General features: G+C 55.0%; 2 protein-coding genes across 2 annotated transcripts; both read right to left on the reverse strand.

Annotated features, from left to right (window-relative positions):
* Positions 1 to 44,564: 44,564 nt before the first annotated feature.
* On the reverse strand, positions 44,565 to 74,436 carry PMP22 (peripheral myelin protein 22). Its single transcript, XM_009902402.2, has 5 exons — positions 74,209 to 74,436; positions 73,199 to 73,299; positions 71,287 to 71,386; positions 50,714 to 50,854; positions 44,565 to 44,810 (listed from the first exon to the last, which is right to left on the reverse strand). The coding sequence occupies exons 2-5, from the start codon at positions 73,274 to 73,276 to the stop codon at positions 44,644 to 44,646; spliced, it is 486 nt and encodes a 161-aa protein (XP_009900704.1). The 5' UTR covers positions 73,277 to 73,299; positions 74,209 to 74,436; the 3' UTR covers positions 44,565 to 44,643.
* Positions 74,437 to 88,854: 14,418 nt separating this feature from the next.
* TEKT3 (tektin 3) lies at positions 88,855 to 114,875 on the reverse strand. The gene is made up of 8 exons (XM_009902389.2): positions 114,847 to 114,875; positions 98,776 to 99,384; positions 96,131 to 96,214; positions 94,874 to 94,944; positions 94,514 to 94,657; positions 93,005 to 93,227; positions 89,759 to 89,913; positions 88,855 to 89,071 (listed from the first exon to the last, which is right to left on the reverse strand). The coding sequence occupies exons 2-8, from the start codon at positions 99,352 to 99,354 to the stop codon at positions 88,855 to 88,857; spliced, it is 1,473 nt and encodes a 490-aa protein (XP_009900691.2). The 5' UTR covers positions 99,355 to 99,384; positions 114,847 to 114,875.
* Positions 114,876 to 139,823: the final 24,948 nt, after the last annotated feature.

A 139,823-nucleotide genomic window follows, 5' to 3' on the forward strand; every position in this document is an offset into this window, starting at 1 on the left:
CCTCTTGTGCTGGTGCTGCTTGCCTGGGAGAAGAGACCAACCCCCACCTGGCTACAATAACCTTTCAGGTAGTTGTAGAGGGCAATGAGGTCACCCCTCAGCCTCCTCTTCTCCAGGCTAAGCAACCCCAGCTCCCTCAGCCTCTCCTCACAGGGCTGTGCTCCAGACCCCTCCCCAGCTCTGTTGCCCTTCTCTGGACAGCTTCCAGCAGCTCAACATCTTTCCTAAACTGAGGGGCCCAGAACTGGACACAGGACTCAAGGTGTGGCCTAACCAAAGGCTCCAGACCTGTGAGCAATGACTGCTGATGTAGTCTAGGAGCAAAATGTGCCTGTGGTCATGGAATCATGGAATTGTTTCAGCTGAAAAAGACCTCCAAGATCATCCAGTCCAACCACCAACCCAGCACCACCATGGCCAGTAAGCCCCAGGTGCCATGGCCACAGGTTTCTTGAACACCTCCAGGGATGGGGACTCCACCACCTCCCTGGGCATAGCATCATAGAATCAATAAGGTTGGAAAAGACCTCAGAGATCATCAAGTCCAACCTGTCACCCAACACCTCATGACTAACTAAACCATGGCTCCAAGTGCCACATCCAATCCTCCCTCCAGGGATGGGGACTCCACCACCTCCCTGGGCAGCACATCCCAATGGCCAACAACTCTCTCTGGGAAGAACTTTCTCCTCACCTCCAGCCTAAACCTCCCCTGGTGCAGTTTGAGACTGTGTCCTCTTGCTCTGGTAGCTTCTTCCAATCCCTGACTACTCTTGCAGCAAGGAAATTCTTCCTCATCTCCAACCTAACCTTCCTCTGGCCATTTCCTCTCATTCTTTCGCCTGAGACTAGGGAGCAGAGCCCAAGCCCCACCTCACTGCAACCTCCTTTCAGGGAGGTGTGCAGAGCAATGGAGCTCCACAGGACCTCTCAGGAGATGTGTCTCCAACCAGCTCTGAGCACAGGAGCCTGCTGTCAGCACACACACATGCATGTTGAAGTTGGACATGGAGATTGTGCTGACAGCTACATGATCTCATAGTCTCCAGCTCATTGTTACCAGGAGCTCAGCCTGCCCTCAACAGGCCCAACTGCAGCTAAGATGCTCAGGAGCTATTTCTCTCTCTTGTCAAAGAGTAAGGGTCCAGTGTGATCCTGCTTGTTTAATTTCACCTAAACACTGCCTCTGTGTTATGTCTTGCTTTCAGGTGTTAGTTTAAACACTCCCATTTTCCAGTTTGAAAGTTTGTTGGAGAGAAAAAAAACCAACACCCCCCAACCATTTTCAACCCTAAGCTTTCCCATTTAGGTATAATAACTCCTTACTTAAAAAAGAAATCCCAGATTCCCAGCGTGGGGGGAGTTGGAAGGGACCTCTGGGGGATCATCCAGTCCAACCCCTCTGGCTCCAGCAGGGCACCCACAGCAGCTTGCCCAGGAGCACAATAGCCAGGGGGGGTTGGAAGCTCTCCAGATCACAACCTCTCTGGGCAGCCTGCTCCAGGCCTCCAGCATCCTCACAACAAAGTTTCTCCTCCTCCTGCTCAGATAGAACCTCCTGGGCTCCAGTTTGTGCCCATTGCCCCTTGTCCTGTCCCTGGGCACCACTGATAAGAGTCTGGCTCCATCCTCTTGCCCTCCATCCCTTAGCTATTGATCACCATTGAGAACACCTCCTCTGTGCATTTAATGTCCTCATTGCCAGCATCTTGCCCCAAGCACAAGGTGCAGCTTGATCTGAGGGGTGTAGGAGGTCCCAACCCTGCCTTGCACCCAACACATCTATCTGACAAGACACACAGTGGGACTCCCTCTGTGCCCAGCAGAACCACTCTCTGGTGCCAGCAGAGGTGCACTCAGGCACAGGGGGTTCTGAGCTGCTCACACAGTGTCCTTCTTCCTGTTCAGATGGAACCTTCTGGGTTCCAGTTTGTGCTCATCACCCCTTGACCTGTCTCTGGGCACCACTGATAACAGACTGGCCTCCTCCTCTTGTCCCTCACCCTTTAGCTCTTGCTGAGCATTGCTCAGATCCCCTCTCAGTAACACAGAAGTGTTTATTTAGTGAAACATTTCCAACTACCTTCTACCTGGGATGCTCTCCTCCTTGTGTGTCTGGTGGCTTTTGCAAGGGGAAGGGCTCAGCTTGGGCTGGGGAGCAGCACAGCCTGCAGCCCATCCGCATCACTGCTGTCAACCAGAGCCACCTGCTCCCCACACACCCGCCCTGAGCCCGGCCCAGAGTGAGCTCATGGGACAACCATCTCTTTTCTGAGCATGACCTCACAGCTTAACAGCTCCTTGGCTCCAGCATGTGGGAAAATGTGAGTGTTTCCCTCTGCTCCTGAGTTTTAAAGTCACAGCTCTCAGTCTTCCCCAGCAGCCAAACCCCACCCCTGACGACTACCAAAGTCAGATGAACAGAGAGGCAAAGGCTTTCACCTGGGTTTGCTGTGAAGCTCCACCTAACCCAAGGCCTAATTTTCCCACCTGGTTGCAGCAGCAGCTTCTCCACAAAGGCTTTGCATCCTCATCCTGCACAGAGCCTCACCACTGTTACTGCTGATGGGTTTAATGGCCGTGGTGTTGGCTTCACTGTCCCTGGAGGTGTTCAAGAAGCACGTGGGCAGGGCACTTTAAGGCAGGGGTTAATGGCCATGGTTGTCTTAGGTTGAATGTTGGACTTGATCTTAGAGTCTAAGATTTACAGATGGGCCTGGTTGTCATTGCCTATTCCAGGGCTGTTGCTGCAAACCCATGGAGATGTCAACTGAACCTCAGTCTTGAGTTCCCCAACATCAAATCAGGGACGTGCTGCCCCATAAACATCAGCTTTCAGCCCTGGAGCAGCAGGGGAATATCAATGAGTCACCTCAGGGTCAATGCTTGCATCCTTCTTATAAACTCTCTCCTACAAGCAGGAGAATCATGTTGGAGAAGATCTGATTTGAGGCAGAGAAAGGCCAGGAAATAGATTTACCTAAGGAGAGAGCATGGGAAGAGCAGCCCAGGCAGTGGCTGAGGAAATGAACAGTTATCAATCACTGCTGGCTGGACAGCTTTTCTTCTCCCTTACATGACTTCAAGTCTCTGACACCAGTGCTTCTGCAGCTTTGTTGTCCCTCTAGGGTTTCTGCCCACACACAATCCAGCCTGCTGAGACTTTGCAGTGTGCCAGCAGTTTGCCATCTACCCACCAAAGCCTCTGCAACTGCCCCTGCTCCCTCCCCAGCCCTGCCAGGGGAGGAACCTCTCTGCCCTGTGGCTCAGCAGCTCTGTTTGCTGTCATGCAAAGCTGCCTTCTGCTCCTGTGTTTCACCCCCCCCCCCCAGTCTGTTTGCATGCAGAGGAACCATGCTGAGGGGCTTTTTGTGCTGGAGAGAGACCTCCTTGGCACCGCATCCCTGCAAGCCCTGAGCTGCAGGAGCTCTCTGACACATCTCACCAAATGCCTGTCACAGCTCAACGTGGGGCACATGGGATGTGTTGGCTGGGGTGGTGTGTTGGCTGGGGTGGTGTGTTTGCTGTGGCAGATTGGTGGGAAGGGCAGCTGTGATCCAAAGGATTTGGAGGAGGAGGCAGGGCAGCAGTGACAGAACCTCCTCCAGATCCAATGGCCATGAGGAAAGGCACTGCAAGTTGGCAGCCTGGGTTTGCTTTGAAGGCATGAGTTATGGCTTGCTCCCAAACAAGCAGGGGCAGATGTATCTCGAGATGCAGATGGTCCCACAACTCAACCCTAAATAACTCTCTGCTGTTGCTGACCACGGCTTTAGCTGACCATCAGTGGGATGAAAGCGGCCAGCAGAGCCTGCAAACCGCTGCTGGGCAAGCCAGACAAGCTTGGGCTCGGATGGCAGATGTGCACCTGGCTCCCACAAGCCTCCCCCTGCCATGCCTCTGTTTGCTCTCTGCTCCCAACACAGCCAGAAGCTGTGGCCGGTCCTGCTGCTGCTCAGAAGTGAATTCCAGGTTTCATTCATCCCAGCCAAAGCTCAGCCTGGCCAGGCAAGCAGGGAGCAATGCAGATCAGGGCCTATCAATCACTTCCACTGCCTTGTACGTTTCTTGCAGGCAGCAAAAGCCCTTAATGAATATCAACTGCTGGAGATTTCCAACATTGCTGGAGAAGTTTCCCAGGTGGAGCAGAAGTTAAGCAGAACCCACTGCATACACTGGAGCCCCAAGGCTGAGCAATGGAGAGGACCACAGGGAACTGAGCCGCAGCCAAGTGTGCATAAACCACCCAGAGGCTCGTGGTGTGCAGGGAGGGAGAGGGAAGCAAAGAGCTCAACAGGCTGGGAAAAGCAGCCCAGGGGATTGCATGGTGGCACTGGAGGATAATAAAAGGCAAAATGTGCTTTTCAGATTCAAGTTAACTCTTCATTACAAAGGGGATGGCATCAAACTTCCCCTGCCTTTAAGAAGAGCCTGTCCTTGGAGGCTGAGCCCCTGAAGAGAGAGTTTAAGGCCCTGGGAACAGTGAATTCCAGCCACCCTAGGAGCAGCTCCCTGAACCCATGGGCTCAAAGCACAGATCTGTGCACCTGGCTCGAATGGATTTTGTGCCAAGGCAGCTCAAGCTGAAGCACCTTGGCCACAACCCAAGGGAGACATAAGGCCCACCTGTAGAGTTGCCCAGGCTCCACCACATGCATGGGCAAGGGCTGAGCCCAGAGCCCAGGGCTGGAGCAGCTCCTGCTGAAGCAGCCCCTCCCAGCCCGCTCTCCCTCCTCTCGGTTCGCTCACAGATGTTGGAGCACAGCTGACCAGCAAGTGCCCAGCTATTTCCTTTAGCATTCCTAGACAGGAAATCTGCCTCTATTAGTGGTGGGAGCTCATGTTGCAGACCTTTGCCCTGCTGGTGTGAACACTGCACGTTCCCCTTCCCCGGGACCCGCTCCGTGCCGTGTGCGAGGCGGCGCAGGGCGCTTGTTCTTTGCTGCCTTGTTTCAGAGCAAGACTCATTTGCAAGAGCCCAACTGTCAGCACATTTCTTTTGCTTCCTCATGCTTGTCTTGGCCTGGCGTGCTGGGCAGCGATGGTATGCGGGCCCCAGGCCCCCACATGTGCTGTGGAGCGAGGCAGAAGCATCAGAGAATTGTCAGGGTTGGAAGGAACCTCCAGGCTCAACCAGTCCCAAGCCCCCTGCCATGGGCAGGGACACCTCACACTGCAGCAGGTTGCTCACAGCCACATCCAGCCTGGCTGCAAACACCTCCAGGCAGGAGGCTTCCCCCACCTCACACCAAACAACTGCCTCCTCCTCCTGTGTTCCATCTTACTCCCATTGTTCCTTGCCCTATCACTGGGCACCACCAAAAAGACACCCACCCCTCAGATATTTATAGACATTGATCAGATCCCCTCTGAGCCTTCTCCAGGCTAAACAGCCCCAGGTCTCTCAGTCTTTCTGCATAGGAAAGGTGTTCAAGTCCCTTCATCATCCTCATAGCTCTTTGTTGGACTTTCTCCAGCAGCTCCCTGCCCCTCTTAGAATCACAGAATTGTCAGGGTTGGAAGGGACCTCAAGGCTCAGCCAGTTCCAACCTTCCTGCCATGGCCAGGGACACCTCACACCACAGCAGGTTGCTCACAGCCACATCCAGCCTGGCTGCAAACACCTCCAGGCAGGAGGCTTCCACCACCTCCCTGGGCAACCTGTGCCAGGCTCTCACCACACTGCATCAACATTTTCCCTCTGAAGGGCTGGAGGCTTTCTGCCCATCGCCAAGCCCTTGCAGTCAAGGTTGTTTAAGGGCTTGGGTGAGAGGAGAAGCACGGCTGGAGATCAAGGAGGGAAGAAATGCTTCAGTGCAACGGGCTGGGGGGAGATGAGTTGGTGTCAGCAGGGCTGATTACGATGCAGGGACGGAGCTCCCCCGACTCCGGTGCTGATAAATGTCTGTGCTGCAGTGTGAGTGACTCGGGCAGCAAAGCTGACACAGGCACGTTCCTTACAGCTTCAGCTTAAAGGTGCTGCTTCTCCACAGGCAGCTCTGAAAGCTCTGTGAAGATAGGGCCTGATCCTGCGCCAAGCTCGCAGCCTGTGACTGCCCCCACGGAGGATGCAGATCGGATGTGCCCTGGTGCAGAGCCATGGGAGTGTGTATTAGAGTGAGAAGGAGAGAAGGGTGGGAGCCCTGGGAGCAGGTTTGGAGCTCAGGCAGCCCAGTGGTGTGAAGACTGATGGCAGCAGCTGCTCAAACTTGATAAAGCAGATGAAAACATTCCCTCACCCAGCACTGGTGGATTGAGCAGAGTAAAAGCAGAGTAAGCAAGCCTCTGAGTGCCACTCAGGGTTACAGTCACACCAAGCACCTTGTTGATGGTGAGACCAGCCTGGTTCAGCTGAGGCAAGACAGAGCTGTGCTGGGTCCTGTGCAGGCACACCAGGAGCCATCCTCCCCCAGCTAATTAGTTGTTTGGCTTGGAAATGACCTTCAAGATCACTGAGTGCAGTCCAACCATTCTGCAGCTCCACCAAGGCTGCTGCTAAACCATGTCCCTCACATGTCACCTCACATGTCACCACATCTCTGCCTCTTTGAAACACCTCCAGGGATGGGCATTCAACCACCTCCCTGGGCAGCCTGTGCCAGCTTTTAGAACCCATTCAGTGGAGAAGTTTGTTCCAATATCCAACCCAAACCTCCCCTGCTGTAGCCTGAGGCCTTTTCCCCTCATCTCACTGCTTGTTACTAGGGAGAGGAGAGCAATCCCCCCCTGGCTCAAACCTCCTTTCACTGACGTATGGAGAGCCGGAAGGACTCCCCTGAGCCTCCTTTTCTTCAGGCTGAACAGCCCCACTTCCCTCAGCCACTCCTCACCAGACCTGTTCTGCAGACCCTTCACCAGCCTAATTGCCCTTCTCTGGACCTACTCCAACACCTCAGCATCATTCCTGTTGTGAGAATTTATGCCATCAACACAGAAATGAGGTGGGAGAGGAGCACACCTACCCCCCAAGGCAACTCAAAGCCTTTCCCATGCCTCACTTTCCCATTTAGGGAATGAGAAAAGCAGAGGGTTTTGCAGATAACCAAACCCCACTGTGTCATCAACTCTGCTAGAGCTGGATGGGGCCTTGAGCAACCTCATCTAGTAGGAGGTGTCCCTGCCCATGGCAGCAGGGGTGGAATTAGATGACCTTTAAGGTCCCTTCCAACCCAACCCAACCCAGTCTGAGATTCTGTGCTCCTCCTGTCTTTGTATCACCAAGTGCAGCAGTGACATATGCTGGGTCAAGCTGCAGGATAACAGCCATAGATAAGGGTAGATTGAGATTGGATGTGAGGAAGAAGTTGTTGCCCAGGAGGGTGGTGAGAGCCTGGCACAGGTTGCCCAGGGAGGTGGTGGAAGCCTCCTGCCTGGAGGTGTTTGCAGCCAGGCTGGAGGTGGCTGTGAGCAACCTGCTGCAGTGTGAGGTGTCCCTGCCCATGGCAGGGGGGTTGGAACTGGCTGAGCCTTGAGGTCCCTTCCATCCCTGACAATTCCATGGTTCTATGCTAAGGCCATGAGGAGCATCTCAGCACAACAAACTCACCACCCTGGTTCTATGGCAAAGCCCCCCCCAAGCCCCCATCTGTGCTGAAAACACAAAGCTCACTCCAATAAGGACACAGAGGTGCTGGAGCTTGTCCAAAGAAGAGCAATCAAGCTGGTGAAGGACCTCAAACACAGTTCCTATGAGGAACAGCTGAGGGAACTGGTGGTGTCTAGCCCTCAGAAGAGGAGGCTGAGGGGAGACCTCATGGCCCTCTACAGCTACCTCAAAGGAGGCTGGAATGAGGTGGGGTTTGGTCATTTCTCACATGCAAGCAGTGACAGCCAAGAGGAGAGATCCTCAAGTTGTTGCAGGGAAGGTTCAGGTTGGATGTTAGGTGGTGGAAGCCTCATGCCTGGAGGTGTTTGCAGCCAGGCTGGATGTGGCTGTGAGCAACCTGCTGCAGTGTGAGGTGTCCCTGCCTATTTATTACAGGAAGGATCTGGAGGTGCTGGAAGGTGTCCAGAGAAGGGCCACAAGGATGAGCAGAGGGCTGGAGCTGCTCTGCTCTGAGGACAGACTGAGGGAGTTGGGGTTGTGCAGTCTGGAGAAGAGAAGGCTCTGAGGAGACCTAATTGTGGCCTTCAAACATCTGCAGGGAGCTCCAAGAAAGCTGGGGAGGGACTTTTGAGGGTGTCAGGGAGTGATAGGACTGGGAGGGATGGAACAAAACTAGAAGTGGGGAGATTCAGATTGGATGTTAAGAAGAAGTTCTTCCCCAGGAGGGTGGTGAGAGCCTGGCACAGGTTGGCCAGGGAGGTGGTGGAAGCCTCCTGCCTGGAGGTGTTTGCAGCCAGGCTGGATGTGGCTGTGAGCAACCTGCTGCAGTGTGAGGTGTCCCTGGCCATGGCAGGGGGGTTGGAACTGGCTGAGCCTTGAGGTCCCTTCCAAGCCTGACACTTCCATGGTTCTATGCAAAGGGCTGTCTGGAGCTCCCCTCCCGCAGCCGGGAGAGCAGCAGCGCTGCGAAAAGCAGAGTGAAGGTGCTCTGTTTTCCTAGGGATGTGAGTCTCTCCCTTGCCTGGTTGTGTAAGTGAATTAGGCTGTGATTTCTGTCAGCTCTGCCCCTGCCTACAAAATCCCTCTCTTGTTCCTTGTACAACTCCCCTCGCAGGAGAGGTTGGCTGTGACATGTCAGCTGCTGCGCTCGGCTGTGGGAATCAGGCCAAAGCCATCACAGCCAGCTTGAGGCTGTCCAAGTCTCAGCAGGGTTGGGGTTGATGGTTTTGTTTTGGTTCCCCTCCCCCCCCAACTTTAGCAGCCAGTTTCCCACACAGGTACACAAATTTGTTCCTTACTTATTTACCTTCCTGTCGAATTTGGTTGCAGTCAGGCAGTGCGTTCGAGCGTGAGGACAGGCACAGGGGAAGACAGAAATCATCACAGAACAGTTTGGGCTGGAAGGGATCTTAAAGATCATCCAGTTCCATGGGCAGGGACACCTCCCAGTAGCCCAGGTTACTCAAGGTTCCTTCCAACAGGGCCCTGAACACCTCCAGGGAGGCATCATCCACAGCCTCCCTGGGCAACCTCTTCCAGTGTCTCCCCACCCTCACTCTACAGAAATTCTTAGAATCAGAGAATTGTCAGGGCTGGAAGGGACCCCAAGGCTCAGCCAGTTCCAACCCCCTGCCATGGCCAGGGACACCTCACACTGCAGCAGGTTGCTCACAGCCACCTCCAGCCTGGCTGCAAACACCTCCAGGCAGGAGGCTTCCACCACCTCCCTGGGCAGCCTGTGCCAGGCTCTCACCACCCTCCTGGGGAACAACTTCTTCCTAACATCCAATCTCAATCTCCCTATTTCTAGTTCTGCTCCATCCCCCACAGTCCTATCACTCCCTGACACCCTCAAAGTCCCTCCCCAGCTTTCTTGGAGCCCCCTTCAGATACTGGAAGGCCACAATTAGGTCTCCTTGGAGGATTCTCCTCTCCAGCCTGCACAACCCCAACTCTCTCAGTCTGTCCTCACAGCAGAGCAGCTCCAGCCCTCTGCTCATCCTCGTGGCCCTTCTCTGGACACCTTCCAGCACCTCCAGATCCTTCCTGTACTAGGGGGCTCCAGAACTGGACACAGTGCTCCAGGTGGAGTCTCACCAGAGACTTCCCAATCTCCAGTCTCAGTCTCCCCTCTTCCAGCTCAAAGCCTTTGCCCCTCATGCTATCACCTAAGCCTTTGTCAAAAGCCCCTGCACAGCTTTCTTGCAGGCCCCAATGCACTGCTCAGACATCATTTCCCAGGCAGACCTGAATCATGATTTTTATAGACTGGTTTGGGTTGGAAGGAACCTTAAAGATCTCCTGGTTCCAAGCCTTTTGCCCTGGGCAGGGACACATCCCCCTAGACCAAGTTGCTCAAAGCCTCACACAGCCTGGCCTTCAACACCTCCTTCCAGTTTGAAGCCATTACCCCTTGTCCCCTCACTACCTGTCTTTGTACAAAGACCCTCTCCAGCTCTCCTGAAGGCCTCTTCAAACCCTGGCAGGATTCTCTAAGCTCTCCCTGGAGCCCAAACAACCCCAACACACAGCCTGCCCTCAGAGGAGAGGTGCTCCAAGCCTTGGCTCATCTTTGTGTCCCTCCTATGGACCCACTCCAACAGTTCCACGTCCTTCTTGTGCTGGAGGTTCCACAGCTGGTCTCAGTACCCCATTTGGGGTCTCACATGACCCACAGAAAACTCCTGGCCAAGCTGTCAGCCCCTGGCTTGGATGGGAGCACTCTGAGCTGGGTTAGGAACTGGCTGGAGGCTGAGCCCAGAGAGTGGTGGTGAATGGTGCCACAGCCAGCTGGCAGCCAGGCACCAGTGGTGTGCCCCAGGGATCAGTGCTGGGCCCCATGCTCTTTAACATCTTCATTGATGATCTGGATGAGGGCATTGAGTCCATCAGCAGTAAATTTGCTGACGACACCAAGCTGGGGGCAGGAGTTGATCTGCTGGAGGGTAGAGAGGCTCTGCAGAGGGACCTCGACAGGCTGGGCAGATGGGCAGAGGCCAAGGGCAGGAGATTGAACACATCCAAGTGCCAGGTGCTGCACATTGGCCACAGCAACCCCAGGCAGTGCTACAGGCTGGGGACAGAGTGGCTGAGAGCAACCAGGCAGAGAGGGACCTGGGGGTGCTGGTTGACAGTAGGCTGAACATGAGCCTGCAGTGTGCCCAGGCAGCCAGGAGGGCCAATGGCATCCTGGCCTGCATCAGGAACAGTGTGGCCAGCAGGAGCAGGGAGGTCATTCTGCCCCTGTACACTGCACTGGTTAGGCCACACCTTGAGTCCTGTGTCCAGTTCTGGGCTTCTCAGTTTAAGAAGGAGGTTGACTTGCTGGAAGGTGTCCAGAGAAGGGCAACAAAGTTGGTGAGGGGTTTGGAACACAGCCCTGGGAGGAGAGGCTGAGGGAGCTGGGGTTGCTTAGCCTGGAGAGGAGGAAGCTCAGGGGAGACCTTCTTGCTCTCTACAACTACCTTAAGGGAGGTTGTAGACAGGCAGAGGTTGGTCTCTTCTCCCAGGGAATCAGCACCAGAACAAGAGGACACAGTCTCAAGCTGTGCCAGGGGAGGTTTAGGCTGGAGGTGAGGAGGAAGTTGTACACAGAGAGAGTGATTGCCCATGGGGATGTGCTGCCCAGGGAGGTGGTGGAGTCACCATCATTGGAGGTGTTTAGGAAGAGACTGGATGGGGTGCTTGGTGCCATGGGTTAGTTGATTAGATGGTGTTGGGTGACAGGTTAGACTTGATGATCTTGAAGGTCTCTTCCAACCTGGTCTATTCTATTCTATTCTATTCTATTCCATTCCATTCCATTCCATTCCATTCCATTCTATTCACTTAGTGTAACCCATCCCTAGCCCATTTCCAGTTGCTGTTGGGTGCAGCCAGCTTACTTCATCCAGACAGCTCTTTCTGGAGTCTCAGGCTGGAACCTGTGCCAGGCAGACAGCTGCTTGGTGGTTTGTGGGGGGTTTGTGGGTGTGCAGCAAGGAGAAACATCATTTTTTCTCAAGCCATGCAAAGGAGGAACAAGCTCCATGCATAAACCTACCAGGCAGCCCATTTTTCACCTGTAATTGTTGCTTTGCCACATTAATGAAAAGATGGTGTGTGTGGTGTGGTTAATGGATATGTAAATGAGAGATGATTAATAACCCATGTGCAGAGAAATGGGAAGATTCATTTACCTTCTGCAATTCCTCTGGTGCTCCCCAGCCTCTCCTCGGGGCCCTGCCAGCTCCTGGCTCTTAGTGCCTGAAGCCCTTTGCCACAACACCATGTGAGGCACATCATTGCCCAGGCTACACTCAAGAGCATGCCCAAAGCATTTGGGTTTTCTTTGAGGGCATCTGCATGGTGTATGGAACACTGGGCACCACTGAGCAGAGTCTGGCCCCAGCCTCTTGCCCCCCACAGCTCCTTTAGCTCTTGCTGAGCATTGCTCAGCTGCCCTCTGGGGCTGCTCTTCTGCAGGCTCTCAGCCCCAGGGCTCTCAGCCTTTGCTGCTCCCAGAGCTGCTCCAGGCCCCTCAGCAGCTTTGCAGCCTCCCCTGGACTCTCTCCAGCAGTTCTCTGTATCTCCTAAACTGTGGAGCCCAGAACTGAGCCTAGCACTCCAGATGTGGCCTCACTCTTGCTCTGCTCAGCCTGCCCTGAGGACATGGCTCAAGCCAGCTTCAGGCTTCCATCAAACCTTAGGCTAAGTTGCTTTTTTCTGGGCAGGAGAAAGGGACCTGGGGATACTGATTGACAGCAGTGGAACAGGAGCCAGCAATGTGCCCAGATGGCCAAGAGGGCCAATGGCATCCTGGCCTGCATCAGGAACAGTGTGGCCAGCAGGAGCAGGGAAGTCATTGTGCCCTGTGCTCAGCACTGGTTAGACCACACCTTGAGTCCTGTGTCTAGTTCTGGGCTCCTCAATTTAAGAAGGACATTGAGAGACTTGAAGGTGTCCAGAGAAGGGCAAGGAGGCTGGGGAGGGGGCTGGAGCACAGCCCTGTGAGGAGAGGCTGAGGGAGCTGGGGTTGCTTAGCCTGGAGAAGAGGAGGCTCAGGGGAGACCTTCTTGCTCTCTCCAACTCCCTGAAGGGAGGTTGTAGCCAGGTGGGGGTTGGTCTCTTCTCCCAGGCAAGCAGCACCAGAACAAGGGGACACAGTCTCAAGCTGTGCCAGGGGAGGTTTAAGCTGGAGGTGAGGAAGAAATTCTTCCCAGAAAGAGAGATTGGCCCTTGGGATGTGCTGCCCAGGGAGGTGGTGGAGTCACCGTCGCTGGAGGGGTTCAGGAGGGGATTGGATGAGGCACTTGGTGCCATGGTTTAGTCATGAGGTCTGTGGTGCCAGGTTGGACTCGATGATCTTTGGTGTCTCTTCCAACCTTGGTGATTCTGTGATTCTGTGGTAGAGTCATCATCACTGGAGGTGAGCCTGGATGAGGCCCTTGGTGCCATGGTTTAGTTGATTAGATGGTGCTGGGTGATAGGTTGGACTTGATGATCTCAAAGGTCTTTTCCAACCTGCTTAATTCTATCCTATTCTATAAATCTGCAGTCACCCAAGCACACTTGGGCCAAACAACTCAGCCTAGATGTAGAGGTTTAGGATTTGCACCCCAGCTGGATAAACAAAGCCCCTTGCCAAGGTGTCCTCCCATGGGAGAGCCACAGGGTGTGAGCATGGGCTGGGCAAAGGCTTTTCACTGACAAGCTCCTTTGACAGGTGCCTTTTTCCATCCTGTCTGAGGTCTGAGACTCTGAACAATACTCCTTTTCTTGCCAATATCATGGGATTTGGGGTTTGAGCTGGAAGCTTTCTCTAGATGTCTGATGGTGAAACAGATTTCTCCCCCCCCAGTTTTGTACAGTCATAGAATCACAGAATGGTTTGGGTTGAAAGGGGCCTCCAAAGGTCATCCAGTCCAAGCCCCCTGTAGTCAGCAGGGACATCTTCCACTAGACCAGGTTGCCAGAGCCCTGTCAAGCCTGACCTTGAATATCTCCAGGGATGGGGCCACAACTACCTCCCTGGGCAACCTGTTCCAGTGTTCCACCACCCTCCTGGTGCAGATCTTGCTCCTAACATCCAATCTAAATCTGCTCTTCTCTAATTTCAAACCATTGCTCCTCATCCTATCACTTCAGGCCTCTGGAAACAGTTCCTCTACAGCCTTCTTGTAAGCATCTTACAGATACTAGAAGGACATTATTAGGTCCCCCTGAGCTTTCCCCAGGCTGAACACCCCCAGCTCCCTCAGCCTGTCCTCACAGCAAAGCTGTTCCGGCCCCCTGATCATTTTTGTGGCCCTCCTCTGGACCCACTCCATCAGGTCCATGTCCTTCCTATGTTGAAAGCTGGATGCAGCACTGCAGGTGAGGTCTTACCAGACCAAAGTCCCTCCCGTCCATGCTGCCTGTCCTCCACAGACCCCTTTCAACCTTGTCCCATACTCTGCACAACTGCAGTATGGAGTGCACCAAAACCCTCAGCATTTGCTCTCAAACAATGAAATCTGGAGATGAAATCTGTCTGAGCCCTTGGCATGCAGATTGCTTCCCTGGAGCACCAGGTTGCACTTACTGGGAAGCTGAAAAGCCAAAGGGGTGTCCAGCTCCAAGGGGACACTGTCCTGCTCATTATCACCTCATTGGGATCTTCTCCATGCTGACCAATAACTAAGGGTGAGGGGCAAGACAATGGGGCCAGACCCTTGCCAGTGGTGCCCAGGGACAGGACAAGAGGCAGAGGGCACAGACTGGAAGCCAGGAGGTTCCATCTGAACAGGAGGAGAAACTTCTTGGGTGTGAGGGAGCCCTGGAGCAGGCTGCCCAGAGAGGTTGTGGAGTCTCCTTCTCTGCAGAGATTCCACCCCCCCTGGCCATTGTGCTCCTGGGCAAGCTGCTGTGGGTGCCCTGCTGGAGCAGGGGGTTTGGACTGGATGATCTCCAGAGGCCCATCTGGGTTGGTCCTTCCAGCTCCCACCATGCTGAGGTTCTGTGAGAGCAACACCTCCAGGGGCTGACATAGAAATCATCAGAGGGATCAGGAATCACACAAACTGAGGCCTCCTCTGTAGCACAGGGCTGCAGGAACCAGAAAGGGCTAATTTGGGGGGGGCTATGATGTTGAGCTGGGATGAGTGGGCACAGGACTGCTTGCAAAGTCCTTCAGCCTGCGGTCTGCAGAGGGAAGCCAAAGTCCCTCGAGCACCAGTGCATGCTGCCAGCTTCCTGAGCTTGGGTGGCCTCACACAGCAGTGCAGAGCTGTGCAGGGCAGAGGGAACTGTCCCTCCAGGCTGTGGCAGGACTTTCTGCCCCAGCATTCCTGTTTCCTTCAGTGTGTGCATCACTGGGCAGTGGGTGCCAGTTCCAATCAAGCACCCACACCGAGCCCCTGCCTCGACTGCTCGGCACAAACCACTCAAGTGCAGGTGGGGGTGGGGGTCCAAGGGGTTTTCTGCTGTCCCACTACAGTTTGGAGGGTTAAACTGGGCTGAAACTGGTGCTTAGCAGTGATGATGATGATTGTTCTCAGCTTTGCACATTGGCTGACTCTGCAGAGCTGGCAGAGCTGGGGAGGGTCTTCAGCTCCTTCCCAGCTCCTCAGGACACACAAGCCTTGTGTGAGCAGCATTTCAAGGACCTTGCACTAGTCCCTTTGAATGCTCTTTCTGCACCCTGAGCTCGACTGCCAGGACACACACACCCTCTCGTGGCAGCAGCTTAACCTACAAAGAGCCCAGGGTGCTTCCTTTCTGTAGGGCTCAAGGTTTGGCTCTATTTTGGAGAGAAGCCTTCCTCAGATTCCCTCTGAAGGGGGGGTGGGGGGGTGGGAAACACTGATTCTAATAAATCCCCAAATGGATTTGTGCACTGGTTGAGCTCTGTGCTGTGCTCTCTCTTCCATGTGTGCTTTCTGCAGTGAGTTGTGCTCCTGTGCACCAAGGGCAGAGATTTGTGTATCCTGGAGGACATTTTTATCTCCTGCATGGCCAGATAGGCTGAGAGAGCTGGGCTTGATCAGCCTGCAGAAAAGAAGGCTGCTGGGCAGCCTTCCAGGACCTGAAGGGGGCTGCAGGAAAGATGAGGAGGGACATTCTACAAGGGCCTGTAGGGACAGGAGGAGAGGGAATGGACTGAAGCTTGAGGAGGGCAGATTGAGACTGGAGATAAGGAAGAAATCCTTTCCAGTGAGGGTGGTGAGACACTGGCACAGGCTGCCCAGGGAGGCTGTGGATGTCCCCTCCCTGGAGGTGTTCAAGCCCAGGCTGGATGAGGCCTTGAGCAAGCTGGGCTGGTGGGAGGTGTCCCTGCCCATGGCAGGGGTGTTGGAACTGGATGAGCTTTAAGGTCCCTGCAAACCCAAACCATTCTGTGGATCTATGATCTTTAGGCTGGATTTTAGGGAGAAATTCTTCACAGAGAGATTGGCCATTGGGATGTGCTGCCCAGGGAGGTGGTGGAGTCACCATCCCCGGAGGTGTTTAGGAAGAGCCTGGATGAGGCACTTGGTGCCATGGTTTAGTTGATTAGATGGTGTTGGGTGATAGAATAGAATAGAATAGAATAGAATAGAATAGAATAGAATAGAATAGAATAGAATAGACCAGGTTGGAAGAGACCTTCAAGATCATCGTGTCCAACCCATCAACCAATCCAACACCACCTAAACAACTAAGCCATGGCACCTAGCACCCCATCAAGTCTCCTCCTGAACACCTCCAGTGATGGGGACTCCACCACCTCCCTGGGCAGCACATCCCAATGGGCAATCACTCTCTCTGTGTAGAACTTCTTCCTAACACCCAGCCTAAACCTCTCCTGGCACAGCCTGAGACTGTGTCCTCTTGTTCTGGTACTGGCTGCCTGGGAGAAGAGACCAACTCTGCCTGGCTACAACCTCCCTTCAGGGAGTTGTAGAGGGCAATGAGGTCACCCCTGAGCCTCCTCTTCTCCAGGCTAAGCAACCCCAGCTCCCTCAGCCTCTCCTCACAGGGCTGTGCTCCAAACCCCTCCCCAGCCTTGCTGCCCTTCTCTGAACACATTCCAGCAAGTCAACCTCCTTCCTAAACTGAGGAGCCCAGAACTGGACACAGGACTCAAGGTGTGGCCTAACCAGTGCTGAGCACAGGGCACAATGACCTCCCTGCTCCTGCTGGCCACACTGTTCCTGATGCAGGCCAGGATGCCATTGGCCCTCTTGGCTGTCTGGGTGCACTGTAGGCTCCTGTTCAGCCTACCATCAACCACTACCCCCAGGTCCCTCTCTGCCTGGCAGCTCTCAGCCACTCTGTCCCCAGCCTGCAGCACTGCCTGGGGTTGCTGTGGCCAATGTGCAGAACCTGGCACTTGGATGTGATAGGCTGGGACTCGATGATCTCAAAGGTCTCTTCCAACCTGGTCCATTCCATTCTATTCTATTTCCTGGGTGAGCCTGGGCACAAACTCACTCAGAGGCAGAGCTGGCTGCACCTCCACCATCCAAAGGGAAATTTGGCTGGAGACATGTCACTGGGAAGCAAGATTTGGTTTCCCAGGGGAAGAAAAAACCAGAAACAACAACAAACACCAACCCAACAACCACGAAAGCAAACCAACCCCACACAGAGGCAAACGTGGCCATTTGTTCCAACTCTTCATTCAAAGCATGAATGTTCCTTAAAGCAAATGGCAGTGACAGAAAAGCAGCTGCTTGGCTGGCTTGCTGTGAGCAAAAGCAGAAGACTGGGCTGGGGAAGCCAAAAAAACAAACCCCAACCAAAAAATGAAAGGTTTGGGAGAACCAAGCTGCTTGGCTCAGGAAAGCAAAAACAAAGGGGAAATGCTTGCAAGGCCTAAAATAAATGTTTTGCTCTGAACTTCCCAGGGCATAAAGCAAAGAAATGGTTCCACTGATTGAACTCAGCAGCTGGGGAACCTGGTGCTGAGTGTTTGCTGCCTGCAGCATCCCCAACCCCAGCAGCCCCTTCCTGCTCCTGCTGTGCCACGGCCTCAGGGGGGTGAGATCACAGCTTGCCCTCAGCAGGACAAAGCCTTGTGCCCTGCCCTTGAAGGACCAAAGCCACCTCTGGGCATCTCATGGAGGTATTGGATCTGAAGCCCTTCCATGTTTAGGAGGAGACTTGATGGGGTTTAGTTGATTAGATGGTGTTGGATGATGGGTTGGATGTGATGATCTTGAAGGTCTCTTCCAACCTGGTCTATTCTATTCTATTCTACTCTATTCTACTCTACTCTATTCTATTCTATTCCATTCCATTCCACTCCATTCTATTCCATTCCATTCCACTCCACTCCATTCCAGGCTATCACCCAGCACTATGTGTCTGGGGAGCATTTGCTTTGCTGCTGGGTGCAGAAGGGAAGCCCCAAGCCCACTCTGCTTGGGCACTGCTCCTGGAGATATGTTGGAGAAGAGGCTCTGCAAAAGCCATTTGTGATCACTTTGTGTTTTCTTAGTTACCTGGACCAGTGTTTCCACCTCACTGCTCTGCCTTTCCAATCCTGATGGAGTTAAGCAGATTACTCTGAGAGACTTTTCTCTGTCTCACTCAGAGTGGTTCAGCCACTAGGAAAAGAAGAAGAAAGAACTCAAGATGTCTCTCTGGGGTCACAGGATGTTAGGGGTTGGAAGGAACCTCCAGAGATCATCCAGTCCAACCCCCCTGCCAGAGCAGGACCATAGAATCCAGCACAGGTCACACAGGAACACATCCAGACAGAGCTGGGAAGTCCCCAGAGGAGACTCCACCACCTCTCTATTCTATTCTATTCTATTCTATTCTATTCTATTCTATTCTATTCTATTCTATTCTATTCTATTCTATTCTATTCTATCCTATCCTATCCTATCCTATCCTATCCTATCCTATCATTGCCCCTGGTCCTTTCCCTGCAGGATTCCCTTGGTGCAGTGAGATCTGACTTAGAATAAGTGATGGTGGAGGGGTGCTATGATTCTATCCAGCTTGCTTCTTACATCTTGCCCAAACCAACCTGGGTTCCCTTTCCTCAGTAGCCTCCAGGACAAGGGATAGTGGGAACAAACTTGAACATAAGTTCATCTAAAGATGAGGAGGCACTTCTTGAATTTAAGGGTGATGGAGCATTGGAGGAGGCTGCACAGGTAGGTTGTGGAGTCACAACCCCTCTGGGCAGCCTGTTCCAGTGCTCTGGGACCTTCACAGGGAAGAAGTTCCTCCTCCTGTTGAGGTGGAACCTCCTGTGCTGGAGTTTCCATCCATTGCCCCTTGTCCTATCCCAGGGTACAACTGAGCAGAGCCTGGCCCCTGCCTCCTGACCCCCAGCCCTCAGATATTTACAGATATTAATTAAACCCTGCTCAATGTCCTTCTCTCCAGACTAAGTAGCCCCAGGGCTCTCAGCCTCTCCTCCCCAGGCAGTGCTGCAGTCCCTTCAGCATCCTTGCAGCCCTCCCTTGGACTCTCTCCAGCAGATCCCTGTCCCTCCTGAACTGGGGAGCCCAGCACTGGATGCAATATTCCAGGTGAGGTCTCACCAGACAGAGGAGAGGAGGAGGAGAACCTCCCTGGATCTGCTGGCCACGCTCTTAATGCCCCCCAGGACCCCATTGGTCTTCTTGGCCCCCAGGGCACATTGCTGTCCCATGCAGAACTTGCTGCCCACCAGCACTCCCAGGTCCTTCTCCCCAGGGCTGCTCTCCAGCAGATCACCTCCCAGCCTCTACTGCTGCAGTTTATTCTTCCTTCCCAGTGCAGGACTCTGCACTTATCCTTGTTGAACCTCATGAGGTTCCTTCCAACCTGGTCGATTCGATTCGATTCGATTCGATTCTCTCTGCCCAGCTCTCAGTCTGTCCAAGTCTCTGAACAGCCTCACAGCCTTCAGGCCTATCAGCCAAGCCTCCCAGTTTGGTATGCTCAGCAAACTTGCTAGGGAGACACTGTCTGTCTGTCCCCTCATCAATGTCATTGACAAAGATGTTCCTCATTGATTTTTCAATGGGGACCAACAAAGCCTCATTCAAAGCCCACACTCTCCCCTCGTTAACGTTCCCTTTGCTGCATCAGCTTCTCGAGCAACCAATTAACAAGAGACATAATGAAACCAAGGCTTTAGGAGGAGCTGTTGTGTCCAGAGGAGGGGGCTTGGGCTGTGAGACTCACAGGGCATTAGAATTCAGCCCTGGTTTTCTTACTGGAGCTCGACCTCCTGCCCCAGGTCCAGCGACAATGAGGTGTGGATTAATGCAGCCTATTTCACGCCCCGTCAGCTCAGCCCAGCTCCAGGCAGCACAGCCCCCCAAAAGGTCAGCCCAGATCTGTGGGGAGAGCAGCTGTGGATGTGTGGTAGGTTGAGAGAGGGCTTAGCTCTCCCTCCTCCACAGAGTAAGAAACCACAGCTAACTCAGTCGAAGAGCAAAAGCTATATATTTACAAGCATATATGGAAAGCAGGTTATATATAACACAATATATACAGGTATTTACAATATATACACAGAAATACACAGCAAAGACAAATAACACAACAAAAATCCCTCCCTCAGGGAGGGATCCCCTCTTTTGGAACCCCCTCTCTCCCCCCCCTACCTCCCTTTTTCCCCAAAAAGGGGTTAGAGAGAGAGAAAGGCAAGTTACTAAGGAAAAGAGTTGTTAGCAAGCTTCAAAAGCCCATGCAGGATTAGTGTTTGCTTATCTGAAGGCCAAGTCCAGCAGTTCGCAGAAGAAGCAGGCAGGGAGAACAGGCTGAAACACCAAACTCCCCCAACTCCCAAACCGAACTGAACTGAGGAAAAAATTTTCCAACCGCTTCACAATCTAAAGCTGAATTTTTGTTTATCAACCAATGAAATTCGTTTAGAATATCAGAATGTTTTGGTTCTAGTACCAAAAACATTAGCCAGTGTGTTCCAGCAGTGTTTGTTCTTAAAGGCACAGCCTCAAACGACCACAGTCCACCCCTTTCTAAACAATTTCATTGGCTGTTCGTACTGTCCATCCAATCCAGAACAATATTTACAGTTCGTAAGTTAAGTTCATCGTCCATTCCGGCTATACTCAGATGTAGATGATTCAGAAGTCCAAGAAAATCCAAAATCAAGAAAATGGAAAACAGTTTGTCTCTCTGCAGACGAAGCGAAGAAAAAGGGAAACAGGGACTCAGGGACTCTCAGTTGACTCAGGGCTCTCAGGGTTCTCAGGGTTCGTGCACCGTAGATTCCTCAGGGACTCTTTCCTTTGGACGCGCTGTAGCTGTACAACATTCTGAAATTAAACTCTCTCAGCTAAAGTTAAATCTCTTTGTGGAATACACTGAATTTCACCATTCTCTTGCATTACCCAATAAGTGTGACCCGGACCTTCTGCTGAAACCACCCCTCGGACAGGTTTAGCCTCTCCTGAGGGCGAAAATACCCAAACAGTTTTACCTAACAGATTCTTTTCCCTAACAACAGGAACTCTATCACCTTCTACTTTCTGTAGCAGATCAGAATGTGCAGGTCCAGCTCGGTTCACTGAACCTCTACTGTTCACCAGCCAGGTTGCTTGTGCTAAATGTTTCTCCCAGTTTTTCAGAGATCCACCTCCCATGGCTTTGAGAGTGGTCTTCAACAAACCGTTGTAGCGTTCAATCTTCCCTGCAGCTGGTGCATAGTAAGGAATATGGAAAATCCACTCAATACCGTGCTCTTTTGCCCAGCTCTTTACAAGGTTGTTCTTGAAGTGAGTTCCGTTGTCTGACTCAATCCTCTCTGGAGTTCCGTGTCTCCACAGGATCTGTCTCTCCAGACCGAGAATGGTGTTGCGTGCAGTTGCATGTGGGACTGCGTAAGTTTCCAGCCATCCAGTGTTTGCCTCTACCATAGTAAGCACGTACTGCTTACCAGAACGAGAACGTGGTAGAGTGATGTAGTCAATCTGCCAAGCTTCACCATACCTGTATTTGGACCATCTGTCACCATACCACAAGGGCTTAATTCTCTTTGCCTGCTTAATAGCAGCACAAATGTCACAGTCATGGATGACTTGTGTGATGGCATCCATGGAAATGTCTATGGATCTGTCACGAGCCCATTGGTATGTTGCATCTCTGCCTTGATGTCCTGACGAATCGTGAGCCCACCGAGCTAAGAATATCTCACCTCGGTGTTTCCAGTCGAGATCAAGTTCAGAGTCCTTGTCTACTTGAGAAACTCTTGCAGCTAGATCTGCCTGATGGTTGTGCTGCTGTTCCTCAGTAGCTTTGCTCTTGGGAATGTGAGCATCAATGTGTCTCACTTTCACTGGAATTCTCTCGATTCGATCAGCAATGTCTTGCCACAGTTCAGCTGCCCAGATGGGTTTTCCTTTCCTCTGCCAGCCATTCTTTTTCCAATTCTTTAGCCAACCCCATAGAGCATTGGCTACCATCCATGAGTCGGTGTAGAGATAAAGCTTTGGCCATCTCTCACGTTCAGCCACGTCGAGAGCTAGCTGGACAGCTTTTACCTCTGCAAACTGACTGGATTCTCCTTCTCCATCCTTCGCCTCTGCAACTCGGCGTGTTGGACTCCACACGGCAGACTTCCACCTTCGCTTGTTCCCGACGAGACAACAGGAACCGTCTGTGAACAAAGCATATTTCTTTTCATCATCAGAAAGGTCATTGTAAGGAGGAGCTTCCTCAGCACGAGTTACTCTCTCCTCTGGAGGTTTAGCACAGTTGGTATCTTCAGGCCAACTTGAGATCACCTCCACCAGACCAGGTCTTTCAAGATTTCCCATTCGAGCTCTCTGTGTTATCAGGGCCATCCACTTAGACCAGGTGGAATCTGTGGCATGATGTGGTGTGGAACCTTTGCCTTTGAACATCCAATTCAAAACTGGCAATCTGGGAGCTAAGAGAAGTTGTGACTCAGTTCCAATTACTTCAGAAGCTGCTTTCACTCCTTCATAGGCAGCTAGAATCTCTTTCTCTGTTGGAGTGTAATTAGCCTCTGAACCTCTGTAACCTCGACTCCAGAAACCAAGAGGTCGTCCACGTGTCTCACCTGGAGCTTTTTGCCACAAGCACCAGGTTGGACCATTGTCACCTGCAGCCGTGTACAAAATGTTCTTAATGTCTGGACCATCTCGCACAGGTCCCAGACCCACTGCTTGGACTACTTCTTGCTTTATCTGGTCAAAGGCTGCTTGTTGTTCAGGTCCCCAGTGGAAACTGTTCCTCTTTCGAGTCACATCATACAGAGGTTTCACAATCTGACTGTATCCAGGAATGTGTAGTCTCCAAAATCCCACTATCCCCAAGAAACGTAGAGTTTCTTGCTTGTTCGTGGGATTTGCCATGGTAGAGACTCTGTTTACCACATCCACTGGAATGTGTCGGCGTCCATCCTGCCACTGCACTCCCAGAAACTGGATCTCTGTGGTAGGACCTTTCACTTTGTCTCTCTTGATGGCAAAACCTGCATTCAGGAGAATGTCCATGATTTTGTTACCTTTCTCGAAGACTTCCTCAGCGGTTTTACCCCAGACGATGATATCATCGATGAACTGGATGTGTTCTGGAGCACCACCTTCCTCCAGAGCATCATGGATTACTGCATGACAGATGCTGGAGCTGTGGATCCAGCCCATTGGCAGTCTGTTGAAAGTGTACTGGATTCCTCTCCAGGTGAAAGCAAACTGAGGCCTGCATTCCTCTGCTATGGGAATAGAGAAGAAGGCATTAGCAATGTCTATGGTAGCATACCATTTGGCCTCTTTGGATTCCAGCTCATACTGGAGTTCCATCATGTCTGGTACTGCTGCACTCATAGGCGGAGTTACTTCATTCAGGGCTCGGTAGTCCACTGTCAGACGCCAGTCTCCATTCGGCTTTCGCACAGGCCACACTGGACTGTTGAAAGGTGAATGAGTTTTGCTGATGACTTTCTGACTCTCCAACTGACGAATCAGATTCTGAATGGGCAACAAAGAGTCACGGTTGGTTCTGTATTGTCTGTGATGCACAGTCCGAGAAGCAACCGGCAACTTAATGTCCTGAATCTTGTGTTGTCCCACAACTGCAGATTCATCAGAAAGCTCAGGTCTAGCAGACAGCTTCAGTTTTTGTCCATCAATTTCTACAGAAGCTACTCCAAAAGCCCATTTGTAACCTTTAGGGTCTTTGAAACGCCCTTCTCTCAGAAAATCAATTCCCAAAATACAAGGTGCATCAGGTCCGGTCACAACTGTATGCTTTTTCCATTGTTTACCAGTTAAGCTTATATTAACCTCCACTTTACTTAACTCTTGAGATCCACCAGTGACTCCCAGAATAGTTATGGACTCCGATCCCTGATAATTTGATGGCAATATGGTGCACTGAGCTCCTGTGTCAACCAAGGCCCTGTACTTCTGAAAGTGTGAAGTGCCAGGCCACTGGATGTACACATCCCAATAGATTCTGTTATCTGTATTACCCCTCTCCTCCCCCTGGCGGGAGGCAGGGCACCCCTAGTTATGGGGAACATGTCCACAGGTGCAACGAGCACACTGTGCAGTGTTAGAACTGGAGCCACTGTTGGAGCTACTAGAGTTGTCCTGGGGAACTGTAGAAGTAACAGCTACCCTTCTGGTATTGCTACCTCGGGTTCTGCCACTTTGCAGTTCTCTCAGTCTCCTGAAAAGATTAGAAGTTGGTTGACCATCCCACCTGTTCATGTTCTCACCAAACTGATCACGCAGGGTAATCCAAATAGTCCTACGTGACTGCCTTGGTGGTCTGTTTTGGTTTGATCTGTTTTGGAATGACCTCCTTGGAGGATGTCTATTCCTCACAGATGAAACCTGTACCCACCTGGAGGAAGAATTGGAATCATCTCTTTGTGCCAATTGGGAGATGGTGTTTTTAAATTCATCCTTCAGCTCTTTCATGCAATTCTCCAGTTTTCCAGACAGAGTTTCAATGGCTGAAACCAAAGAAACACGTGTCATGCTATCATCCAATTGTCTCAATTGATCAGTGAATTGGCCAACCGTAAGAGGAGCTCCACCATAATTTCTTGCTACAATTCTGCTTGCCAGAATGTTTGCATAATTGGAAGGAGCAAGCTTGATGAGCTTTTTAGTAAGACCATTTCCTACAGGAACATCATCAGGATTCAGAGATTCATGTTCACCATAGAGTACCTCTCTAACAGCAAATTCTCTCAGACGCTTAATTCCCTCATCTATGGTAGTCCAGGGCTTAGGATTCCATGGAAGATCATCTCGGGAAGGGTATCTCATGAGAACCGCCATTAGAAGGCGTATCCACAGATTAACCTTACCGAGAGCCTTGCCTAGATGTCTATCTATTCCATTATCCTTCGAGAGAGTTCCTAGCTGGGCTGCTGACTTGTCTCCAACCATTAGAGCTGGAGCACCTGTATCATAACATCTACCAAGCCAAGCGAGAACTGGCTCCTTATCTGCTCTGAGATAGTCTTTTCTTACATTTCTAAGCTCCTCCCGGGGTGAAGAGCAGTCGGTTATGTCATCTTGTTCTTGCTCCTCTGCCTCCTGTTCCTCAACTTGTGGTCCCAACAACCTCTCAAGGATCCCTTTAAGCTGAGAAGCACCACCACTAGCTGCTGTCCTACCAAGAGATGCATCTCGATCCTCTGATGATCTCAATAACTCAGCTATATTTTTAAGACAGATTTTCTCTTCCTCCCCAGCAGAAGAACCTTGCTGTGCATCCCCGTCAGCTCCTGAATCAGCTTTAGTCTTACCCTTCCTTGTTGTTAAAACTGCTACTTGCTTTACTGGAGCTGTGTTTGGGTTTCCAGCTGCCTTATTATCAGAAGCTGATAAGCTTTGAGACAGATTAGTTGCTTTGGAGGACGCTTCCGCTCCTGCCATGGAAGAAGGAGGAAATGACTTTGCCTCGTTAATGGTGGCTGCCTGGGACACAGGAGCCGCCATGTTTGGGGCTACTGTAGCCCCTGGCTGCTTGCCAGAATCATCACCATTGCTATTCAGAGCTGCCTTGCCGATTGACTTTTTAGCTTTATCTTTAACTGACACAGATTCTCCATTATCATCCTCACTGGATGTTCCTGAAACAGAGCTAGGGTGGCGTTTTCGTCTCTTAACCCTCCGTTTTATAACAAAACATGCCTTGGACACTTTTTTCTCCCGGTACAGTGCTACCAACAAATACACATTAATTATCATCATCAGCAGGACTACACACATCAAGAAAATCAGCTTTGGATCCCAGCCATCACTTAAAATTACCCTTTCACCGAGCGGAATCTTAAACTCTTTTATCTCAATAGGGAGTGTGCTAGATGTAACATTCCTGTACTTTTTAACATAAAAGAATTCCAGGCACCGATCATACAGAAGCCGAATCTTGTACTTAAACCACAAATATAATTTTTGCATTATATATTTACCTATCTTATCGATAATCATACCCAGGCAATACTTGTAGATCAATACACCAAAGACCGAGAAGAACAGACGCTCAAAAAGCCAAAACACCTTCATGTTTGCTCGTTCGACTTAAGCAAGCAATAAATCAAACTAATTTGTCAGCAAACCCCGAGTTGGGCAGCCAATAAATGTGGTAGGTTGAGAGAGGGCTTAGCTCTCCCTCCTCCACAGAGTAAGAAACCACAGCTAACTCAGTCGAAGAGCAAAAGCTATATATTTACAAGCATATATGGAAAGCAGGTTATATATAACACAATATATACAGGTATTTACAATATATACACAGAAATACACAGCAAAGACAAATAACACAACAAAAATCCCTCCCTCAGGGAGGGATCCCCTCTTTTGGAACCCCCTCTCTCCCCCCCCTACCTCCCTTTTTCCCCAAAAAGGGGTTAGAGAGAGAGAAAGGCAAGTTACTAAGGAAAAGAGTTGTTAGCAAGCTTCAAAAGCCCATGCAGGATTAGTGTTTGCTTATCTGAAGGCCAAGTCCAGCAGTTCGCAGAAGAAGCAGGCAGGGAGAACAGGCTGAAACACCAAACTCCCCCAACTCCCAAACCGAACTGAACTGAGGAAAAAATTTTCCAACCGCTTCACAATCTAAAGCTGAATTTTTGTTTATCAACCAATGAAATTCGTTTAGAATATCAGAATGTTTTGGTTCTAGTACCAAAAACATTAGCCAGTGTGTTCCAGCAGTGTTTGTTCTTAAAGGCACAGCCTCAAACGACCACAGGATGGTGTCAGCTTTACTGCAGCCCTTGGAAAGGTCTGAGGTGCTCTGCATGGGGTGCCCCAAGGCTCCCGTGGCGCCAGGCAACGCCTGGGAGCTTCTCCCCTGCGCAGTCCTGGGCTTCATTTAACTCAAGAGCAGGACACGTGGGCTTGGGAGCCCCTGGCAGGGAAAGAAAGGGCATCAGCCTTCCTAGCATCTAGCTTGCCTTGGCCTGGCACCTCTGAAGTTCTGCAGGACCAAGGATGGGGCTGCTTCTTGGATGCCTCCTATCCCACCACCTAGGATTTCACCAACCCCTTCAATCTGCACCTCATGGCCATCAAAAGAGGAGCAGAGGTCCAGAGCTCAGCCCTCCAGGCCCTAGGAAACCAACATCCCAGAGGCCATCAGCCCCATGGTCCTTCCTGGGCAGCAGGTTCACCCAGCCTCCTTGGCAAGGAGGATGCTTCAAAGGGCAGGATGCAAATTCTATCCCCCAGCCCTCAAGGTTTCCTCTGTTCAGAATGAGATCTGGGCCTGGGAACATGTCTGTGCTCCTGCACTTTGAGAGGGAGCTTTAATTAAGAGGTAAAATTATTAAAGCTGCAAGTTATTATAGCCCCAGGACCCCCCCTGGCCCAGTGATATGAAGCAGATGGTCCAGGGGCAAGCAAAAGGCCCTTTAATAAAGAAGCTTTTGCAATTCATGAGCATTAATTATGTCCACTTCTCCCATTTGAAAATGTTCTGCTTGTCAGCCCTGGGATTGTGTGGGAAGCAAGCATGATGAATTAGGCAAACCCCTTCTGGTCCAAGGCCTACTCTTTGTGTGGCAGAAATTGAGAGTATCCTTCCTTCCCCCCAGAAGACAGAGGGATTGGAACAGTCAAGCTCTTGGGGTGCCCTCCCAACACTTCCTCAGCCTTTCCTCCCTCCACCACCTCAGCTTCCCTGAGGGTTTTTTTTGGGGGGGTGGGGGATGTCTGAAGGCACTGCTGGGATCTGAGCATCCCCAGGAGGCAGAAAGGGATGCATCATCCCAGTCCCTGGGACGCTGACTGAGGGCACTGGGGGGCTGCAAGCAGCTGTTCAACGGGGAGCTGGTGCCACCTTGGGCAAGACACTTATCCTCTTGCTTCACCCCCCTGCCCACCCCATCTATTATTAATAACAAACCTGGAGCCCAGTGTCTATCTTCAGCCAAACAACAGCCACTGCTCTGTCACCTGGTGACCCCCTCCCCAGCACAGAAGGGGGGCTGGGAGAAGGAAACATCAGGGCTGAAATGCAAAGGAGGATTTAATGAGACAGCAAAATGAGCACCGATGTGAAGCACACAAAGTCACACTCAGCACAGTGAGACACACTGAGCAGGAAGGAAGGGAGCAGGAGAAGAAAGAAGAGCAGGTTGAGAGGGAAGCAGAGCAAGGCAGGTGGGCTGAGTCCAATAGGATGGCATTGAACAAGAGCCAGGGGCTGCACTTTGGCCACAGCAACCCCAGGCAGTGCTACAGGCTGGGGACAGAGTGGCTGAGAGCAGCCAGGCAGAAAGGGACCTGGGGGTGCTGATTGACAGCTGCCTGAACATGAGCCAGCAGTGTGCTCAGGGGGCCAAGAAGGCCAAGGGCATCCTGGCCTGCATCAGGAACAGTGTGGCCAGCAGGAGCAGGGAGGTCATTGTGCCCTGTGCTCAGCACTGGTTAGGCCACACCTTGAGTCCTGTGTCCAGTTCTGGGCCCCTCAGTTTAAGAAGGACATTGAGAGACTTGAAGGTGTCCAGAGAAGGGCAACAAGGCTGGGGAGGGGTCTGGAGCACAGCCCTGTGAGGAGAGGCTGAGGGAGCTGGGGTTGCTTAGCCTGGAGAAGAGGAGGCTCAGGTGAGACCTCATTGCTCTCTACAACTGCCTGAAGGGAGGTTGTAGCCAGGTGGGGGTTGGTCTCTTCTCCCAGGCACCCAGCACCAGAACAAGAGGACACAGTCTCAAGCTGTGCCAGGGGAGGTTTAGGCTGGAGGTGAGGAGAAAGTTCTTCCCAGCAAGAGTAATTTGCCATTGGGTTGTGCTGCCCAGGGAGGTGGTGGAGTCCCCATCCCTGGAGGTGTTCAAGAGGGGATTGGATGTGGCACTTGGTGCCATGGTTTAGTTGTCAGGAGGTGTTAGGTGTTGGGTGATAGGTTGGACTTGCTGATCTCTGAGGTCTTTTCCAGCCTGGTTGATTCTGTGATAAGAGCAGGAGCCTACATCCTCAGCGAACTTCCCCCTCTCTACTGAGTGGGATGTTTCTGGTCTGGGATACTGCTGTGGTCAATCTCTACCTGAAAGAAGCCTACAAAACAGCTGGGGAGGCACTTTTGACAAAGGCTGGGAGTGACAGGGTGAGGGACAATGGCTTTGAGCTGGAAGAAGGGAGATTGAGAGTGGAGATGAGGAAGAAATTCTTTGCAGTGAGGGTGGGGAGACACTGGCACAGGTTGCCCAGGGAGGCTGGGGATGTCCCCTCCATGGAGGTGTTCAAGACCAGGTTGGATGAGGCCTTGAGCAACCTGGGCTGGTGGGAGGGAGGGTTGGAACTGGATGATCTTTATGGTTTCTTCCAGCCCAACCCATTCTAGGATCCTATAACTCAGGTCAGCTGTCCTGGCTGTCTCCAAGCTGCCAAGGGCCTGCAGACCACAGCTGGGATTCTGTCCCAGCAAAACAATGGATGAGGACAAGGGTTCATCCCACTGAATCACAGCATTGCAGGGGCTGGAAGGGACCTCAAGAGATCATCCAGTCCAATCCCCCTGCCAGAGCAGGATCACATACACCAGATCTCACAGGAACACATCCAGGAGGGGTTTGAGTACCTCCAGAGAGGGAGACTCCACAACCCCCCTGGGCAGCCTGTTCAATTCCCTGCCCTGCTGCAGTTTGCCATCATCACTACCACACTTCCCCACTTGATTTCTGTGGGTGTCAAGTGCCACACACCGTGGTGCCTGCTTGCCAGATGCCACTAGATCCCTGCCACTTCAATAGGATCCTGCACAGCTGCAGGCAGCTCTCCCTCCCCAGGCAGTTCTGGGCTGGGGAAACCAAGGTTGACACCACAAGGCACAGCAAAGAGGAGGCTAAGAGCCCAGCCTGGACTTCTTAAATCCCCACCCACAGTCATGGCACCCTCCTACTCTGCTCACCTGGGTGGCAAAACAGCTCAGGGTTAAAAGCAAAGCACCTGGGGGCTGTTAGGAAAGGGCAGAATCCACATCAGGAAACCCAAAAAAGCCACAGGAAAATGCCAGCCTTTCTTACTTTTGCCCTTTGCTTTAGAATCTTGAGGTGGTTTAGGTTGGAAGGCATCTTCAAGGCTCACCCAGTCCAACCCCCTGCAGCCAGCAGGGACATCCCCAACCAGAACAGGTTGCTCACAGCCCCAACCAACCTGACCTGCAATGCTTCCAGCCATGGGGCAGCTCACACCTCTCTGGGCTACCTTGGACAGGCTCTCACCACCCTCAGGGTCAAACATTTCTTCCTTCTCTCCAGTCTCAATCTCCCTCTTTGAGTTCCAAACCATCTCCCCTTGAGCTGTCACCACAGGTCCTGCTCCAAAGTCTGTCCCCAGCTTTCAGCTCAGCCCTTGAAGCACTGCAAGGCCACCAGAAGGTCTCCCTGGAGCTTTCTCCTCTCCAGGCTGCCCAAGGCCAACTCTCTCAGCCTGGCCTCACAGCAGAGGGCTTCCAGCCCTGCCAGCATTGCTGTGGCCTCCTCTGGCCCTGCTCCAACAGGTCCCTGGCTGTGCTGTGCTGAGCACTCCAGAGCTGCCCCAGCACCACAGGGGTGGGGGGGTGGGGGGCTGAGCAGAGCACAGCAGGACAGAGTCACCTCTCTTTCCATCCACTTCTTCCCTCAGATCACTTGAAGCATTAAGACCACTTAAAAGACAACAGCAAACAATTCCTCCTCCCACCCTCAGCAAAGGCATTTTCCTTTTCCTTGCTCCAGTTCCCAGCTCAAAAGCTCTCCTTGACTTTCCCTAGGTACAAAGAGGTTTTCCATGCAGGAGAAGCAGCCTCATGCCATGCCTGAGGTTTCAAGGCTGATGGGACAGGAGGAGGGATATTAACTGGCTCAGACTGCTCCCAGCCCTGGAGGGCATCAGATAACCCAGTCTGACCTTACAGCATGAAGCTGCCTGCCCTCCCCTGTAATGGCTTCACCCCCCCACAGCCTCGTTCAAAGGTGACATCGTTTACATCCAGAGAGATTTATTGGCACTTCCTTTTGTCCTGATTTAAGCCCCGTTGTGGGACCATTTCATTTGGCCAGGCATTAGTCAGACGAGCTCAGGACTCGGAGGAAATAGTCCCCCACGGAGTCCCAGCAAGGGCTGAGCAGCAGGTTTTGGGAAGGCACAAATCCACTCTGGGAAGGATGGAATCGTCAGGGCTGGAAGGGACCTCAAGGCTCAGCCAGTTCCAACCCCCTGCCATGGGCAGGGACACCTCACACTGCAGCAGGTTGCTCACAGCCACCTCCAGCCTGGCTGCAAACACCTCCAGGCAGGAGGCTTCCACCACCTCCCTGGGCAACCTGTGCCAGGCTCTCACCACCCTCATGGGGAACAACTTCTTCCTAACAGCCAATCTGAATCTCCCCATTTCTAGTTTTGCTCCATCCTCCCCAGTCCTATCCCTCCCTGACACCCTCAAAAGTCCCTCCCCAGCTTTCTTGGAGCCCCCTGCAGATCCTGGAAGGCCACAATTAGGTTTCCTCAGAGCCTTCTCTTCTCCAGACTGAAGAGCTCCAACTCTCTCAGCCTGTCCTCACAGCAGAGCAGCTCCATGGACCAAATGGACAAAGCTGGAGAGGGGTTTGGAGCACAGCCCTGTGAGGAGAGGCTGAGGGAGCTGGGGTTGCTTAGCCTGGAGAGGAGGAGGCTCGGGGGAGACCTCATTGTTCTCTGCAACTCCCTGAAGGGAGGCTGTGGCCAGGTGGGGGTTGGTCTCTTCTGCCAGGCAAGCAGCACCAGAACAAGAGGACACAGTCTCAAGCTGTGCCAGGGGAGGTTCAGACTGGATGTTAGGAGGAAATTCTACACAGAGTGATTAGCCATGGGAATGTGCTGCCCAGGGAGGTGGTGGAGTCACCATCCCTGGAGGTGTTTAGGAAGAGACTGGATGGGGTGCTTGGTGCCATGGGTTAGTTGATCAGATGGTGTTGGGTGATAGGTTGGACTCATGATCTCAAAGGTCTCTTCCAACCTGGCTAATTCTATTCTATTCTAATTCTTCCCCAAAAGTGATCCCCTACCCTCTGCTGCCCACTGCTAGGCACCAGCCCCAGCTGGGCTGTGAAGTGAATTCACAGCCTAGAGCCAGAACGTTGATGCTTTAAAACAAAATTGGCCCTGCCTGGGAGCCCTTAGTGCATAAAAAGCAAAACCAAATGCTGAGGGTTGGCTTTATTCAGCCAGCCCAAAAGAGGAGGAGGAGGAGGAGGATGCTGTGGGTGCTTGTTCAGTGCAGTGGTAGCTCAGAGCAATGGGTGGCTCATGCCTTGGTGCCTCTGCACTGCTCTGAAGCTTTAGGCTGCAGAAGAGAAGTCTGAGAGGGAATCTTAGCAATGTCTATAAATATCTGAATGGTGGGGGGCCAAGAGATGGAGCCAGGCTCTTTTCAGTGGTGTCCTCTGATGGGACAAGGCGCATTGGGCACAAACTGGGACCCGGGAGGTTCCATTTGAACAGGAGGAGCATTTTCTTTGCTGTGAGGGTGCTGGAGCCCTGGAGCAGGCTGCCCAGAGAGGTTGAGGAGTCTCCTTGTGTGGAGAGACCCCAAAGGCACCTGGATGTGTTCCTGTGTGCCCTGCCCTGGCTCATCCTGCTTTGGCAAGGGGGCTGGACTCGATCTCCAGAGTATCACAGTAGCACTAAGGTTGGAAGAGACCTCAAAGATCATCGAGTCCAACCTGTCAGAGATCCCCTTCTGTTCCATGACAGACTTCACCTGCCCAGTGCAGGGGGCCCATGGACAAGCCCAGCCTCCCACCATGCAGCACAGGCTGGCAGGTACACACTGCTCCTATCCCTGCTTTGCAAGAGGGGAAACCAAGGCAGCTCTGCCTTGCCCCCAGACATGGCCTTGCACAGAGCTAGCTTTAGCTTGGCTTTGTCAAACCCGAGCTCAAGCCCTTGTGGACGCTGTGCTCCACCCTAAGATGAGCTTTCTCAGCACAGGAGCTCTCTAGGACCCTGGACACACAGCAGCCAGCTTTGAGTTCTGTAGGAGCCTACTGCCCTCTCCTGCAGGATCAGGGATTTTGTCTGGTTGCCTGTCCAGCTTCACAGGGGATTGGTTTTGCTTCATGGTTTAATTTGGCTGTGAGATATTTATAGGAATGCTTTATAGAACATGCAGCCCTTTCTGAATCCTCTGTCCACACAAATGCTTGCAGGGCCTGGAATCTCTGCCATGGATGCTGCTGGGCAGGAACAGCCCCAGAGGTAACATTCCCAGGCTGCTGCAGGATTGGAGAATCATAGAATCAATAAGGTTAGAAAAGACCTCAAGGATCATCAAGTCCAACCTGCCACCCAACACCTCATGACTGCTAAACCATGGCACCAAGTGCCACGTCCAATCTCCTCTTGAACACCTCCAGGGATGGGGACTCCACCACCTCCCTGGGCAGCACATCCCAATGGCTAACAACTCTCTCTGGGAAGAACTTTCTCTTCACCTCCAGCCTAACATTCCCCTGGTGCAGCTTGAGACTGTGTCCTCTTGTTCTGGTTGCCTGGGAGAAGAGACCAACCTCCTCCTGGCTGCAACCTCCCTTCAGGTAGCTGTAGACAGCAGTAAGTTGCAGAGCAGCTTCTCCTGGACCAGGACATTCAAGCCATGCAGCACTCTGGGATGAACAGAAAATGTCATGCTTGTGTGCCCATCCCACCACTGGCCATGTCTGGATGCTTCTGGTCCCTCCCTGCCAAGAAGAGATGCAGCTGGTGCCACCATCTGAGCTCAAAGCTCTTTGGAGGCTCTTGTCAAGGCATGAGGACGTCTCAGCACAATGTCAGTCATCCCAGTGTGGTCCCCAAGGCTTGCTCTGACACCCCTCAGGACAAGAGGTGGGTGATGCTCCCACCTTCACTCACCTCTTCTCAGGAAGTGTGGGTGCAGGTTTCTCTAGTGACCACCAAAATGTTGTCAGTGGCTCAGGGGCATCCAAAAGTGCCTGAGGGACAAGTAGGGGAAGCATCTAATGCAGACTCCTCTCTGCCAGGGGCACCCAGGTGGAGCTCAGCCCTGGTGCTTGCTCCCTGCTCTCAGCTGGGAGGGACCAGCCCCACAGCCATCCTTTGAAAGCCACTGAATATCCCCAGAAGAGCACTTCACAGACCATGGCCAGCAGACACCCAGGGCCTGAGGCAGACTTGATGCTCATCCCAGGGCCTGAGACATCAAGCCAGGGCTGAGGGATGTGAACCAGGACCTCCAGGGGGGCAATGCATTGTTGGAGAAGAACCTAGAGGCCAGGTAAGAGCTTTCCCAGGAGAAGAACCAAAGCAAGGCCCTCTTCAGCTGCTAGGGGATAACCCAAATACACAGAACCCCAGCATGGAGGTGGGGTGGAAAGCACCTGTGGGGATCATCCAGTCCAAGCTCCCTGCTAGAGCAGGGGCAACCACAGCAGCTTGTCCAGGATCACAGTGTCCACCTGGGCTTGGAATCTCTCCAGAGAAGGAAAGTTTGGGCAGCCACAACAAAGAAGTTTCTCCTCCTGCTCAGATGGAACCTCCTGGGTTCCACTTTGTGCCCACTGCCCCTTGTCCTGTCCCCGGGCACCACTGAGCAGAGTCTGGCCCCAGCCTCTTGCCTCCCACCCTTGACTTCTTATTGAGCATTGCTCAGCTCCCCTCTGGGGCTGCTCTTCTGCAGGCTCTCAGCCCCAGGGCTCTCAGCTTTTCCTCCTCACAGAGCTGCTCCAGGCCCCTCAGCAGCTTTGCAGACTCTCTCCAGTAGCTCTCTGTCTCATCTGAACTGGGGAGCCCAGAACTGGACCAAATGCTCCAGCTGTGGCCTCACTAGGGCAGAGTGGAGAGGGAGGAGAACCTTCCTTAACCTGCTACAGTTCCCTGCTGCCACCAGTGGGTTACTTGCCCCCGCAGGGCTTGCCTTGCCCCCGCAGGGCTCGCCTTGCCCACAAGAGAAGGGCAACAAGGCTGGGGAGAGGCCTTGAGTACAAGCCCTATGAGGAGAGGCTGAGGGAGCTGGGATTGTTTAGCCTGGAGAAGAGAAGGATCAGAGGTGACCTCATTGCCCTCTACAACTACCTGAAAGGTGGTTGTAGACAGGAGGGAGTTGGTCTCTTCTCCCAGGCAACTAGCACCAGAACAAGGGGACACAGTCTCAAGCTGTGCCAGGGGAGGTTTAGACTCAAGGTGAGGAGAAAGTTCTTCACTGAGCGAGTTGTTCGTCATTGGGATGTGCTGCCCAGGGAGGTGGTGGAGTCGCCTTCCCTGGAGGTGTTCAAGGGGAGATTGGACGTGGCACTTGGTGCCATGGTCTAGTTGTGAGGTCTGTTGGAACAGGTTGGACTTGATGATCCTTGGGGTCTCTTCCAACCTTAGTTACTGTGATACTGTGATACTGTGATACATGCACATAACTGCACTTGCAGTTACTCCTCGACACAGGTACCTCTCAGCTGCCTTGCTGTGAGCCTGCCCAGCCTGTCAGGCCACAATTCTGCTTTCCTAGCACGACACAGAGGCTGAAGGAGCCTCAGATCCCCACCACACACTCAGAAAACAACCCAACACCACCCCCTCCCCCCTCTTTTTACCAAGTGAAACACCAACATACCTCATCCCTGTTCATGGCCAAATTCAGTCAGCCCCTGCCTCAGGCACACAAAAGGCTGCAAGGGGCAGAGGGAAATGACACCCTGCAGAGCTTTAACAACCGTCTGAGCTCAGATCCTGCTGCTCCACCTGCTCCTAGGCTGCACAGGGGTCAGGTGCAGCTCCACCAGCACAGTCAAGGGCACTGGGGCAACACTGGGATGCCCCTGGGCTCTGGGGGGGGGGGGGGGAGGGGGGATGTCTCTCATTAATTGGGAATCAGAAAGAAGGAAATAAAAATGAGACACTGAACACAAGGAGAGGGAGGTGGAAGGTAATTCATTACCCCAGTTTACTCCCAGCCCTATTAAGCACTCCCCAGCCCTTTGGTGTGGGCAGGAGGAAAGCCCTGCCCTTGCCCCGGGGCAGATGGGCTCAGCTCCAGACCACTCCCAGGTGCTTTGTGGTCCATTAGAGGCGAGGGAGGAGCAAGGCAGAGGGGTTAAAAGATTATACCAAGGGCCAGGCTAGACACGCAGCAGGGAGCTCCTCTGCTCATCTATATCATAGACACTAATTTGGTTTAATTGACTTCAAAGGCTTTCCCCTAGGCTGGGGCATAGAGGGCTGGGACCTATTTTTGTCTCAGGAGAGGTCTGAAAGGGGGCAGAGGCCTTTGCCTTAAAAGCATCCCAGGGAAAGTGCTTTGGGGTTGGATAGGTTTTGGTTTGATTTTTTACAAGGGCTGTCTCCAAAGGCAGAGAAGAGGGAGCCCTGGGAAATGAGAGCCCAAAAAACCCCCCACAAAACACACCAAAAAGCACAAGTATCTATGAAAGGAAACACAACTGGCACAGGCTGCAACAAAGCAGTTAAAGCACTTTGAAAGTAAAGCCTCTCTCCCAGCCAGTGCCTGCAGAGTGGCAATAAAACCATCCTCCAAAGTGCTGGCCAGAGGTTCCCCCAGGGAAAGCAGGCCCTCTGGGGAAAGATAAAGCTGCTGAATTATCCCCCAGGAGGTGAACAAAGCAGGGGCAACTCAGTGCTTTTATCCTTTCATCAGCCCAGCAGAAAGTGGCTCGTTAATGGTGGGAGGCTTAGGGAGAACAGAAACCCCAGTGAACAGCCACAGGGCTGGGGACACAGAGCAGGATGGCCTCTTGGCAGGCAGGGATGAAAGGGGGGACTGGGTCCTGGAATGTAATCACCAACTTGCTCCATCCAGTGCTGTGGGTGAGGCTCAGCTCAAAGCCCAAGAGCTCCACCAGCCCCCAGCACAGCTCTGAGCATCTTTCTGCAGCTTTGGGCAATCACAGCTGCCTCTTCTCTGGGGAAGGGTAAAGGAAACATCAGACACAGGGAGGTCCAAGGAGTGTGAAACCACACCAGGGACAGCCCCTGCAGGAACATGCCCAGGACTGTATGAGTTCAACCCCAGCATGGAGCACCCTTGGCTGAAAGCAGGTTGAGAATCATAGACTCACAGAATGTTAGAGACTGGGAGGGACCTCCAGAGATCATAGAACCAATAAGGTTGGAAAAGACCTCAGAGATCACCAAGTCCAACCTGTCACCCAACACCTCCTGACTACTAAACCATGGCACCAAGTGCCACATCCAATCCCCTCTTGAACACCTCCAGGGATGGGGACTCCACCACCTCCCTGGGCAGCACATCCCAATGGCTAACAACTCTCTCTGGGAAGAACTTTCTCCTCACCTCCAGCCTAAACCTCCCCTGGCACAGCTTGGGACTGTGTCCTCTTGTTCTGGTTCTGATTGCCTGGGAGAAGAGACCAACCCCCACCTGGCTACAACCTCCCTTCAGGTAGTTGTAGACAGCAAGAAGGACTCCCCTGAGCCTCCTCTTCTCCAGGCTAAACACCCCCAGCTCCCTCAGCCTCTCCTCCTAGGGCTTGTGCTCGAGGCCATTGAGTCCAACTCCCCCTCTCCCCTCCAAAGCACTAAACACTGCTGGGTGCCTCTGCAGCATCTCAGGCACCTCCTGACTTCAAGGCAGGGCACTTCAGCGCTTGCAGATGCTGAATTAGTGCTCAGAATGTGACCTAAAGCAGCTTCTCCCAACCACAGCCTGTCCCCAGGATGGGAGAGGGGAGCTGCAGCGCAGGAAACACCTCCCACATCACCACACAAAGAGGTCATGTTCAGGGAGGCATCAATAAGCACATTAAATAATTATGGCCAAGTGAGAACTGGGAGGGCTGCAGGGTCAGCATGCCCTCAGCAGAGATGGGAGGGAGGGAGGGAGGGAGAGGTGTGAGGCCAGGCTGGAGGATGAGGATGGCAGAGGGCCAGGAGGGCTCAGGGGATGGGCAATAGGATGGAAAGGAAAAAGTGTGGCTAGATTCTGAAAGCAGGCTGAGACTACTCCAGTCTAGTCCTGAATGGATCTAAATATACATCCATTAACCACATCCCAGCTCCAACATACACAGGGGAAATCCAGCCCTCAGCACCCCTGTGCCTGCCTGTGTGACAGGGCAGGCCTGGAGAGGATGGGTTAAGGCAAAGCCCAGCGGTAGTGGTGTTGGAAGGTTTGTCTTGATTAGCCTCATTAAAAAGTAGTGGTAAACCCTGCTCAAAGCTTACAATCATGGACTTGTTTTGGTTGGAAAAGACCTCTAAGATCACTGAGTCCAACCATCAACCTCACACCACTAAACCATGGCATGAACAGAACATCTCCCACCTCCCTGGGCAGCCCAGACCAGGCTCTCACCACCCTCGGGGTCAAACATTTCTGCTTTCTCTCCGGTTTGAATCTCCTGCTTTGAGTTCTAAACCATCCCCTCCTTGTCCTGTCACAACAGGCCCTGCTCAAAACTCTGTCCCCTGCTTTCTGATCAGCACTGAAAGGCTGCAGTAAGGTCCCCTGCAGCCTCTTCTTGACCCTATGCTTACCCCAGTCTGAGTCCCTGTCCCTGTCCTTACCCCTGTCCATATCCTTATCCTGGTCTCCATCCTTACCCTGGTCCCAGTCCCTCTCCTTACCCCAGTCCCTATCCTGACCTCATTCCCTATCCTTACCATGGTCTCCATCCTTATCCCAGTCCCTGTCCTTAGCCTGGTTCTAGTCCCTGTCCCTGTCCTTACCCCTGTCCCACTCTTTATCCCTGTCCCTCTCCTTACCCCTGTCCCTCTCCTTACCCTGGTCCCTCTCCTTACCCCAGTCCCTATCCTGACCTCATTCCCTATCCTCACTGTGGTCTCCATCCTTATCCCAGTCCCTGTCCTTAGCCTGGTCCTACTCCCTGTCCCACTCCTTACCCTTGTCCCACTCCTTACCCTTGTCCCTATCCTTACCTCACTCCCTATCCTTACCCCAGTCCCATTCCCTATCTTTACCCCTGTCCCTCTCCTTACCCTGGTCCCGTTCTCTATCCTTACCCCGGTCCCTCTCCTTACCCCAGTCCCTCTCCTTACCCCGGTCCCGTTCCCTTGTCCTTACCCCGGTCCCTCTCCTTACCCCGGTCCCTATCCTTACCCTGGTCCCGTTCTCTATCCTTACCCCGGTCCCTCTCCTTACCCCGGTCCCTCTCCTTACCCCAGTCCCTCTCCTTACCCCGGTCCCGTTCCCTTGTCCTTACCCCAGTCCCTCTCCTTACCCGGGTCCCGTTCCCTTGTCCTTACCCCAGTCCCTCTCCTTACCCCGGTCCCGTTCCCTTGTCCTTACCCCGGTCCCTCTCCTTACCCCAGTCCCTCTCCTTACCCCAGTCCCTCTCCTTACCCCAGTCCCTCTCCTTACCCGGGTCCCGTTCCCTTGTCCTTACCCCGGTCCCTCTCCTTACCCCGGTCCCTCTCCTTACGCCAGTCCCTCTCCTTATGCCGGTCCTCGTCCCGCTCCCGCCGCTCTTTGCAGCCACCGGGCGGCAGCCGCGGGCCGCGATCGGGGCCGGGGCTCGGTTCCTCCGCCGCTCCCCTGCCTCTTCCCGTGCGCCGCCGGAAAGACGCGGGAGGACGGAATTTAAGCCAAAAATAAAAGGTCAAAAGAGCCTGTCGGAGGCAGCGAAAGGGACCTTGGTGCAGGGGCCGGACGTGGCTGGCAGCTCCGGACCGGCAGCTCCCGCTCCCTCAGCCCCCGCAGCTGTGGCTGAGGGCTGGGTAACGGCGCTGAGCTTCTCCAGCCCGATGGAGTCACCCCAAAGGAGACACCGCTGAGCGGGACAGATGCTGTAGATCAGTTACAAGAGGCTTAGACCCTTTCCTGCAAAGTCCCAGAATCCCAGCGTGGTGAGGGTTAGAAGGTACCTCTGAAGCCCATCTAGTCCAACCCTCCTGGCCAGGTGAACAGGGTCTCCCAGAGCAGGTCAACTCTGGTGCACATTGTTTGGTGTACATAGAATAGAATAGAATAAACCAGGTTGGAAGAGACCTTCATGGGTGGCATTTCCTCTGTGGGCTCTTTCCAAAGGGATTCAAACCTTAGCTTGTTGCCACTTCAGAAGTCATCTTGCTCTGCATGCTTCCAGCAATCCATCCCCGTGGCCATGCAGCGCTGAGATGTTGACAGAGGAATCGCTGGAGGTGTTGCTGAGGTCTGGTTGATTAGACAGGGTTGGGTGATCAGTTGAACTTGAAGTCATCTTGAAGATCTCTTCCAACCTGTGTGATTCTGTGTTGCAGAGGGATCTGGCCAGGCTGGATCAATGGGCTGAGGTCAGTTGTATGAGGTTTAACAAAGACAAGTGCTGGCCCCTGCACTTGAGTCCCAACAACCCCATGAGTGCTCCAGGCTTGGGGCAGAGTGCCTGGAAACTGCTCTGTAGAGAACAGAGGCTGAAGATGAGCCAGCAGTGTGCCCAGGTGGCCAAGAAGGCCACCAGCATCCTGGCCTGGATCAGCAACGGTGTGGCCAGCAGGAGCAGGGCAGGGATTGTCCTTCTATACTGGGCACTGGTGAGGCCACACATCAAGTACTGGGTTCAGTTTCTGGCCCCTCACTCCAAGAAGGTGCTGGGGCAGGTCCAGAGAAAGGCAATGAAGCTGGAGAAGGGTCTGGAGAACAGGGCTGGGGAGGAGCAGCTGAGGGAGCTGGGGCGGGGGGTTTACTCTGGTGAAGAGGAGGCTGAGGGGAGACCTCATTGCCCTGACAGGAGGTTGCAGTGAGGTGGGGGCCGGTCTCTCCTCCCTAGTATTGGGTGAGACAAAGAATGGCCTCCCAAGTTGCACCAGGGAAGGTTTAGGATAGATATTAGGAAAATCTTCTTTCCTGTAAGAGTGGTCAGGGACTGGAACAGGCTGCCCAGGGAGGTGGGGCAGTCCCCATGCCTGGAGGTGCTCAAGAAACCTGTGGCCATGGCACTTCAGGCCATGGTTTAGTGGCCATGGTGCTGTTGGGTGATGATCTTAAAGTTCTTTTTCCGACCTTAGTGATTTTATGATTCTAAGTGATGCTGTTCACACCTTAAACAGATGGAACCCTTGGGGAGCACCATGCTGAGTGGGGAAACAATGAAGCACTGAGCTTTTTTGTGCTTCCTGAGTATTGATCTGGAGTGGAAAAGAGCATCTTTAGTTTCGCTGTAAGAGGGGAAAAACCCCCACCTGCGCTCCTGGCTGGTCCTCAGAAGGGAAATCCATGTCTGCTTTGCCCGGCAGGACCCAGGAGGACCACGTGTCCCAGCACTGCGGCTCACAGGGGCATGAATGCTGCCTCAGCAAGCGAGATATCCTCCCAGGCTTAGTCACAGCTCAGCACAATGAGCAGGCTGGAACTACTCTCAGCTGGAAGACCACGGAGCCGGAGCCCCAGCCGTGAAGCCAGCAGGGTCACACCGCCCTGCCCAGGCTCTGCGCCGGGCGGCCGAGGAGAGGTGAGGCAACTCCTGCTCTTTTCCTTTGGGATGAGGCAGGGTTGAGGGCTTTGGGATGTGGCCTGATGTTAACAACTGGCCTCGACAGACGGCCTTGCAAGGGCCATTGTGCTTCTGCCAGCACCAGTTGCTTCATCAGCTCTGGTATTTAATAGCCAAGTGAATGAGGAGCGGAAGTGCGGCGGCTTCCGTGCCAGCCATTAATGCTGCACACACTGCACACAATGTGCTAATCCCCCAGCCCTAACTGCACCCCCAGGCTCTGGCTGTTTGGGTGCACAGCACTGAAAGCCTCCTGCTGTTTGTGCTGGGTGGCAGAGCTGGCCGGATCCCCCCAGGGCAGCTGATGCTGACCTGAACCATCCCTTGCTCAGGAGATGGGGATGGGACCAGCGCAGCCCTGCCAGCTGCTGCCTGGCTGTTGCCTTCTGGGTTTGGTGGGCACATCAAGGGAGCATTGTAGCACAGAGGCAGAAAGATGAGCAGGCACTAGCTGAGCTGAGCTCAGTTCCTGGCCCCAGCACTAGCTCTGGTACAGTCTTACCCCTCTGGCACAGTCTTACCCCTCTGGCACAGGTGCATCTGCCACACAGCCAGCCCGGAGCCTCTCATCAGCATGAACTGCCCCCACAAATCTGCTCCAAGGCATACAACCCTAGAATGGTTTGGGTTGGAAAGGACCTTCAAAGCTCATCCAGTCCAACATCCCTGCATTCAGCAAGCAAAACAGCTCAGGGTTAAAAGCAAAGCACCTGGGGGCTGATAGCAAAGGGCAGCATCCACATCAGGAAACCCAAAAAAGCCACAGGAAAATGCCAGCCTTTCTTACTTTTGCCCTTTGCTTTAGAATCTTGAGATGGTTTAGGTTGGAAGGCATCTTCAAGGCTCACCCAGTCCAACCCCCTGCAGCCAGCAGGGACATCCCCAACCAGAACAGGTTGCTCACAGCCCCAACCAACCTGACCTGCAATGCTTCCAGCCATGGGGCAGCTCCCAGCTCTCTGGGCAACCTGGGCCAGGCTCTCACCACCCTCAGGGTCAAACAGTTCTTCCATCTCTCCAATCTCCTTCTTTGAGTTTCAAACCGTCTCCCCTTGTCCTGTCACCACAGGCCCTGCTCAAAACTCTGTCCCCAGCTTTCTGATGGGTTCCTTGAAGCACTTCAAGGCCACCACAAGGCCTCCCTGGAGCCTTCTCTTCTCCAGGCTGAGCCACTCCATCACAGAGCCCCTTCAGGGAATGGCCATGGAAGCAGACTGGTGGAACTCAGGCCAGTTTATCACCCTCCCCCTCCCCCACCCCCACCCCACAGTGCCAAAGAGAGCAGAAGCAACTGAGTTATTCTGACTTTTATTTCATTGCTTCTTAGTCCACACAGTCGGTATAAAATCAGAAAAGCAAAGCAAAACAAACCAACAAACCCAAAGACAACCACAATGAAACAAAGACAACAACAGCAACGCAGTGTCTGGAGTCCTCAGAGGGCAGCCTGGGGTCTGTGCAAGGTGCCCCTTCAATTCATGGCCAGACACATCAGCCACACAGACAGAGGGACAGACACCTTGCTCCACCAGCAGCCCTCCACCCAGAGGGCTCTTGCCTGGAGCTTTTTCTGTTCCTCTTGACCACGGGAAAGGGGTGGGGGTGGGGGGGGTGGAATGGGGGGGATAGGGGTGGAAAAAAAAAGGACCTCAGTTATAAATGCTTTATTAAAAATAATAACAACAACAATAATAATAACAGTAAGAGCAGATCTAAGTACAAAAGCAGTTACAGCTCATGTATAGTCCACAGAATTAATCTCTGGCCTCTAGCTTCTGCTGTTTAACCTCAAGGCTGTTAAGTGACTTTTCCAGTGAAGAAGGGTTAAAATGGCTTTAGCAATATAAGGAATGGTAAATAGATAGCACCATTTCATACATCTGCTATTGGATTTCGTTGCTATACTGGGCTTAGCTTCTTTGTTTCTCAGCTGTACTTTAGCTCCACGGCAAGGATAAAACGCAGTTCGCTTTGCCCCGGCAGCTCGGCACGGCACGGCACGGCACGGCTCGGCACACAGCCCCCACCGGCACCCCCAGAGCCTGCGGGGCTGAAGGAGGACAGCCCACGCTGGGTTTTGCCGTTCGACCTAAGCGATTTCAAAAGCCCAAATTCCCAGGGGGTGTGGTGGGAGGCAGGGAGGGAATTTAGGCACATTAAAGTCACTTAGGCGCATGAAGTCACGGAGGGCGCTCGGGGGTGGGGGGCAATCAAAGCCTTTGCTCCGAAATCCCTTCAAAGCTTTGGGAAGCTTCTCCCGGTCAGATCCTGGACCTGCACTTCGATTACCAAGATCACAGCATGTGGCAGGAGCGAGGACCAAGCCCTTCAGCTGGTGTCAACAGGCGTCGCTCCCGTTCGCACCAGCCCCAAACCGCTCAGAGCCGCCGGGGCGGGGGGCGGCTCTGACGGCTCCATACGGGCTGGGACGGGGTGGGGGAAGGGAGAGTTCAGGTCAGAGAGGAGGGGGAGGAAAAAAAAAACAAACCCAAAACACCAAAAACCCCATAAAATCACCACGCTCATGTTACATTGTTAGGAGTAATAGATCCTTAGGCACTTGCTTTAGGCTTTCAAAGGCAGCATAGGGTCAACGAAAGCAAACGAGACTATGTACATACATGTAAAAAGTGTTATAAATAGGTTTGTTTTAAACCATAGATACTATATACATCTTCAATTAACAAGTAACCCTTTGAGTGTTTCCTTTTTATTGGGGTGGGTGGGAAGGGAGGGTTTGATTTTGGGAGGGTTTATTCCTTTGCCCTTTTATTTTAATTATTTTTTCCTCCTTTTTTTTTTCTTCCTTTTCTCCTTTTTTTCCCCTCCCTTTTTCCTCTTTTTTTTTCCCTCCCTTTTTCCTCTTTTTTTTTTGTCCTTTTCTCCTTTTTTTCCCTTTTCTCCTTTTTTTCCCTCTTTTTTTTTTCTCTCCTTTTTTTCCCTCTCCTTTTTTTTTCTCTCTCCTTTTTTCCCTCTCCTTTTTTTTCCCTCTCCTTTTTTTTTCCCTCTCCTTTTTTCCCTCTCCTTTTTTTTTCCCCTCTCCTTTTTTTTTTTTCCTCCTTTTTTATTTTTTTTGGTCTTTTCTCCCTTTTTTTTTTTTTAGTTTGGTTTGGTTGTGTTTGTTTGTTGATTTCTGGTTAATTCTCTTTTCCGTTTTCTCGTCTATTTCCCTCCTCCCCCCCCCCCCTCCTTCCACCTCCTCCTCCTCCTCCTCCTCGGACGCCGTCAGTGCCCTGGGTGGGGTCTGGCCGCCTCCCCGCGGCGTCATTCGCGCTTCCGGAGGATGACATAGATGATGCCGCTGGCGAGGGCCAGGGGGAAGGCCAGCCATGCCAGGATGTAGGCAAAGCCATAGGAGGTGTTTTCCGAGGCTTGTTGCCAGTCCGTGTGCCTCACTGTGAAGATGGCAGCGCCGCTCATCACGCAGAGTCCTGCCGGGGACAGAGCGGGGAAGGAAGGACAGGGTGGGGGGGAAAGGGTTAGAATCGTCACAGGATCAATGCTCTGCCTTTCTAAGGCTGCTGGAGTTAAGCAGATCACTCTGAGAAGGCTTTTCTCTGTCTCACTCAGAGTGGTTCAGCCATTAAGGAAAAGAAACAGAAAGAACTCAAGATGTCTCTCTGGATCTTGGGGTCACAGGATGTCAGGGGTTGGAAGGGACACAAAGATCATCCAGTCCAACCCCCCTGCCAGAGCAGGGCCATAGAATCCAGCACAGGTCACACAGGAACACATCCAGACAGGGCTGGAAAGGCTCCAGAGATGGAGACTCCACAACCTCTCTGGGCAGCCTGCCCCAGGGCTCTGGGACCCTCACAGGGAAGAAGTTCCTCCTCCTTTTGAGGTGGAACCTCCTGTACTGGAGTTTCCATCCACTGCCCCTTGTCCTATCGCAGAGCACAAGTGAGCAGAGGCTGTCCCCTTCTTCCTGACCCCCAGCTCTCATATTTACAGACATTTATTAGATCCTCTCTCAGTCTTCTCCTCTCCAGACTAAAAAGCCCCAAATCATTTTGGTTGGAGAAGACCTTCAAAATCATCCAGTCCAACCATTGTCTAAACCAAGGCCCTCAGCACCACATCTCTGTGTCTTTGAAGCACATCCATGGATGGGGCTGAAGCCTGCTTCAGTTCTTTGAGAACCCTTTCAGTCAGGAAGTTTCTTCTAAGGACCAACCTAAACCTCCCCTGGTGCAACTTGAGGCCACCTCTTCTTTTCCTAGCACACAAGCAGCTTCCTGCTGGAAACTCAGAGCCAGAGAGGATAACACCCACCCCCAGCATGGGAAACTGCTTTTATTGTTGACCCCCTGTATTTCATCTTCTGGAAGACCACAGAATGATTGGGGAGTGTGATGCTGGGGGCTGTGCCCTGGCTGCAGGTGAGTGAAGACATCTCTGCCAGGGTCAGCAAGTAAAGCAGGACCCCCTGGACCAAGTGAAGATGGAACCCCTGGGCCAAGCAAAGCTAAAGCCCATGGGGCAAGCAAAGCTGGAGGCTCTTGACCAAGCAAAGCCAGAGGCTTTTGACCAACCAAAGCAGGACCCCTTGGAGCGGGCAAAGCTGGAGCCCCAGGGGCAGGCAAAGCTGGAGCCCCTGGGGCAGGCAAAGCTGGAGCCCCAGGGGCAGGCAAAGCTGGAGCCCCTGGGGCAGGCAAAGCTGGAGCCCCTGGGGCAGGCAAAGGAGAAGGCTCTTGACTAACCAAAGCCAGAGCCCCTGGAGCAAACAAAGCAGGAGCCCCTGGAGCTTGCACAGCTAGAATCCATGGGGCAAGCAAAGGAGGAGCACTTGGAGCAAGCAAAGCAAGAACCCCATGAGCAGTTAAAGACAGAGCATCACCTGGGCTCATCCATTCATCAGGCAAGCACTGGCTATCCCCCCGGCTCCAGCTCCCACTCCAAACCTGCCCCACTCCCTTGGGTGGCTTATTTAAAACCCAGCCTGTAGCTTGAGCCACGCTACCAGAGCTGCTGCAAGAGGTCAGGCACAAACCTCATTCCTTTCAAGGCACAACACTTTATCTCCTGCTCAGGCAACACAGCTGGAGCCAGTACTGCTCTGGCCAGGCAGGTCTGTGCCTTGCCATCCCCCAGGGCTGTGTGAGGACCTCAGCTACCAACCCTGCTCTGCTGTGCTTGTGGCTTGTCCCTCTTTCCCAGCTGCTGTTGTCCACCCTGCCCAGCCGTGGGCTCCCCGAGGGCTGTGCAGCCAGGCCTGGCTCCGGTGAGGCACGGTTCAGCTTTGTTTCAAAACCAGCCCATCAGCATTAGGGACTGGCCAGAGCTCACACAAAGCCACCTCTATTCCTGCCCCCAAAAAACAAGCTCTTTCAGTCCATCCCAGCACTCCTATTATACAGTGGTGGGGCTGTTGTTGGAGCTGAGTTCCAACCCCCCCCCCCCACCCGTCCTGCACGGACCTCAGGACCACCTACATTTAAGCAGGGTGATATTTGAGCTGCAGTTCCACTTGACACTGCTCCTTTGTTCTGGCAAAGTGCATTAGTGGGAACACGTTTCAGCGAGGCGCCGCTGGGGCACTTTCCATTCTCTGAGCAACTCCTACTGCCCCAGCCCATGCACAGCCAGCACAACAATAGCCCTGCCCCGGGCTGGGGGGACAGGGCACAGGCCTGTGGCCACGCTGGGCACCTACAGACAGCAGCAAATAACAGCAGTGATTGTCCTCCTGAGGAACGGGGCCAAAGGGAGGCGACGGCTCGGACTGCACTCCCGCAGCATCTGCGCCGGGCTGGGCCTGCAGGACCTGCTCAGGGAGGGGAGGACAACCTGCAGGCAAGGACAACCTGCTTGCAACCTGCAAGCAAAAACGCATCAGCAAGTGGAGGATCTTTGGAGGTCCCTTCCAATCCCTAACATCACAGAATCACCAAGGTTGGAAGAGACCTCGAAGATCTTCGAGTCCAACCTGGCACCACAGACCTCGTGGCTAAACCATGGCACCAAGTGCCACATCCAAGCCCCTCTTGAACACCTCCAGGGATGGGGACTCCACCACCTCCCTGGGCAGCACATTCCAATGGCTAACAACTCTCTCAGTGAAGAACTTTCTTCTCACCTCGAGCCTAAAATTCCCCTGGCACAGCTTGAGACTGTGTCCTCTTGTTCTGGTGCTGGTTGCTTGAGAGAAGAGACCAGCTCCCTCCTGGCTTCAACCACCCTTCAGGTAGTTGTAGAGAGCAAGAAGGTCTCCCCTGAGCCTCCTCTTCTCCAGGCTAAGCAACCCCAGCTCCCTCAGCCTCTCCTCACAGGGCTGTGCTCAAGGCCTCTCTCCAGCCTCTTTGCCCTTCTCTGGACACCTTCAAGTCTCTCAATGTCCATCCTGTGCTCCTGTGACCTGGGGAGGAATAACCTCCCCCTGCACCAGTGCAGACAAGGTGGTGATCTCTGCAGAGAAGGTCCTGGGAGTCCTGGTGGGCAACAAGTTCCCTCATGGTCAAGAAGGGCAATGGTCTCCTGAAGTGCATGAAGAGTGTGGCCAGCAGGTCGAGGGACATTCTTCTCCCCTTCTACTCTGCCTTAGTGAAGCCACATCCGGAGTCCAGTTCTGGGCTCCCCAGTTCAGAGAGACAAGGAACTGCTAGAGAGACTCCAGTGGAAGCTGCAAAGATGCTGAGGGGCCTGGAGCAGCTCTGTGAGGAGCAAAGGCTGAGAGCCCTGGGGCTGAGAGCCTGCAGAAGAGCAGCCCCAGAGGGGAGCTGAGCAATGCTCAGCAAGAGCTAAAGGAGCTGTGGGGGGCAAGGCTTGTCAGGGCATATTTCCAAGCAGTGTGGAGAAGATGGTGGGGATGCACCATGCCCTGCCACTGCACAACACCCCCAGATGACCTCCTCTCCTCACTTCTGTGGAGCTACAGAGAAAGTCATAATAGAGACCAGCCCCTGCCCTCTCTGCTGGCTCTCAGGGCACTGCTGCCCAGCTCTGCCATCCAACAGTGGTTGTGCTTCTGGCACCCACTGACTCAGGTCCAGTATTGCTGTTGCTCAGGCTCCAAACCAGGAGACCCTCAGCTTTGCCAAGCTGCACGACCCCCAGGAGGAGGTGTGAGGTGATGGAAGAGTTCAGGAAGAGCCTTCTCATCCCATCCCAGGAGGAGGGAGGTCCTCTCCAGCTTTGCAGGAGCTGAGCATTAAGGCAAGTCTGCAGACCTGCAGCAGAGCTTTGTGGTGCCAGGGCATTGCAAGGTGTGGATGAACAACTGCAGAGCCTGAAGGCCACTGGAACTTCCTCCAGTGGCTTTAGACAGCAAGCTGCAAGCAGACCACATCAGGTTCAGCTCCTTTGAGCAGAGCCATCCACACCTCCAAGTGGGATCTCCAGTGCTGACATGCTCTCCAGTTTCCTACCAACAACCCTGAAACTCAGAGCCACAAAGACCACAGCTGCCTCGAGCCCCCTCCTCCAGCCTTGGCCAGGGAACACAGCAAGGATGGCTACCAATGCCCAGCTCTGCATGGTCCATTCAGACCCAGACCTCTGCATAGGAGGCCACAAGGAAGCTTCATGGTGATCAGGTCACACTTTTCCTGTCCTTCATGCTGGCTGAGGATGGATTTGTCTCCTGCTTCAACAAGGAAAGAGACAGTAGGCCTGATCCTATCCCCCCTTAGGACCCAGCAGGGACAGGAGGGTTGCAATCCCATTTTCTCTTCCTCTGAGAATGAGATTTCCCCAGCAGTCACTCATGAGAGAGAAGCCTTCTGCTGCCAGATCTCTTAGAGAAGCTCTCAGGCAGATAACTGCATTATTAATGCCCATTTCCCCTCCTTGTCTCCAGGGCTCTAATGGGTTTCTACACATCCATCTTTCCGAGACAGTGAACTGATCTGAACTCACCTCCTGCCTGCTGGCCAAGCAGCAGGTACACTCAGGACAGATTCCATGCCACCCTTTTTAATCCAGGTCAGCTGAAGGCTTTTCCAGGCTGAGTGGAGGCCAGAGGCTTAAAGGATGCCCAGAAGCTTGGTGGTGGAAGCCTCCTGCCTGGAGGTGTTTGCAGCCAGGCTGGATGTGGCTGTGAGCAACCTGCTGCAGTGTGAGGTGTCCCTGCCCGTGGCAGGGGGTTTGGAACTGTCTGAGCCTTGAGGTCCCTTCCAACCCTGACAATTCTATGGCTCTGTGAAGCTTCATCTAAAGTCAGTGGATGAGTTTTCTCCACTGCTTTAGTGGCAGGAGCTAGGCTGGCTTTTAGGCTCACATCTAATTGCTTAGTCTCCTGCCCAGGCAGGCAGAACCTTGGTGCATGGTTGAATGTTCCTGCTCTGAATGCTTGAGAAGCCTCTCCCCTGGTTTCATAGATGGAAAGGTAAATGGAGCCAGTGGCTTGCCAGCAGCTATATTTGGTAGAACCACAATGTAGGACATGAACCTTGGCTCACTGCCACTGCTGGGCTCTCTAAGAGTTAAAAATAGTGGCTGAGGGGTCAGAGTCAGCTGGCTCACCCTGCAGCTCCAGCAGGCTCTTTGCTGACGTGGAGAGCACCAGGCCCCCTCTTGGTTAGGTTTATAAATAATCATTGGATCCTCTTTCATCCTCCCTGCTTCCCCCAGCCCGCCAGCAGTTGTGGAAACACTGCCCAGCCCACCAAAGGTGGGTCCCAGCACAGCCAGCCTGCACCCTCAGCACCCCACCTCAAGCTGAGAGCTGAGCAAGCAGAGCCCTCAGTCTGGCAGCCCCCATGCATGTCCCACCACCCAGCACCACCAGCAGAGCTTTGCCTCCAGCTGGGTGGGTCTGGCACCCTGCCCCTCCAAAACCTTCCTGGCTGGGGCAGTGTCCCTCTTGCACCTTCCATGATGCAAGGGCAGAGCTTGGATACAGAGTCACACATTGCCTTGGGTTGGAAGGGACCCTTAAAAGTCATCTTGTCCAACGCCCCCCCACAGTCAGCAGGGACACTTCCAGCTAGATCAGGTGGCCCAGGGCCAGACACATGTCATAGACCCTGAGAGATGGGCCCCATCCTGGGGTGGGACACATCCTGCCCTGATACTGCACAACAGAGCCAACTGACCTTGTGCATCTCTTCTTGCCCTTACCTCCACTCACCACTTCCCTTGAACCACAGACAAAGCTGTAGTGCAGCCCAGCCCCTGCCCACCTTGGCTGTCAGGGCCCTGCTGCCCATCTCTGTCAGCCAGCAGTGTGAGACCTCAACAGACCCAAATGTTTCATCCCCCTTCCCCATCACTAAGCCATGCAGGAGGCCATTCAGTGGCTCTCCTGTTTCAGCACCCCAGAGCATGCTCGCTTCCAGCATCACACAGACCACCCCCACCCCTCCTCTCTCCCCATCCATCAAGCCCCACTTACCAGCAAGGATTTGGAAGAATGCAGTGATGTAAAACCTCCCACCCTTGGTGAGGGTGAAGAGCTGGCAGAAGAACCAGAACAGGGACAAGACACTGAAGATGACCGAAAGGATCATCATCGCTTGGACAGACTGCAGCCACTCTGGGGAAAGACAGACAGACAGACAGACACCTCAGTGCTGGCACCACAGACAGGGAGACCCCCACCCCGTGGCCTTGGCATCGTCCCCTGTGAAGCTGCTGACTAGCTGGGGGATGCAGCTGCTGGTGAGGTCCAGGGCACAGGCAGGATGCTGCTTCAGATTTAGGATGATTTGTGCTGAGGTAGAGGCCCCTGGGGATAGGATGAGGGGGAGTGGGTTGAAGCTGGAGGAGGGGAGCTTTAGACTGGAGATTAGGATTCAATTCTTGACAGTGAGGGTGGTGAGACACTGGAACAGGTTGCTCAGGGAGGCTGTGGATGCCCCTCAAGGCCAGGCTGGATGATGCCTTGAGCAAGCTGGGCTGGTGGGAGGTGTCCCTGCCCATGACGTGACCGTGGCAGGGGGTTTGGAACTGGATGATCTTTAAGGTCCCTTCCAACCCAAATCATTCTGTGATTCTGCAGGCTTCAGCTCACATTTTATTGTCCCTGCTCCCTGGGAAGGGTCCTGGCCCTACCACTTGTTCTGCCTCAGTACAAATCATCCTAAAGCTGAAGCAGCATGGTGCCTGTGCTGAGGACCTCGCCAGCAGCTGCATCCCCCAGCTAGTCAGAAACTTAACAGCACAGGAACGGTTAAAGATCACCTTAAAGATCATCCAGTTCCAACCCAACCCCCCTGCCATGGGCAGGGACACCTCCCACCAGCCCAGGTGGCTCAAGGCATCATCCAGCCTAGCCTTGAGGGGCATCCCCAGCCTCCCTGAGCAACCTGTTCCAGTGTCTCACCACCCTCACTGGCAGGAATTGAATCCTAATCTCCAGTCTAAAGCTCTCCTCCTCCAGCTTCAACCCATTCCCCCTCATCCTATCCCAAGAAGCCCTTGCAGAAAGCTTTCTTGTCAGCCTCCATCGGGGGCTGGAGGGGCGAGCTTCAAGGCAAAGCTTCTCCCCCCAGCTTCACCTCAGGCCCTGGGCGCTGAGCTGCGGCAGAAACACAAAAGCCAGCACGCGTGGCAAGCCGGAGACACCCAGCTGGGAGGTAAACCAAACACCCAGGGAGTGAAACCTCCTGCTCTCGTGGAGTCAAACCTTTTGTGAAGAGCCTTCCCCCCGCCCTCCCCCAGCTGCCAAACGCAGCTGCTTCCCAGGGCAGAGCAGTGAAAGCGGCCCCTGCGTGAGTGAGTCACTGCCCAGCTATTTCCAGGCTTCATGGGTGTGTAACTCCCCGTGTGAAAAGCAAAACCAGCCGCCCAAACGACCCTAAACACAAACAAATAAACAAGCAAGCAAACGGCTGCTCCAGCCCATGAGCTGCTGCAGCTTGACAGAGCGACCTCCCAACGCCCCAGCACGGGGCCACCCTCGCAAAGCTCTCTGCCTTGCCCTTGCCTCCTAACGGCTGAGCTCAAAAGGAGGATTGGCAGCCACCCCTGAGAGGTCTTGAAGGATGCAGCACGGATTAATTCACCACAATAGCCAGGCAGGGCTGAGGCACAAACCATCCAAGAGTGGGGGGAAAAGACCATGCTTTGAGCTGGCTCCTCAGGCAGGGGAGAACTGGGGAGCACTGAGGTCCCAAGTCTCATGTTCCTGCCCCTGTTTTGCTCCCACCAGCTTGAACACCAGGTTAGAAAGTGCCACATCTAGAGCTTCTTGAACACCAGGTTAGAAAAGACCAGGTTGGAAAAGACCTCTGAGATCATCCAGTCCAACCTATCACCCAACACCATCTGATCAACTCAACCATGGCACCAAGTGCCTCACATCCTAAACACCTCCAGGGATGGAGACTCCACCACCTCCCTGAGCAGCCTGTTCCCATCCCTGACCACTCTTGCAGTACTTGTTCCTAATCTCCAACCTAAACCTCCCCTGGCACAACTTAAGCCAGTTGCCTCTTGTTCTGTCTCTAGTTACTAGGAAGAAGAGATCAAACCCAGCCTCACACCAGCCTCCTTTCAGGGAGTTGTATAGAGCAATGAGGTCTCCTCTCAGCCTTCTCTTCTCCATGTTCCAAGGCCATCATTAGGCACAAGATTCCTCTTCAGGCCTCAAGACTTATTTAGTATTTCAGTTACAAACTGTGATCAAATCATTGCCTCCACACCACCCACAGCAGGGTGAGAGGTTTGAAAGCCAAAGGGAAAAAGGAAGGTTAAAAGCCATGTCACTATGGCTTGATTTAACCAAAGACAGGCTGAGGTTGAATAGTGGAACCATTAAGTTCTCCTCAAATCCATAGAATCAGTGGATCAATAAGGTTGGAATCACAGCATCAATAAGGTTGGAAAAGACCTCAGAGATCACCAAGTCCAACCCATCACCCAGCACCTCCTGACAACCAAACCATGGCTCTAAGTGCCACATCCAATCCCCCCTTGAACACCTCCAGGGATGGGGACTCCACCACCTCCCTGGGCAGCACATCCCAAGGGCCAATCTCTCTTGCTGGGAAGAACTTTCTCCTCACCTCCAGCCCAAACCTCCCCTGGTGCAGCCTGAGACTGTGTCCAGTCACACTGCATCCATTTGAACTTAGTTTTCCCTCTGCAGTGCTCAAGCCACACGCTCCAGAAGACATCCTGCTTCACTCCCCTGCTGCAAGCAACAGCTTTCTGCAGCAGAGAGCTGCCATGTGGCGAAACTGCCCCACAAAGAGAGGCTTCAGCTCAGCAACCTGCAGCCCTTGGTGTGGAAATGAGGCCCTCTGGGATGCCCAGGGCAGTGTCTGCTCCCAAGGAAGCCATCACACTTCCTAGCTAAATCCTCCCAAGCTGCACTTGCTGAGAGTGGAATTTGCCGTGGGGAGTGAGGTGCAGCCCTCAGCTGGGCCAGCAGGGATGGTCCAGGCCTCCCAGCAGGGATGATCCAGCCTCCCAGCAGGGATGATCCAGCCTCCCAGCAGGGATGATCCAGCCTCCCAGCAGGGATGATCCAGGCCTCCCCCAGCAAAGCCATGCCTGCAGGGAACATCCTGTGCCGTTGAGTAATGTCTGCTGTGCCTGACTTTGGAGCATCAGCCCTGCCTCTTGGCTCCGCATCTTGCTTCCAGGCATTGCAACAAAGCAAATTCAGGTCCTGCTCACCAGGGCAGACTGAAACCACCCAGAGCAGCCTCTGCTCGTCACAGACAGCTTTGCCTTCCCCTCCCCTTCACACTTCCCATGCCAAACTACCCTGCAGCAGTGCTTCATTCACTTCAGTGACATTGTGTTTACCTCCCAGAATGGTAGAGGTTGGAAGTGATCTCCAGGGATCAAGTCCAACCTCCCTGCCATGGCAGGTACACCTGGAGAAGGTCACACAGGACCACATCCAGGCTACTTTTGAATGTCTCCAGTGATGGAGACTCCACCACCTCTCTGAACACCACCTCCATGTGCACCATAGAATCATAGAATCAACAAGGTTGGGAAAGACCTCAAAGATCATCAAGCCCAACCTGGCACCCAAGACCTCATGACTACTAGACCATGGCACCAAGTGCCACATCCAGTCCCCTCTTGAATGCCCAGGGATGGTGACTCCACCACCTCCCTGGGCAGCACATCCCAATGGCCAACCTCTCTTGCTGGGAAGAACTTTCTCCTCACTTCCAGCCTAAACCTCCCCTGGCACAGCTTGAGACTGTGTCCTCTTGTTCTGGTGCTGCTTGCCTGGCAGAAGAGACCAACCCCCACCTGGCTACAACCTCCCTTCAGGCAGTTGGAAAGAGCAAGAAGGTCTCCCCTGAGCCTCCTCTTCTGCAGGCTAAGCAACCCCAGCTCCCTCAGCCTCTCCTCACAGGGCTGTGCTCAAGGCCTCTCCCCAGCCTTGTTGCCCTTCTCTGGACACCTTCAAGTCTCTCAATGTCCTTCTTAAACTGAGGAGCCCAGAACTGGACACAGGACTCAAGGTGTGGCCTAACCAGTGCTGAGCACAGGGCAGAATGACTTCCCTGCTCCTGCTGGCCACACTGTTCCTGATGCAAGCCAGGATGCCATTGGCCTTCTTGGCCACCTGGGCACCATGTTCCTTAGGCAGGAGCAGCCACCAGTGCTTCACTTCCAGAAGTCCCAGTCTGGCTCTCACACTGCTGTCCCATGTGCTCCACTGGTACCAGCCAGCCAAGCAGGGAACCCTCCCTGCCTCAGCCACACCTGACCCTTCAAGCTCTGCCTGTGCTCAGTCAGTGGGGACATAGAGGGGCTAGGGCAGCTCAAGTGATCCTAAAGCCCAGGTCCTAAATCATAGGATCACTAAGGATGATCCTAGAGGCCTTTTGCAACAAGTCCAACTTTCTACCCAACACCCCCATGACCACTAGACCATGCCCCAACGTGCCACATCTACTCATTTTCTAAGCCATCCAGGGATGAGGACTCCACCACCTCCCTGGGCAGCCTCTTCCAATCCCTGACCACTCTTGCAGCAAAGACATTTTTCCTGATCCCCAATCTAAACCTCCCCTTGCACAGCTTGAGGCCACTGCCTTTTGTCCTGTCATTAGTTACCTGGGAGAAGAGACCAAGGCCAGCCTCACTCCAACCTCCTTTCAGGTAGCTGTAAAGAGCAACAAGGTCTCCCCCTCAGCCTCTCTCCTTCAGGCTGAACAACCCCAGTTCCCTCAGCCTCTCATCATAAGAAATGCTCTCCAAAGCCCTCACCAGCTTTGCTGCCCTTCTCTGTACCTGCTCCAGCACCTTAATGTCTTTCTTATACTCACTCAGGTGAAGAAGGATGTCCAGATACTAAACTGCAACCTCCTTCCATGCTTCAGCACAGAAAAGGCTTCCATCCCAGATCTGAACAGCAGAGCTTTCACCTCACCCCCTCCCAAGCCCTACAGCTGTGCCCAGCTCCAGGCACCAGCAGAAGTGAAGCCTGCACCAGCCCCAAGCCCTGCACCTTGGCCCAGCACCCAGGGAGCTAAGCCTTTTGTGCTTTGAAAGGCTGTGGGACCTGGCCCAGAGAGAGGAGGCCTTTCTGCTGGGAGGTGGATGCTCCAGCTGCTGCTTATTTTAGGAGAAGGCTGTCTAGCCAGAAAGCTGAGCTGAGCTGAGCTGCCCTTTTAATTGCCTCTGCCACCCCGTGCCTCTTTTTGGGGTTCTGAGTGTGAATGGTTCATGGGAGCTGTGCAAAGTCCCATTATCATCAAGAGCCCTGTCGGAGGGGCAGAGAGGGGGGAAAGCCCCCCATGACCTGAGGGGTTTCAGCAGCCAGCCCCTGGAGAGCAGAAGTCACACGACTAAGAGATGATCCCACGGAGCAGAGCTCTGGGGCTGCTCACACCCAGCCCTTTGCTGACTCTGATTGCAGGGTCTCCTTCGTGAAAGCAAGGGGCAGGACCCCCAGATCAGACCCAAAAGTCACAGGATGAGAGGATATAGCCACAAGTTGTGCCAGGGAAGGTTTAGGATGGACATGAGGAACAATTTCTTCCCCCCAAAGGATGCCCAGATCATCACTCAGAGACCCACAAGTCTTAGGATGAGAGGATACAGCCACAAGCTGTGCCAGGGGAGGTTTAGGTTGGACATGAGGAACAGCCTCTTCCCAAAAAGAGTTGTCAAGGCTGCCAGGGCAGTGGTGGAGTCCCTGGAGGGGTTCCCAAGCTGTGTAGATGTGGTGCTGAGGGCCATGGTTTAGTGGTGCCCTGGCAGTGCTGGCTTAAGGGTTGGACTCTATGGTCTGAAAGGTTTCTCCCAACCTAAATGATTCACAGGATCACAGAATGCCAGGTTGAAAGGGACCCCAAGGATCATCTGGTTGAATCTTTCTAGTTAATAGTCCAGTTGAAAGGAGCTGGCCCAGCACCCTGGCAAGCTGAGTCTTGAAGCTGCCCAGTGTAGGGGAATCCACCACTTCCCCTGGGAGATGATTCCAGTGTCCAACTGTTCTCCTGGAGAAACATTTTCTTCTGGAGTCCAAAGGGAATCTCCCCAGCAGCACCTTGTCCCCATCACCTCTTGTCTTTCCCATGGGACTCCTTGTCAAAAGGGAGTCTCCATCCTCTTGGTAGCCACCCTCTGTGTGCTGGCCCATGGCAACAAGGTCTCTCCTAAGCCTTCCTCTCTCCAGGCTGCACAAACCCAGCTCTCTCAGCCTGTCCTCACATGGCAGCTCCTCAACGATTCCACGATTCTAAGTGCAAGCTGCTCTCCTCCCATTAAGCCCAAACCCAGCTGCCTCCAGACTTCAGCTGGATGAGGCCAGCTGGTTGCCTTTAACTCATCTGAAAACAGCACCGGGACTGCAGCTGGGCTTGCTAAGCCTCCTCAAGCTCACAATGCTTTCAACGTCATCTCTATTAGCTGTGTCCTACTACAGGCTTTGGGACCTTCAAGCAAGTTTTGCCTTCCCTCCCCCCCGCAGGGGGAGGTCCAGCCCCGGGGAGCTGCTCAGCAGGGCTGGCAGCGCTGTTTACTCCCAGGCTGATATTTGTGGTTTCCCCTGGGCAGCCAAGTCGGTTATTCCATACTTTTTTTTTCTCCCCCCTCTTCACTTCCTGCATCTCTTCAGCTCTGTGTTTATATCTTTGTTCTTCAGGAGGAGGAAGAGAAGGAAACGGAGTAGAAGGGGACAGATAACAACCCTGCGCGCCGCTTCCGGAGAGGACCCGCGGGGAGCGTTCTTAGAGCCCGTTCCAGGCAGGCAGGCACAAACAAAGCCAACTTTTGCCACAGAACTCATTTGAGACTTTGGTTTTTTTCCCTTCAGCCCTGCAAGCCCCAAAGGTGCTGAGGGCCACCACTTAAAAGTGCAGGGGTGGGGGGAAAAAAAGCCTGAGAGGCTAAAGCCCACGTGTCGCTGCCCTGAAGCGTAACAGGAAAGGAAAGCGACACCAGAAATGGAAAGTTAGAGTAGAAATGGAAAGCTGAAGCAGAAATTGAAGCTGAACACCACCACCACCACCCCCCATTCCTCAGAAAGACTGAGTCTGAGCCAACCCCCTCCCCAACAAAGCCCCAGCCCTCCTCGCAGGCAGGTTTTGTACCCAGATGCCGGGTACAGCTGAGCGGGATTGATGGGGCCGGCAGAAACACGTCCTTTAGGGCCCTCTGCTCACGGCCAAGGGCAAGAATTGGCTTCCCAGGCTTTAATCCACTGCTTGTAGACGAGCTTACCCTCTTTTCCCCCGGCCAAGGAGAAAGAATGGAGTGCAAACCGCAAAGCGACTTAAGTGAGCAATCGGCTCAAAGCGCCTTGAGGCGCCACTGAATGAGTGCTGTGCGTGAAGCCCAGCCCTGCGCTGCAACCTGCAGCCGGTTATTAACCTTTTAGAGCACCACAGAGCTCATGGGGGTGGAGGAGACCTTTGAGATCCGCCAGTCCAACCGGCTCCCCCGGAGCTCCCAGTCCCACCCCCGGTGCTGCTGCTGCTGCTGCTAAGCCGCTGCCGCGAAACCACATCCCTCAGCGCCACATCCACGCAGCCTTTAAACACCTCCGGGGGTGAGGACTCCACCACCTCCCTGGGCAGCCTGGGACAGTGCCTGAGAACCCTTCCTGGGAAGGAGTTTCTCCTGATAGCCAACCTGATCCTCCCCAGGCACACCTTGAGGCCACTTTTCTCTTGTGCTTTCACTTGGTGCATTTGAGAAGAGACCAACCCCCCCCCCCCCACCACTCCAACCTCCTTCCAGGGAGTTGTAGAGGACAATGAGGTCTCCCCTCAGCCTTCTCTTCTGAAGGCTTAACAACCCCAGTTCCTTCAGCCATTCCTCATAGGACCTGTGGTCAAGGCCCTTCCCCAGCTTTGTTATCCTTCTCTGGACACACTCCCAACACCTCAATGCCCTTCTTGTAGTGAGGGGCTCAAACCTGAACACCCTGCTCGAGGTGGATTACTAATTTCAGACTAAATAGAAGGAAGAGATGTTTTCCACTGAGGGTGGTGAGAGCCTGGCCCAAGCTGCCCAGAGAGCTGGGAGCTGCCCCATGGCTGGAAGCATTGCAGCTCAGGTCGTGTGGGGCTGTGAGCAGCCTGCTGTAGTTGCAGATGTCCTTGCTGGCTGCAGGGGGGTTGGACTGGATGAGCTTTCAAGACCCTTTCCAAGCCATTCCATGGGTTTATGATTTTGCATGGAGAGCTTTCCCTTTGCAGACTGCAAGTGCACCTTGAAAACAGCCACTTCTGGGGAAGAAAACACTCACTGAGGAGGGAACCACAGCATGTAACATACCCAAAACCAGAGGGAGGGGAAATCCATCCCCACATCTGCATGGTGAAACCTGCTCCTTCAGTGCTGCAAGCTAAGTATCAGCAGGGTGAGCAACAGCACAGGCATCTACTGGCCCAGCAAAAGCCCTGTGCTGAGCAGAGTGCTTCCAAAGCAGACTCTCTTGGGCTTCAAGATCTGATGAAGAACCTGAACCCAACTTGCATCCTCATCTGTGAAGCAGCCAAGTCCCATCACAAGCACTGGGGCTTGCCACGAATGTCAACCTTGATAGCAAACACCCCTCCAGAAGGTTGAAAAAGGTGGAAGATGCACAAATATTGACTCAGATGTGTCACTCTTCTGGGGCTGAACTTCAGCCCCACCACTGGAAGTGAACATCTCTGTTGAGGAGAGCAGCCTCATGGCTTGTCAGACACCCAGCAGAGCTGCTAAGCTGCCTCCAGAGAAGGGGGTTGGTCTCTTCTCAAAGTCTCCAGAGCTGCTAAGCTGCCTCCAGAGAAGGGAGTTGGTCTCTTCTCAGTCTCCAGAGCTGCTAAGCTGCCTCCAGAGAAGAGGGGTGGTCTCTTCTCAAAGTCTCCAGAGCTGCTAAGCTGCCTCCAGAGAAGGGGGGTGGTCTCTTCTCAAAGTCTCCAGAGCTGCTAAGCTGCCTCCAGAGCAGGGGGTTGGTCTCTTCTCAAAGTCTCCAGAGCTGCTAAGCTGCCTCCAGAGAAGGGGGGTGGTCTCTTCTCAGTCTCCAGAGCTGCTAAGCTGTCTCCAGAGCAGGGGGTTGGTCTCTTCTCAAAGTCTCCAGAGCTGCTGAGCTCTCTCCAGAGCAGGGGGTTGGTCTCTTCTCAGTGTCTCCAGAGCTGCTAAGCTCTGCTAGGGAAAAAGCCCTCTCCATGACATTGCAATTTTCTTCTGCTTTGGTCCCAGCCCTCTTACCAGCATGGGGTCAAACCTTCTTCATTCCCAATCTGGGTGGCTGGATGCTCAAGCTGGGAGAAGCAAATCTTTCACCCAGAGATTGCTCCTTTTCTGTCCTCCTACATCCACTGCCTGCAGAGGACCACAGGGTGCTGGACTGAGGTGTTCCTGGAAGTGCCACCAGAAAAGGGGGATTTAAAAGCTCTTTGTAAGGGCCAGGGGATGAGCAGGTGGGAAACACCAGGGCTGTGAGGAGGCAGTGAATGAACATGCTGGCTTCTGCCCAAGACTTCATGGTCCTCTTTTGTAGCATCCTTCACAGGGGCAGGAAACCCTCAGAAGCTCCTCTTGCCTTTTCCTCCCAGCTCTCCTCCTTTTTGCCTTTGCCTCAAGGCTTCATCCAAGAAGACTGAGGCCAAGAGGTCTTCAGCTCTCTAGAGCAGACTCACTCAGATGTCCCTTCAGACAGCCAAAGCTCACATCCTGCAGAGGCAACTGCCAGTGGTGCCAAGGCTGAAAAATACTTTCCATGAGCTCCACAGTGCCCAAGGCAGTTCCTCTTCAGGACCCTTGATGTGGTAGCTCTGACCTCCTTTTGGCTTGGGTGTGAGAGTGAGCTGAGGTGCTTTCATTTCGGGCTCAGGTCCTCCAAAGGGCTCAGCTACCAACTCTGACTCATTTCAAGTCCAGGCAGCAGGAGCAGGGATGGGGAGCAGTGGTGCCCTGACCCATAGGCACGTCACAGGCTCACAGGATGTGAGGGGCTGGAAGGAATCTCCCAAGGTCACCAAGTCCAACCCCCTCTGCCAGAGCAGGACCATAGAATCCAGCACAGGTTGCACAGGAACACGTCCAGATGGGGCTTGAAAGTCTTCAGAGAAGGAGACTCCACAACCTCCCTGGGCAGCCTGCTCCAGTGCTCTGTGAGCCTCTGTCACAGGGGTACACTCAGCCTGTGGCCACAGGGACAGCCAAGAGTCTCATCAAAGCCAAATGAACCTTGGATTAAGAAGTTTTCCAGCACTGGGCTCTGCAGTAGACTCCTCCAGCTGTTCTTCTGGGTTTGCAGTCATACTTTACCCACAGGTTTGCTGCCTCCTCCTTCCCTTTTGCTCCTCTCTCATGGGCCATAGCCCTCCACCAAGCAGGGAAGTTTGACTTGACCCTCCCTTTATGCAGAAGTAGAGGAGCCAAGGAGCTCTGGAGCAGGGAAAAGAGCCTTGGTTTCCTACCTCTCTCTATCAGATGCTCTTTGTAAGAAGAGCAAGGAAAACAAAACCTTGTTTTAAGCAGAGGAAGTCCCTTTCCTAACAGCATGGTTATGGCAGAAACTGATCTGAAGCACAAAACATTCTCCTAGAATACCCTTAGACCACTAAGGTGCAAGCTGCAGTCACCCACAAGCTGGCAGAGGGGGGATCAGCCCAGCTCAAGTTAAGCCAGGGTTACCTCCCATTACTGACAAGTGATATCCTAGCTCCAGGAACGAATGAGGTTGAAAGCTGGCTCATTCCTCCCCTGATGCAAATCCCAAAGACCCTGAAGGACCAGAGAAGCCCCCAGATTAGGGGATATGTGTACACATGTGGCCCACCAGCTGAATGGGGCCAGCTGATAGCTAGAACCTCGAGTATACAAAGGCTGGGTGCTGCCACCCAAACCATGACCTTACTGCTCCGGCATCCTCCAACACAGATCATTTCTTGCTGGTCTGCAAGCCCCCCAGAAGAAATGAAGCAAAAGCTGAGGCAGTGCTGTGCCTGCAGACATGGCAGGCTGCTGTGGGCCAGGGCAGAAGGTACCTCCAGCATCCAGCAACCAATCATCAAATTGTTTGGGTTAGAAAAGCCCTTCAAGGTCACCCAGTCCAACCATTCCCTAACCCCTGCCAAGGCTGCTGCTAAACCATGGCCCTCAGCACCACGTCTCTGCCTCTCTGAAACACCTCCAGGGATGAGGATTCAACCACCTCCCTGGGCAGCCTGGGCCAGTCTTTGAGAGCCCTTTCAGGGAAGAAGTTTCTTCTAATATCCAACCTGAACCTCCCCTGGGCAGCTTCTGGCCATTTCCTCTCACCTTGTCCCTTGCTGGGAGAAGATACCAACCCCCACCTGGCTTCACCCTTCAAGGAGGGTGTAGGGAGTGAGGTTTCCCCTCAGCTGAACGAGCCCAGTTCCCTCAGCTGCTCCTCACAAGACTTGCTCTCCACTCCCTTCCCCAGCTTCATTGCCCTTCTCAGGACTCCAGCACCTCAAGGTCCTTCTTGTAACGAGGGGCCCAAAACTGAGCCCAGGATTTGAGGCACGGTCCAGGCACTTTCCCAGTGCCTGCCCTATAAATGGGAGGCCCCATCCTGCCCGCTCAGGTGGTCCAGGGCAGATCTCTGCACCTGGGCTTTGCTTGTGGCCATCACACCAGCAAATCAGCAGCGTTGCAGCACTCTCAGCACTTGGTAATCACATGGATTGGCAGCCTGCACCGTTCCCACGGCTGGGGGCTTTCTTGACCCTTTAAAACAGCCAAAAGCCACCAGCCTGCCTGTGAACAAGCCTCAGAATGCAGAAAGCACAGAGCAGGGACAGGAGAAGTGGTAAGAAGACACCAGGAAGCATGTCTCCTGAAGTTACAGGATCACAGAATGTTAGGGGTTAGAAGGGACCTCAGCTCCAACCCCCCTGCCAAGGCAGGATCACCTAGGCCAGGCCAGGCAAGGATGGCTTTGAAAGTCTCCACAGAAGGAGACTCCACAAGCTCTCTGGGCAGCCAGCTCCAGGGCTCCAGCACCCTCACACCAAAGGAGTTTCTCCTCATGCTGAAGGTGGAACTCCCTGTGTTCTACCTTATAGCCACAGCATTCCTGTGCAGACTACCCTGGGTGACCCTGCTCCGGCAGGGGAGTTGGACTCAGTGATCTCTGAAGGTCCCTTCCAACCCCTAACATTCCATGATTCTATGATTGTCCTTGTCCTGTTCCTGGGTGCCACTGACAAGAGCCTGTCCCCTTCCTCTTGACACCCACCCCTCAGATATTTTAGAGACATTAATAAGATCCCCTCTCAACCTTCTCTTCACCAGACTAAGGATGTAGGGATACAGAACTAACCAGGTTGGAAAAGACTTTGGAGACCATCAAGTCCAACCTATCACCCAACACCATCTAACCAACTAAACCATGGCACCAAGTGCCTCAGCCACCTCCAGGGATGGGGACTCCACCACCTCCCTGAGCAGCACATTCCAAAGGCCAATTTCTCTTTCTGGGAAGAACTTCTTCATCACCTCCAGCCTGAACCTCCCCTGGCACAGCTGGAGACTGTGTCCTCTTGTTCTGGTGCTGGCTGCCTGGGAGAAGAGACCAACCCCCACCTGGCTACAACCTCCCTTCAGGCAGTTGGAGAGAGCAAGAAGGTCTCCCCTGAGCCTCCTCTTCTCCAGGCTAAGCAACCCCAGCTCCCTCAGCCTCTCCTCACAGGGCTGTGCTCCAGACCCCTCCCCAGCCTTGTTGCCCTTCTCTGGACATGTTCCAGCAACTCCAGAGAGGTCATCCCTACCAAAGCCAGAAGAAGAGCAGGGGAAAAAAATAAATCAGTTGGGGAGAGAAAAGGCCTTTTTTTGAGGGGGGAAAAAAACTAAACAAATATCACTGTCTGGAAGTTTGGGGTGGAATATACTGGAGCGCACTTGAGCAGCTGAGGTCCATCTGCATGAGAGGCTGAGGGAGCTGGGGTTGCTTAGCCTGGAGAAGAGGAGGCTCAGGGGGGTGCTGGTTGACAGCAGCTGAACATGAGCCAGCAGTGTGCCCAGGGGGCCAAGAAGGCCAATGGCATCCTGGCCTGCATCAGGAACAGTGTGGCCAGCAGGAGCAGGGAGGTCATTCTGCCCTGTGCTCAGCACTGCTCAGGCCACACCTTGAGTCTTGTGTCCAGTTCTGGGCTCCTCAGTTTAAGGACATTGAGACACTTGAAGGTGTCCAGAGAAGGGCAATGAGGCTGGGGAGGGGTCTGGAGCACAGTCCTGTGAGGAGAGGCTGAGGGAGCTGGGGTTGCTTAGCCTGCAGAAGAGGAGGCTCAGGGGAGACCTTCTTGCTCTCTCCAACTCCCTGAAAGGAGGTTGTAGCCAGGTGGGGGTTGGTCTCTACTCCCAGACACCCAGCCCCAGAACAAGAGGACACAGTCTCAAGCTGTGCCAGGGGAGGTTCAGGCTGGAGGTGAGGAAGAAGTTCTTCCCAGCAAGAGAGATTGCCCATTGGGATGTGCTGCCCAGGGAGGTGGTGGAGTCCCCATCCCTGGAGGTGTTTAAGAAGAGCCTGGCTGAGGCACTTGGTGCCATGGTTTAGCTGATTAGATGGTGTTGGGTGACAGGTTGGACTTGCTGATCTCTGAGGTCTTTTCCAGCCTGCTTGACTCTGTGGCTCTCTGGTTCCCCTGCCTGCAGCCGCAGCGCACAGCTGGGGCTGGCTCCCGGCCGAGCCGACGCACACAGTTCTGGGACTCGGAGCTGAATTCTTCAGATAAGTCTTTTCCAGGAATGTCTGACAGTGCAAGAGAAGCAAAGATTGCAACATTTTTTCCATAGTTTCCCCTCCTCTTGGAAAAGGGGGGAAAGAAAAAAAGCAAGGCAAAAAAAAAGCCTTTCTCTGAGAAGCAGAGGCAGGAATCAAAGCAACAAGCAGGCGGCTGTCAAAGGTGAAGGTGTGGGCAGCAAGCAGCCCCCGACCTGCTCTTTCCTCCTCCCTCCTGGTGCCTGCTCCCATCAGGACCATCCAGCCCTCACATCCACAGGACCTTCAAGCCTTGCCAAGGGGAATGTGGGAGGTGGGAGCTCAGCCTCCATCCTGTGAGCACAGCCTGCTAGTGGCCCGTGAAGCCGGGCTCTGGCAGTCCTGTGGGGCAAGCCTTGGGCTGAGTGCTGCATGCTAGGAAGAAACTTTTCCCAGAGAGAGTGATTGGCCATTGGGATGGGCTGCCCAGGGAGGTGGTGGAGTCACCAGCCCTGAAAGTGTTTCAAATAGTGCCATTTAGTGCCATGGTTTAGTTGATTAGATGGTGTTGGGTGATCATAGAATCATAGAAGTGTTAGGGTTGGAAGGGACCTTTGCCAAAGCAAAGCCTTCATGTAATTAGGAGCTGGCAGAGAGCTCTTCAAGATCTGAGCACCACACACACCTCTACTCCAAGAGCTGCCCAGTGGGGCACCTTATCAACCCAACTCAGCTGCTCCACAGCATTTCTAGCAGGGCCATCTTGACTGCAGTCCCTTTAATGATGAAAGAATCATAGAATCACAGAACTGTCAGGGTTGGAAGGGTCCTCAAGGCTCAGCCAGTTCCAACGCCCCTGCCATGGGCAGGGACACCTCACACCACAGCAGGTTGCTCACAGCCACATCCAGCCTGGCTGCAAACACCTCCAGGCAGGAGGCTTCCACCACCTCCCTGGGCAACCTGTGCCAGGCTCTCACCACCCTCCTGGGGAACAACTTCTTCCTAGCATCCAATCTGAATCTACCCCTTTTGATAGGTTGGGCTTGATGATCATGAAGGTCTTTCCCAGCATGGTTAATTCTGTGATTCTCTGATTATAGAATCATAGAAAGGACAGAATGGATTGGAAGGGACCTTAAACATCATCTAGTTCCAACCTCCCTGCCATGGGCAGAGACACTTGCCACTAGAGCAGGTTGCTCAAGGCTCCATCTAACCTGGGTTGGAGCCTGCACAGCTTCTCTGGGCAACCTGTTCCAGCACCTCACTACCCTCATGAGGAAGAATTCCTTCCTAATGTCTAAGTTAAATCCAGCTGCTTCCAGTTTGAAACCATTTCCCCTCATCCCTCCACCCCATGCCCTTGTACAAAGTCCCTCTCCATCCCCACAGGATAATCTGTAAGATGAGGAGCATGGACCCAAACCTGCCCCAGAGTTAAACACAAGCACCTGGTTTCAGCAAGTTCAGCTTCACATTGGGCATCCTCACAACAGCCATCTAAACAGAAGGGTCTCTCTGCAGTCCAGTGGGTGACAGGAGGCTCAGCCACCCTCACCATGGTGGATGAGAAGCTCAACCTGAGCCAGCAGTGAGCACTTGCAGCCCAGAGAGCCAAGCAGAGCCTGGGCTGCAGCAGAAGTGTGGCCAGCAGGGCCAGGGAGGGGATTCTGCCCCTCTGCTCCACTCTGCTGAGACCACAGCTGGAGCTCTGGGGCCAGTTCTGGAGCCTCTCTTCCAGGATGGATCTGGAAGTGCTGGAAGGTGTCCAGAGAAGGGCCATGAGGATGAGTAGAGGGCTGGAGCTGCTCTGCTGTGAGGACAGACTGAGGGAGTTGGGGTTGTTCAGTCTGGAGAGGAGAAGGCTCCAAGGAGACCTTCTGGTGGCCTTCCAGGATCTGCAGGGGGCTCCAAGAAAGCTGGGGAGGGACTTTTGAGGGTGTCAGGGAGTGATAGGACTGGGGGGGATGGAGCAAAACTAGAAATGGGGAGATTGAGATTGGATGTGAGGAAGAAGTTGCCCAGGAGGGTGGTGAGAGCCTGGCACAGGTTGCCCAAGGAGGTGGTGGAAGCCTCCTGCCTGGAGGTGTTTGCAGTCAGGCTGGATGTGGCTGTGAGCAACCTGCTGCAGTGTGAGGTGTCCCTGCCCATGGCAGGGGGGTTGGAACTGGCTGAGCCTTGAGGTCCCTTCCAACCCTGACAATTCCATGGTTCTATGCTAAGGCCATGAGGAGCATCTCAGCACAACAAACTCACCACCCTGGTTCTATGGCAAAGCCCCCCCCAAGCCTCCATCTGTGCTGAAAACACAAAGCTCACTCCAACAAGGACACAGAGGTGCTGGAGCTTGTCCAAAGAAGAGCAATCAAGCTGGTGAAGGACCTCAAACACAGTTCCTATGAGGAACAGCTGAGGGAACTGGTGGTGTCTAGCCCTCAGAAGAGGAGGCTGAGGGGAGGCCCTCTACAGCTACCTCAAAGGAGGCTGGAATGAGGTGGGGTTTGGTCATTTCTCACATGCAAGCAGTGACAGCCAAGAGGAGAGGTTCTCAAGTTGTTGCAGGGAAGGTTCAGGTTGGATATTAGGAACAATCCCTTCCCAGCAAGGGTTCTCAGGCACTGTCCCAGGCTGCCCAGGGAGGTGGTGGAGTCCCCATCCCTGGAGGGATTTAAAAGCCACATGGATGTGGTGCTGAGGGACTCGGTTTGGTGGCAGTGGCTTAGCAGCAGGGGTGGGGTTATGTGCTGTGGGTGAGCAGCTGGTCTTGAGGATCTCAAAGGTCTCTTCCAGCCTTCAGAGCTCCATGAGTCCACGGCCCAGCCCTACCTCATTCCACATCTCCCGAGTACCAAGCAGCCCCCCCTTCACAAAAAGAGAGGAGGAAATCACCACACTCCAGCAGCCTCTGCGATGGCCAGAAGGGAAAAACAAACCCTGCCTCTGCATAAAGCCCACATCCTGCCAAGATTCCTGAAGGAGGATCTCTCCCTCGTAGCCCCGAGCAGCCCTCTGCGCTCTGCAATTAACCGTTAAGCACCGGCCTTGGCAGGGGCACAGAGAAACAGCCTCTCAAAGCTTGCCACAGCCCAGCACAGCCTGTTTGCAGGGAGACTGAAGGCAGGGCCGTTTGTGGTATCTGCTGTAGGATCTGCCAGGGGGGTTGAAAGTCAGCACGCTCCTAGCAAAGGGAGCTTGAGGAGCACAACAAGGACCGGGCAGAAGACGAGCGTGAGCCTTGGGGGTGGCCCCGCCACGGCATCCTTGCCCTGTGTCCCCCACCAGCACGCCAAACAGTGGCTGCCATCAGCTCCTCCAGCAGCACAGGGGGGGAGTCAGGGCTAAGGCAAGAGTTAGGGTGAGGGTGAAGGTTGAGGGCGCCCCAGCAAGGTGCTCAGAGATGGGAGAGTGCAAAGAGCCGCTGGAGAGGATGCTGCACACTAATCCTGCTTTTACAAACCAATAACCTGGAAAACGCCTTTGGAAGCTGTGTTCCCTCAGCACCAGGGAACTCTGGGTTCCACAGGGTGGGTCCCACCAGCTGAAAAGTAGTCCTGAGCAGCACTGCTCCCAGACCCTTAGGCTGTTGGACTGGGGGGTTGGACTCTGTGATCTCTTTGGGCCCTTTCCAACCCCTGACATCCTGTGATCCTGTGACCCTGGCTGCAGAGTGGGTAGGGGAGAAGCTTTTGCCCAAGCAAAACTCCCTTCTCCTGATGCCAAAGCAAAGCCTTCATGTAATTAGGAGCTGGCAGAGAGCTCTTCAAGATCTGAGCACCACACACACCTCTACTCCAAGAGCAGCCCACTGGGGCACCTCATCAACCCAACTCAGCTGCTCCACAGCGTTTCTAGCAGGGCCATCTTGACTGCAGTCCCTTTAATGGTGAAAGAATCACTGAATCATAGAACTGCCAGGGCTGGAAGTGACCTCAAGGATCAGCCAAGATCAGCCAGGATCAGCCAGTTCCAACTCCCCTGCCATGGGCAGGGACACCTCACACTGCAGCAGGTTGCTCACAGCCACATCCAGCCTGGCTGCAAACACCTCCAGGCAGGAGGCTTCCACCACCTCCCTGGGCAACCTGTGCCAGGCTCTCACCACCCTTGCAGGGAACAACTTCTTCCTCACAGCCAATCTCAATCTCCCCACTTCTATTTTTGTTCCATTCCCCCTAGTCCTATCCCTCCCTGACAGCCTCAAAAGTCCCTCCCCAGCTTTCCTGTAGCCCCCTGCAGATCCTGGAAGGCCACAATTAGATCTCCTGGGAGCCTTCTCTTCTCCAGACTGAACAGCCCCAACTCCCTCAGTCTGTCCTCATAGGAGAGGTGCTCCAGAATCACTGTGAAAGATCCAGAGGGAAGCTCCCCACCCTGAGCAGCAGGGCAACAGAGACTCGAACCCCCCAGCAGGACAAGTCAGGTGTGGAGGAAACCATCCCAGCCACACTGTGGACACTGAGAGCTCCCTGAGCACAGAGCCTCCTGCAAACATCCAGAAAACCAAACAAACAGGCAAACAAGCCATGCAGGTTTGAAAAGCAAAAGATCTGGGGGGGTGTGTGCTTTGGAGCCCTCAGCTTTGGCACTCTGGGAGGGGCAGTCGCTGCCTTTTGATTTCCAAGCGACAAGGTCAGCAGATGCGGAGCACGCATGAATGGCCCTGAAGCAGGCTGCCTACGCTGCAGATAGCCAACCCCAGCCAACTGCTGATGAAGGACACGGCTCCAGAAGGATCCCGGCCTGGGATAGGAGCCAGCAGCTTCCCGGCCGAGCCGGACACCACCAGGCGTCAGCAGAGCCCCGCGGTGCTGCCGGTGCTGCTGGCTTCACTCCCAGCCAGACCGGAGCGGAGCCCATGCAGGGTAACACAGAATCACAGGATCACAGGATCGTCAGGCTTGGAAGGGACCAGGCAGTTCCAACCCCCCTGCCTTGGGCAGGGACTCCTCACACTCCAGCAGGTTGCTCACAGCCACTGCAAAAACCTCCAGGGGTGAGGCTTCCACCACCTCCCTGGGCAACCTGTGCCAGGCTCTCACCACCCTCCTGGGGAACAACTTCTTCCTCACATCCAAACTGAATTGTTATTTATATTTTTTTCCCATTCCCCCCCCAGTCCTATCACTCCCTGACACCCTCAAAAGTCCCTCCCCAGCTTTCTTGGAGCCTCCTTCAGATCCTGGAAGGCCACAATGAGGTCTCCTCAGAGCCTTCTCCTCTCCAGACTGCACAGCCCCAACTCTCTCAGTCTGTCCTCATAGCAGAGCAGCTCCAGCCCTCTGCTCATCCTCGTGGCCCTTCTCTGGACCCATTCCAGCATCTCCAGATCCTTCCTGGCACAGAGGCTCCAGAACTGGACACAGTGCTCCAGCTGTGGTCTCAGCAGAGCAGACCAGAGGGGGAGAATCACCTCCCTGGCCCTGCTGGCTATGCAGTCTTGCTTGGAAAAGACCTTTAAGCTCATCAAGTCCAACCATTCTCTAGCTCAACAAGGTCTGGTGCTAATCCATGTCCCTCAGTAACACACCTCTGCCTCACCAGAGCCCAGCAGAGAGGGATGATCCCTGTCCTGGTCAGCTTGTCCAGCTTCCCACCACTTCCAGCCCAAAAGAGAGGGAGAGGGAACAGCAGCATCCACCTCCCTCCATGGGGTTACCACCAGTGTTTTGCCCCCAGCAGGCTGGGCATCAGGGTGACCTGAATGCCCAAACCCCTCTGACAGTCTCCATCACCACCAGCCCCTTAGAAAGCACTGAGTGCTCTCCCCTGTGACCCTTCTCCCCTTGCCAAGCCCACGTGCCATGGCTTTGCTCCTTGGCAGGGCCACGTTTCCATCTCAGGGTGGCTGTGCTCCCAGTGACATCTGCATGACTCACAGCTGGTTTCACTGGGGATCACACTGTTTCCAGGGAAAAGGAAAAACCCAAGGCTAACTGGAAACAGCTGGTGGGCACAGCACCTCTGCTGGGAGCCCTGCCTTCTGGGGAAACTGAGGCACGGGCTTGCCCGGCTCCCTGAGCACATATTTAGTGCCCCTGGGGGCCCTGGAAACTCTGTGTCACGGTGTCTTAGGAAGCAGCTCCTCCCTGCTGACCTCAGCACACAGCTCACTGGGTGGTGTCACTCAGTGGACATCATCCTTCACCCAGCTTGGTCCAAAGGTGGCTGCTCAGTCCCTCCCCTCCTCCCAGGATGTGCAGGGAGGGTTGTTGAGGAAAAAACTGAGCACACAGCACATCCCACACGTGCTGCTCAGCAGCAAACCACAGGGCGAGGAGTGGTGCCCCAAAACTCAGCCTGGCACTGCATCAAAACACAGGGGCCAAGGGGGCCAAGGTGGCCTCGGGGCACCACAGCTTCAGACACCCTCACAACCACAGCAAGGAGGAGAGCTGCTGCAAGCGGCCTCTCCCCTCCCAGCACTGCACACTCCGCTGCAAGGGCTGCCCCGTGGCTGTACATCCAAGTGTGATCCGAGGGGGCCAGGAACAGGAGGTCACCAAAGATCACTGTGCTGGGGCTGTGCCAAACAGGCTGCCACGGTGCCACCGGGAGCTGCCCCACAGCAGGGCAGAGCAGTGGGGCTGAGCCCCACTGCAGCTTCAGAGGCAGTTAGCAGGGCAGGGAAGCAATCCCTCCACCGCTGCACCAGCCCTGGGAAGGCAGGGCAGCACCCTGCCCCCATCCTGGCACAGAGCAGAGGGGGCAAGGCGAAGAGACGGGAGGCAACAACTTCAGAGGGGATGCAAGAGAGAACCACAACCAACCTGCAAAGCCAAAACCCTCTTAATTCCCTCTGTCTGGGGAGGGAGATCAAAGTGGGGAGCAGCAGCAGCAGCAGCAGCCCTGATGCGCCCCCCCCCCCACCAAGCACTCACCGTTGGAGGACGATGCCAGGCAGTGCTGGATGTTATCCTCGCCCATGGAGCAGTTCTGCCAGAGGTCTGCCGTGTGCCCGTTGCCATTCACCAGCCATTGCTGCAAGGAGAGGCAGAACGGTGAGCAGAGCCCTGGCAGGAGGCTCAGGCAGCCACCATACCCCCCCCCCAACCCCCAGCCCTCTCCCCTCCCCCCCGAGGCTTTGCCACCCAGCAGCCCCAGCGGGTACCAGCAGGCACGGGCTCGGCAGGGCGCTCCCAGGCACATCTTTTGCTTCAGAAAGAGGTCTGGAAGGTCACTACTGATAGCTGCCTGTTTCTTTTGCTGCTTCCACCTCAACGGCCCCAAAACAGAAGCTCTTTATCCTCTTTGAGCAGGGAGCAGGTCCCAGCGCGGGGGGGGAGTGGGACACACACAGAGCTTCCTGCCCCCTCCAGCCTCCTCTCCCGCTGCCGGGCCGGGATAGTTGAATGGTTCCGGGCCGGGATAGTTGAATGGTTCCACCCCGCCCCCCCCCCCCCCCCCAACCCCCCCCTGTCTCGGAAGGTTGTGGTAACGTCTTCTACACCCAAAATAAAACTAAAGACCATTTGAGAACAAAACCAACCAAAAAAATAAGGAAAGGGAAAAAAAGAAGGGGGGGAAAAAAGGGGGGTGGGGATAAAAGGAAAGAAGGGAGGGAAAAGGAAGGGGGGAGGAAAAAAACCAGGAAAGAAGGCCCTGGTAAGCCCAGCCTGGAGCTCAGCAGCCCCACAACGCTGCTGCCTGCAAAGCAGATCAACCCCCTTCCCAAAGCTGCTGACGTGTTCACTGGGCTCAGGACCTGGAACAGTGCTGGAAGCCTTTCTCCAGCCATCCAAGCCCTTCCTGCTGCTTCCAGAGCTCAAAGCCTTCAAAATGCCTCATCTGGGCTGGGAGGGAGAGAGAGAGAGGCTGTGCCCAATTCACAGCCCAGTGGAGCAAGAGATGCAGGGCAGGGCTGCTGGTGCTGAGGAGCCAGTGGCCAAACCTGCCCTGTTCACCAGGGCTTGGCTCAAACTGGCTGCACTGGTCCTGTGGGCTGGAGCCCCTTAGAAGGTGGAGCTGCTCTAGTGCAGTGCCAGCCCCACAGAGGGTGGTTTGGGTGCTCTGGTGCAGTGCCAGCCCCACAGAGGGTGGTTTGGGTGCTCTGGTGTAGTGTCAGCCCTACAGAGGGTGGTTTGGGTGCTTGAATGCAGTGCCAGCCCCACAGAGGGTGGTTTGGGTGCTCTGGTGCAGTGCCAGCCCCACAGAGGGTGGTTTGGGTGCTCTGGTGTAGTGTCAGCCCTACAGAGGGTGGTTTGGGTGCTCTGGTGCAGTGCCAGCCCCACAGAGGGTGGTTTGGGTGCTCTGGTGCAGTGTCAGCCCCACAAAGGGTGGTTTGGGTGCTCTGGTGCAGTGCCAGCCCCACAGAGGGTGGTTTGGGTGCTTGAATGCAGTGCCAGCCCCACAGAGGGTGGTTTGGGTGCTCTGGTGCAGTGCCAGCCCCAGAGAGGGTGGTTTGGGTGCTCTGGTGCAGTGCCAGCCCCACAGAGGGTGGTTTGGGTGCTGTAGGGCTGCTCCCTGATGCGAATCAGGGTGAGGATGATGCTGATGGGATCCCCCAGCCTTCTCCTTGCTTCTGTCAGGGGTGTCCTGAGCACCTGCTGCAGCACACAGACCAAGTGACCCACCGGGCACTCCTGACAGCCCCAGCACAGGAGGAGCTTTTGGTGCCAAGCACTCCCAAACCAGTGAGACCAGCAGTGGGCAAGTCAAAGGTTTCCTGCTAAAAGCCAGGCTGGAAAATAAAGTACGGCTGAAAACGGCAGCTCCTGGTCTTGCCACGCCACAGTGCCCCCACCCCGGTGGTGCCCCCGGGTCCCCCGGTGCCCGAGGAAGGTCTGGACTTACGCTGACGACGGTGGAGACGAAGAGGAGCACCAGCACGGTGACATGGAGCACGATGATCCCCAGCAGCAAAAGCAGCATCTTGGCGGTGGTGGAGAGCAGAACTGGAAGGGGAGAGAGGGATGCTGCTGGGTGTGTCTGTCTGTCCGTCCGGGAGGCCCAGCCCCGGGGGCAGCAGGAGGCGCTCGGCCGGTGGTAGGGACCCGCCCGGCCCCGGGGGATGCTCGGGCAGCGCCCGGCTCCTTCCTTCGGCCCCGCCAATGGACCTCGGCGCGGGGGAGGGGGTGGTCCGAGACTTCTGCTTGGACCTACTCCCGGACAGCCCCCCGAGCTCTTCCTCCGAGCATGCTCCCCCAAGACCTCTCACCGAAGGGGGCTTCCCAACTCCCTCTCCCCGGAGACCCTCGGGGGGGGGGGGAGGGGAGGGTTCCCCTCACCCCCAGCCTCTCACTTTTGAGAGTTGGGGCTCCAGTCCCTCTCCCAAGGGCTCCCACACCCGACGGACTACCTCGGCCCCTCTCCTGGGAGGAGGTAGGGTTCCCCTCCCCACACACACATAGGACCACCGGGAGGGTGACCCTCTCAGCCCCTCTGCCCAGGGGAGGCTTTCACCGGTCCCTCTTCCCTGGAGACCCCCGGGGAGGGGAACACACACACTCCCTCTTCTCCAGGGGGCTCCACGGTCCATGTCTCCTCGGCACCCCCAGCAGACCCTCTCTTGGACCCTCTGCTCCGGGGAGGAGTTGGTGGGGGGGAAGGCTTTCCCCAGCCTCTCTCCCCTCGGGACCGTCGAAGAAAGAGGAAAGAATCGCCCTGATCCCCTTTGCCTAAAGGGCCCCCAGAGGAGGATGGGGGGATTCTTCCCAGCCCTTCTCCCTTGGGGACCTCGGAAGGTCCTTCCAGTTCATCTCCTCCCCCTGCGCTCCCTTCCCCGGAGGCGCCGGCAGCGCTGTCCCCCTGCCCCGCAGCAGCCTCCCGGCCCCGTGCCCGTCCCCAGCCCTGGCCGTACTCACGTCGCGGCGGAGCCGAGGGCAGCGGCAGCGGGCAGCGGGAGCGGGCAGCGGGAACGGAGCGGCGCTGTCAAGTTTCCCCTTTAACCGGGGCCACCGCCCCGCTTGCGTCTGCGGGACAGGGAGGGCCCCCCGGCCGCTCCTCCTATAAATGCGGCAGCGCCCCGGCTCCGGCACGCCTCTCCTTCCCCCTCCCGCAGCTGGCTGCGAGTCACTGTCTGTCCCATCCGCGTCTCAGCCTCTTGCCCGAGTCTCCACTCCCTATACTTTTTTTCGCCATCCCCCCATCCCCTGTTCCTCGTCCCCATCTCCACTCCCATCCCTTGCCAGGGACATTCCCATCCCCACCCATATTCCCCACTCCCCTCCCCGTTCCCCGCCAGGGACATCCCCATTCCCATCCGCCTCCCATTCCCATCCCCAGCCTCTGCCTGGGACATCCCCATTCCCCCCACCGCTCTCACCCCCATCCCCATCCCCATGCCCTGCCAGGGACATTCCCATCCCCGTTCCCATCTTACACACGCAGGCACAGCCTCTCCCGCTGGGCAGTGGGGAGATTCTGGGGGGATACCTCCTGACCTGGCTGTCTCCCTGCTACTCTGGACCCCCAGTGAGGACTCCCCGGCATGGAGTTCCCACGGAGGGGGACTGGGCATGGGGTGGGTGCCATGTGCTGGATCAGAGGATGCAGTGGGTGAGGGGCTGTGGGAAGCCAGGATGAGCCCTGGGCAGGATCCAGCCCCTGTCCCACGCCTGCCGGGTCTTCTCCTGAGGAGATAAGAAACTCCTTATCTCTGTGTGTGTTTGTGTGTGTGTGTGCTAGCAGGGAGCTCTGCTCTTCCAGGGGTGCGTGGGGAGGGGGACATCATCAGCGACCAGGGGACACAGAGCTCTGCTGCGGCTCCTCGCCCTGGAGGCGGCTGGGGATGGCCAGGAATCCATGGGATCGGATGTGGGGAAGGAGCTCCTGGCGGTGCTGAAGTCAAGGGAAATGTCACCTCTGATTCACACGGCGTGGCCGTGTCCAGGAAAGTGACACTGTCACCATTTGCTCCTGCAGTGACAAAGTGATTCCAGCTCCTGGGCTGGAGCGGGATGTTTTAGCCCTTGGAAGCCAACTTCTGTGGAACCGAGCAACTTCTCACTAAATGGGGAGCGAGAGTTTCCAAAGTGCTGGAAGAGGACTCAGGTGCTGGAGGGTACAGCAGCCTCCACTCGCCGCTCAGCCGCAGCTGATCTGTCGAAACACACCTCGCACGCCTTCCCCCACCCCCTCCACGGTCCCCACCAGGAGACCAGCACCCTCCTGGGAGTCCTGAAGCATTATCTCCAGCCCCTCCAAACCACCCTCTTCCCCTCTTCGTGCGCCAGCTCCAGACTACTCCTGCTTTGTTGTGGAGCTGGGCATCCAGCCACCAAAGCTGTAAATCTTGGGAGAAAAGAGGGAGAGGAGCGTGCTTGGCTCCTTCCTCCTGGCAGGAACAGGCATGTTCCCTGCAGCACGGGCTCTGCTCTGCTCCAAGGGGTCCCATCACGGGCCTTAGCCAGCAAGTGGGAGCTCGGAGCTCTCCGTGGGGGTCGGGCAGAGGGAGACGGGCCAGCAGCTGAAAGGAGGCCCCCAGCCTCACGGCGTGCCCAAGCTCCTGTTTCAGGACATGCCTGCACGCCCCCACGGGGCTGCCGCTGAGCCAAGCCGCTGCCCCGGCAGCTCCAGCCCCGCTTCGTGCCCGGCCCGCTTCCACGGGGTGCCATCCTCGCCCCCTCCTCCGGCCGTGCGGGGCTGGGAGGCCGCTGCCGCACGTGCTGCTGGCAGCCGGTGCCATCCGTGACTGCGAGCCCCGGGGGACCGCAACATCTGGACCTCCGTCAGGACATTCCTGGCTAATGAGGCTATTTTGGGCTGTTCTGGCTCCCCGGGCTGAGCGCCGGCGCTGCTTTCGGAGCAGAATCGGCCCCCACGCTCGGGGCTGCCAAGGCGCGGAGCCAGAAGGGTCTTGTCCCCCAAGGGCTGGGACCTGAGCTTGCTGCTAGAGATCGTCTGCCGGTTCAGGTTTGTAGGGCTGAGACCTCAGCTGCTCTCTCTCTGGATAAACTGTTCAAAGAATGTGTCTGGAATCACAGAACTGTTTCAGCTGGAAAACACCTCCAAGCTGATCGAGTTCAGCCTTCAGCCCAGCACCACCACGGCCACTAAACCCTGTCCCCAGGTGCCATGGCCACACATTTCTGGAACACCTCCAGGGCTGGGGACTCCACCACCTCCCTGGGCAGCCTCTTCCAATCCCTGTCCACTCTTGCAGCAAAGACAATTTTCCTCATCTCCAGCCTAGCCCTCCCCTGGCACAGTTTCAGGCCATTTCCTCTCCTGTCACCTGATAAAAGGGACAAGAGACCAACCCCCACCTCACTCCAGCCTCCTTCCAGGCAGTTGCATAGAGCAATGAGGTCTCCCCGCAGCCTCCTCTTCTCCAGACTGACCAATCCCCTTTCCCTCAGCTGCTCCTCCCCAGCCCTGTTCTCCAGACCCTTCCCCAGCTTCATTGCCCTTCTCTGGACCTGCTCCAGCTCCTCAATGTCCTTCTTGGAGTGAGGAGCCGAAGACTGAACCCAGGATCCTGGCTTTGGAAGCACACCTGCTGAGCATGTGCTGTTGCAGCAGTGATGCTGATCATACAATCAACAAGGTTGGAAAAGACCTCAAGGATCATCAAGTCCAACCTATCACCAAACATCCCATGACTACTAAACCATGGCACCAAGTGCCACATCCAATCCCCTCTTGAACACCTCCAGGGATGGGGACTCCACCACCTCCCTGGGCAGCACATCCCAATGGCAAATTACTCTTTCTGGGAAGAGCTTTCTCCTTACCTCGAGCCTAAACCTCCCCTGGTGCAGCTTGAGACTGTGTCCTCTTGTTCTGGGGCTGGGTGCCTGGGAGAAGAGACCAACCCCCACCTGGCTACAACCTCCCTTCAGGGAGTTGGAGAGAGCAAGAAGGTCTCCCCTGAGCCTCCTCTTCTCCAGGCTAAGCAACCCCAGCTCCCTCAGCCTCTCCTCACAGGGCTGTGCTCCAGACCCCTCCCCAGCCTTGTTGCCCTTCTCTGGACACCTTCAAGTCTCTCAATGTCCTTCTTAAACTGAGGGGCCCAGAACTGGACACAGCACCCAAGGCAATGCCACCAAGGGGCTCAAAAACTGCCCAGCTGCCCCACCTGGGTCTCCATATGAGTGTGGTAGTCACCACCTACACAAACCCAGGCACCACAGCAAATCCCTCAAACGTTCTGTGGCCAAACAGGATTCACCACAGGCTGTGCTGGGAGTACAGGCAGATTGCTGGGTTGGATTAACTCTGGATTTCTTGCTTGGAATCCATTCCATGGGGTCACTTCAGACTAGAGCAAAATAATGAGAGTTCAGCAGGAGGAGTGGGGTTTATGTCAAGTTCAGGGACACAGATGCTAATCAGACAAGGCAGTGATGGACTCTGAGGACTTAGGAGGTCCAAGGGAGGTTCTCCTCCCCATCTACTCTGTCCTAGTGAAGACACAGCTGGAAAGGAGAGAGAAAGACAGGGAACCACTGGAGAGAGTCCAGGGGAGGCTACAAAGCTGCTGAGGGGACCTGGAGCAGCTCTGGGAGGAGCAAAGGCTGAGAGCCCTGGGGCTGAGAGCCTGCAGAAGAGCAGCCCCAGAGGGCAGCTGAGCAATGCTCAGCAAGAGCTAAAGGAGCTGTGGGGGGCAAGAGGCTGGGGCCAGGCTCTGCTCAGTGGTGCCCAGGGACAGCACAAGGGGCAGTGGGCACAAAGTGGAACCCAGGAGCTTCCAGCTGAGCAGGAGGAGAAAGTTGTTTGTTGTGAGGGTGCTGGAGGCCTGGAGCAGGCTGCCCAGAGAGGTTGTGGAGTCTCCTGGTGTGGAGAGCTTCCAAGCCCAGCTGGGCACTGTGCTCCTGGGCAAGCTGCTGGGGGTGCCCTGCTGGAGCAGGGGGCTGGACTGGGTGATCCCCAGAGGTCCCTTCCTACCCCACCATGCTGGGGTTCTGTGACTTTGCTCCCTCCTGTCACTGATCTACAGCATCACCTGGAGCAGCACATTATGAGCTCAGGCACCACTGGCCCACACCCACCTCCAGCATCCCCTTCTCCAGGCCAGGCAAACAAACCCCACTCTTGAACCACACATCTTCAAACCACACAAAAGGCCAAGATTTGCTTCATGTGGCTTTTTGTGCATGAACTTGTCTGACCCCAAGACTTTGCTCTGTCATCAATGTTTTAGGGACTGGCTTCCTGTTCCCCACCCTGAGACCATAGCAATGGAGGAGCTGAAATGCAAAGGGGAAGGGGCAGGAGCCTGCTCTGCCACCAGTGAGCCCACAGCTCACCAAGGGCTGGGAACAGAACAACAAAGGGAAAATTCCTGGTTTCAGGCAGCTGTGCAGCTGGGGCAAGGTGGAGAGCAACAGTTGGTCTGACTGGCATTTTGTAGGGCATCAACAGTGCCCTGCAAACAGCTAGCAGAGTATTGCCAGCCAAAGGACTGGGAAGAGCTCTCACCTTGAGAAAACTTCCCCTTTCCCCAGCACAAGGCCTTCCAGCATCTGAAGGGGGCTCCAAGAAAGCTGGGGAGGGACTTTTGAGGCTGTCAGGGAGTGATAGGACTGGGGGGGATGGAGCAAAACTAGAAGTGGGGAGATTCAGATTGGATGTGAGGAAGAAGTTGTTGCCCATGAGGGAGGTGAGAGCCTGGCACAGGTTGCCCAGGGAGGTGGTGGAAGCCTCCTGCCTGGAGGTGTTTGCAGCCAGGCTGGATGTGGCTGTGAGCAACCTGCTGCAGTGTGAGGTGTCCCTGCCCATGGCAGGGGGGTTGGAACTGGCTGAGTCTTGAGGTCCCTTCCAGCCCTGACAATTCCATGATTCTGTGTGCACTGGGCATGGCTCTCCTCTCCTCTCCTCTCCTCTCCTCTCCTCTCCTCTCCTCTCCTCTCCTCTCCTCTCCTCTCCTCTCCTCTCCTCTCCTCTCCGAACCTCTCCTCTCCTCTCCGAACCTCTCCTCTCCTCTCCGAACCTCTCTGAACCTCTCCTCTCCTCTCCTCTCCTCTCCTCTCCTCTCCTCTCCTCTCCTCTCCTCTCCTCTCCTCTCTGAACCTCTCCTCTCCTCTCCTCTCTGAACCTCTCCTCTCTGAACCTCTCCTCTCCTCTCCTCACCGAACCTCTCCAAACCGAACCTCTCCTCTCCCCTCCCCTCCCCTCCTCTCCCCTCCCCTCCCTTCCTCTCCAAACCTCTCCCCTCCTCTCCAAACCTCTCCCCTCTGCTCTCCCTCTCCTCTCCCTCTCCTCTTTCACTTCTGCTTGACCTCAGCTGCATTCTTTTGGTATTAACTTCTCTGCTCCTTTCTCCTGTCCCTCCTTTTGCACAGGGGGGCCAGGGGGAGGCAGGGAAGGAGAAGCTGGTAGCTTCCTGTGGTGTCTGTTAGTGGCAAATCCCTCCCTCTATTGTAAATGCTGTAGATTTTGTACCTCTTCATTGCATCCCATAGTAGCTTGTAGTTCTGCCTGTGAGTACAGCTTCCATTTGCTTCCAGCTGGGCTGGGCTGGCAAAGTTAAGCGTTGGGGAGGTGGGGGGAATTTCACCCCTCCACCTCCATCCACTGCAGCTCCCTGCTGAGGGACACAGAGGATGCTGTGAGTCTGCAGGGGCTCGAAGAACAACTGGAACAAACCCATGTGAAACAGATCCATGGGGGGTGGGGGGGGGATAGGAAACTGAAGGCCAGCCCCAGCAGCTCAGGAAGTCCTTGAGATACTAACTGCTGGAAGCTGGGAAAGTAGCACAGAGGGCTTGCCTGGCTCTGCTGCTTTCCTCTGGGCATCATCCTGTTGGCTCTTTCAGAGGCTGGGGCTGAAGCTTGCAGGGCTTTGGTCAGAGCCAGCACAACCATTCCTAGGCTCCTACACTGCCCACATTTTCCTTAGCATTTTGCCAAAGTTTTCTCCTTTCATTTATTTCCTTCCCCACCCCCCCGACTGCTTGATGCTGTTTTGGGATTTCTCTCTCTCCCTGGAGCACAATAATCTGAGTCAGTTATGCAATATTCTCTTCACAGGAGCTTTGGAGAGCTTGCAGCTCACCCAAAGGCCTCCCAGACCTCTCCAGGACGTTCAGTGTTGTTTCTTAGACAACAGAAGCACCCAAATCTTCTTTCTGAGCACAGACTCACAGCTTGCATCAGGTTGGAAGGGACCCTCAAAGGTCAGCTGGTCCAACCCCCCCCCCCCCCGAGGTCAGCATAGTATCATAGAATCAGTCAGGGTTGGAAGGGACCACAAGGATCATCTAGTTCCAACCCCCCTGCCATGGGCAGGGACACCCCACACTAGATCAGGCTGCCCAGAGCCTCATCCAGCCTGGGCTTAAACACCTCCAGGGACAGGGCCCCAACCACCTCCCTGGACTACCCATTCCAGGGCTTCACCACTCTCATGGGGAAGAACTCCAGCCTGAATCTCCCCACCTCCAGCTTCATTCCATTCCCCCTAGTCCTATCACTACCTGAGATCCTGAGCAGTCCCTCCCCAGCCTTCTTGGAGCCCCCTTCAGATCCTGGAAGGCAACAATGAGGTCACCTCAGAGCCTTCTCCTCTCCAGACTGCACAGCCCCAACTCCCTCAGTCTGTCCTCATAGCAGAGCAGCTCCAGCCCTCTGCTCATCCTTGTGGCCCTTCTCTGGGCACCTTCCAGCACCTCCAGATCCCTCTTGTAATAGGGGCTCCAGAACTGGAGGCAGTACTCCAGGTGGGGTCTCCCCAGAGCTGAGCATCTCCAGCTAGAGCAGGCTGCCCAGGGCCACAGAAGTCTGATCTTAAATGTGGCCTCCCTGGGCAACCTCTTCCAGTCTTTCCCCACCCTCATCGTGCAGAGCTTCCTCCTGATGTCCAACCTACCTCTGCCCTGCTCCAGTTTCAAACCACTGCCTCTCTATCCTATCCCCTATGAGATCCTATCTCATCCCCATCATACTATCCCCTCTCATCTCAACAGTCCCTCTCCAGCCTTCCTGTGGGTCCCCTTCATGTGCTGAAATGCAGCTCTAAGGTGTCCCCTGGAGCTTTTTCTTCTCCGGGCTGAACAGCCCCAACTCTCTCAGCCTGTCCCCACAGCAGAGGTTCTGCAGCCCTCTAATCATCTTTGTGGCCTCCTCTGGACCCCCTCCACCAGGTCCATGTCCTTCTTGTGTTGGGGAGTCCCACAGCTGGACACAGCCCTGCAGCTGAGGTCTCCCCAGCGCAGAGCAGAGCAGAGGGGCAGAACCCCCTCTCTCAAACACCTTCCTGACAGCCTGGCCTCAGTTGTCCAGCTGCAGCCTGGCCTGCCAGAGAGCTTAGCTTGCATCAAGCAGTGCTGGCCTGGCTTCACAGGTTTGTTTTCTCTCCCCCAGCCAGCAAACAGGGAGGTTACACACCCAGCTCTGCAGGGTTTGTTGGGATGCTGCAGGAGGGTGGGAATACGACTGTGGGATGCAAAGGCATGCCCACAAACCAACATTCCCAGCCACTTGCCTGATAAAGGCTGCAGTAAACCAGCAATAAACAGCAATAAAAGCAGGCAGGGCCATCTCCAGGCTGAAGATAAAGGCAGAGTAATGCTGGGGACACAACACAGAAGTGAGCTGTGAAAGGGAAGGCTGCGATGGTAGGAAAGCCAAGGCACAGAGTGAATGAATCCCAGGCTGGGCTTGGTTTAGAGAGGCCTTCCAAGCTCATCCAGTCCAACCCCTGGCAGCCAGCAGGGACATCCCCAACCTCCATGCAGGCTGCTCACAGCCCCAACGAACCTGACCTGCAATGCTTCCAGCCATGGGGCAGCTCACACCTCTCTGGGCAGCCTGGGGCAGGTTCTCAGCATCCTCAGGGCCAAACATTTCTTCTTTCTCTCCACTCTGAATCTCCCTCTTTGAGCTGTAAACCATCCCCCCTTGTCCTGTCCCCACAGGCCCTGCTCAAAACTCTGTCCCCAGCTTTCTGCTCAGCCCTTGAAGCACTGCAAGGCCACCAGAAGGTCTCCCTGGAGCCTTCTCCTCTCCAGGCTGCCCAAGGGCCAACTCTCTCAGCCTGGCCTCACAGCAGAGGGCTTCCAGCCCTGCCAGCATTGCTGTGGCTTCCTCTGGCCCTGCTCCAGGCATGGTCCATGTCTCTACTGTGCTGAGGGCTCCAGAGCTGCCCCAGCACTGCAGGGGAGGTCTGAGCAGAGCACAGCAGCGGGGGCAGAATCCCCTCCCTGTCCCTGCTGCCCACACTGCTGGGGATCAGCCCAGGACAGGCTGGGGCTGGGCTGGCAGCACTCAGTGCCAGCTCATCCCCAGCTTGTCACCCCCCAGCACCCCAAGTCCTTCTCCACAGGGCTGCTCTCCAGCCCTTCAATCCCAGCCTAGGGTGATACTGGGGGGAAGGCAGGAGTGTTCTCAGTGCACCTGGTAGACATCAAAGATAGAGGCTGAAAGCTGCAACCCCAACACTAACCCTGCAGAGATCAAACCAAGCAGCTTTATTCACCAGTAGCTCAGGCATGGGAGGCAAACCCACCCCTGTGGAGGAGATCCTGCCAGAAGCCAATTGTCTATCAGGATTTCACCCCAAAGCCACCTCCTGGAACCCCATGTTAGAAGAGTTTTGTGGCAGGGCCAGCTCCTGTCCTGGGATTGTGTGGAGGGGACACTGTGAGAGGGGCAAAACCAAAAAGAGTGGGACTGAAGCAGAGGGAGGACCAGAGAATCATGGAATCACAGAATAGTCAGGGCTGGAAGGGACCTCAAGGCTCAGCCAGTCCCAACCCCCTGCCATGGGCAGGGACACCTCACACCGCAGCAGGCTGCTCACAGCCACATCCAGCTTGGCTGCAAACACCTCCAGGCAGGAGGCTTCCACCACCTCCCTGGGCAACCTGTGCCAGGCTCTCACCACCCTCCTGGGCAACAACTTCTTCCTCACAGCCAGTCTCAATCTCCCCATTTCTAGTTTTGCTCCATCCCCCCCAGTCCTATCACTCCCTGACACCCTCAAAAGTTCCTCCCCAGCTTTTTTGGAGCCTTCTTCAGATCCTGGAAGGCCACAATTAGGTCTCCTTGAAGTCTTCTCCAGCCTGCACAGCCCCAACTCCCTCAGTCTGTCCTCCTAGCAGAGCAGCTCCAGCCCTCTGCTTATCCTCTTGGCCCTTCTCTGGACACCTTCCAGCACCTCCAGATCCTTCCCGGCACAGAGGCTCCAGAACTGGACACAGTGCTCCAGGTGGGGAATGGAATGGAATGGAATGGAATGGAATGGAATGGAATGGAATAGAATAGAATAGAATAGAATAGAATAGAATAGAATAGAATAGAATAGAATAGAATAGAATAGAATAGAATGGAAATAGAATGGAAATAGAATAGAATAGAATAGAATAGCATGGAGTGGAATGGAATGGAAATAGAATAGAATAGAATAGAATAGAATAGAATAGAATAGAATAGAATAGAATAGAATAGAATAGAATAGAATAGAATAGAATAGAATAGAATAGAATGGAATGGAATGGAATAGAATGGAATGGAATGGAATGGAATAGAATGGAATGGAAATAGACTAGACTAGACTAGACTAGACTAGAATAGAATAGAATAGAATAGAATGGAAAAAGAATAGAATGGAATGGAATGGAATGGAAATAGAATAGAATAGAATAGAATAGAATAGAATAGAATAGAATAGAATAGAATAGAATAGAATGGAATAGAATGGAATAGAATAGAATAGAAAGGAAATAGAATAGAAAGGAAATAGAATAGAATAGAATAGAATAGAATAGAATAGAATAGAATAGAATGGAATGGAATGGAATGGAATGGAAATAGAATAGAATAGAATGGAATGGAATGGAATGGAATGGAATGGAAATAGAATAGAATGGAATGGAATGGAATGGAAATAGAATAGAATAGAATAGAATAGAATAGAATAGAATAGAATAGAATAGAATAGAATAGAATAGAATAGAATAGAATAGAATAGAATAGAATAGAATAGAATAGAATAGAATGGAATGGAATGGAATGGAAATAGAATAGAATGGAATGGAATGGAATGGAATGGAAATAGAATTAGAATAGAATTAATAGAATAGAATGGAATAGAATGGAATAGAATGGAATAGAATAGAATAGAATAGAATAGAATAGAATAGAATAGAATAGAATAGAATAGAATAGAATAGAATAGAATAGAATAGAATAGAATAGAATAGAATAGAATAGACCAGGTTGGAAGAGACAGAATCCCTTCCCTGGCCCTGCTGGCTATGCTAACATCCATTGTGGCTTCTTTTCTGCCTAGTCCTTCCATGAGTGCACTGATGTGGTGAAAGGCAATGGGCAGCCTCTCCTCCCAGGAGAGGTGCTGCAGCCCCCTGCCCATCCCCGTGGCTCTTCTCTGGACACATCCCAGAGAGCCCAAGAGCTGTGTGGGGGAGGCCTGAGGGTCAGCCACCAGCAGCAGCTACAACAACAGCGTCAGCTCACGGAAAACTGGCAGGCAGAGAATGAAAGCCCAAAGGGAGCTGGGAATTCTCTCATGTCTGGGAAATCTGCTGCAGGAAAGTGGAAAGTATTTGTGAGAGAAATGAGAGAAGCTGCAGCTGAAATTCCTCTGGTCACGGCTCCGAGAGGGGGGAAGAGAGCCACTGCCAGCACAGAGCAGAGAGGCATGGAGAGGGCTGGGGTGGTCAGCTGGAAGGCAGAGCTGGGGAACTGTGACACCACAGAAATGCTGGGAATGAGGAGGAAGCCTTTAGAGGAGCTGGGCTGAGTGGGGAAGATGAGTGGCAGGGGTGCTCTGAAAACAACCCTGGGGAAAACAGGCAACTTTGGGTGCTGGCTGTCATCAGTGTGCCCTGGGTAGGAAAACACAGCTCAGAGAGGCTTTTTTTATCTGACTCAGAAAGGAAAGTGGAAGTGAAATGACTGGGAGCTGCTGCAGGTTGCCAGGATTTTGCTCAACTTGCTTTCAGAGAGGGATAGAGGGTGCTCCACCACCCAGAGCTCAGCTGCAGGCAAACTCGTGGGGCTTGGCTCTCAAAACCAGCCAACGGGCAGCTCTGCCTGGCAAGCACATGGCTGGAGTGGGGCAGCAGAGCAGCCAGAGCCCAGGAATCCTACAGTCCCAGCATGGCGGGGTTGGAAGGGACCTCTGGACATCACCCAGTCCAAGCTCCCCTGCTCCAGATCCTGGAAGGCCACAATTAGGTCTCCTCAGAGCCTTCTCTCCTTCAGCCTGCACAACCCCAACTTCCTCAGTCTGTCCTCCTAGCAGAGCATCTCCAGCCCTCTGCTCATCCTCGTGGCCCTTCTCTGGACACCTTCCAGCACCTCCAGATCCTTCCTGGAACAGAAGTTCCAGAATTGGACACATTGCTCCAGGTGGGGTCTCAGCAGAGCAGAGGGGGAAAATCACCTCTCTGGCCCTGCTGGCTCTGCTTCTCTTGCTGCAGCCCAGGCTCTGCTTGGCTTTCTGGGCTGCAAGTGCTCACTGCTGGCTCAGGTTGAGCTTCTCATCCACTATGTTGAGCTTCTCATCCATGTTGAGCCTCTCATCCGTGTTGAGCTTCTCCTCCGTGTTGAGCTTCTCATCCATGCTGAGCTTCTTCTCCGTGTTGAGCTTCTCATCCATGTGGAGCCTCTCATCCATGTGGAGCTTCTCATCCGTGTTGAGCCTCTCATCCATGTTGAGCTTCTCCTCTGTGTTGAGCTTCTCATCCGTGTTGAGCTTCTCCTCTGTGTTGAGCCTCTCATCCATGTTGAGCTTCTCATCCGTGTTGAGCCTCTCATCCGTGTTGAGCTTCTCATCCATGTTGAGCTTCTCCTCTGTGTTGAGCCTCTCATCCATGTCGAGCTTCTCCTCCATGTTGAGCTTCTCATCCGTGTTGAGCTTCTCATCCATGTTGAGCTTCTCCTCCATGTTGAGCTTCTCATCCGTGTTGAGCTTCTCATCCATGTTGAGCTTCTCCTCCATGTTGAGCTTCTCATCCGTGTTGAGCTTCTCCTCTGTGTTGAGCTTCTCCTCCATGTTGAGCCTCTCCTCCATGTTGAGCTTCTCATCCATGTTCAGCTTCTTATCCATGTTGAGCCTCTCCTCCATGTTGAGCCTCTCATCCATGTTGAGCCTCTCATCCTTGTTGAGCTCCTCCTCCCTCAGCACGAGGGCTGGTGAGGCTGCTATCAGCAGCTGGCAGTCCCTCTGAGTTCCCCATGCCATCAGCTTGTTTTGAGGAGGGAGATATGTGGAGAAAGGGAAGGGGCTGTGAGCTGGGAAGCTCTTCCTGCTTACATTGGCTCTTCCCTTCCGAGGGGGTGGCTGCTGCCCCCGGCCGGCTGCGGCTCCGAGGCACAAAGCAGAGGAAGTCTATTTTTAGCCTCCAAGAGACAAAAGTGCTAGTGGGGGGAAAAAAATAATGCAACCCCTGCAACTGTTTCCAAAGACAATTGCTTCCTGTTTGGGGCTGCTGCTGTCAGGAGAGAGCCTGCCAAGATGACGAGGCTGGGCAGGAGCTCGGTGCAGCTTACAGCTCCCGAGGGCTGCCCCCAAGGAGGGCAGGCAGGAGCTGTGCTGGGAGTCAGAGAATCATAGAGTCCCTGAATGGTTTGGCTTGGAAGGGACCTTAAAGATCATCTTGTCCACCCCCTGCAGTCAGCAGGGACATCCCCAACTAGATCAGGTTGCTCAGAGCCCCATCAAGCCTGGCCTTGAATGCCTCCAGGGATGGGGCTAACACCACCTCCTTGGGCAACCTGGTCCAGTCCTTCTCTGGGGATGTGGGATGAGGGAAGCTGCTCCCAGCTCCTGAAAGCCACCACACTGGTCCAGGAGGTCCATGCCCTGGGTTGCCAAGGGAGGAGAAGGGACTTGAGCTGCTGCTCCTTTGGGATTTTTGGTGTGTACAGGTTTTAGGCTGAGCCTAACTGTGCTTGGGTTAAAAGATTCAAGTGTGTAAGTGGCATGATGGTCTGAGGAGACAACCTGCAGTGATGCTCACACTGAGCCTCAGATGAATTAAAACCTCTGAAAATTCAACCACTTGGTAAGTTAGGTCTGAGACAGGCAAGAGAGCAGCTTCCATGGGGGTCAGGGTGGCTCATCTCAGGGACAAAAAGGATTCATTTCCTTAGCTTCACAGAATTGCACAGGATTTTTCAGGGGCTGGAAGGGACCTCAAAAGCTCATCCAGTCCAACCCTCCCTGCCAGAGCAGGAGCACCTACAGCAGGTCACACAGGAACACATCCAGGTGGGTTTTGAACATCTCCAGAGAGGGAGACTCCACAATCCCCCTGGGCAGCCTGCTCCAGGGCTCTGGCACCCTCACAAGGGAAAAAGTTTCTCTCATATTTACAGGGCACTTCCTCTGGCTCAGCTTCCACCACTGCCTCTTGTGCTGGCATTGGGCTTCCCCCAGCAGAGCCTGGCTCCAGCCTCTGGGCACTCACCCTGCACAGCTTTATCAGCATGAATGAGGTCACCTCTCAGGCTCCTCTTCTCCAAGCTACAGAGCCCACAGCTCCCTCAGGCTCTCCTCATATGGAAGATGTTCCACTGCCTTCATCATCCTTGTGGCTCTGTGCTGGACTCTCTCAAGCAGCTCATTGTCCCTCTTGACCTGAGTGGCCCAGAACTAGACACAGTACTCCAGGTGCAGCCTCAGCAGTGCAGAGTAGAGGGGCAGGAGAACCTCTCTTGACCTACTGGTCACAGCCCTTCTAATCCACCCCAGGTTGCCCTTGGCCTTCCTGGCCCCAAGAGCACATTGCTGGCTCATGGTCATCACAGAATCACCAAGGTTGGAAGAGACCTCAGAGATCATCAAGTCCAACCTGACACCCAACACCTCATGACTACTAAACCATGGTTCCAAGTGCCACATCCAATCCCCTCTTGAACACCTCCAGGGACAGGGACTCCACCACCTCCCTGGGCAGCACATCCCAATGGCAAATTACTCTTTCTGGGAAGAGCTTTCTCTTCAGCTCCAGCCTAAACCTCCCCTGGCACAGCTTGAGACTGTGTCCTCTTGTTCTGGTGCTGGGTGCCTGGGAGAAGAGACCAACCCCTACCTGGCCTCAACCTCCCTTCAGGGAGTCATGAGGTGTTGGGTGATGGACTTGATGATCTTTGAGGTCTTTTCCAACCTTATTGAGGTTTGAGTTGGAAGGGACCTTAAAGACTGTCTAGTTCCAACTCCCCTGCCATGGGCAGAGACACCTTCCACTAGACCAGAGCCCCATGCAGCCTGCCTGTGAGCACTTCCAGGGACAGGGCATCTCTCCTGGGCACCCTGTTGCAGTGCCTCACCACCTTCTATCCTGAGGCAGAGATCCAACAGAGCTCTCTCTGCAGGGAAAGGCCTCTCTGCTGTGGATGCTGCAGGGAGTCACAGAAACACACCACCAAACCCATCCTGGCAGACCACGTGAGACACAAAGCCATCGCTTCATTTCTGCTCAGGGTTCTCCTCAGGCAGTGCAAGACCCACAGTGCCTTTAGCTAAGCAGCTGAGGACAACTGGGAATGCCTGCCAGGCAGGCTGGGAAGAGCTCCCAGCACAGAGGCCTGAGCCCAGCCTAGAGGTAGCCCAGGAGCCGCGCCGTGCTGGGGAAGCTCTTGCGCATCCCCAGGCACTTCTCCTGGTCGATGAAGAGGGAGTTGGCTTTGACGTCCAGGTCGTGCTCCAAGACTGCCTTGGAGTGAACCAGCATCTGCAGGGTGTCCTCAGCGTCCCTCAGCCGCTGCTGGAGGCTCTGGATTGTGTCATCGATTTCCAGGACCTCGTTGACAAGGCTGGAAGACAACAAAGGCGATGGGTTAGGAACTGGCTGGAGACTGAGCCCAGAGAGTGGTGGTGAATGGTGCCACAGCCAGCTGGCAGCCAGGCACCAGTGGTGTGCCCCAGCGATCAGTGCTGGGACCCAGCCTCTTTAACATCTTCATTGATGATCTGGAGGAGGGCATTGAGTCCATCAGCAGTAAATTTGCAGACGACACCAAGCTGGGGGCAGGAGTTGATCTGCTGGAGGGTAGAGAGGCTCTGCAGAGGGACCTCGACAGGCTGGGCAGATGGGCAGAGGCCAAGGGCAGGAGATTGAACACATCCAAGTGCCAGGTTCTGCACATTGGCCACAACAACCCCATGCAGAGCTACAGGCTGGGAGCTACAGGAGAGGCTGAGGGAGCTGGGGTTGCTTAGCCTGGAGAAGAGGAGGCTCAGGGGAGACCTCACTGCTCTCTCCAACTCCCTGAAGGGAGGTGGTGGAAGCCTCCTGCCTGGAGGTGTTTGCAGCCAGGCTGGATGTGGCTGTGAGCAACCTGCTGTAGCGTGAGGTGTCCCTGCCCATGGCAAGGGGGGGTTGGAACTGGCTGATCCTTGAGGTCCCTTCCAAGCCTGACAATTCCATGACACTATGGTTTTGTCCCCAGTGATGCTCCCCACCCCTGTGGCCCTGGCCCAGCGCCCTGCTGTGGCCTCACCGGATCTGGGCCGGGTCTCGGCACAGCTCCACGTGGGGTCTCCGCGTGCGCTCGTCCAGCCGCGTCTGAGCCACCTTCAGGGGAGGCCCTTTGTCCCTGATGGCTTTGCGGATGGCTTCTATGTTCATCTCCACCTGGAAGATCTCCTGCAGCGTCTGGGTGTGAAAAGCAAACACCTGCATCAGTTGAAAGTGCATTCTCAGGTGCCCACATCACCTGCCTGTTCTCCTCTCCACCTGCAGCTCAGCGAGCAGCCCCCGGGGCGCAGGCCACGCTCACTCTGCCGCATGTAGTGAGGTGAGCGTTGGTCATGGGCTGGGGGTTGGGCTCTTCTTTGTATCAGGTGATAGAATGAGAAGAAATGGCCTGGAGTTGTGCCAGGGGAGGCTTAGGTTGGAGATTAGGAAAAATTGCCTCACTGCAAGAGTGGTCAGGGATTGGCAGAGGCTGCCCAGGGAGGTGGTGCAGTCCCCAGCCCTGGAGGTGTTCAAGAAACCTGTGGCCATGGCACTTGGTGCCATGGTTTAACACCCGCAGTGGTGTTGGGTTGCTGGTTGGACTGGATGACCTTAGAGGGCTTTCCCAATATTCCTGAGGCAGAGATCCAACAGAGATCTCTCTTCAGGAGGAGGAAAGGCCTCTCTCTGCTGTTGATGCTACCTGGAATCATAGAATCACAGGTCGGAAGAGACCTCAAAGATCAGCAAGTCCAACCTGTCACCCAACACCTCCTGACTGCTAAACCATGGCACCAAGTGCCTCATCCAGACACTTCCTAAACACCTCCAGTGTTGGTGACTCCACCACCTCCCTGGGCAGCACATCCCAATGGCCAATTACTCTCCCTGTGAAGAACTTTCTGCTCACCTCCAGCCTGAACTTAATCATAGAAAGGTTTGAGTTGGGAGGAACCTTAAAGACTGTCTGGTTCCAACTTCCCTGCCATGGGCAGACACCTTCCACTAGACCAGAGCCCCATGCAGCCTGCCTGTGAGCACTTCCAGGGACAGGGCATCTACCACCTCTGCTTGGCATCCTGTTCCAGTGCCTCACCACCCTCACAATGAAGAATTTCATCCTGAGATTGGATCTTATTCCCCTCTCTTTCAGTTGCAAACCTTTACCCCTCATCCTATCACTACACTTCCTGAGCAATGAGGAGGGTTTGGAGCAGTGATGAGTCTGTGGCATCCCCAGCCTCCCAAAAATCACTGCTTGCAGGCACTGATCATCCATCAATGGCAACTAAGAGAGGGAAAGTTTTTAATGGATCTCCTGTAAGGATGTGGGCAGCAGCTCACTCAGTCTCTGCTCACTTAATCAATACTGTGCTGAGCACTTATCAGGAAGCTTTCCAGGGGACCCACCAGGCCCAGCCAGGTGCCCATTACTGATCTCTGCTTCCTCTGCTTGGCAGAGCAAACACACAGATCCCAATGCAGCAGAGTGCTGAGACTGAAAGCACATCCTTGGAGGAGAAGTGAACCAGTGAACATCCCAGCAGAGGTCCAGCAAAGACCTTCTGCCAGGCAGCCAGCGCTCCTGCAGTAAACTCCCAGGAGATGCCACCAGCATTAGCATTTCCTGCTGGAAGCCCCTGTGCTGTCAGCTGGGCTGCACTAGCACAACATCCCTTGGGAGAGTAGGAAGACATTCTCTACAGTGAGGGTGGGGAGACACTGGAACAGGTTGCCCAAGGAGGTTGTGGATGCTCCCTGCCTGGAAGTATTCAAGACCAGGCTGGACAGGGCCTTAAGCAACCTAGGCTGGTGAAAAGGGCTGGACTAAATGATCTTTGGGGTCCCTTCCAACCCAACCCATTCTATGATTTTATGAATTCTATGAATCATAGAATGGTCCAAGCTGGAAGGGACCTCCAAAGGTCATCCAGTCTGACCTCCCCTGCAGTCAGCAGGGACATCCCCAGGGCCTTGTCCGGCCTCACCTTGAGTATCTCCAGGGGAGGGACCTCAACCACCTCCCTGGGCAACCTGTTCCAGTGCTCCAGCACCCTCATAGAGCAGAACTTCTTCCTGACATCCAATCTAAATCTGCCCTTCTCTAGTTTGAAGCCACTGCCCCCATCCTGTCTCTAGTTTGAAGCCATTGCCCCCATCCTGTCACTGCAGGTCTTTGCAAACAGTCTCTCCCCATCCTTCCTGTGGCCCCCTACAGGTACTGGCAGGCTGCTATGAAGTCTCCCTGCAGTGCCAGCTCATCCAGCTCCATGAATAGAATAGAATAGAATAGAATAGAATAGAATAGACCAGACCAGACCAGACCAGACCAGGTTGGAAGAGACCTTCAAGATCATCCAGTCCAACCTATCACCCAACACCATCTCATCAACTAAACCATGGCACCAAGTGCCTCAGCCAGGCTCTTCCTAAACACCTCCAGGGATGGGGACTCCACCACCTCCCTGGGCAGCACATCCCAATGGCCAATCTCTCTTGCTGGGAAGAACTTCTTTCTCACCTCCAGCCTAAACCTCCCCTGGCACAGCTTGAGACTGTGTCCTCTTGTTCTGGTGCTGCTTGCCTGGGAGAAGAGACCAATCCCCACCTGGCTACAACCAGTAGTAGACAGCAATAAGGTCTCCCCTTGAGGCTGGGGAGACGTCTTGAGCACAAGCTCTATGAGGAGATGCTGAGGGAGCTGGGGTTGTTCAACCTGGAGGAGGCTCAGGGGAGACCACCTTGCTCTCTACAACTCCCTGAAGGGAGTTGTAGCCAGCTGGGGGTTGGTCTCTTCTGCCAGGCACCCAGCACCAGAACAAGAAGACACAGTCTCAAGCTGTGCCAGGGGAGGTTGAGGCTGGAGGTGAGGAGAAAGTTCTTCCCAGAGAGATTGTTGGCCATTGGGATGTGCTGCCCAGGGAGGTGGTGGAGTCACCATCCCCGGAGGTGTTCACGAGGGGATTGGATGTGGCACTTGGTGCCATGGTTTAGTCACGAGGTCTGTAGTGCCAGGTTGGACTCGGTGATCTTTGAGGTCTCTTCCAACCTTGGTGATACTGTGATACTTGGTGCCGTAGTTTAGCAGTCATGAGGTGTTGGGTGCCAGGTTGGACTTGATGATCTCTGAGGTCTTTTCCAGCCTGGTTGATTCTGTGATTCTAAGTCCCCAGCACTCAAGCAGAAAGTGATGCCGCTTGTGGCCAGCGCTCAGGCCAGGCCGAGCGGGAGGGCGGTGGCGCCGGGAGGTGGCGGTGGTGCCGGCCCCAAGGGGCAGGGGGGAGGCTACCTTGGCCAGGTGTGCCCGGATCTTGTCCTTGGCGTCGGCCGTCTCGGCGCAGCGGTTGGTGAAGGCCACGTTGGTGGCGTTGAACTGCCGCCACATCTCGTTGGCCGTCACCACCAGCAGGCTCTCCGCGTTCTCCCGCAGCCTGGCCGAGGCCGCCCGCTCGCTCTGGGACAGCAGGATGTTGTCGTCTGTGAACTTGGCCCACGACTCTGGCACGGAGATCCTGGAAGGAGGAGGGGGAGATAAAGCAAAGGAGAGGGTCCCCAGGAAGCCCGCGGGCATGGAGCACAGTGGATGAAGCATAGATCGAATCTGTGCTCTTCATTTGGCCACAGGGAAGTGGGAGCTCTGGATCCTGTTTGTTCAACAGCACCTCTCGAATGAGGGCATGCAGGCAGACTGAGAGAGTTGTTCAGTCTGGAGAGGAGAAGGCTCTGAGGAGACCTTTCAGCCTATCTCTGTGCCACAGAGGGACATGGTGAGACCCCACCTGGAGCTCTGTGTCCAGTTCTGGAGCCTCTATTACAGGAAGGATCTGGAGGGGCTGGAAGGGGTCCAGAGAAGGGCCACGAGGAGGAGCAGAGGGCTGGAGCTGCTCTGCTGTGAGGACAGACTGAGGGAGTTGGGGCTGTGCAGGCTGGAGAAGGCTCTGAGGAGACCTTCTGGTGGCCTTCCAGGATCTGAAGGGGGCTCCAAGAAAGCTGGGGAGGGACTTTTGAGGGTGTCAGGGAGTGACAGGACTGGGGAGAATGGAGCAAAACCAGAAGTGGGGAGATTCAGATTGGATGTTAGGAAGAAGTTGTTCCCCAGGAGGGTGGTGAGAGCCTGGCACAGGTTGCCCAGGGAGTTGGTGGAAGCCTCCTGCCTGGAGGTGTTTGCAGCCAGGCTGGATGTGGCTGTGAGCAACCTGCTGTAGTGTGAGGTGTCCCTGGCCATGGCAGGGGGGTTGGAACTGACTGATCCATGAAGTCCCTTCCAACCCTGACCATTCTATGATTCCATGGTTCTATAAGAGAAGGCTCTGGGTAGGCCTTAGAGCAGCCTTCCAGTACCTGAAGGGGCTACAGAGGAGATGGGGAGGGATTTTTTACAAGGCTGGATAGCTCAAGAGGCAGTGGTTCAAAACTAGAGCAGGGTACATTTAGATTGGACACTGGGCAGAAGCTTTTCACCATGAGGGTGGTGAGACACCAGAACAGGTTGCCCAGGCAGGTGATGGAGGCTCCATCCCTAAAGACATTCAAGGTCAGGCTTGACGGGGCTCTGAGCAACCTGATGTCCCTGCTTGTTGCAGGGAGGGTTGGAATAGATGGCCTTGGAGGGTCCCTTCCAACCCAGCGTGCTCCCTTTATGGTGAGAAACTGCCCCTCCAAGGCAGGGGGGGTGGCTGTGCCATGCAGGGACGGGTGCCCCTGCAGCGGGCTGGGGCCAACCAGCTCCCTGGCAGGGAGAGGCACCCCGCACCCTGGGCACGGCCGAGGGCTGCCGTGCCGGCCGGGGGGCGCTCACGTGGCATCGACCCGCTCCACCCCGCGGTAGTAGCTGATGCCATCGGAGGTGTTCCTCAGGTGGTGGCACTTGTCATCGATGCGCTGTGCCCTCTGCTTGTTGGCCAGGTCCCTCTCCAGCTCGTGCTGGGCCGCCCTGTTGGACCTGCAGGGCACAGAGAGCAGCCATCGGTGGGGCGGTGTGGCCGCAATGGTTTCCCCCCGACCCTGCCTCCCCCAGCGTGCTCCCGGCAGCATCGCTGCCTGCTTCCCGTGGAGCCTCCCCGGGCTCGGGGCCTGCAGGCTGTGGGCAGAGGCAGGGGTCTGCTGGGCCTTCACGTTCCAGCTGCAGATGCAGAGTGGTTAAGGAGCTGCTCCTTACGCCAGCTGGGCCTTCACCCTCTCCAGGAACCGCTGCATCCTCTCCTGGCAGGACCTGATGACGTCCACTTCCTGGGCAAAAGCAATGTGTGACCCATCAGTGCCCAGGCTCACTTGTCCTGCTCACACTCATCCCTTCAGGCCCCTCTAACCTTGCACACAGCAAAAACCTCCCTGCTTGTCTTTCTGCCCAAAGCAGACAGGCAGGGAGTGGAGAACCCCCAGCCCCATCACGTTGGTTTGTGCAGCTGAGCCTGTGCACAGTGACCAGAAGGGGACAGGAGGCTGCTGTGGCCACATCCACAACCTCTGAATCCTCTTTCAGGGTGGGTTGTCAAATGGTTTGCCACCTTAACATTGATGTCAAGTGCTGGTTGGTGCCACCATAGGGTGACATGAACAGATTCTGACAGGCAGAGTAGTTCATATATTCACTCAATGGTGGGTTCAGTTTTGGGCCCCTCGCTCTGAGAAGGACATTGAGAGGCTGGAGCATGCCCAGAGATGGGCAACAAAGCTGGTGGGAGGTCTAGAGCACAATTCCTGTGAGGAGCAGCTGAGGGAACTGGGGTTGGTCAGCCCTGGAGAAAATGAGGCTGAGGGGAGACCTCATTGCTTTCTACAGCTGCCTGAAAGGAGGCTGGGGCCAGGTGGGGGTTGGTCCCTTCTCCCAAGAAACAAGTGACAGGACAAGAGGAGATGGCCTCAAGTTGCACCAGGGCAGGTTTAGGTTGGACATTAGGTAGAACCTTTCCCCAAAAGGGTTGTCAAGGCCTGGCCCAGGCTGCTCAGGGCAGTGGTAGAGTCCCCATCCCTGGAGGGGTTTCAAAGCTGTGTAGCTGTGGTGCTGAGGGCCATGGCTTGGTGGTGCCCTGGCAGTGCTGGGTTCAGGGTGGGACTTGGGGATCTTAAAAGTCTCTTCCAACCAAAATGGTTTCGTGGTTCTGTGTGACACAGGTACATGCAGACCCTGTTCTGCCTGGGCTCTGGAAGGCAGGACAGTCTCACAAACCCCACGAAGAAGGGTCCCAATATGCTACACAAACACACCACTGGTTTCCTTTCCTCTGTAAGGCCAAGTCTCACCTCCACCATGTGGGCATGCTGCTGCAGGGGGAATGCTCTCCCTGGCCCAGCAGGTTTTGGGGGTTGGAAGGGTTTAGCACCTCAGCAGCACAGGGGAACAGGGTTGCAGAACCTGTTGGGGGCAGTTTAGGTAAAAATAACTTCAAGACATGATCTGTGTTGCCAAACTTACTGTCAAGAGCTCTTTCTCCACATCATCATGCACTAGGTCAATGCCCATCCTCTTCTCTCGGTGGAGCAAGCACTCCTGAGCGACCTGTTGGAGCAGGGGAGGTTTAGGTTGGACATCAGGAGGAAGCTCTGCACAATGAGAGCAGTGAGAGACTGGAACAGGTTGCTAAGGGATGCAGTTGAGGCACCATCCCTGGACCCATTCAAGATTAGACTTGCTGTGGCCCTGGGCAGCCTGCCCTAGTTGGAGGTGTCCCTGCTGACTGCAGAGGGGTTGGCCAAGATGACCTTTGGGGATCCCTTCCAACCTGATGCAATCTGTGATACACCATCAGGATGACCTCATTCATGTTGATGAAGATGTGCAGGGTGAGTGCCCAGAGGATGCAGCCAGGCTCTGCTGGGGGATGCCCAATGCCAGCACAAGGGGCAAGGGTGGAAGCTGAGGCAGAGGAAGTTCCATGGAGACAGGAGGAAGAATTTTTTTTCCCTGTGAGGGTGACAGAGCCCTGGAACAGGCTGCCCTGGGGGGCTGTGGAGTCTCTCTGGAGATGTTCAAAACCTGCCTGGACACATTCCTGTGTGACCTGGTGTAGGTGCTCCTGCTCTGGCCAGGGGGGTTGGACTGGATGAGCTTTCGAGGTCCCTTCCAGCCCCTAGCATTCTGTGATTCTGTGGTCAGTGCTGGCCACAGGGGCAGGATTCCCTTTGGGGCTGGTCCCCATGGCAAGTAACCTGAGACAAGGAATGATAGGTGGGCAAAGCTAACAGGACAGGGACAAACCAGCACCCAGGGCAGCTGGTTTAGCTGACAGCGAGCAGCTGAGCTGCAGCATCAGCATTCAGTCAACGGGAGGGAGCAACACGTGGCCCTGCTTGCAACCAGAGCTGAATGCAGGGGCTTGTGTCAGGCTTGCTGCTGACCTCACCAGAGCCCCAGAACAAGACATGGGCTTTTGTCTCCCAGACCAGGGGTTTGGATATATCAACTGCTAAAAATATTTGGTTAAGCAAATAGCGTTCTGATGCGCTCAGCATGTGCTGAGAGGGGCTGCAGCAGATGGGGAGAGGGTTGTTTATTGGCAGCTGAACTAATGGGCCCTCAATAAAAAGGCTTTCTAGATGTTACAGAGCTGCAGTGAAACTTCATGAGACGTGTGACTGGCTGCAGATGTTTCAGCAGGAGGCTGCAGCTTGCAGCCCGCTGGACGTGGTAGGAAGCTGGACATGGAGCATAGGAATGGATGGTGACAAGCTCCTCAGGAGAGAAAGGCAGAGAAGTGTTGGGGGGGAGGGAGGGATTGCCCTCCACAGGGTCATTCTGCCTCTGTATTCAGCAGTGGTTAGGCCACACCTTGAGTCCTGTGTCCAGTTCTGGGCCCCTCAGTTTAAGAAGTACATTGAGAGACTTGAAGGTGTCCAGAGAAGGGCAACAAAGCTGGGGAGGGGTCTGGAGCACAGCCCTGTGAGGAGAGGCTGAGGGAGCTGGGGTTGCTTAGCCTGGAGAAGAGGAGGCTCAGGGGAGACCTTCTTGCTCTCTGCAACTCCCTGAAGGGAGGCTGTAGCCAGGAAGGGGTTGGTCTCTTCTCCCAGGCAAGCAGCCCCAGAACAAGAGGACACAGTCTCAAGCTGTGCCAGGGGAGGTTTAGACCTGAGGTGAGGAAAGAGTTCTTCCCAGAAGGAGAGATTGGCCATTGGGATGTGCTGCCCAGGGAGGTGGTGGAGTCACCATCCCTGGAGGTGTTCAAGAGGGGATTGGATGTGGCCCTTGGAGCCATGGTTTAGTTGTCAGGAGGTGTTAGGTATTAGGCAATAGGTTGGACTTGAGGATCTCTGAGGTCTTTTCCAACCTGGTTAAGTCTGTAATTCTGTAAAGAAGCCACAGGAAAAGGTGGAATGGAATGGAATGGAATGGAATGGAATGGAATGGAATGGAATGGAATGGGAATAGAATAGAATAGAATAGAATAGAATAGAATAGAATAGAATAGAATAGAATAGAATAGAATAGAACAGAATGGGAATGGGAATAGGATAGGATAGGATAGGATAGAATAGAATAGAATAGAATAGAATAGAATAGAATAGAATAGAATAGAATAGAATAGGATAGGATAGGATAGAATAGAATAGAATAGAATAGAATAGAATAGAATAGAATAGAATAGAATAGAATAGAATAGAATAGAATAGAATAGAATAGAATAGAATAGAATAATCCAGGTTGGAAGAGACCTTTGAGATCATCAAGTCCAACCTCTCACCCAACACCATCTGATCAACTAAACCATGGCACCAAGTGCCTCATCCAGTCTCTTCCTAAACATCTGCAGTGATGGTAACTCCACCACCTCCCTTGTTCTCACCTCCAAGGAGGGGCTGGAGAGTGATGTGAAACTCAAGGGCAGCCATGAAATGGTAGAGTTTAACATCATAGAATCATAGAACAGCCTGGGCTGGAAGGGTCCTCCGAAGGTCAGCTCGTCCAACCCCCCTCTGCAGTAAGGGCATCAAAGAGGGTGCAAAGCAAGCTCTCTACTCTGGACTTCAAGAGAGCAGACTTCATCCTGTTCAGGGATCTGCTTGGCAGCGTGCCATGGGCTGAAGCCCTGTGGGGAAGAGGGGCCAAAGCCAGCTGGTCAGTACCTGCAGCGGAGCCTCCGTCTCGGCCAAGGCTCTCTCCAGCCGCTTCTTGATGTCGGTGAGCGCGTTGGTCTCCCCAATCATCTCATCCAGCTCGTGGAGGAGCTCTGACTTCCAAAACTCTATGTCATTGACACGTACTCCCAGGTTCTTGGTGCTTTCCCCTTGGCTCTTGGCCGTCTGCTGGTGCTTGTCCTGGATCATGCGGGTGCTGTCGGCCCTCAGCCGCTCGGCGTTGCGCCGGGAGGTCTCCGACTCCTTGTAGTTGGTGAGGTTGGACCTGTACCAGTCGTCGGGGGTGTAGCGGGTGAAGAGGGTTGTTCTGTTGGAAACATAAGGCAGACTCTGGCTGGGGGTCAGCCCCTCGCAGCTCTTGGCCAGGGGAGCCAAGGTGGGGTTGATGGCAGCCGCTCTGTAGTAGGCGTTGGGGATCCAGGGCAGGCTGAAGCTCTGCGGCAGGGGGTAGTAAGGAATCCGGTTCTTGTAGCTGGAGGCCATGGTGCTGATGGCAGGCAGGAACCTGGTGGGTGTGGATCTTGGATGGGCAAATGTGGCTGTTAAGGGAGAGCCAATCAGCTCCATTCTCGAAGGCTGCTGTTCAGGTTAAGTGTCCTGCATGAAGGAGACAGAAGAAGACAACCTCGCTCAGTTCAGCTCCTGCAAGAAAGCTGGGGACTGGCTTTGGAGCAGGGACTGGCTTTGGAGCTGGGACTGGCTTTGGAGCTGGGACTGACTTTGGAGCAGGGACTGGCTTTGGAGCAGGGACTGGCTTTGGAGCTGGGTCTGGCTTTGGAGCGGGGACTGGCTTTGGAGCAGGGACTGGCTTTGGAACGGGGACTGGCTTTGGAGCAGGGACTGGCTTTGGTGCAGGGGCTGGCTTTGGAGCAGGGACTGGCTTTGGTGCTGGGGCTGGCTTTGGAGCAGGGACTGGCTTTGGAGCGGGGACTGGCTTTGGTGCTGGGGCTGGCTTTGGAGCGGGGACTGGCTTTGGAACGGGGACTGGCTTTGGTGCAGGGACTGGCTTTGGAGCGGGGACTGGCTTTGGAGCGGGGACTGGCTTTGGAGCGGGGACTGACTTTGGTGCAGGGACTGGCTTTGGTGCAGGGACTGGCTTTGGATCAGGGACTGGCTTTGGAGCAGGGACTGGCTTTGGAGCAAGGACTGGCTTTGGAGCGGGGACTGGCTTTGGAGCGGGGACTGGCTTTGGAGCAGGGACTGGCTTTGGAGCAGGGACTGGCTTTGGTGCTGGGACTGGCTTTGGAGCGGGGACTGGCTTTGGAGCAGGGGCTGACTTTGGAGCAGGGTCTGTTGGGACAGGAGGAGGATGTTTTGGAACTCAAAGAGGGAGGTTCAGACTGAAGAAGGAAGAAATGTTTGCCCCTGAGGGTGGTGAGAGCCTGCCCCAGGTTGCCCAGAGAGGTGTGAGCTGCCCCATGGCTGGAAGCATTGCAGGTCAGGTTGTCTGGGGCTGTCAGTAACCTGCAGAGAGGTTGGACTGGATGAGCTTTACAGGTTCTTCCAACCCAACCCATTCTGTGACGCTGTGGCATAAAAAGCTCAGCACACAAGCTCCTGCACTTGCTTGGCTTCTTTCACAAGGGCTTGGAGTGATAGGATGAGAGGGAAGGGATTGAAGCTGGAAGAGTGGAGATTGAGACTGGAGATGAGGAAGAAATGGTCTACAGTGAGGGTGGTGAGACACTGCAACAGGCTGCCCAGGGCCCCTCCCTGGAGCTGTTCAAGGCCAGCAGCCTGGTCTAGTGGAAGGTGTCCCTGCCCATAGCAGGGGGATGGAACTGGATGGTCTTTAAGGTCCCTTTCAACCCAAACCATTCCATGGTTCTCACAGCCACACACGCAACTCACAGCCCAGTGACGCTCTTGGACACCCTGGAGAGCAAATCCCTCCTGACAGCATCCCCAGGCCTTGTATACACAAGGATTTGACTTTGCCTATCTGGCTTCAGATCTTGAAACGCAGAGAGAAACAAGTCCTGGCTGTGCCTTAAATCTGTCAGTCCGGCTCCCAGTTCTCTGCTGCTCATTTGTTTCTCTTGGCTGATGTGCCTGCTGATCTTAGAGCACTCCAGATGTCATTTTCCCTTTAAAAGTTCCATTACCAGCCCCAGTCACTTTGGGGCACGCAGCTGCTACCAGCCCACCGTGATCTGGGGATGAAGGGCTCCGTCCTCACCACCTCTGGCTTCACTCTGCCACACTCAAGTGAGGAGTCTGCAGGTGAGCTTTGCTCCATCCAAACTGGGAACCCTCCCTCCCCTCCACACACACCTATTTCAACCTAAAAGGAATCAGGCAATCATGGAACAGCCATCTCTTGACATGCAAAGGGAGGGGAAAAAAATCTCCATGGCTCACCCACAAAGCCTTTTCAGAGCAGCTCATAAACACCAGCCCTGCAGCAACCCTCAGAGGAATGGCCACACAGGAAGAGTTCATGGAAGGGACCTCTGGAGATGGAGTCCAACCCCCAGGTAACTGCTTACAGCACTGTGGCTGCTGCTGCTCTTCTCAGGTTGAGCTTGTCAGGTAATTGCTGCCAGAAATGTAATGCTGAGGGGCGTCTAAGGGTGGAATCCCAGACTGGTTTGGGTTGGAAGGGACCTTTAAAGCTCATCCAGCCCAGCCCCCTGCAGCCAGCAGGGACATCCCCAACCACAGCAGGCTGCTCACAGCCCCAAGCCACCTGAGCTGCAATGCTGCCAGCCATGGGGCAGCTCCCAGCTCTCTGGGCAGCCTGGGGCAGGCTCTCACCACCCTTAGGGTCAAACATTTCTTCCTTCTCTCCACTCTGAATCTCCCTCTTTGAGTTTCAAACCATGCCCCCTTGTCCTGTCACCACAGGCCCTGCTAGAAAGATTCTCTCTCCAATTTAGAGAGAAGGATCCTCCAGTTTAGAGAGAATGTGAGGACAAACACTCAGGAGGGTCTGTTGTGCTTGGTATGAAGTTCTCACAGGTGTCACCCCCTGACAGAATCAGCCCCTGTGGCTCTTGTCACCAGCTGCTGTGTTGCAGGGATGTGTCCTTTTCCCTGACACAGCCCTGTCCCCACTGCTTCCAGCCAGGCTCCAAGCTCCAGTGAAAGATGAGGACACTGGTGTGCTACAATGAGACCCCCAGACTGGGGGGGGAGGAGAATAGACTAGAATAGACTAGAATATACTAGACTAGACTAGACTAGGATAGACTAGACTAGACTAGACTAGACTAGAATAGAATAGAATAGAATTGACTAGGTTGGTAAAGACCTTTGTGTTCATCAAGTCCAACCTATCACCCAGCACCATCTAATCAACTAAACCATGGCACCAAGTGCCTCATCCAGGCTCTTCCTAAACACCTCCAGGGATGGGGACTCCACCACCTCCCTGGGCAGCACATTCCAATGGCCAGTCTCTCTTGCTGGGAAGAACTTCTTCCTAACATCCAGCCTAAACCTCCCCTGGCACAGCTTGAGACTCTGTCCTCTTGTTCTGGTGCTGGTTGCCTGGCAGAAGAGACCAACCCCCTCCTGGCTACAACCTCCCTTCAGGGAGTTGTAGAGAGCAAGAAGGTCTCCCCTGAGCCTCCTCTTCTCCAGGCTAAGCAACCCCAGCTCCCTCAGCCTCTCCTCACAGGGCTGTGCTCCAGACCCCTCCCCAGCTTTGTTGCCCTTCTCTGGACACCCTCCAGCAAAGGAGAGTGTGCACAGGCTAAATTCTGTTTGTTGCAGCATGAGATCAAGTTCATTGCTTTAAAAACTGGGATGTCTGCATGAAATGAACTCACTTTTGTTCCAGAACAAAGCACCCACAGAAGCCATGACAATGAGCAGAGGTTTCACTGCTCCTCCAGGGCTACCCTGAGCACTTTCTAGGTGTGGGTGAGCTGAGGGAGCTTGTTTTGATCACAAAACTCTTGGCAAAGAGAGTTTGTTTCATTTTAGCCCTCTCTGCCACAGAGATGCCTCTCTCTGCACAAGGGCAGCACCAAGGAGTCCTGGTTCCCTACTGGAAAGCTTGAAGGTGCTAGAGGGAAGGCACAGAGGCTCTGCCCAGGAGCTGCTGTGGCTGGGCACTGGTGCTAACCCTTTTAAGTCCAGATGCTGCAGCCCATGGGCTCTTCCTGCCAGAATGAACTTCCCTGAGGATGGCAATGACCTGGAGCAGGCTGCCCAGAGAGCTTGTGGAGTCTCCTTCTCTGGAGAGCTTCCAGCCCCAGCTGGGCATTGTGCTCCTGGGCAAGCTGCTGTGGGTGCCCCTGCTGTAGCAAGGGGGTTGGACTGGGTGGTCTCCAGAGGTCCCCTCCAAACTCTATCATCCTGTGATTCTGTGACCCTTTTGGAGCAGTGGCCACTCACACCAAGAGGTGAGCAGACAACACAACTCCTTACAGCACAGCTTTGCCACCATCTAGCCATGGGGAGATCACAGAATCCTTGTGGTTGGAGAAGACCTTCAGGATCACCCAAGGAAAATGAGCTCAAGATGCTTTTCCCATCACTGGTGCCTGTGATGGTTTGGTCACTCAGATGGACAGTGCCTCAAAATGCAGCTATGAAACAGAGGAGAAGCCAAGGCAGGAGGGAACCAGATCCTTTAGTCAGGATAAATGGGAGAAAATGAGGGATGAGTCAGAGGGAAAAGAGCTCAGCCTGCAGCTGGGAAATCACTGAACTCTGGGGAGTGCATTTGCCAGCCTTGCCCAATTTTGGCCATGCTGGCATGAGCTGCCCCAGCACCTGAGTGAAGAGCAGCAGGGTGTCTCCCCCAGGACCCAGCCTGGCCCAGGAAGCTGTGGGATAGGCAGCAGGAAGCTCCCAGCCTCAGATGCAGCCAGAAAGCTTTCACAACCACCACCCCTCCTCCCAGCCCAGTTTGGCAGAACCCAGGACAAAACAACCATGCTCAGCTCCAACAAAAACCTCCCTCTGTGCTGGTTCCCACAAACCAGCCCCTTCAGCCCTTCTGGCCCTGCTAGGGGACAACACAAGAGCTGAGAAACAGCACTGAGAGGGTGGGGGACAGCTTCCCTGGCTCCCACCCCCACAGCTAGATGATCCCCCTTGACAAATGTTTGGGAAAGGGAGGAAAAACCCCTAGGGAAGGGACCAGGGACACTGCCCCCTGCATTTCCAGAGGAGATAAATGCTCCCCCACATCCCCCTTGGGATAAGCCACCCCAGGGTGCCACTTTCTGCCACCCCCAAACACACTGCCTGAGCCAGTTTGGGTGCATCTGGGTGATAAAAGAGACACTGGGAGGGGTTAGGAGAAACCCCTGGGGGTTGGGGCCTCACCTCCCAGCTCAAGCACACACTCACCAGTAGCTGCTGGGCAGGGGGTGTGCTCCAGGGGGTAGAGGTGCCCAGGGTGGGCTGCACTCACTGCTGAGCTGTGGGGCTCAGTGGCAGCACTGCCAGGCACTCTGGCATCCCTGGTGCCTGTTGCCATGGTGCCCAGCGACCAGGTTCTACCTGGGCAACTCCCTGCAGCTGCTGCGGCAACAATGCTCTGGAAGGGCCACCCAGGGCCACCCCAGGCAAGGAAATGTCCTCACATGGTGTCCTGGCTCCTGCCCTGGGCAACCTACTGCTCTGGCTGGGCAACTGTGGGCAGCCCCTGGGCAGCCAGGTGCAGCTGTTGAGCAGCTCCCATAGGGTTTGGGTTTAGGCAGTCCTGCAAAGAGAAGGGAGTTGGACTGAAGGAGCCTTCTGGGTTCCTTCCAGCTTGAGATATTCAATGATCCTATGAACTCTCTGCCCTCAGTGGGCAACCCAGTGCCACCCCTGGGCAGCACAATGTACACTCAGTGCAACCCAGTGCCTCTGCTGGGCAACTGGATCCAGTTCCTGGACAGCTCCTGGTGCCAACAATGGGCAGCCAAGTACAGCCCTTGGGCATCCAAGTGTCACCCCTGGGCAACCAGGTACTGTCAACAGGCAACCCAGCACAGCCCTTGGGCAACCAAGTGCCACCCACCAGGCAAACCAGTGCTCCTGATGGGCAAACCAGTGCCCTCACAGGGCAAACCAATGCCCTCACAGGGCAATCCAGTGGCACCCCTGGGCAGCACAATGTACACTCAGTGCAACCCGGTGCCTCTGCTGGGCAACTGGATCCAGTTCCTGGACAGCTCCCGGTGCCAACAATGGGCAGCCAAGTACAGCCCTTGGGCATCCAAGTGCCACCCACCAGGGAAACCAGTGCTCTTGATGGGCAAACTAATGCCCTCACTGGGCAATCCAGTGCCAGCAGTGGTGCCAGCCCTGTGGCTGAGCAGACCTTGCTCTGCAGCTCCCTGAAGGGAGGTTGCAGTGAGGAGAGGGCAGCCTCTTCTCCTTGGTGGCAAGAAACAGGACCAGAGGAAATGGTTTCAAGCTGTGCCAGGGGAGGTTCAGGCTGGATATTAGGTAATGTTTCTTCCCTGAAAGGGCTCTCAAACAGTGGAATGGTCTGCCCAGGGCAGGCCTGGACTCACTGGAGGTGTTCGAGCAGCCTGTGGACCTGGCACTTAGGGGCATGGTTTAGGATTGACCCTAAACTGGGTCAAAGCTTGGCCTGGATAACCTTTGAGGTGTCTTCCACCCAGATCTTCTTTGCTGTGATTCTGAGTGCTCCAGGGTGAGTGCTGGCACCCCAGGTGAGGAGAGGCACAGCGTCCCCAGGAGCACCACCACAGCACAGGCTCATGCAGCACCGGCGCATCGCGCTCCAGCCACCCAGTGACGCCAGGAGAGGAACTGCGGCTCCCAGTTACTTCAGGCTTCAGCAAGAGGAAAGGCACTGAAACAGGAGGGTCTTGTAGCAGTGGTTAGCCCCACAGAACCCAAGGGGCATTGAGTCCATCAGCAGTAAATTTGCAGATGACACCAAGCTGGGGGCAGGAGTTGATCTGCTGGAGGGTAGAGAGGCTCTGCAGAGGGACCTGGACAGGCTGGGCAGATGGGCAGAGGCCAAGGGCAGGAGATTGAACACATCCAAGTGCCAGGGGCTGCACATTGGCCACAGCAACCCCAGGCAGTGCTACAGGCTGGGGGCAGAGTGGCTGAGAGCAGCCAGGCAGAGAGGAACCTGGGGGTGCTGGTCGATGGTGGGCTGAACATGAGCCTGCAGTGTGCCCAGGCAGCCAAGAGGGCCAATGGCATCCTGGCCTGCATCAGGAACAGTGTGGCCAGCAGGAGCAGGGAGGTCATTCTGCCCCTGTACACTGCACTGGTTAGGCCACACCTTGAGTCCTGTGTCCAGTTCTGGGCCCCTCAGTTTAGGAAAGATGTTGAGCTGCTGGAAGGTGTCCAGAGAAGGGCAACAAAGCTGGGGAGGGGTCTGGAGCACAGCCCTGGGAGGAGAGGCTGAGGGAGCTGGGGGTTGCTTAGCCTGGAGAAGAGGAGGCTCAGGGGAGACCTTCTTGCTCTCTACAACTCCCTGAAGGGAGGTTGTAGGCAGGCAGAGGTTGGTCTCTTCTCCCAGGCAGCCAGCACCAGAACAAGAGGACACAGTCTCAGACTGCACCAGGGGAGGTTTAGGTTGGATGTTAGGAAGAAGTTCTACACAGAGAGAGTGATTGCCCATTGGAATGGGCTGCCTGGGGAGGTGGTGGAGTCACCATCACTGGAGGTGTTCAGGAGGAGACTTGATGGGGTGCTTGGTGCCAGGGGTTAGTTTTTTAGGTGGTGTTGGATTGGTTGATGGGTTGGACACGATGATCTTGAAGGTCTCTTCCAACCTGGTTTATTCTATGCATTCTGTGTACTCTCCAAGCTTTAGAATGCTCAGCAGGTCAGTGAGGACCTCTGTGTGCCACTGCCTCCAGAGAAGACCTTTCCATTTGCCTCACTTCAGCCCTCCAGCTGAGCTGTGAGGGATGTGGCTGGCTCCTCGATGCTCAGCCTGCTGCATCTGCCCCCTCAAAGCCTTTTTCAGCTCCCTCTCACCTCCCCAGCGCTGGCAGCTGGGGCCTGAGTGAGTCCCAGGCTGTTTTGTGGCTCCCGGTGACTCCGCGTCCTGCCGCCGCGGCGCTCTGTGCGCGCACGGAGCTGGCCCTCAGGAGCAGCCCAAGCCAAGGATCTGCCACCAAGAATCACTCAGGCTGCTCCCTGCACACAGAGCCCAGCACACTTGGATTCCACTTGAAACACACAGCTTGCCTGAGGAGAATCAACTGAATCCAGCCCAAATCTGCTCTGCTCAGACCTCCCCTGCAGTGCTGGGGCAGCTCTGCAGCCCTCAGCACAGCACAGCCTGGGACCTGCTGGAGCAGGGCCAGAGGAGGCCACAGCAATGCTGGCAGGGCTGGAAGCCCTCTGCTGTGAGCCCAGGCTGAGAGAGTTGGCCTTGGGCAGCCTGGAGAGGAGAAGGCTCCAGGGAGACCTCCTGGTGGCCTTGCAGTGCTTCAAGGGCTGAGCAGAAAGCTGGGGACAGAGTTTTGGGCAGTGCCTGTTGGGACAGGACAAGGGGGGATGGTTTGAAACTCAAAGAGGGAGATTCAGAGTGGAGAGAAGGAAGAAATGTTTGCCCCTGAGGGTGGTGAGAGCCTGTCCAAGGTAGCCCAGAGAGGTGTGAGCTGCCCCATGGCTGGAAGCATTACAGCTCAGGTTGTTTAGGGCTGTGAATAGCCTGCATGGAGGTTGGACTGGATGAGCTTTGAAGGTCCCTTCCAACCCAAACCATTCTGTGATGCTGTGACATACAAAGCTCAGCACACAAGTTGCTCTTCTCTAGCTAGAGCAAATACATTAACTCCAAGGCCAGCAAGCCACCTTCTGCCCCTCAGCAGCACCCCCTCAGAACAGCTCTCTGCTCCTTCACACAATCCCAGCGTGGTAGGGTTGGGAGGGACCTCTGGAGATCACCCAGTCCAACCCCCTGCTCCAGCAGGGCACCCACAGCAGCTTGCCCAGGAGCACAGTGCCCAGCTGGGCTTGGAAGCTCTCCACACCAGGAGACTCCACAACCTCTCTGGGCAGCCTGCTCCAGGCCTCCAGCACCCTCACAACAAACAAATTTCTCCTTATGGTGAGGTGGTACCTCCTGGGTTCTAGCTTACAGCCACAGCATTCCTGTGTGGACTACCCTAGGTGATGCTGCTTTGGCAGGGGGGTTGGACTGGATGATCTGGAGGTCCCTTCCAACCTCTAACATGCTCTGATGCCATGTTTATTCCTTGTCCCATTACTGGCTGCCACTCAAAAGAACTTTCTCCTGTTCAGATGGAACCTCCTGGATTCCAGTCAGTGCCCACTGCCCCTTGTGCTGTCCCTGGGCACCACTGGCAAGAGTCTGGCCCCAGCCTCTTGCTCTCCACCCTTAAGGTATTTGTTAACATTGAGGGGATTCCCTTTCAGCCTCCTCTTCTCCTTGCATGCTCCCAGCCCCCATCCACAGAGACTCTCCCTCCCTGCCCTGCCCAGAGCTAATTTTGTTCAGATGAATCACTGCACTACAAGGGAGGCCACTAATTGTTGTAGGCAGCCACAGGGCTTTTGAAGCATTTGCTACATGAAGCAATGGTAATTAGATAATACTGGAGATGGCCCCAGGCTGCTCTGCCAAGCACACAGGGAAGCACCCACGAGCACTGGGCCACAGAGGGACAGCAGGAAACGTTCTGCCTAGTCTCAGGTGATAGAAGGAGAGGGAATGGCCTGAAATCGTGCCAGGGGAGGGTTGGGTTGGAGAGGAGGAGAAACTTCTCTGCTGCAAGAGTGGTCAGGGATTGGCAGAGGCTGCCCAGGGAGGTGGTGGAGTCCCCAGCCCTGGAGGTGTTCCAGAAGTGTGGAGCTGGGAGTTGGCTTACAGCTGGAGTCAATAATCCTGAAGGTCTTTTCCAACCTTAGTGCACCCATGAGCCTAGGAAACCTGTGGCCAGGGCACTTGGGGCCATGGTTTAATGGCCATGGTGGTGTTGGGCTGATGGACTCTGATCTCAGAGGTCTTTTCCAATCCAAACCATTCTGTGATTCTATGGCATCAATATGGATGGCTCTGAGCAACCTGCTGTAGTGTGAGGTGTCCCTGGCCATGGCAGGGGGGTTGGAACTGGCTGAGCCTTGGGGTCCCTTCCAACCCTAACCATTCTGTGGTTCTGTGATGGAGCTCTGGAGTCTGGAGCAGTTTTTCAAGTGCAGGGTTGGTGAAGCTACAAAGGGGAGGAGAACAGACAAGGCTAAACCAGTCAAACTCACAAGCTCACGGCCCTGAAGCAAGAAGTTATCATCTGCACCCAGCAAGGAGCCCCTGAGTCCCTCATGCTCAGGCTCCCTCACTCTACACATCCCCCTCCATTTGTTCAAGTGCTCAAAGTGGTCTCCTTCATTGTGAGTGCAACCCCAGCAGCAGCAGAGCCACTGCAATTAATAATGACAAAGGTATTCATGAGAATCATAGAATCAGCAAGGTTGGAAAAGACCTCAGAGATCAGCAAGTCCAACCTGTCACCCAACACCTCCTGACTACTAAACCATGGCTCCAAGTGCCACATCCAAGCCCCTCTTGAACACCTCCAGGGATGGTGACTCCACCACCTCCCTGGGCAGCACATCCCAATGGCTAACAAGTCTCTCTGGGAAGAACTTTCTCCTCACCTCCAGCCTAAACCTCCCCTGGCACAGCTTGAGACTGTGTCCTCTTGTTCTGGTGCTGCTTGCCTGGGAGAAGAGCCCAACCCCCTCCTGGCTACAACCTCCCTTCAGGGAGTTGGAGAGAGCAAGAAGGTCTCCCCTGAGCCTCCTCTTCTCAGGCTAAACAATCCCAGCTGACTGCTTCCACTCCCAGTTCTGGTGGACACATCCCCAGCTTTGATGGACACTTAGACCACAGCTTGGCCCCAGGCCTCAACCATTTTAGCTCAGAAGCAACCCAGAAAAGAAGGCTGAAAACATGAGGAGGCTGCTGGAGCAGAGAGGCCAATTCTCAGCACATCAACCCAGGTCTGCTGCTGAGCTGCTGAACTGGAATTTCCAGGGTTGCTCTCAGATACCTAAGGACAAAATCTACTGCCAAAAGCTGTCAGTCTTTCTGTTGCAGCTCCACATTCTCCCTGGCTATTAATAAAGCTGGAGCATAGGCAGCTCCTTCGGAGAACTTGCCCTTCTCTGGACACCTTCAACTCTCTCAATGTCCTTCTGAAACTGAGGAGCCCAGAACTGGACACAGGACTCAAGGTGTGGCCTGAGCAGTGCTGAGCACAGGGCAGAATGACCTCCCTGCTCCTGCTGGCCACACTGTTCCTGATGCAGGCCAGGATGCCATTGGCCTTCTTGGCCCCCTGGGCACACTGCTGGCTCATGTTCAGCCAGCTGTCAATATCTGAAAGGGACCTAGAGGCAGGCTGGGGAGGGACTGTTCAAAAGGGTCTGTGGGGATAGGATGAGAGGCAGTGGTTTGAAACTGGAGCAGGGGAGGTCTAGGTTGGACACCAGGAGGAAGCTCTGCACAGTGAGGGTGGGGAAAGACTGGATCAGGTTGCCCAGGGATGTGGTTGAGGCCCCATCCCTGGAGACATTCAAAACTAGACTTGCAGTGGCCCTGGGCAGCCTGCTGTAGCTGGAGGTGTCCCTGCTGCCTGCAGGGGGCTGGATGAGGTGATCTTTGAGGGCACCTTAGAGCCTGATGCAATCTGTGCACACCCACCTTTGAAGTTTTGGTTTTCAATGATAACAAGCATGGAAAACTGCCTCCAGACTAAGGGGACCTTCACCTCCTGAGATGAGGCTCCTAACAGAGAGAGAAACCAATGAAGAGAGCAAAAAGTAGACTTCCTCCCTGCCCAGAGCAGTGTTTGATTGAGCTTTCCAAACAATAAATGTGGCCTGAATAAATCATAACAAATCCCTCCCTGAGCTCTGGGGATGAGTCACAACCACCAAACCACAGCTGCTCAGGGCAGGCTGCTCTGCACAGCCACAAGGTTAAGACACAGCTAACTCCTCTGCTCACAGCAGCCATGACCGCAGAAGATTTACTGGTGGTGCTCTCAGCACTGCCCAAGGGACTTCCAGGATCTGCAGGGGGCTCCAAGGAAGCTGGGGAGGGACTTCTGAGGGTGTCAGGGAGGGATAGGACTGGGGGGGATGGAGCAGAACTAGAAATGGGGAGATTGAGATTGGCTGTGAGGAAGAAGTTGTTGCCCAGGAGGGTGGTGAGAGCCTGGCACAGGTTGCCCAGGGAGGTGGTGGAAGCCTCCTGCCTGGAGGTGTTTGCAGCCAGGCTGGAGGTGGCTGTGAGCAACCTGCTGCAGTGTGAGGTGTCCCTTCCCATGGCAGGGGGTTGGGACTGGCTGAGCCTTGAGGTCCCTTCCAACCCTGACAATTCTGTCATTCTATGAAATAGAACACAGGGATTTGGGGGTGGAGAGTCCCTGTAAGCTTGTGGTGGAGGTCTGGATTTGCTCTTTCTGTTGGCCTCACATTGGGTTGGAGCAGCTCTGCTCTGAGGACAGGCTGAGGGAGCTGGGGGTGTTCAGCCTGGAGAAGAGAAGGCTCCAGGGAGACCTAATAGTAGCCAGCCAGTACCTTCAGGGGGCTAGAGGAAGGATGGGGCCAGTCTGTTCACTAGGGCCTGCAGTAACAGGGAAAGGAGCTGTGGCTTCAAACTAGAGAAGGGCAGATTTAGACTGGATATCAGGAAGAAGTTCTTCACTGTGAGGGTGGTGGAACTCTGGAACAGGTTGCCCAGGGAGGTGGTTGAAGCCCCTTTGCTGGAGATATTGCAGGTGAGGCTGGACAGGCCTCTGGGCAACCTGATCTATCTGGGGCTGTCCCTGCTGACTGCAGGCAGGTTGGACTGGATGACCTTTGGAGGTCTCTTCCAGCCTGGACCATTCTCTGATTCTATGGAAACCCTCAAAGGGCTTCTTGTCCAACCCCCCTGCAAACAGGGACATCCCCAAGTAGATCAGGCTGTTCAGAGCCCCATCAAAGCCTGACCTTGAATGTCTCCAGGGCTGGGGCCTCCAACACCTCCCTGGGCAACCTGTTTCAGTGTTCCACCACCTTCATAGCAAAGAGCTTCTTCCTGTTCTCCAATCTTCAGGAAACCCAAGGCTGTGAGGAAGGTGTGCCCTAAACTGCAGCCAACAAGCAAATGGCTTGCTCACACCTTAATCTTCATGGAATCCCAGCATGGGGTGGGGGGTGGAAGGGACCTCTGGAGATCATCCAGTCCAACCCTCTGCTCCAGCAGGGCACCCCCAGCAGCTTGCCCAGGAGCACAGTGCCCAGCTGGGCTTGCAAGCTCTCCACACCAGGAGACTCCACAGCCTCTCTGGGCAGCCTGCTGCAGGAGCACCCACAGCAGCTTGCCCAGGATTGTGTCCAGAAGGGTTTGGAATCTCTCCAGAGAAGAAGACAATCAACTACACAAGCAATTAGGGGCAAAAGTAAGTAGGAGACAGTCCAATGCACACCTGCTGATTGCCAGTCATAGAACAAGTCTAGACATTGGCATGCAAAGAGATGAGCACATCCCCAGAGCAGAGCCAACCTGGTCCTATCCTATCCTATCCTATCCTATCCTATCCTATCCTATCCTATCCTATCCTATCCTATCCTATCCTATCCTATCCTATCCTATCCTATCCTATCCTATCCTATCCTATCCTATCCTATCCTATTCTGTTCTATTCTATTCTGTTCTATTCTATTCTAATCCTATCCCACCCTACTCATATTCTATTCTACCCTACTCCTCCCCTCCCCTCCCCTCCCCTCTCCTCTCCTCTCTGAACCTCTCCTCTCCTCTCTGAACCTCTCCTCTCTGAACCTCTCCTCTCTGAACCTCTCCTCTCCTCTCTGAACCTCTCCTCTCCTCTCCTCTCTGAACCTCTCCTCTCTGAACTTCTCCTCTCCTCTCTGAACCTCTCCTCTCTGAACCTCTCCTCTCCTCTCTGAACCTCACCTCTCTGAACCTCTCCTCTCCACCACACCCCATTGCCAGCACCCTGGAAGCTGCCAGGAGGGCTGAGTGGAGCTTTCTTCTTCAGATCAAGTTCACAGAAGGTGACACTTTGAGGGTGCCCTCCTTTGGCTCACAGAAAACACCTCATGGAACCCTCCTCAGCTGCTTTTTCTTTCTGTGTCCCACCTTGCTGTAACCTTTGATATCTCAATGGTGAACCAACCACCCCCAAGGGCTGACTTCTTGTTTTCTGAGGAGGTCAAGCAAAAACTGTTCAGAGCTGACAGCACTGTGGTCTGCTAAGTGACAGAGGGCAAGGACACCACTTCCTCTATGCTCACCTTGAAACACCCTGCCCATGAAATCTTTTAGCCAGGTGCTGCTGCTGAACACCACCACCAGCCCTGTTATTTCAGCACAACTTGGATGCAAAAGGCAGCCCCAAGATGAGGGAAGGGATTCTGCCCCTCTGCTCTGCTCTTATCAGCCCCCACCTGCAGCACTGCATCCAGTTCTGGGGCCCCCAGCACATGAGGGACATAGAACTGTTGGAATCACAGAATCATAGAATCAGCCAGGTTGGAAAAGACCTCAGAGATCATCAAGGCCAACCAACACCTCCTGACTACTAAACCATGGCACCAAGTGCCACATCCAGTCCCCTCTTGAACACCTCCAGGGATGGGGACTCCACCACCCCCCTGGGCAGCACATCCCAATGGCCAATCTCTCTTGCTGGGAAGAACTTTCTCCTCACCTCCAGCCTAAACCTTCCCTGGCACAGCTTGAGACTGTGTCCTCTTGTTCTGGTGCTGGGTGCCTTGGAGAAGAGACCAACCCCCACCTGGCTACAACCTCGCTTCAGGGAGTTGTGGAGCGCAAGAAGGTCTCCCCTGAGCCTCCTCTTCTCCGGGTTGAACAATCCCAGCTTCCTCAGCCTCTCCTCACAGGGCTGTGCTTGGGTCCAGAGGAGGCCACAAAGATGTCCAGAGGCTGGAGAACCTCCCCTATGGGACCAGGCTGGGAGAGCTGAAGCTGTTCAGCCTGGAGAAGAGAAGGCTCCAGGGAGACCTGAGAACAGCCTTCCAGTACCTAAGGGGGCTCCAGGAGAGCTGGGGAGGGACTTGTGACAAGGGCTGGAAGTGACAGAATGAGAGGGCATGGACTGAAGCTTGAAGAGGGCAGATTTAGACTGGAGGAAGAAATTCTTTCCAGTGAGGGTGGTGAGACACAGGCTGCCCACAGAAGATGTGGATGTCCTCTCCCTGGAGGTGTTCAAGACCAGGCTGGATGAGGCCTTGAGCAAGCTGGGCTGGTGGGAGGTGTCCCTGCCCGTGGCAGGGTGGGTTGGAACTGGATGAGCTTTAAGTCCCCTTCCATCCCAACCCATTGTGTGAGGCTATGACCTGAGGCCAGCTTGGATGAGGTGCCCCTGCCCATGACAGGTTGGTTGGAACTGGATGAGCTTTAAGTCCCCTTCCATCCCAACCCATTGTGTGAGGCTATGACCTGAGGCCAGCTTGGATGAGGTGCCCCTGCCCATGACAGGTTGGTTGGAACTGGATGAGCTTTAAGTCCCCTTCCATCCCAACCCATTGTGTGAGGCTATGACCTGAGGCCAGCTTGGATGAGGTGCCCCTGCCCATGACAGGTTGGTTGGAACTGGATGAGCTTTAAATCCCCTTCCATCCCAACCCATTGTGTGAGGCTATGACCTGAGGCCAGCTTGGATGAGGTGTCCCTGCCCATGACAGGTTGGTTGGCTCCCTTTAAGGCCCCTTCCATCCCAACCTGTTGCATGAGGCTGTGACCCGAGGTGTTCAGGGCAGCAGGAGGTGGCTGGGGCGGCCGATGCCACAGAGCTGCCTCTGTGCTTAGCTGGAGTGAGTTACTGGGGGCCTCCCCCTGCTCATACACACTCCCCCAGCCCTGAGCCAGATGTGAAAGCAATTAGCATGAGGGGAAGACTCTCCTCAAGCCTGTGGGGCTTTTTATAGGTTAGTGTTTATTTTTGGACCTGCTTGCTGGAGGTGAATTTTGGCAGGCTGCTCAAGGACTGGTTTATGTCAGGGCTGGCTATTGTTTAAAGGCTTTTATTGCTCTGGCAAGGGCTTGGGGGTGGAAAGAGGAGGGGAGAAGGACTGTTTGGGTTTGGGGGTTTGGTGGTTTTTTTTTTTTACCTCTGTCATTATGTTCAGGCTCCTATTTCAGACAGCCAAAGGATGACAACGTCTGCAGAGCTGATAGGATCAACCTCAGCTTCTGCCTCCTCAGGAAATAGCAAGGCTGAAGGCAGTCCTGGTGTGGAAGTGCCCAGAATGCCTGTCTGGAAACAAAAATAAAATCAGCTCTCATGGAAAGTGCTTTTTAAAAGAAAGAGGGGGGGGGTGGGGGTGGGGAAATGACCTAAAATATCTCTTGCTCCTCACTCTTCAGCTCCCTGTGCAGCCCTGCCGTGGGGCTCTGTTCCATGACCACCTGAACGTCTTCCCCATGGCAGTAAAGCCTTGTGGAGGGGGGGGATCCGCCCTGGCATTGTCCCCTGGCATGGATCCTCGCTCATCTTCTCACAGAGTCCCAGCATGGAGGGGGGTGGAAGGGACCTCTGGAGATCATCTGCTCCAATCCTCCTGCTAAAGCGAGTTGGCTTCAGAGCAGCTTGCCCAGGGTCACAATGGCCAGGCAGGTTTGGAAGCTCTCCAGAGGAGACACCACAGCCTCTCTGGGCAGCCTGCTCCAGCACTCTGGCACCCTCACAAGTCCAACCATTAAACCCACACTGCCAAGTCCACCACTAAGCCACAGCCCTCGGCACCACATCTCCATAGCTTTGAATCTCCTCCAGGGATGGGGTCTCCACCACTGCCCTGAGCAGCCTGGGCCAGGCCTTGGCAGCCCTTTGGGGGAAGGGTTCTACTTAATGGCCAGTGTAAACCTCCCTAGGTACAACTTGAGGCCATTGCCTCTTGTTCTGTCAATGTTACAAGGGAGAAGAGCCCAACCCCCACCTCACTGCATCCTCCTTTCAGGGAGCTGTAGAGAGCAATGAGGTCTCCCATCACCTTCCTCCAGTCCAGGCAATCCCAGTTCCCTCAGCTGCTCCTCCCCAGCCCTGTTCTCCAGACCCTTCCCCAGCTTCATTGTCCTTCTCTAGACCTGCTCCAACCCCTCAATCTCCTACTTGGAGTGAGTAGCCCAAAGCCAGCCCAGCATTCAAGGTGTGGCCTCACCAGTGCCCAGTACAGGGGCAGGATCCCTGCCCTGGCCACACCACTGTTAAGGGAAGGGACCTCTGAAGCTCACCTACACCAAATATCCCCCCTGAAGTCTCTTCCCAGCTTTCTCATCAGCCACCTTAAGTCCTGGAGGACGTTTCCTTTGGCTTTCAGACCAAAGCCAAACCAGGACACTAAAGATGGTGTGGGCTGAGGTTGGATCCTCTGCCAGGGCAGCCTGTGATGCTCAGGGCCCTGGCTGGTTGTGGGCCTGGAGGATTCCAGAGGAGATTTACTACTTCAAAACAAAGGGAACCCACTGCCATGTAAAGCTGGCAAGTCATCAGGTTCATTACTTGACACCAAGCTGGGGGCAGGTGTTGAGCTGTTAGAGGCTAGAAGGGCTCTGCAGAGGGACTTGGCAAGGCTGGACAGATGGGCAGAGTCCAACAGGATGGCATTCAACAAGTCCAAGTGCCAGGGGCTGCACTTTGGCCACACCAGCCCCAGGCAATGCTACAGGCTGGGGGCAGAGTGGCTGAGAGCTGCCAAACAGAGAGGGACCTGGGGGTGCTGGTTGACTGCAGCTGAACAGGAGCCAGCAGTGTGCCCAGGGGGACAAGAAGGTCAATGGCATCCTGGCCTGCATCAGGAACAGTGTGGCCAGCAGGAGCAGGGAGGTCATTGTGCCCTGTGCTCAGCACTGGTTAGGCCACACCTTGAGTCCTGTGTCCAGTTCTGGGCCCCTCAGTTTAGGAAAGATGTTGAGATGCTGGAAGGTGTCCAGAGAAGGGCAACAAAGCTGGGGAGGGGTCTGGAGCACAGCCCTGTGAGGAGAGGCTGAGGGAGCTGGGGTTGCTTAGCCTGCAGAAGAGGAGGCTCAGGGGAGACCTTCTTGCTCTCTCCAACTCCCTGAAGGGAGGTTGTAGCCAGGTTGGGGTTGGTCTCTTCTCCCAGGCACCAGAACAAGAGGACACATTCTCAAGCTGTGCCAGGGGGGTTAGGCTGGAGGTGAGGAAGAAGTTCTTCCCAGCAAGAGAGATTGGCCCTTGGGATGTGCTGCCCAGGGAGGTGGTGGAGTCACCATCCCTGGAGGTGTTCAAAAGGGGCTTGGATGTGGCACTTGGAGCCATGGTTTAGTTAGTCATGAGGTGTTGGGTGACAGGTTGGCCTTGATGATCTCTGAGGTCTTTTCCAACCTTGTTGATTCTGTGATTCTATGATTTGGGAGATAATTCTTTTGTTCCTAGAAGGGGCAGACCAAATCTCTTCCTGAACTCCCTTTTCTCCTACCCCTTGCAAGTGTCTCTCCTTGCCCATCTGTCCCTCCCCCACCACAAGGCAGCAAGGGGAGTGTTTGTTTTCTGCCATGCCTTGCCACAGACCTTTGGAACCATCAAGAAGATTTCATTGCATAAATATTTTGCCTCATTCTTTGTCTCATGTTGCATGGCTTTGGTTGTTTTTTTTCACCCTTGGGAGGCTCTGGTTCACTTAGCCAGATGGAGCCCAGGGTGGCTGTGAAAGAGAATGGGAAAGCAGGGTGGAGCAGAGGGTTTCCTGCCCTGCAAGTGGCTCAGAGCCCTAAACAACCTGACCTGCAATGCTTCCAGCCATGGGGCAGCTCACACCTCTCTGGGCAGCCTGGGCCAGGCTCTCACCACCCTCAGGGTCAAACATTTCTTCCTTCTTTCCACTCTGAATCTCCCTCTTTGAGTTTCAAACCATCCCCCCTTGTCCTGTCACCACAAGCCCTGCTCCAAAGTCTGTCCCCAGCTTTCTGCTCAGCCCTTGAAGCACTGCAAGGCCACCAGAAGGTCTCCCTGGAGCCTTCTCTTCTCCAGGCTGCCCAAGGCCAACTCTCTCAGCCTGGCCTCACAGCAGAGGGCTTCCAGCCCTGCCAGCATTGCTGTGGCCTCCTCTGGCCCTGCTCCAGCAGGTCCCAGGCTGTGCTGTGCTGAGGGCTGCAGAGCTGCCCCAGCACTGCAGGGGAGGTCTGAGCAGAGCAGAGCAGATTTGGGCTGGATTCAGTTGATTCTCCTCAGGCAAGCTTTGTGTTTCAAGTGGAATCCAAGTGTGCTGGGCTCTGTGTGCAGGGAGCAGCCTGAGTGATTCTTGGTGGCAGATCCTTGGCTTGGGCTGCTCCTGAGGGCCAGCTCCAGCAGGGGGGTGCTGAGCAGAGCACAGCACAGAGGCAGAATCCCCTCCCTGCCCCTGCTGCCCATGCTTACAATCCCTGACTGCTTTGGGTTGGAAGGGACATGTAAAGCTCATCCAGTCCCAGCCCCTGCAGCCAGCAGGGACATCTGCAGCCAGAGCAGGCTGCTCACAGCCCCAGCCTGACCTGCAATGCTTCCAGCCATGGGGCTTTTACCACCTCTCTGGGCAACCTGGGACAGGGCTTCATCCCCCTGAGGGTCAAACATTTTCTTCCTTCCCTCCAGCCTGAATCTCCCTTCAGATTCTCAGCTGCAGCTCACCCTCACCACCGGCCCCCTGAGCAAGGACTGTCCCCAAAGGGGCCACGAACGAGACCTTGGCATCCACGTGGAGCTGCAGCCCCAGGACCCCCAGCTGAAGCTGGACCTCCTCTGCTGAGCAGCACACACAGGGGCACATTTGAAGCCACATCTCAGCAGAATGTTTTTCTTCCCCTCCCTTATCTCTGCAGAGGGTTTATTCCTCGATGTGCAAGCAGCAGGAAGGAGGCATCTGGGGCTGGACCAACCCTTCCTGCAGCAGCAATTTTGGCAGGAGCCCAGCTCCCTGCCTCGATATTTCCTCCTCCCCTCCCCCCCCCCAAACAAGCACCAAAGGGGCTCAGGTTTGCAGCTTGGTGGGGCTCACATTTTTCCACCTTCTTGTTTTTCCCTCCTGCAGGGCAGGAGATCCAGCTCCTGGGAGCCTTGCAGGGTTTCGTGCAAGCCATCTCTCAGATGTAGGGGGGTTGTGGTTTTGTTCCACCCACCTGGAGTTTTATTTGAGAAGGGCCCAAAATACAGCCTGAGTAACTGGCCAAACCCAGAGGGTTTTGCCTGGGTTTAGGCCAACATTCTCCAAACCTACCTGAGGACATCAATCAGCTCAGCTGGGAGGCTGGGCTCCAGAAGCAGAGGCAGCTCGTTCGTTTCCTTATACCTTAAATACCACCGTGGCAGGGAGGGGTTCTGCCCCCAGATCATCTTGCTCTGTCCACTGAATGCCAAGGGACTCTGCACAGCCAGCTCACCTGCAGATACAAGCCCTGAACACAGAACCATAGACCTGTCAGGATTGGAAGGGACCTCAAGGCTCAGCCAGTCCCAACCCCCCTGCCATGGGCAGGGACACCTCACACTGCAGCAGGTTGCTCACAGCCACCTCCAGCCTGGCTGCAAACACCTCCAGGCAGGAGGCTTCCACCACCTCCCTGGGCAACCTGTGCCAGTCTCTCACCACCCTCATGGGGAAGAACTTCTTCCTAACATCCAACCTGAATCTACCCATTTCTAGTTTTGCTCCATCCCCCCCAGTCCTATCCCTCCCTGACACCCTCAGAAGTCCCTCTCCAGCTTTCTTGGAGCCCCCTGCAGATACTGGAAGGCCACAATTAGGTCACCTCAGAGCCTTCTCTCCTCCAGCCTGCACAACCCCAACTCCCTCAGTCTGTCCTCATGGCAGAGCAGCTCCAGCCCTCTGCTCATCCTCATGGCCCTTCTCTGGACACCTTCCAGCACCTCCAGATCCTTCCTGTAATAGAGGCTCCAGAACTGGACACAGAGCTCCAGGTGTGCTCTCAGCAGAGCAGAGCAGAGGGGGAGAATCACTAATGACACCCTCCCCCAGGAACAAGGCAACCCCCTAAATGTCAGTTTAAAACTAAAAGAGGAGAGATTCAGAGTGGAGAGAAAGAAGAAATGTTTGACACTGAGGTTTCCCAGAGAGCTGGGAGCTGCCCCATGGCTGGAAGCAGTGCAGGTCAGGCTGTTTGGGGCTGTGAGCAACCTGCCCTGGTTGCAGATGTCCCTGCTGGCTGCAGGGGGGTTGGGCTGGATGAGCTTTGCAGGTCCCTTCCCCTCCAAAGCAGTTTGTGATCTTAATTGTGGCCACCAGGCCAAGGGAGCTCTCAGCATCCCAATGTTTATAACTTGTGAGGTTTAAATTCCTCTGCCAGCATTGAATGAAAGGAAATGAGGGCAGAAGGACCTGCCTGTGGCCTCAGTTTGTGTTGTCTCATTAGGACTGCCATGGGAATGAGCAGTTGTTCCTTAAAGCCACAATGCCTGGTGTCAGAAAGCTACCTGAGGAACTCCTCTCTCACTCCCAGATTCCTCTCTAGACCTCATACTTGCACTGAAAATGCAGCCCAAAGCGGGGGGAATACCAAAGCCAAAGCTGTCCAGGTGATGCAAACCTCTGTTTCTGAAGAAAAAAGGGGGTGGGAGTACAGAGCAGAAAGGCACAGGATGGTTTTGGTCAGAAGAGACCTTCAAGATCATGGAGCCCAGCTCTTAAGCCAGCCCTGCCAGCTCACCACCAAACCGTGGCCCTCAGCACCACATCTCTGCAGTGTCGAAACCTCTCCGTGGATGGGGACTCCACCACTGCCCTGGGCAGCCTGGCCCAGGCCTTGGCAACCCTTCTGGGGAAGAAATTGTTCCTCATGTCAACCCTTAATCTGCCCTGGTACAACTTGAGGCCACTTCCTCTTGTTCTGCATCTTGTTCCTTCAGAGTGGGTATCGACCTCCGCCTCACTCCAACCTCCCTTCAGGCAGCTGTAGAGAGCAATGAGGTCTCCCCTCAGCCTCCCTTTCCCCAGGCTGAACAACCCCAGCTCCCTCAGAAGTTCTCCAGACCCTTCCCCTTGTGCTCTGGAGCCTTCACCAGCTTTGTTGCCCTTCTGTGGCCCCACTTGAGCCCCTCAAGTCACAGAATCACACAGACTCACCAAGGTTGGAAGAGACCTCAAGGATCATCGAGTCCAACCTGGCACCACAGACCTCATGACTAGACCATGGCACCAAGTGCCACATCCAATCCCCTCTTGAACACCTCCAGGGATGGGGACTCCACCACCTCCCTGGGCTAACAACTCTCTCAGTGAAGAACCTTCTCCTCACCAAGTCCATCCATCCAATCTCTTGTTGAGCCTCATGGGGCCTGGAATGCTCCAGAACTACACGTTTTGAACTGAAATAGACAGGAATCAAGAGACCTCCCTAGCCCAGACACACACAAAAGCCTCCCTGGTAGCACCTGATCAGAGGATAACTCACAGTGGAAGACACTTCAGAGGGTCATGATGTCCAACCTCACTTTTCCCATGGCATCCCTTTGCTTCTGTGCCAGAACACACCAAGCAAGGCTGGGACATCCTCTCCTTGCTCCTGGCTGCAGCACTGCAGGGCTGCACCTTCCTTGGCTCTGATGGCAGCAGGGTGGAGGATGCTGAGGCACATCCAGGACAGCTGGAAGCTCTCCAAAGGGCTGGTGAGCCACTCTGGTCCCCATCCAAGGGGTCAGCAGCATCTCTAAGCCACTTCAAGCCTGTTAGCATCTGATCAGAGGATAACTCACAGTGGAAGACACTTCAGAGGGTCATGATGTCCAACCTCACTTTTCCCATGGCATCCCTTTGCTTCTGTGCCAGAACACACCAAGCAAGGCTGGGACATCCTCTCCTTGCTCCAGGCTGCAGCACTGCAGGGCTGCACCTTCCTTGGCTCTGATGGCAGCAGGGTGGAGGATGCTGAGGCACATCCAGGGCAGCTGAGAGGTCTCTGAGGAACAGCTCCATCAGTCCACAGGGCTGGTGAGCCACTCTGGTCCCCTTCCCAAGGGGTCAGCAGCAGCTCCAAGCCACCTTAAGCTCAGTAGCATCTGATCAGAAGATAAGTCATGGTGGAAGACACTTCAGTAGGTCACCTCACTTTTCCCCTGGGATCCCTTTGCTTCTGTGCCAGGACACACCAAGCAAGGCTGGGACATCCTCTCCTTGCTCCAGGCTGCAGCACTGCAGGGCTGCACCTTCCTTGGCTCTGATGGCAGCAGGGTGGAGGATGCTGAGGCACATCCAGGGCAGCTGAGAGGTCTCTGAGGAACAGCTCCATCAGTCCTCAGGGCTGGTGAGCCACTCTGGTCCCCTTCCCAAGGGGTCAGCAGCAGCTCCAAGCCACTCCAGTGAGGTTAGTAGCTCCAGGGGCGATCACCCATGGTCAGAGCTGAGCTCCAGGCTGCTGATTGCAGCCTGGCTATTTAGGGAAGCACTGCTGGTTTCCCCAGACCCTTTTTCCTCCCACTAGCATCCTGCCCCAGGATGGGCTATTCTTAGAGACATCTATTTTGGGTTGGAATGCTGGAATTAAGATCCTGCCTGCCTTTTAAAGAAAACATGCCCCCAAAGCAAGTGAGATTTCCAAAGCTTCACCCCAGCTTGCAGGCTCTGCTCTGGCTGCTGAGCAAAGCAGATCTCTTTGGGAGCTTCACCATTCAGTGGGGGCTGAGCCCAGAGAGTGGTGGTGAATAGTGCCACAGCCAGCCAGCAGCCAGGCACCAGTGGTGTGCCCCAGGGATCAGTGCTGTGCCCCATCCTCTTTAACATCTTCATTGATGATCTGGATGAGGGCATTGAGTTCATCAGCAGTCAATGTGCAGATGACACCAAGCTGGGGGCAGGAGTTGATCTGCTGGAGGGTAGAGAGGCTCTGCAGAGGGACCTTGCCAGGCTGGACAGATGGGCAGAGGCCAAGGGCAGGAGACTGAACACATCCAAGTGCCAGGTTCTGCACATTGGCCACAGCAACCCCAGGCAGTGCTACAGGCTGGGGGCAGAGTGGCTGAGAGCAGCCAGGCAGAGAGGGACCTGGGGGTGCTGGTTGATGGTAGGCTGAACATGAGCCTGCAGTGTGCCCAGGCAGCCAAGAGGGCCAATGGCATCCTGGCCTGTATCAGGAACAGTGTGGCCAGCAGGAGCAGGGAAGTCATTGTGCCCTGTGCTCAGCACTGCTCAGGCCACACCTTGAGTCCTGTGTCCAGTTCTGGGCTCCTCAATGTAGGAAAGATGTTGACTTGCTGGAAGGTGTCCAGAGAAGGGCAATGAGGCTGGGGAGGGGTCTGGAGCACAGCCCTGGGAGGAGAGGCTGAGGGAGCTGGGGTTGCTTAGCCTGCAGAAGAGGAGGCTCAGGGGAGACCTTCTTGCTCTCTACAACTCCCTGAAGGGAGGTGGTGGAAGCCTCCTGCCTGGAGGTGTTTGCAGCCAGGCTGGAGGTGGCTGTGAGCAACCTGCTGCAGTGTGAGGTGTCCCTGCCCATGGCAGGGGGGTTGGAACTGTCTGAGCCTTGAGGTCCCTTCCAAGCCTGACAGTTCTCTGATTCTATGATTAGCAGCCAAGACTGAACCTCTCCAAGGCAAATCCAAGAACCACCACGAGCTGCTGGGCTCTGCAGCCCACCTCAGGGCAAACACAGAGCTATGGCATCCTCCTGCCCTGCAGGGTGTGGGGCACCCCACACCAGCAGACCATGAGGGTCCATCAGAGGAGCCTCTCTGCCTCCCTTCAGCTCCATGTCCCCAGCCAGGCTGGGGATGTGCCAGGACTGGAAAGCCACAGTGTTATCCCAGCCTCTCTCCAAGTTATCTCCTACTCTATCTGCCTCCAACCAATAATCAACACAGATTACATCCTGTGCAGGGCTGGCTAGGAGCTGCAGTTTCCATTCCTTGGGAAATCCTGGCCTTGAGGGCTTGATTCTGATTCTGCAGGGGTTTGTGTGTGTGTGTGTTTGTGTGTGTGTGGAAGGAGCAAGCTGCAATTCTTGTGTTTGCCCAAACCCCAACACTTCCTCCCAGCAATCAATTTAGGGCCATGAGAGGGTTTCACTTCAGTGACTCTTTTCATTATGCCTTCCATTATTGCCCTTCAGTTGTACCTCACACACCACAGGCAGGTGCAATCAGGCAGCTGAGGACAACAGAATCACAGAATCACCAAGGTTGGAAGAGGCCTCAAAGATCATCAAGTCCAGCCTGGCACCACAGACCTCATGACTAAACCGTGGCACCAAGTGCCACATCCAATCCCCTCTTGAACACCTCCAGGGATGGGGACTCCACCCTGGGCAGCACATCCCAATGGTGAATGACTCTCTCAGTGAAGGATAGGATGGGATAGGATGGGATAGGATAGGATAGGATAGGATAGGATAGGATAGGATAGAATAGAATAGAATAGAATAGAATAGAATAGAATAGAATAGAATAGAATAGAATAGAATAAAACAGATTGGAAAAGACCTTTGAGATCATGGAGTCCAACCTATCACCCAACACCATTTAATCAACTAAACCATGGCACCCAGTGCCTCCTCCAGGCTCTTCCTGAACACCTCCAGGGATGGTGACTCCACCACCTGTCCGGGCAGCACATCCAATGGTCTTGGTTGAGAAAAGACCTTCAAGAGCCCCAAGTCCAACATTTACCCCAGCACTGCCAGGGCACCACCAACCCATGGCCCTCAGCACCACAGCTACACAGCCTTGAAACCCTTCCAGGGATGGAGACTCCACCACTGCCCTGGGCAGCCTGGGCCAGGCCTTGACAACCCTCAAGGGGAAGAAATTGCTCCTCATGCCCAACCTAAGCCACTCCTGGTGCAGCTTGAGGCCATTGCTTGTTCCTTCTGAGAAGAGCCCTACTCCCACCTCACTGCAGCCTCCTGCTCCCCTCAGCCTCATTTCCTCCAGGCTGAACACCCCCAGCTCCCTCAGCTGCTCCTCCCCAACCCTGTTCTCCAGACTCTTCCCCAGCTTCATTGCCCTTCTCTGGGCTCCCTCCAGCCCCTCAATGTCCTGCTTGGAGTGAGAGGCCCCAAACTGACCAGAATACTCAAGGTGTGGCTTCACCAGTGCCCAGCACAGACAGACAATCCCTGCCCTGCTCCTGCTGGCCACACCACTGCTGAACCAGGCCAGGATGCTGGTGGCCTTCTTGGCCACCTGGGCACACCCTGGCTCATCTTCAGCCCCTGCCAGCCAGCAGGCTGAGGTCCTTTTCCACTGGCCAGTTTCCAGGCACCGTGGCCCAAGCCTGAAGCGCTGCTGGGGTGGCTGTGCTCGAAGTGCAGGGCCTGGCCCTTGGCCACGTTGAACCTCACAGCAAAGCAGGCAGTCATTAACAGCTCAGCAGAGACCTTGCATCATCAGCTGACATGCTCAACGTTGTCTCTTGGGCTGGACAGCTCAGGAGTGACCTGTGAGCCTGTCAGCCTTGGCCAACTGCAGAGCTCCCTTGCAGTGAGATCCACACATTGCCCTTCGAAAAGACCCAGTGACATCAGCCTGCGTTGGTCAGGGCCAGGCTGAGTGAAGCCAGGTCAGGCTGCTGCCTTCCAGGAATAGCCCAGCCTTACAGTCCATCCCTCCCTCCCTCCCTCCCACCACTGTACCTGCTCTGCCCCTTCCCTGCCCAGGGGACATTTTCCTTCTCAGCCTTTGGCTGTCCTCCAGCGTCTGTAGGAGCTCATCATGGGTTTGGTGCTCTGCAGCTTAATCCAGCTGCTGACAGACAGGCCTGCTTTAGATGACCTTTGAGGTCCCTTCCATGATTCTAATCAAAGGGAGAGGAGAAGCAGGAGCCACTCTCCAAGGCTGGGTTGGTTTGAGTGCAGGCAGCTCAAAGACACGCTGTCCACATTAAGTTCGCTGGAGACCGGCCAGCCTGAGGATGGAGGCAAGGATGGAGAACAAGGCAGGGCCCAGTCCTGCTCTGCCTCTAGGAAAACCACATTCAGCAGCAGGGGCAGGGCAAAAGCCTCCTCTGCATGCAGAAACACCACACCTGCATCCCCCAAAGCAACCAGCAGAACAGCCCCAGGGGGGGCTGCAATGGCCAGGAGGTGACCTGGGCACAGCTCTGAAGCAGGTAAAGAGCACAATCAGCCGATCATAGAATGGGCCAGGACGGAAGGGACCTCCAAAGGTCACCCAGTCTGACCTCCCTGCAGCCAGCAGGGACATCCCCAGCCAGACCAGGGTCCAAGGGTTGTCAAATGTAAGCTGTGAGGACAGAAACATTGGCACAGGAGTCCCCTTGGCCACGAGCTGGGGGCCCCAGGCTGCGGTGCCCGGGGAGCTGGCCGCGAGGCGACGTGGTCGGATGTACCAAGGTGCAGTGCCCCAAGCCTGCTCTTCCCAGCAGCTAAACCCTGCCTGGCAAGCTGCCCAGAAGAGGAAAGGGAGCTGGCACACTGCATGGAACCGACGTAGGAGCTGCTGGCTGGACCTGGGCAAGCTTCTAATCAAATCAAAGGCAGGAGGGACGTGGCTGGACAAACACAGCCAGACAGTGCTGTCAGCCCCCACCTGCAAGAAAGCCTGACCTCAGGGCTGCAGGCAGCTTCTGCTGAGGGCTCAGGAAGTGCCAGCACACACAGAAAACACCCCAGAAGGGCTTGGCAGCAGTGCCAGAGACAATGACACCCTTGTGCAGAGAGGAGTTTCACCCTGACTGGGCTCCTCTCTGCCTGCTCAGCTTGCTCCTCAGGAGCAGCAGAGAAACTCAGCACCACAACAAGAGGACACAGTCTCAAGCTGCACCAGGGGAGGTTTAGGCTGGATGGTAGGAAGAAATTCTTCCCAGACAGAGAGATTGGCCCTTGGGATGTGCTGCCCAGGGAGGTGGTGGAGTCCCCATGCCTGGAGGTGTTTAGGAAGAGTCTGGATGAGGCACTTGGTGCCATGGTTTAGTTGAGTAGATGATGTTGGGTGATAGGTTGGACAAGATCATCTTGAAGGTCTCTTCTAACCTGGTTCATTCTATTCTATTCTATTCTATTCTATTCTAATCCTATCCTATCCTATCCTATCCTATCCTATCCTATCCTATCCTATCCTACTCTATCCTACCCAGAGAGTTCAGCAGAGAGGTGGTGGAGTCTGCCTCTAGAGACTTTCAGTGCCCACCTGGCCATGTGCCTGTGTGATCTGCTGCAGGTGATCACAGAATTGTCAGGGCTGGAAGGGACCTCAAGGCTCAGCCAGTCCCAACCCCCCTGCCATGGCCAGGGACACCTCACACTGCAGCAGGTTGCTCACAGCCACCTCCAGCCTGGCTGCAAACACCTCCAGGCAGGAGGCTTCCACCACCTCCCTGGGCAACCTGTGCCAGGCTCTCACCACCCTCATGGGCAACAACTTCTTCCTCACATCCAAGCTGAATCTCCCCATTTCTAGTTTTGCTCCATCCCCCCAGTCCTATCCCTCCCTGACACCCTCAAAAGTCCCTCCCCAGCTTTCTTGGAGCCCCCTTCAGATCCTGGAAGGCCACAATTAGGTGTCCTGGGAGCCTTCTCTTCTCCAGACAGAACAGCCCCAACTCTCTCAGGCTGTCCTCATATCAAAAAGATTTCTCCTGTTGTTCCAGCCCAGCCACATCCCCACAGCCCCCTTGGCTATCTCTGCCATCCCCTCAGAGCAGCCCTGCAGGTGGGGGGGCATCTGGTTGAGCCATCAGCTCACACAGCCAGGGTTTGGCTTTCCAGCTCCTACCTGCCCTCATCTTATTTCCAGGTACTTGGGCTTCCCCTGCACCCAGGGCCTTCTCCTTGCCCAACCACAATGCAGCAATCTGAGGGTTTCTTGGAGGAGAGACACAGCCAACATGCTGGGCACAAGCTTCCCAGGATGGCTTCAGTTGTCTTTCTTGCTACCCCTTGCACAGGATTGTGCTCCTTTGCACAAGGAAAAGCTGCAGCATTGTCCTAACTTCTCTTCTCATTCTTTCAAAAGGATCCCAGCAGGATCTACTGCTGTCAGAGGTTCAGAGAATCCCAGCATGGCAAGGGTTGGAAGGGACCTCGTGGTCCCAAAGGACTGACCGTCTGCAGCACAGGAGGGACAGAACTATGCCCATTTCAAAACAGAAATTAAATGAGTGCACAGTGAGAGGGAAGGACCAAGCTTGCAGAGTGGTAGGGCTTGGAAGGGACCTCTGGAGATCATCCAGTCCAACCCCCTGCTCCAGCAGGGCACCCACAGCAGCTTGCCCAGGAGCACAGTGCCCAGCTGGGCTTGGATGCTCTCTACACCAGGAGACTCCACAACCTCTCTGGGCAGCCTGCTCCAGGCCTCCAGCACCCTCACAACAAACAACTTTCTCCTCCTGCTCAGATGGAACCTCCTGGGTTCCAGTCTGTGCCCACTGCCCCTTGTGCTGTCCCTGGGCACCACTGAGCAGAGTCTGGCCCCAGCCTCTTGCCCCCCACAGCTCCTTTAGCTCTTGCTGAGCATTGCTCAGCTGCCCTCTGCTCTTCTGCAGGCTCTCAGCCCCAGGGCTCTCAGCCTTTGCTCCTCACAGAGCTGCTCCAGGCCCCTCAGCAGCTTTGCAGCCTCCCCTGGACTCTCTCCAGCAGTTCTCTGTCTCTCCTGAACTGGGAGAGCCCAGAACTGGCCCCAGAACTCCATATGTGGTCTCCCTAGGGCAGAGCAGAGTGGGAGGAGAGCCTCCCTTGCCCTGCTGGCCACACTCTTCTCCATGCACCCCAGGAGACCCTTGGCCTTCTTGGCCATGAGGGCACATTTCCAGACTTCTAGCACCAAATCTCTCCTTGCTGCCCTGAGCAGTGGTTCTGGGGCTTCTGAATTGCTCCAGGCTCCTGGGGCAATCCCAACACACCAGATGCTTGTGCCATTAGTCAGGGCACCCACAACCATTCCTGCTGAGTCTGAGCTCCACCAGGCCAAAGAGCAGGGAGGAGAAGCTCATCCCACCCAAACACACTGGCATGGAGATAAGGGACATGATGCTGCCTCAGCACAAATCACATCTCCCAACATCAGCATCTCCCTGGAGCTGAGTCACCAGGTAGCAGGCAGCCAGGCTGCAGGGAAGGGCTGGAGGAGACCTAGGAAAACCTCCTGAGATGTCAGGTAGCATTGGTCAAGGTAGAGCTGAGTGAAGAACTCTCTGTATTGGGAAAGAAGAGGGGAAGGAGAAGGAGAAGGAGAAGGAGAAGGAGAAGGAGAAGGAGAAGGAGAAGGAGAAGGAGAAGGAGAAGGAGAAGGAGAAGGAGAAGGAGAAGGAGAAGGAGAAGGAGAAGGAGAAGGAGAAGGAGAAGGAGAAGGAGAAGGAGAAGGAGAAGGAGAAGGAGAAGGAGAAGGAGAAGGAGAAGGAGAAGGAGAAGGAGAAGGAAATGCTTTTCCCAGGCAAGCCCTTGGCACACCCCAAATATGCCTTTTAAGTAGAACACCACCAGAAGAAGATAAATGCAAGTGGCTTGCAAATATGTGAGGAGTGTGCAGAGCACAGGGCAGGAACCACAGGTCTGGGGAGGATCAGCAGGACCTGCCCAGCCCCACACAGGGTCAGCTTCTGTTCAGCAGCAATTAGTGCATTCCTGGTGAGCCAAGGGCTAAGAGAAGAGGCATCCCTTTGTCCCAGCCTCCAGCTCCCACCCAGACACCCAGGCCAGAGGGGGGATGATGGATGGCATCCCAAGAGCAGGCTCAGAATGCAGGGAAACATCTCTGGGAATGCAGGGAGGATGCAGCAGCATCCACAGCTAGGAGGGAAGGATGCCATGGGGCTCAGCTGGGAGGGAAGGGTGCCATGGGGCTCATCTAGGAGGGAAGGGTGCCATGGGGCTCAGCTAGGAGGGAAGGGTGCCATGGGGCTCAGCTGGGAGGGAAGGATGCCATGGGGCTCAGCCGGGAGGGAAGGATGCCATGGGGCTCAACTGGGAGGGAAGGCTGCCATGGGGCTCAGCTGGGAGGGAAGGATGCCATGGGGCTCAGCTGGGAGGGAAGGGTGCCATGGGGCTCAGCTAGGAGGGAAGGATGCCATGGGGCTCAGCTAGGAAGAAAGGGTGCCATGGGGCTCAACTGGGAGGGATGGCTGCCATGGGGCTCAACTGGGAGGGAAGGATGCCATGGGGCTCAGCTGGGAGGGAAGGGTGCCATGGGGCTCAGCTAGGAGGGAAGGATGCCATGGGGCTCAGCTGGGAGGGAAGGGTGCCATGGGGCTCAGCTGGGAGGGAAGGGTGCCATGGGGCTCAGCTGGGAGGGAAGGCTGCCATGGGGCTCAGCTGGGAGGGAAGGCTGCCATGGGGCTCAGCTGGGAGGGAAGGCTGCCATGGGGCTCAGCTGGGAGGGAAGGCTGCCATGGGGCTCAGCTAGCAGGGAAGGCTGCCATGGGGCTCAGCTGGGAGGGAAGGGTGCCAGGGGGCTCCACCAGGACAGGGCTGTGACCCTGGGTTGGGGCTTCTCTCACCTATCTTGGGCCCCATGCAGTGAAGTGTGTGAGCTGCTGGCCCAGGCCTCAATGCCTCCCATTGTGCCAGTGCCCACCAGGAGCCACCTGGCAGGTGTCTAAGAATGGAAAGAGAGCCCAGTCCTGCCAGGGGCTGTGAAGTGAGCCCAGCTGGATAGCATGGGTGAGACATCCAGCTCAAAGGGGCTAAAGCAGAATTAACTACACACAATCCCAGCATGGCAGGAGTTGGAAGGGACCTCTGGAGATCATCCAGTCCAACCCCCTGCTCCAGCAGGGCACCCACAGCAGCTTGCCCAGGAGCACAGTGCCCAGCTGGGCTTGCAAGCTCTCCACACCAGGAGACTCCACAACCTCTCTGGGCAGCCTGCTCCAGGCCTCCAGCACCCTCACAACAAACAACTTTCTCCTCCTGCTCAGATGGAACCTCCTGGGCTCCACTTTGTGCCCATTGCCCCTTGTGCTGTCCCTGGGCACCACTGAGCAGAGTCTGGCCCCAGCCTCTTGCTCCCTTTTAGCTCTTGCTGAGCATTGCTCAGCTGCCCTCTGGGGCTGCTCTTCTGCAGGCTCTCAGCCCCATGGCTCTCAGCCTTTGCTGCTCCCAGAGCTGCTCCAGGCCCCTCAGCAGCTCTGTAGCCTCCCCTGGACTCTCTCCAGCGGTTCTCTGTCTCTCCTGAGCTGGGGAGCCCAGAGCTGGCCCCAGCACTCCAGATGTGGCCTCCCTAGGGCAGAGTGAAGAGGGAGGCAAACCTCCCTTGCCTTGCAGATGGATTTATTGGGGTAATCACAGCCTGACCATAAACTCCAGACTGTCTCATGAGTCACCAGGTCAGGAAGGGCACAGGCTGCACCCAAGGCTGTGGCACTCCTGAGGGACATCTCCTGCATGAAGCTGGGTGACACCAACCCCACCCCTCCCAGCTAAGGTCACCCACACACAGCCTTGGCCAGCTCCTCCAGGCACCCTGCCTGGGAAGTGTCTAACCCTGTACCTGCAGCTCATTAGCCCTCAATCACTGTCTGGAGGCAACGTTGTAGGAGCCTGAGTCATGCAGCATCTCAGGGAGACTCCCAGGTCATGCTGACAGACTTGTGCTGGGTGAAACGAGTGGGAGCTGCTCCCTTCTCTGGGGCTGCAGGGTGGGAGCAGCAGAGAGGCCACAGCCACCCCACAGAGGGCTGCAAGGAGATCACAAAATCACAAAGCCCCAGACTGGGTTGGGTGGAAGGGAGCTTCAGAGCTCACCCAGTCCAACCCCCTGCAGCCAGCAGGGACATCCCCAACCAGAGCAGGCTGCTCACAGCCCCACACAACCTGAGCTGCAATGCTGCCAGCTAGGGGGCAGCTCCCAGCTCTCTGGGCAGCCTGGGCCAGGCTCTCACCACCCTCAGGGGCAAACATTTCTTCCTTCTCCCCAGCCTGAATCTCCCTCTTTGAGTCCCAAGCCATCCCCCTTGTCCTGTCACCACAGGCCCTGCTTGAAGGTCTGTCCCCAGCTTTCTGCTCAGCCCTTGAAGCACTGCAAGGCCACCAGAAGGTCTCCCTGGAGCCTTCTCCTCTCCAGGCTGCCCAAGGCCAACTCCCTCAGCCTGGCCTCCTAGGATCAGGGCAGGGAACTCTGGATTAGTCTTTCTTCCAGTGTAGGTGTTGTATTTTTGCAGGGCTGGGCAGCAGCAGCTGGGGCAGCTGGGACTCCTCTAGAGGAGATTCCTGCTCTCACAGGGTTGGATGGGTGATACTTCCCTCCTGGGCACCCAGAATCTCAGGGGATGGGGAAAGGAGCCTGTTGCAGGCTTCTGCTGACACTGTGATAATGGAGCACAGAGTACTGATGACAACTGCTGACAGAGGGGTCTGATCCTATCCACACAGCAGGACCCAGCTCTGCTAGGAGACATGACAGCATTTGCTGGTCTTGCTGCCTAGAAACACTCCAGGTGGCTTTGTGGCTTTGGCCAGGCAGCCCATGGGCAAAGGCTGCCACCTGAGCAGGGCCCAAACACCACCTCCTGGCTGTGGGGTTAGGCACTGCTGGACCTCAAAGCTTGAGGAACCCCAGTTTTGGGGACAAAGTCTCCTTGGGAGAAGGGACTGCAGCACTGCCCTGGGAGGAGAGGCTGAGAGCCCTGGGGCTGATTGGTCTGGAGAGGAGAAGACTGAGAGGGATCTGATCAATGTCTATCAATAGCTGAGGGCTGAGGGTCAGGAGGCAGGGGCCAGGCTCTGCTCAGCTGCACCCTGGGATAGGACAAGGGGTAATGGATAGAAACTCCAGCACAGGAGGTTCCACCTCAACATGAGGAGGAACTTCTTCCCTGGGAGGGTCCCAGAGCCCTGGAGCAGGCTGCCCAGAGAGGTTGTGGAGTCTCCTCTGGAGCCTTTCCAGCCCTGCCTGGATGTGTTCTGTGTGACCTGTGCTGGATTCTATGCTCCTGCTCTGGCAGGGGGCTTGGACTGGATGATCTCTGGAGGTCCCTTCTAACATCCCCTGACCTCCTGTGAGCCTGTGAAGGCAGCTTGGGGCTGGCCTCTTGCCTTTCAGGGGTGGCAGAGCAGAGCAAGCTGGTTCCTTGGCTGTGATTTCAAGCAGCTTTGTTAGGAAGGTTAAAGATCAAGGCCCTGCCAAGCCTTTGGGCTGAGCAGTTCACCCCTGAGCAGACGCTCAGGAAGGCTGGAGGGCCAGCACCCCACAGGCAGCTGCCAAAACAAATGCTTGTATTCTCCAACAGCTTCCTCCCCTGAGGCCTGAGCTGTGAGAGAGAAATAAGCCAAGCCAAGAAGCCCTAGGTGTGGAGCAGCAGCCCTGCAGAGAGAAAAGGGCTCCTGAACTGGGCTGCAGCACCCCTGGGCGTTCCCTTCACCACCTGTGTGTGTGACTCCCGACCCACCCAGGCTGGAAGGCAGCTTGCTGGGGCACAAGCACTTCCACCAAGGGGGGTGGGACACAAAAAAAGAGGAAACAACAAAAATAAAGCAGGGTGGAGGAGTCCCAAGGTGGCTGCAAACTGAGTCCTGCTCTTGAGTGCTGCCCGAGTGTGCTGGAGCCACGTCTCCCCCCACAGCTGCTCGCAGCAGCTCCTGCCCGGCTGTGGTGATGCAGTTTGGTGCAGCCCACTCCCACCACAGAGCCCTCTCAGGAGCTTGTGGTCCATACCCCACCACCTGCAAGCTGGAATAACCTCTGTACACCTCCATGCTGGCAAAGAAGCCTCCCCCATCAGAAGGTTGGACTCGATGATCTTTGAGGTGTCTTCCAACTTTGGTGATACAGTGAGACTGTGATACAGTGATACAGTGAGACTGTGATGATGCTGGCACTGCCTTACTGTGAGGGTGCAGGAGGCCTGGAGCAGGCTGCCCAGAGAGGTTGTGGAGTCTCCTTGTGTGGAGACATCCAAACCCCACCTGGATGTGTTCCTGGGTGACCTGCCCTGGGTGATCCTGCTTTGCAAGGGGGGGTTGGGCTTGATGATATCTGGAGGTCCCTTCTAAGCCCTAAGCCCCTGTTTGCAAAGGCCTGCAGGGGCAGGACCAGGGGCAATGGCTTCAAGCTAGAGCAGAGCAGATTTAGAGTGGATGTTTGGAACAGGTTCTTTACCATGAGGGTGGTGGAACTCTGGAAGAGGTTGCCCAGGGAGGTGGTTGAGGCTTCATCCCTGGAGATATTCAAGGTGAGGCTCAACAGGGCTCTGGGCAACCTGCTCTAGTTGGGGATGTCCCTGCTGACTGCAGGGGGTTTGGACTGGATGAGCTTTGGGGGCCCCTTGCAACCCAAACCATTCTGTGATTCTGTCTGCAAGAGTGAAGGGGTGAGCCTGGCTGGGGCTCAGCCATCAGAGCATCAGTGCAGGGGTTGGACTGGATGATCTTCAAGGTCTTTTCCAAGCAAAACAGCTCTGGGATCCTGCAGCACCAGCTGGGAGAGGCTTTCACTTCAACAGAGGGACGAGGAGACTCTTGCATTGGTGGCCCTTCTGTGGCACGGTGGCTAGCAGCTGAAGGCTTCTTGCTAACGGTTTTGTCCCCCTGCAGAGGTGAAAATGAAGCTGCACTGAAGCAAAAGCAAAGCATTTTGCATTTGCAGAGGGAGTCCCACACTTGCAGCATGTTCTGAGCCAAGAAAATCCTCTCACTCCTGTGCTTGCTTCCCCTTCTCTGCTCAGAGGGCTACGAGAGGACCGGGAGGAGCGGTCTCCAAGCAGCACTGCTCACCACAACAAAATCTTCCCTGCCTGCCAGCCTGGAGCCAAGTGCCAGGTGCTGCATCTCCATCCTGTGCCAGGGTGAGAGTCCCCCTAAAAAGGGATTTTATCCAGGCCCCTTGGTGTCAGAGCAACCCTTTCACTTGACTCGAGGAACGGAGCAGCACAGACTCATAGAATCAACAAGGTTGGAAAAGGCCTCAGAGATCACCAAGTCCAACCTGGCACCCAACACCTCCTGACTGCTAAACCATGGCTCCAAGGGCCACAGCCAATCCCCTCTTGAACACCTCCAGGGATGGGGACTGGGCAGCACATCCCAATGGCTAACAACTCTCTCTGGGAAGAACTTTCTCCTCACCTCCAGCCTAAACTTCCCCTGACACAGCTTGGGACTGTGTCCTCTTGTTCTGGTGCTGCTTGCCTGGCAGAACAGACCAACCCCCACCTGGCCTCAACCTCCCTTCAGGGAGTTGGAGAGAGCAAGAAGGTCTCCCCTGAGCCTCCTCTTCTGCAGGCTAAGCAACCCCAGCTCCCTCAGCCTCTCCTCACAGGGCTGTGCTCCAGACCCCTCCCCAGCCTTGTTGCCCTTCTCTGGACACCTTCAAGTCTCTCAATGTCCTTCTTAAACTGAGGGGCCCAGAACTGGACACAGCATGTGTGGCTGATGTCAGAAAGGAAATCTTCAGTGCATCCTTTGCTCCTGCCTGTGAAAATCCCAACACCTTCTGTCATCTACTCATCCCAAAAGCTCCTCAAAGATGCTGAAGGTAGCTCCTCTCCTGCAGCACTCCCAGCATGCTAAAGGAGGCACAGCCAGCTGTGGGGAAGAAGGGGCAGAGGTTGTACTGCTAAGGAGGCACAGCCAGCTGTGGGGAAGAAGGGGCAGAGGTTGTACTGCTAAGGAGGCACAGCCAGCTGTGGGGAAGAAGGGGCAGAGGTTGTACTGCTCAGGAGGCACAGCCAGCTGTGGGGATGAAGGGGCAGAGGTTGTACTGCTCAGGAGGCACAGCCAGCTGTGGGGAAGAAGGGACAGAGGTTGTACTGCCTAGGAGGCACAGCCAGCTGTGGGGAAGAAGGGACAGAGGTTGTACTGCTAAGGAGGCACAGCCAGCTGTGGGGAAGAAGGGACAGAGGTTGTACTGCCTAGGAGGCACAGCCAGCTGTGGGGAAGAAGGGGCAGAGGTTGTACTGCCCAGGAGGCACAGCCAGCTGTGGGGAAGAAGGGGCAGAGGTTGTACTGCTAAGGAGGCAGAGCCAGCTGTGGGGAAGAAGGGGCAGAGGTTGTACTGCTAAGGAGGCACAGCCAGCTGTGGGGAAGAAGGGACAGAGGTTGTACTGCCCAGGAGGCACAGCCAGCTGTGGGGATGAAGAGGCAGAGGTTGTACTGCTAAGGAGGCACAGCCAGCTGTAGGGATGAAGAGGCAGAGGTTGTACTGCTAAGGAGGCACAGCCAGCTGTGGGGATGAAGAGGCAGAGGTTGTACTGCCTAGGAGGCACAGCCAGCTGTGGGGAAGAAGGGGCAGAGGTTGTACTGCCTAGGAGGCAGAGCCAGCTGTGGGGAAGAAGGGGCAGAGGTTGTACTGCTAAGGAGGCACAGCCAGCTGTGGGGATGAAGAGGCAGAGGTTGTACTGCCCAGGAGGCACAGCCAGCTGTGGGGATGAAGAGGCAGAGGTTGTACTGCTGCATGACACCAACAGCTGGGACCAAATCCACAGGCACCTGGCCATAAAAATGGTCTTAACATCTCTGCTCTGCCTCCTAATGTGCTGCCCAGGGAGGTGGTGGAGTCACCATCACTGGGAGTGTTTAGAAAGAGCCTGGCTGAGGCACTTGGTGCCATGGTTGAGTTGATCAGATGCTGTTGGGTGATAGGCTGGACTTGAGGATCTCAAAGGTCTTTTCCAACCTGCTTGATTCTGTATTCTGAAGGTCACAAGGACTTTGATCATCAGAAAGACATCACCTCCCCCTAGCTCCATGCTGAGGAACTGGTTCAGTAATGGCTCTCAACACATCTGCCCTTTGGAGAGCTCCTGAAGCATTTGGGGACTTCTCCTGACCCCACACCCCCAACCCCCCATGCTGGGACATTTCCAGCCAGCCCCCTCAGAACTTTTTCTGGGCAAGAGAAACCAGGTGAGAAGGTTTAGTGGAGCCCAGTGAGACAAGCCCTTAAGTGCCACAGGGGAAAAGACACAAATAGGAATCACAGAATGGGTTGGGTTGGAAAGGACCTTGAGGATCTTCCAGTTCCAACCCCCTGCCATGGGCAGGGACACCTCCCACCAGCACAGCTTGCTCCAGGCCTCATCCAGCCTGGCCTTGAACACCTCCAGGGAGGAGGCAGCCACAGCCTCCCTGGGCAGCCTGTGCCAGAGTCTCACCACCCTCACAGGAAAGAATTCCTTCCTAAATTCCAGTCTAAGCAGATGAGTCCAACTTCTGAGGCTCTGTCCCTCTCCTTCAGCTCCTCTTTGCCCATCTGCACACCCTCCCCCCACATCCCCCAGGTCCTGTGCAAAGAGAGAGCCCAAACATGATGGGATGGAAAGCAAAAGCCCACAGCTGAGAGAAGGCTGAATTGCTCCAGCACTGAGCAGCACAACCTCCCTCCTGGCAAACCCCACAGCCCTGCCTCCAGCAATGGCCTTACCTTTAGGCTGCTGGAAAGAGAGACCCTTTCCAAAGTGTCAGCTGCAGCTGGAGAGCACTGAGGGTGCTGATGTTTCATTTCAAGTGTACCTCTTACTTCCATCCCAGGCGTTACCAAGGGCTGTGGATCAGGGCATCTGGATCAGGGCAATCCCAAGCACCAATATAGGCTGGGCAGGGACTGGCTTGAGAGCAGCCCTGAAGGAAAGGCCTTGGGGGTGCTGGGGGAGGAGAAGCTCAACAGGAGCCAGCAGGGAGCACTTGCAGCTCAGAGAGCCAAGCAGAGCCTGGGCTGCAGCAAGAGAAGTGTGGCCAGCAGGGCCAGGGAGGGGATTCTGCCCCTCTGCTCCACTCTGCTGAGACCACAGCTGGAGCTCTGGGGCCAGCTCTGGAGCCTCTGTGCCAGGAAGGGTCTGGAGGTGCTGGAAGGTGTCCAGAGAAGGGCCATGAGGATGAGCAGAGGGCTGGAGCTGCTCTACTATGGAGATAGCCTGAGAGAGTTGGGGTTGTTCAGTCTGTAGAGGAGAAGGCTCCAAGGAGACCTTCTTGTGGCCTTCCAGGATCTGAAGAGGGCTCCAAGAAAGCTGGGGAGGGACTTTTGAGGCTGTCAGAGAGGGATAGGGCTGGGGGGGATGGAGCAAAACTAGAAATGGGGAGATTCAGATTGGATGTGAGGAAGAAGTTGTTCCCCAGGAGGGTGGTGAGAGCCTGGCACAGGTTGCCCAGGGAGGTGGTGGAAGCCTCCTGCCTGGAGGTGTTTGCAGCCAGGCTGGAGGTGGCTGTGAGCAACCTGCTGCAGTGTGAGGTGTCCCTGCCCATGGCAGGGGGCTTGGAACTGGCTGATCCCTGAGGTCCCTTCCAACCCTGACAAGTCTATGATTCTATGGTTCCAGCTTCTCCAACCTCACCACCACCAAGAGCTGTCACAGTGCCTCCTCTTGACTTCTCCTCCCCTTCTTCACAAGTAGCAAAATCAAACACATGAACAGGAGTTAGAGACCCACAGGAATCCCAGCATGGTGCTGGTTGGAAGGGACCTCTGGAGATCAGCCAGTCCAACCCCCCCTGCTCCAGCAGGGCACCCCCAGCAGCTTGCCCAGCAGCACAGTGCCCAGCTGGGCTTGGAAGCTCTCCACAGAAGGAGCCTCCACAACAGCCTCTCTGAGCAGCCTGCTCCAAGCCTCCAGCACCCTCACAGCACAGAAGTTAACCACACATGAAGACCTCCACTGCAGACCTCTGGCTTTCAGAGGGAAGGAGACACTTGGCTTAGGAAAGCTGGGAGTTATTTTTGAGTGAGAGGCCCTTGCAGGAGCACAGAAGCTGCAGCACGTCCTGCATTCCCCAGCAGAGAGCTTGCAGCATTCTCTCTCCCCCCAGCTGGCCCTGGCCCCGTGCAGGGTGCCCAGATAAACTCTGTGCTGCCAGACACCAGGCTTCCCTCTGCCACGCTTGCAGCAAGGGCAAGAGACAGGCCAGGAGCAGCACAAGCTCCTGCAGATGTCCCAGGCTTTGAAGGCAGGAGGCAGAGCACATGCCAGGGTGTCAGCAGGACATGCCATTCCCTGCCCACAAAGCCTCCCCAAAGGTCACCTCCCCCTGCAGCTGATGGTGGCAGGGCTGGGCGCTGGCGTCTTGGGCTGTCCTGGCACAGCTGGCACAACAGCTGCAAGCCCAGTACAGAGTGCTCCAGGCTGAGGGAGCAGGGGGATGTGTGCCCCCAGCCAGAGGTCACAGCTGGGCAAAGGGGGCAGCAAAGGGAGTCTGTAAAGGAGAAGGATGAAACATCTGCCCCCATGGCACCTCCATGTCCTGCCAGCCCAGGGACAAACACCAGGGGAGACCTCCTTGCTCCCTGCAGCTCCCTGAGAGGGGGCTGCAGTGGGGTGGGGGTCCCTAGTCTCAGGTGATAGAAGGAGAGGGAATGGCCTGGAATTGTGCCAGGGGAGGGTGAGGTTGGAGAGGAGGCAAAATGTCTTTGCTGCAGGAGTGGTCAGGGACTGGCAGAGGCTGCCCAGGGAGGTGGCGGAGTCCCCAGCCCTGGAGGTGCTCAAGAGGTGTGTGGCCCTGGCACTTGGGGCCATGGTTTGGTGGCCATGGTGGTGCTGGGTGGATGCATGAGCTTAGAGAGCTTTTCCAAACAAAACCAATTCACTGATTGCAAGAGCTGAGGGACAGGGAAATGCTGCACCATCCCTTGGGACAGGGCAGCACCCTCGAAGCAGCCAGGCTGCTCCAGGGCAGCCTCTGACTTGGGCAGTCCCTGCCTTTGCCCAGCACTGTGGACCAGGAGGATCTACAGTCCTTCTCCTGAGCCTGCTCATCTCCTGCTGCATCTGAGAGGCCTCCTCTCACACCTCCTGAGCCCTGGCAGCTCAAGCAACAGTAATCTGGGGGAATAAAATGAGCTTCCCACATTTGGGGTTCGTTCCAGGGCTGCTTTGTGGTGACAGCTGGGCTGTGTTCCATCCTTCCCAGGCCTCCTGAGCCTCCCTCCCAGGGACAGCTAAGGGCAGTGAGGACATTTCTCCAAGCTGGGCATGTCCAGTCTCAGCTCCAAGGACACAGAGCTGGGTACACCCAGGCACAGCTCCTGCCCCAAGTGGTGTCCATCTCTCCCTCTCTGCCAGTCTGCTCAGGACTCTTTGAGCCAAAAAATGCTTCCAGGGCAGAGAGACTTCCTGAAGTTCACCTTGTCCAAAGGGGTAAACCAAAAGCCTACTAAACCTGCCCAACAATTCAGCTAGGAGGTATCTGGTGGCTTATTTCCAAGAGCCAGCACTGATTGGAAGGCATGGGAATTCCTGGGCCTCAGGGGGCATCTCAGCCCCCTCCAGAA

Source organism: Dryobates pubescens, chromosome 20 (genome assembly GCF_014839835.1).
Source record: "Dryobates pubescens isolate bDryPub1 chromosome 20, bDryPub1.pri, whole genome shotgun sequence".
Lineage (NCBI taxonomy): Eukaryota > Metazoa > Chordata > Aves > Piciformes > Picidae > Dryobates > Dryobates pubescens.

Bases quoted from the DNA above. Each gene is read 5' to 3' on its own strand.
- TEKT3 (XM_009902389.2), bottom strand. From the start codon at position 99,354: ATGGAGCTGATTGGCTCTCCCTTAACAGCCACATTTGCCCATCCAAGA. The intron at 96,215-98,775 runs GTACTGACCAGC...CTGCTCCAACAG, and splicing joins AGACGGAGGCTCCGCTGCAG to GTCGCTCAGGAGTGCTTGCT. The intron at 94,658-94,873 runs GTAAGGAGCAGC...TGTGCCCTGCAG, and splicing joins AGGGTGAAGGCCCAGCTGGC to GTCCAACAGGGCGGCCCAGC.
- PMP22 (XM_009902402.2), bottom strand. From the start codon at position 73,276: ATGCTGCTTTTGCTGCTGGGGATCATCGTGCTCCATGTCACCGTGCTG. The intron at 71,387-73,198 runs GTAAGTCCAGAC...CTCTCCTTGCAG, and splicing joins TCGTCTCCACCGTCGTCAGC to CAATGGCTGGTGAATGGCAA. The intron at 44,811-50,713 runs GTAAGTGGGGCT...TGTCCCCGGCAG, and splicing joins ATTCTTCCAAATCCTTGCTG to GACTCTGCGTGATGAGCGGC.